Genomic DNA, 144,179 nt, shown 5'->3' with positions numbered 1-144,179 from the left:
ATGTTCACTCACAAATTATATTAAACAGTTACACACACTTTTTCAAAACCTTTTCAAACAATAATATCACTGTAACCCTTAAATGAGCCCCATGAAAATAAAATTGCCGGCAAAGAAATAAAAAGTCAACATTTCAAAAATACTGTTCATCCGATGCAGGCCCGATGCAATTCGGATATGTTGTAGCCGCCAGCAGATGGCTGCTCCGCCTCCACTGGGCAGAAGAAAAAAGAAGAGATACCTTACTCCACAGGTGTTGTAGCCACACACACCTGAGCTGAAGAACCGATGAAACAGGAAGATAGGTGAAGAGATGATCCACACAGGAAAGGAAGTCACACGTGGCTGTTGATAACGCTGTGGCTCGGCTCTGTTGTCCGCAGCTCCACTCACGCTTTCACACAGGCTCTGCCGTCCGAGTCGCTAGCCGCTAGCTCGTTAGCAACGTCGGTGTAAGCTACTAGCCACTTGGTTAGCCGCTAGCTTCACTTATTTCACGGATATTAGGTTGAGTTGTCAACTCAAACAGACAGTGAAATCATCACAAAGTCCTTTGAAGTGTCCTAGTCGAACACCTCCACAACCCTGCTGACAAACATTTTCGCTACAGTCTCTTTTCCTACACTCTTACACCAGGCTCCGCTCGATCTTCTTCGCTCCCGTTCTTCGCTTCGCTCGTTCTCCCTCTCTTTTTCTCCACGTCCTTCCGCTAACTTCCCCCCTTTCAAAATAAAATACATTCACAACCATTTGTGTGTCTATGTCTTCCTGTACTCTCAGGCATAGTTACAGACATTTATAAACAACAAATACTTAACATTTTAAATGCATACTTCAATACATCAATAACATTAACCAACATTCACTTTTTTAACTGAATGATTTTTAACTTATGTTTTTAATCTTAAAGGACATTTATTTACCATGAACTTATTTGTCTCTCTTAATTGCTATTTATTATGCAATTAATTTATTATCTTGGACATATGCCTTTTTTAATATCATCAATTTACACTGGGCTACAGTTAGTTTCATAGGTGTTACCCCACACTTCAGTACAATAATTGAAATAAGGCAGTATCATTGAGCAATATAACATTCGCAATACATGGCCAGGTAAAATATATTTGGATTTGTTCACAATGAATACGTTTCCACACTGTCCCTATATAAGGCGACAAACGGAGTGGTAAAACGGATAATTAATGTTCCTTTTGTTAGACTAATGTACATTGCAGCGCGCATTGAGAGCCCGGCGTTTGTTTGCCACGACTAATGGTGCGTTCCAGCTGTGCATAAATGTTAGAATATCTGAGCTCCAAGTCAGAATTTGAATCAGAACCCCGGTGCTTGTGAAGTCAGATCTCCAACTCAGCCAGACATTGAATCCATCCATTATTTTTTTCACGTTTTTGACAGTTCTAGGTAACGGGTGAACTTTGCAGTGAACTGCTGATAACTGTCAGGAATCAAGGACGTTTGCAGAAATGATCGGGCATTCACAGGGCAGATAATCTAGGTTTTCATGCAGTGCATGACGGGGGACATTGAAAATTGCAGCTGATTGGGAGACAATTGCAGTCAAGGTATTGCATGTTGCTGAAGGAGGTTCGGATAAACATTTGCATTCACCCTGCCATGTAGCTGTGCAAGAGGCCCAACTCCTGCTGCAGAAAACATCCCCAAACCATGACACTTCCTCCTCCTAATTTAACTGACTTCTTTACATAATTTGGTTCAGTCTTTCCCCAGTCCTGCGCCCAACATAATGTTTCCATCAGACACAAATAAACTGAACGTACTCTCATCACTGAAGTCACTCTGGACCAGTTCTCCTCTGTCCACACAACATGCTCCTCAGCAAAGGCAAGTCTAGCCTTTTATTCTTTCTGCTGATGAGAGGTTTGGTCACTGCAGAGTGGGCTTTCAGTCCAAAAAGTCTTGAAGGACGAGATACTGTGTGCAGAGACAGATCCTTGCCCTGTTCAGAACTAAACTGGAGACCAACTCCAGCTGCAGTGTTGAACCGATTCCCCATTGAGAGTCTTCTCATAATCCTGTCCTCTCGTGCACTTGTTTTACATGGACGACCGGCATTTTTGAGACACTTAAATGAATCTGTGTCCATGTAAAGTTTCAATATTCTTGAAATCACAGGCTTGGAACGCCCAACCTCTCTTTGATGGCTGAGAGGGTCATCCCTTTGGCCTTCATCTGGACAACCTGCTGTCTCAGGGTTTCAGTCTCCTTAGAGAAGCTTCCATCTTGCAAAGTAACCAGGAGAGCTGCAGATAAATAGGTTGTGTCCAACAATGAAGTCAAATGACACCAGGTGCCATTTAATGATGGTAACTGTGTTTTCGGCCTGGGGTACAAACATCTTTGCCCGCTAACTCTTGTTAAAAGTTTTACATGTGCAGTTTAGTCCTCTTTAATGCATGAGAAAGGAGGCACAGGTTGTCTTCTCACAAGCTGTGATCACATTTGATAAATGTTTTTAACCAAAAAAGGGATCTATTCACTCTGGAAATACTTTTTAAACTGCTTAGATTAAGGCTGGGCAATACTGCCCCTGGGGGTGGGGGGTTGTTTTAGGTTTCACCCTACTCTAACACACCTAAGTCTAACTACTGTGACAAGCTTCAGCTGATAATAAGCAGTTCATTAGAGTAAGGTGTGTTAGAGCAGAGAGAAACCTAAAACATGCAGGGTTGTGGCCCTCCAAGAGCAGGATTGGACCCCTCTGCCTTAGATGATTAAACATTCCTGTTATCAAGTAAATAAGCCCTTTCAATTGGAACTTCCCCATGACCTTTCCTCTAGTGTCAGCCCCTTGACAGACTTCATATGTTTAGACTCTGTGCTAAAAACTAAGTCATAAATATGTTCATCCTGTGATAAACACAGTAGCTATAGGCTTTAGTCTTTTAAAGATGATTAGCATGACAACAAGGAGAATGATGTCTTCAAATCAAACATTGGTCTGCCAGTCTGATAGAGTGAGTCATTGCTGTACGGGACATTTGTGCGAGTGTGATGGCCCATCATGCCCCCTCTGTTGTCCTGCAGCGGTTGGACTGGTTCCAGTGGAGGTGACAGATGACAGTGTCAGCATGTGAGGCAGTGTAGCTGCTTTACTGTAGCTTTGCCTTCGTTCTCTCTCATTAGTCTGAAGAGTAAGAGAAGTCTTTTACCTACTGCTGGGTATTTATAAATTAAATTAAAAAAATGAAATACCCTTCACTTTTTCCACTGTTCCACTCTCTCCCATGTAGTTTTTCTCCAAGGGGGAAAATTAGGGGGTTGAAAGAGCTTTATGCATATGATGATATGACATGATGTTTCAAAAGCAAAAAAAAAACATGGCCACAACAACCAAACAAACAACTAAACAACATATAGCATAAGTAGATAGGCACGGTAATAATAATAACAAATAAATTAAATAAAACTAATAGCAAAAATAAATAAAATAGGAATACAAAAAAGTGGGCCCCAGGTTTTGTGAAATGCTGTCAAAGATCTCTTTTGTGAGAACCTTAACTTCTCTAATCGTAGACATTGTAAAATATCACATATTCAACTATTATGCGTCGGTTGGGAAACATGTTTCCTTTTAAGGAGAATGTTACGTCTGGCGAGAAGGGTGGTAAAGGCCATGACACGTTGTGTAGTAATGGGCAGATTTTTAGACGGAGGGAGTCCAAAGAGAGCAGTCAGAGGTGGTAAAATTTGTCACTGTGACTAGGGTAAATCTTAGCCAATTTAGCGTTGGTGAAATGGGCTCTATGAAGCACCTTCCACTGTAATAGGCCATGCCTGGCACAAATTAAGGATGAGTAGACCAGTTTCAGAATGTCGCTCCACTTGTCATCAGTAATGTCTATCCCCAAATCTGTTTTCCATGCATTTTTAGGTGAGGCAGTGGGGACTGGGCTCAGAAGAGCAATCTTATTGTAAATGACAGATATCATTTTTTTGTGTTGTACATTGAGAGACAGGAATTGGTCCATCTCAGCTTCAGGGGGGCGTTTCACAAAATTTTAAAAGATGTCTCATTTTAAAGTACCGAAAAAATTAGGCAGGCTGTATTTGTCCAACATAGATGCAAAGGACGCAAAACCACCTTCGTCATACAGGTCATTAAGCATTTTGAGGCCCTTATCTGACCATATGCGGAATGCAGGGTCGGTGCAGGAAGAGAGAAACGCACAGTTATTCAAAACTGGGGTAAGGATCGAAGCCCTTTGCAAGCCGTACTGCTTCCTGAACTGGATCCAAATTTGAATGGCATTAACAACAACCAGATTGGGTGAGACCTTGTTGGCAGTTATAGGGAGCTGTGAGCCAATCATAGAATGCAAAGAGCAGGAGGAAGAGGTTATCTCAGTATGAGCCCATCGCAGGCAGACGTCTGCAACTCCACCGCAAAGCCAATATAAAAGTTTATTAATGTTGCAGGACTAGAAGTAGTGGCGGAAATTAGGGGGTGCTAGTCCCCCTTCAGTTTAAGGGAGGTGAAGAATATGTTTTTTGATACGGTTGGTTTATTCTGCCAAATAAAGGCGTTAAGTTGTTGTTCTAGATTAGTAAAAAAAGATTTGTTCAGACAAATTGGGAGGTGTTGAAAAAGATACAGAAACTTTGGTAAAATTTCCATCTTAATAAGATTAACCCGGCCTGCAAGGGACAGGGGGAGGCCCACCCATATAGACAAGTCTGACTTGCATTTATCTAATAGCGGCTGGAAGTTCTTTTGAAAAAGGTCCCTGAAGAAGCTGGTGATAAACACTCCCAAATATTTAAACCCCTTGTCAGCTGTTTTAAAGGGGAATGTGGATTGTGGGAGTGATCTCGCCAAGTTGTTGACAAAGAATACCTCTTCAACTTATACCCAGAAAGGTGCCCAAACGGATGCAGGATTGATAAAACTGGGGAGAGGGAGGATGTGGGCTTTGAAATAAATAAGAGAAGGTCATCTGCATATATATAGAGTTTGTGGTCTAGACCAAAACAAGTGATGCCTTCAAACTCATTCTGGTTTCTAAGCAAGATGGCTACTGGCTTGATGGCTATGTTGAACAACAAGGGGGAGAGCGGACAGTCCTGCTAGGTCCCACGTTTGAGAGGGAAATGTGCTGAGCAGTAGGGATGAGCAAATATAGCCTTATCTGTATCTGTTTGCCATAGGAAATATCAGTACTCGGGATGGGTGGGGCCTAACCAGGACCTGGGTGGGATTTAACCAGGGACTGGGATAAGTTGTCTTGAAATGGGCGGGCTTTAACCAGTATGCTATTTTAAGCATGCAATTGGCATGGTTGATCAGAAATAGTTATTTTATTGCTGATTAGAAAACTATTTACAGGACAGCATCAGCATTGAGCATCAGATCAATGGTTTTGGTCCCGAAAGCAAACAAACTATTTACACAAGTTTCGCAACAATAAATAGAACACTAATTTTCACTTTTTAACTTTTAATTTTTTTATGATCAGTGTGATTTTTAATTTACCAGGCTTCAGTAAAGCCCTTTGACCAAACAGTGAACAAGAATACTTCAGATAACCCTGTGGCGGTAGGTGATAAATATTTAAAATAAAATAGAGCTGTGAAGAAAATATATAATAACAAAGTGAAATCCACATGTGAACGAGCTTCCAGTGCTTGGCATGGAGGCCGGTTAAAGATAATCTGAATTCATGTAATAGTGTGAGCAGACACAGAAAGAAAGATGCATAAAAAAAAAATATATATATATATATATATATCAGAAAACACTGGATCTTAAATCAAATGTACATTTAGCGATTTCTGTTCAAAACTCTTAACAGACAGAATATCAGAAGCCCGTCAGTACTGTAACTACCCATGCTACGGTCTAAAAATAAACTCCGGTCAGTCCGGGGCTGTTATAGCACAGCTATACAGTCAGCACCACACAAACTCACAGTTATCCAGACAACATGACAGTGGCTCGTCTGCAGTGAAATCAACAACCCTCCACAGTCATCAGGTCTCTTCTGTGCGGGTGGATGTTATGAAGGCTTTTGCCTCGGTGACCTTCCTCCCTCCGTCCTTCATCATGATAACCAGCCTGGCAGGGAACAGTAACACCGATCTGAAGTACAGGTTATAAAGCTCCGACATCACCTCTCTGTATTTCAGGCGCTGTTCCACTACGGTGCGTAGTCCTCGTATATGGCAATGGGGAAGCCTCTGTATTGCAGTTTCCCTCTCCTGATGCGGGCTTCGCATATGATTTTCTCCTTCACCTGGTATCTGTGCAGCTTGATAATGACTGGCCGTGCTCTCTGGCCTGGCTTCTGTTTCTCAGCTAGCGTGCGGTGAGCCCTGTCACATTCTGAGGGTGATTCCCGGAAGCCATCGACGAAAACCCCCATGAGCAGCTCCGCGAATAAGGCTGTTGGCCGCGGACCCTCAACTGCTTTAGGTAGTGTTGAGGCAGTGAACCAGCCTTCCCCGATCTGTTGATGAGAAGTGATCAGTTTGGACACATACAAACAAGCTTAAGATATTTATTAATGCAAAGATCTTTGGGGATGTCACCACAGAGAATCAAATCTGTTCAGGTTGCAAGCCCGGTGAGATCTGCTGACACCGAGTACACTTCTCTGTTATAGGTTTAAGCAAATATCACACAACCACAGACAGCGTCCTTGAAGGACAGAACTATTTCGCTGTCCTATCTACTGACTGTTACACAAACCCATTTTTATCTCTCCTCTGCACACACTCTCACAGTGGTTTCACGGCTGAGAAACAAGCACCTACTGTCTGCATAATACATGAAAATTACAATGAGCACAGAGAATAAATGTATAATACCTAATGTGATACTTTTAACCACTACTCTTTAATCACTATAACAATCAGCATATATACGTATATCCTTCAACAGTAGTCCAATCACACAGAGTTTATTGAGCAGGCTGCGGGACTCCAGAGGCCTCATGTACTAAGACTTGCGTGGATTTCTTACTGAAACATGGCGTACGCTAGAATCCAGAAACTGTCGTACGCACAAAAAAAAAAACGATGTATCAAAGTGTGCGTACGCATGGATTCAAGCACTTTTCCTTTGTACATCCCAATCAACGTGGAATTGAGCGCACATGTAGAAGTGCTACCCTGTCCATGCCCCCATTTCAATATGCAAATCATTTTTAAATAGGGCCTGCACCAGGGTTTCCCTCTCTGCACCATAAGATTTAAACAATGAGTAAAGGTAAGAAGCGCAACTTCGAGTCTGAGCTCGAAATTTTATTAAATGAAGTGGAGACCCGAAGAGCTGTTTTATTTGGTAGCCTCTCTTCAGGGATAAACACAATGAAAATTAAATTTGAGTGGGAGTGTATGTGTGAGGCAGTGAACGCTGTGGGGTCGGAGCAGCGCACACCCACTGAAATTTAAAAAAAAAAAAAGGTCCGACGTGAAGGTGGAGGTCAAGCGGAGGATTTCGGCCCACTGCCGAAGTATCACCTTAATAGCTCCGATTACATTAGGGAAACCGGTTCTTGCTGCAAATTGCGCTTTAATGTTGGGCTGTTCAACAGCATTGTATGGGAATTTGATGTACCTGGATGACATTCTTATGATCCTGTCCCACACAGCTGGCATGGCTCGGCTCAGAGTGGACTGGCACACCCCTGACCGGTCCTGTTGCCAGAAACCCCAGAGTGGTCCGCACCTGTGTGGGAACGGACAACCCCTGGCTCCTGGCTGTGTGTCGTTCTAGGGCTGGCCGCAGGTCTGCGCACAGCTCCAGTAACACTGGCCTCGGCAACCTGAAACGACTCATTCCCGTTCTCTAAACACCCTCTCACGTCTGATATAACCATTTGCGATGTCTTCTTACAAGGCCAAGGCTGCCATTGTTAAAGCCATTTTTTCATCACTTTGCGCATGCTTTTATATCCATCCATATGATTGCAAACACGTGTGTGTTAATTGTCCATTAATGTTTCTCTGATGTGCACATTACACTGAGGATGAATTGTTTTCACATAATTAACAGTTTCCCAGCATCACCAGTGTCGCCAAAGAAACAATAGCTCTAGAAACGTGCGTACACCAGCCATGAAGCTTGCGTGGCACACCGCACATTTCCACGGTCATTTAACTTTTGATACATCTGAACGTTGGCGTGAAAATGGCAACATTGATACATGAGGCCCCAGGTCACTGACTTTAGCTAATAGCTCAGCGTTGCTCTCTGTTAGCGTGGCACAGGAGACCTCCAGTGTTAGCAGATGCTCGTCTTGTAAGTTTGCATTTACCCTGAGGGAGCCTATCTTCTAAGCGTGGTCGGTCTTTTACAGCCCGTCTGGTCGCATACATCGACATATTTCAGTGGTGTATCCATCTATCACGACAATATTACTATTTGTCGTGACTTTTGGGGTCCTGAAACGTGAAACTATCAAAAGTTGTGGGAGTGAGACTAAGCACGTGTCTACTACATCTCAGCGAAACCCGGACCGGCTATGTTTTTATTTTATAAACTACATTGCCTCTCGTCTTTTTAGTCAACAACACAGCATGTATTATTTAGTCAAGTTAGTGTCACATGATCTCCATTTACGACCGTATTTAGTCACATTTTTCGTTGACGAAATTAATACTAGTCCCATACCATGTCGGTGCATGGTCCCTAACTAATAATCAGATATTATCACAGGGTTTAAAAAGACAGCATGAAACACACAAAAATTCACAGCTCATTACAGTATTAGACAATAAGTGTCCAAACTAAACTAACTAAACCGACTGTTCACTCACTCAGTACCAAGCATATTTACTGGTGTTTTTGAGAAATTGACCCTCAAATGTCCTTCTTTTGCATTGAAAAAAGGCATTATGTGCAATATTTACTCTACTGTAAAATCACTTTGATCCATAATTTCTGACCAAGGTTTATGTACTTGACCTAATCCTCACTTCATTCAACCATATGTCACTTACATGCAATATTGTGTCTATTTTCTTTGATCATTTTGAGTAAATAAAAATCCCCATTCCCCTGCTAATTTCCAAAATATCGATTTCGGGTTTTGGTCCGGTGTTCCTGCACATAGTCAATCCGTGATAGTGAGGAGAACACACACACACACACACACACACACACCCACAGGCTTAATCCCTCTTGTGCCTACATGATCAACATGCAATGCAGCCTTTTTTCATTATTCTATATTTTATTTTTTTAAATATTTGATCTGGTATTAATAATGGTTAAGTTCTCTTCTGTGTGGCTCTATGAGCCTAACATGCCACTACAGGTGCAGAATGGTTTAGGCTACAGAATCTACAGAGAGCAACATTAGACCTTATAGAATAGAGTGTTAAGATTGGTTTAATTTCTTATCAACAATACACAAGTTAGTTGGCAGACAGGAGGAGCAGACATAGTGCTGAAGTTAAATAGAGATGATCTGTTAATGTGCCATACTGGATTGGATTAAGGTTTCATAATGCAAAGACCTGATGTTTAGACTGTACACTTAATTTTCATATCACTTTCAAGACAGTTTGTTGTGGTTGAATATGAACAGATGTCTTACAGATGTCTCTTTCCCTACTTTGCAGGTACTTGGACTTCAAAGCAGGACCTGCATCACTGGCGATGGCAGACACCACACAGCAGACATTATTTTTGTGCAAAAGTCCACTTATATGCCCTAAATTCATCCAGGCAACAGGCCATTACACAGGACATCGTCCAGAAGATGCAAGAGAAGAGTATTTAGCAGAGGAGGCATTCTAATGAGACCCCACAGAGTACGGCTAGGCAATGACAGCTTTAACATGTGATCTCCCTCTCTCTCTCTGCACTGAAGCACTGCCTCACATACGTCAACTAAACACACCCATACTACTGACATGCTTGCACTCCCCCCCCCCCCCCCCCACATACGCACACATAAAACTACAGAAACACAAATAGTTTCACACAGAAAGCTACAAAAAAGACAAGTACACATAGGACACACTCACCCAAGACACAAATGCATGCATGATACAGTAGGCCTTTCGTTCTGCAGTTTTAATGTATAGTTAATGTATAGTTAATGTACAGCACTCAAGTCAGTCTTTCAATAGTGCAGAAATAGCGGTCATGCAATTGCTACACATATTTGATATTTAGCTAATTGATGAAAACATTTATAGTGATTTCACACACAAGACATGCACTGTCTCTGTATTATTCTCAGCTCAGATTAATCTCAGCTGAACCCAATATGGTGATTATGTTCTACAATTTATGCAAAAAAAATAGTTGGTAGTTTTTTTTGGTCTTGGTCCCGGTCTCGAGTTTAACCAATCTTGGTCTTGACTTAATCTGTCTTGGTCTTGTCTGTGTCTTGATAGTCTCTGGTCTGGGTAGTGTCTTGGTCTCGGTTTAGTCTACTGAGCACATGAACGGTGGTTCATCACGTTAACAACATTGAGCTGACTGAACATGGCTGCTGCTGCTGCTGGAGGACCTTTACTAGCAGTTTTAATAGAAAATTATCAAAGCAAAAATGCCGTTTGGAAGTATTTAGCGTACGAGGATAACAACCATGGAAAGGTTAAGGATGTAAACAAGATGAGGTCCCTGCAACTGGGGTCATAAAAACAGTATCATGGACCAAGAAAAAACAAAAAAGAAGCCACAACAATGAGTTGACCAGCCTCCTGAAGATGGTGACTGAAGAGGAAGCAGAGGCAGAAGGAAGGGTGATCCAGAAAATTGGTCTTCACCCCATAAAAAGTGTGATGCTATACTAAAATGGTTAATAATTTAGCATGCTTTCACATATTTAGTAATCCAACACAGATGACACATTGAAGGAATGTTGCAGACAACCTAAGGCCAGGCAGAAAACAATAGTATTGGGAGTATAAATCTGATACTGAAGGAATGTGAGAATTAAAAAAGGGAGCAAATTAATGAGAGTGAGTGTGTGTGTGTGTGTGTGTGTGTGTGTGTGTGTGTGTGTGTGTGTGTGTGTGTGTGTGTGTGTGTGTGTGTGTGTGTGTGTGTGTGTGTGTGTGTGTGTGTGTGTGTGTGTGTGTGTGTGTGTGTGTGTGTGTGTGTGGGGATGGACAGCCCAAAGTGTAAATTAGGGATGCCCCAACAAGTTTTTAACCAATCACTGATTGGCAACAAGCCAAAAATCCTACCTCTCAGGCCGCACTCAGTTCATCCAACTAAAATTCTTCACATCCCAGCATTCCCCCGTCACTTCAAGTGTGCAAAGGAGGTGGGGCCCCTCCTTTTCATCTTTTACCTTCTTCCCCTCGGCAATATCTTCCGTAAGTACAACATCAGTTTTCACTGTTATGCGGATGACATCCAACTCTTTATCTCCAGTAAACCCACCTCCACCCTCCCACCCTCATCCCTTGCTGACTGCCTAACAGACATAAAATCCTGGTTCTCCTCCAGTTTTCTCAAACTAAACAGTGACAAAACCGAGGTTTTCCTCATTGGTTCCAAATCAACACTATCCAAAACCGACAGTTTCTCAATAGCCATCGACAACTCTGTCTCCCCCTCCCCACAGGTCAAGAGTCTGGATGTCATCCTCGACAGTACTCTATCTTTTCACTCTCATATCAATAACACTACTCGGCCTGCTTATTTTCACCTACGCCTCACCCCCCTTCTATTCTTGTTCGTAGCCTTGTCACCTCTCGCCTCGATTACTGTAATTCTCTCCTCTCCGTTGTCACTCACAAATCCCTCCATAAACTCCAGTTAGTCCAGAACTCAGCTGCCCGCATGATCACAAGGACCCCATCCAACCACCACATCATCCCTGTCCTACAACAGCTCCACTGGCCAATCAGGTTCCGCATTGAATTCAAAATCCTCCTCTCTGAGGTGTTTGCAGAGACCTAGCAAGTTCAGCTAACTGCAAATTCTAATGCAAAACAACAGACACGACATGAGACACCCACCTAAAGGATCTTCCCCTCTCCCTGTGGCAACATACATCACCAGTGACCACACCACAGCATCGGTCTCACATTTTTCAGGGTAAAATGCAATGCAGGGTTCAGTAGTCACAGATTTGATAAAACAGCATGGTTGACAAGCCAAACCAAAGCCAGTGATGTTAATTTGGGACGGCTCAGTGGTTCTGCTGCAGTCACTTGGCTATAATTTCTGTGGAGTGAGTCTGCTGGCAACAGATGATGCCATAGGTCTACCTATACTTCACCGATGCTTGAGGCACATCGTGGAAAATACTCAGGAGCTTTGCAGAAAACAGTACGTGGTGTCTTGATGCATTATGAAATATCTGATGATTTTTTATCAGAGACCATCACAGGTCACAACACAAAGACCAGAGCTACATGTCCTATGATGGAGAGGGTGAACGAGCTGATTGACTTCTTAAAAAGGTTTACCCAGCTCTTGTCCCCCTCACCCCCACCACTGCAGCCATCTCTCCTTCCCTCTACACACCTCCCCCCAAACACCACAACACCCCCCTCCTCATCCACCTCAACACAATCCCCACCTCACATCACTACAGACCAGGTCAGAGGACAGCTGTGGAAACTCCAGCCCAGGAAAGCAGCAGGCCTGGGTGAAGTGTGTCCGACACTACTGAAGACCTGCGCTGCAGAACTGGGGGTACCTCTACAATGGATCTTCAACCTTAGCCTGCAGCTAAGGAGAGTGCCTACCCTCTGGATGAAATCCTGCATCGTTCCGGTTCCCAAGAAGAACAGGCCCAGCGAGCTGAATGACTTCCGACCGGTGGCACTCACTTCACACCTGATGAAGATGTTGGAGCGGCTCTTCCTCAGCCTCCTCAGACCCCAGGTACAACATGCCCAGGACCGCCTGCAGTTTGCGTACCAGCCAGATGTTGGTGTGGAGGATGCCATCCTCTACATGCTGCACTGAGTCCACTCCCATCTGGATAAGGGAAGCGGCACAGCAAGGATTCTCTTCTTGGACTTCTCCAGTGCCTTTAATACCATCCAACCCCCTATACTTCAGGACAAACTGAACCGGATGGGAGTGGACCCCTATCTCGTGGACTGGGTCAGAGACTACCTCACTGACAGGCCACAGTATGTCAGGCTGAACGACACCATGTCTGACACTGTGGTCAGCAGCACTGGAGCCCCTCAGGGCACAGGGCTGGCCCCTCTTCTCTTCACCCTGTACACCTCAGACTTTTGCTACAACTCAGAGCTGTGTCACATACAGAAGTAACCCGATGACACAGCCATCATGGGATGTATCAGGGGTGACAGAGAGGAGGAGTATTGGAGTCTAGTAGGGGGACTTTGCTCTCTGGTGCCACACTAACCACCTACAGCTCAACACCTCCAAGACGAAGGAGCAGGTCATTGCTTTTGGGAGGTCCAGACGAAGACTGCGACCAGTCCTGCTAGAGGGAGCTGAGGTGGAGGCGGTGGCTGTGGCTGGACAATAAACTGGACTGGACAACACAGACCAGCCACCTGTACAGGAAGACACAAAACAGGTTGTACTTCCTGAGGAGACTGCGGTCCTTCAACATCTGCAGCAAACTGCTGTGGATGTTTTACCACTCTGTGGTCACCAGTATCCTCTTCTACACTGTGGTGTGATGGGGGGGGCAGCATATCCAGACTGGATAAATTGATCAGGCGGGCCGGCTCTGTTGTCGGCATGAAACTGGACTCGCTGGTGACAGTGGCAGAGAGGAGGACACTAGACAAACTGCTGGACATTCTGGACAGTGCCAGCCCCCCCTTCACATCGTCATCAGCACCCAGAGGAGCCTGTTCAGTGGAAGGCTGCTCCTGCCCAAGTGTAGGACCAACAGGTTCAAGAACTCCTTTGTCCAACAGGCCATCATCCTCTACAACTCCTCACTCGGGGGGAGGAGGAAATAAAGAGGACAGAAGAGAAGGAGTGGAAGCCACTCACTGTGCAATTAATAATCTACTCATACATACCTGGACACTTATCTTCTTTTCTTTGTGCAATAACTTTATCCACCACTTAAGTGCAATAATTGAATCTTACTACTCATTTCTGTCATATACAGTCATATGTATTTTATCTTATACATTTCCTCTACATTTAACTCTCCGTGAATTTTATTTGACCTGTATTCTTACATATACCTCATACATATCTGACTAAGAGTTTATTGGTTATCCTATACTGTATTTTTTCATACCTCCCTCGTGTTTTTGTAAGCTGCTGGAAATTAAATTTCCTTGCGGGAGTCATCCCAAAGGATCAATAAAGAGAAGTCTAAGTCTATTGATGTCGATGTTAATTTTAATGTTAAATCCCAGATAAACTGTTGAAATTTTGATGGTGTTAAGTGTCATTTTGTTAACTATAGTTGTGTGTCCTGATTGCGACCTGTAATAGCCCATTGTGAATTTATTTCAGACGTCAGTAACAGTAGTCTGCTTGTGAGGAACAGTTGTTGGTAACTGCAGTTAGCTCTCAGATACCTGGCACATCCGCTTCTTTTTCTCCTCCAGTAAAACATAACCGCGTTGCATTGTGGTATACAGGAGTAGGCTACAATGTAGTAGTAGACACCTATATACACTTAAAAACGGTGTATATTGTGGGTATTTTATAGTGGACTATTGGTGCTTTCCAGTTCTACTCGGAAATCGGGATTTCCGACCTCTGAGTTGGAACTTTCAACTCGAACGACCCCTGAGGTCGGATTTCCGACTCAGAAAGTCGGACGATCCACACAACCCCCATGTTACGGCCTCCAAACAATTGAATAAATTGACTATTGGCTCAAACTGGAGACCGAAACATAAAAGAAGGACACCAAAGAAAATGGAACTTTTAACAGTTTTTTTTTAAACAACTTATCCCACCAGGAAATAAACATTCTTGAAGGAAAAGAAGCAAAATACAAATGGGGACCTTACCAAAATAAGAAATCAGCAAACCCAAAAAGGAACCTGGAGATGCCAGCCAAACTCAGCAAAAATGGAGGGGGGGGGGGGGGGGGGCTATAGGCCACCCCCTATAGGGACGTCGAAGCTTGCCCCCCTCCCTAACTAACAAAACCAAATTATAAACTAAATTAAATTATTACTAAACAAAGAAAGAAGGCTGCTGGCCATCTCCAGGCCAAAAATAAAACTACTAAATAAAAGATTTTAACAAATAATGTGGGACCAAAGGTGCTGGTGGGTCTGTGTCTCCTGAGGGAATGTTCTTGCTGGCTTTATATAGCAGGTTGGCAATCAGGCAGTTGATCGTCTGCAGGTGTGTCAGCCTGATTGCCAGCCTTCTGAGAAAAGGGAAAACAGGTTTAGGCACATGCAGGAGATCTTTCATGGCCCCACGCCAAACTTGGGTCAGCCAAACTCAGAGGTGGCCCCCCTCCCTACCTAATAAAACCAAATTATAAACTAAAAACCAAACGAAGAAAGAAGGCTGCTGGCCATCTCCAGGCCAAAAATAAAACTACTAAATCAAAGATTTTAACAAATCAGAATGTGGGACCAGAGGTGCTGGTGGGTCTGTGTCTCCTGAGGGAATGTTCTTGCTGGCTTTATATAGCAGGTTGGCAATCAGGCAGTTGATCGTCTGCAGGTGTGTCAGCCTGATTACCAGCCTTCTGAGAAAAGGGAAAACAGGTTTAGGCACATGCAGGAGATCTTTCATGGCCCCACGCAACACCCCCACCCTATGATGGCGAATACCGGGTGTGCAGCGTGAGGTCATTCACTCATCAGAAAAAAGAGCGGGACAATGTGTTGGCCAGGATATTATCCTTCCCAATGACATGCCTTACCTCCACATTGAAATACTGCAGGAATACTGACCACCTCATTAACCTTCGGTTTGTGTTCCGCATCTGGTTCAGAAAAACAAGAGGGTTATGATCAGTATATACCAGTGTAGGTTCCTTAGAAGAGCCTACATAAACCTCCAAATGTTTTAGGGCCAAATTAAGCGCAAGCGCTTCTTTCTCAACTGTGGAATACACATGTTGATGCAGATTGAATTTTTTTGAGTAATACGAGATCGGATGCTCAATCCCATCATCCCAATCTTGAAGTAGGACCGCCCCCACATCACTTGCATCTACAGCAAGTTTGACCGGCCGCTCGAACGCCGGTGCAGCAAGAACTGGAGCATTAGTTAATAAGGCTTTTATGCCATCAAAAGAATGCTGACAGCTCGGAAACCACTTGTAACGCACTTTTGGGCTCAACTAGTCGGTTAATGGGGCTGCATTGCAGAAATTTCTATAATATCCTGCCATTCCTAAATACCGCATTAGACCACGGAGAGTGACAGTCGGAGGAATTGAGAGGATTGCTTCTATTTTAGAATGGACAGGCTTAACTTGACCCCGACCCACAATTTTGACGAGGTATGTCACTGTAGCCTGCCCGAACTCACACTTGGCAAGATTCAAAGTGAGATTGGCCTCACTCAATCTGCCAAACACTGCACAAAGCTGTTGAATGTGTTCCTCCCATGTTTTGGAACAAACAACGATATCGTCCAAATAAGCCTCGCAGACCAATAAACCCGACAAAACCGTGTTGACTAAACGCTGGAAAGTTGCCGGAGCGTTTCGGACTCCAAATGGCATTACAGTGTATTCTAGGAAAGCGTCAGGGGTCACAAAGGCAGATATAGCGTGAACCCTGGGTGTTAACGCCACCTGCCAATAACCTTTTAATAGGTCGAGTTTTGTGACATACTTGGCACAGCCAACATTAACAACACAATCATCTATTCTTGGCAGAGTTCACAGTCTGGTTTTGTGACCCCGTTCACCTTTCGATAATCAGTACAAAACCGATCCGAGCCGTCAGATTTTGTAGCCAAAAGACAGGGTGAACTCCAAGCACTTGTGCTAGGCACAGCTTTGCCGTTTTCCAACATGTAGTTCACCTGTTCTTGGAGACGAAGCCTTTTTTCAGGATTAACGCGATAGGCGTGTTGTTTGATTGGTGGAGAACTATCATCAATGTCATGCTGCGACAAATGCGTGCGAGTCGGCACATCTGAAAAGAGAGTTAAATTTGAGCCAATTAAACCGATCACATCCTCACGCTGAGACTGAACCAAATTTGGAAGACAATCATGAAGATTAGAGAGCATTTCTGAGGTTTTTTTTAGGCACGTCACTGGATATACCTACAATATCATCTTCGTCATCCTGAGATTCAGGAGAAGGAACACTAATGTTGCTAGACAGCACCAGAGTACCTTGTCACCATCAGCAGTTCCTACACTGGACACCCCCGGTGCCACACTGATGTCTGGACCATCAGAAGAAGAAGAGAGACTGGAACTCCCTGTCAAAATAAGGCTTCAACATTAATATGACACAGCCTACTAGGCCGTTGACGTTCAAGGGTGTCAATGATGTAGTCCCGATCGCCCACCTTTTTTTTTGACCTGGTAAGGGCCTCTATAACGCGCCTGCAGAGAAGAGCCAGAAATAGGCAATAGAACCAGCACTTTATCACCAGGACTAAAACTCCTGCTTTTTGCATCCTTGTCAAACCATCTACATTTTGCCCTGTGCAATGGTCATGTTTTGGTTTGCCAATTCACAAGCGCTGGGTGAAGTTTGAAACGAAACCTTGACACATAGTCGAGCAGCTTTTGAGGTTTGCTATCACCTCCTAGCCACTTCTCCTGCAAGAGTCTAAAGGGGCCCTCTCACAGTGTGTGCAAACACCAGCTCGGCTGGACTAAAGCCGAGGGATTCTTGTACCACCTCATGAGCGGCAAAGAGGAGGAGATGGACACCCTCGTCCCAGTCCAACTCAAGGCGGTAGGTGCGCAACATGGACTTCAATGTCCTATGGAAACGCTCGATGGCTTCCTGACTCTCTGGGTGATAAGCGCTTGAACACAAATGAGCGATGTTAAGCCGTTTCATAACTTGTGCAAAAACATGCAACATAAAGTTAGTTCCCTGGTCGGATTGTACAATTTAGGGAAGGCCAAACACAGAGAAAAACTTGACCAAGGCTTTAACAAAAGTTGGAGCTGTAATAGAACGCAAAGGAATGGCCTCGGGAAAGCGAGTTGCTGTACACATTATAGTTAACAAGTACTTGTTACCACTCTTGGTGCGATGGAAAGGCCCAACACTATCAATTTGCACACGCTCAAACGGCTCACCAATAACAGGGATCGGATAAAGTGGATATGGAGAGATGGCTTGAGTTTTAGCAATCTGACAAACATGACAAGTTTTACAATGGTAACGCACGTCACCTTTTAGCCCTGGCCAGAAAAAGTACCGCAAGATCAAAAGTCTTATTCATTCCTAGGTGACCAGAAAGTGGATTATCATGTGCTAGTTTCAAAATCTCACTTCCATACGTCTGAGGGATAAAAATCTGTTCCACCACCCCCCAACTATCATTGCCGGACAACCGTGGAGGTGTCCACTTACACATGAGCACGTTACCTTTTAGGAAAAAACCTGTTGGTACCTTAGGGTCCCCCTCTGTCAAAGAGACAAAACCTTTTATTAAAAAGGGCTGGAATTCAGGGTCAGGACTGCACACCGGCTCTGCTGAAGCTGAAATCAAAGACTCACTTTTAATTAACACAACAGATTTTGGTGATTGAGACTTGTTCTTAAGAGTAAAGCATTTGTTGATGTTGTGACCAATTTTCTTGCAATAACTGCAAGTTGGCCTCTCCTTCAGACCCTTCCCATTGTCTGACTTTTCAGGCTTCTCTTCACCCTCCCGTTTAACAAATGGAACATAGGGTTTTACTTGAACATTGTCTGAGCGAGAAGAGCTAGATTTGTCTGAGTGAGGAGTGTTAAATTTGCGCCATGAGGAGTAAGAACTACGCTCCGACCCAGGAGTCCTCTCAAAACTGTCTTTGTGAGTGAGCACATACTCATCTGCAAGGACAGTTGCAGCTGCGAGAGTCAGCGCCCATCTCATTAATATAGGTTGCCAGCCTATCTGATAAACAGTTTTTAAACTCTTCTAGCAGGATGAGCTCAAGTAATTGTTCAAACTCCATTACTTTAGATGAATGACACCAGCAGTCAAACAGAGCCTCTTTCTCCCGACCAAACTCAGAAAAAGTGTGATTGTCTAACTTTTTATACCAGCAAAACTTTTGCCTATAGGCTTCTGGCACCAATTCAAACGCTCCAAGCACGGCAGCCTTGACATTGTCGTACTCAAAACTGTCAGCTGGTGACAACGGTGTGCATACCTCCTGGGCTTTCCCAGTTAACACACATTGCAATAGTAACAGCCAAACCCTTTTGGGCCATTTCAAAGTGTCAGCCGTGCGCTCGAACAGAATGAAGTATTTATCAACATCTTTACCATTAAATGGAGGAATCATACGGATACATTTGTTAATATCAAAGTCAGCTTGTGCACCACTGCCATGTTGTGGGGGAGGAGGCCAGTTTAGCTCTAGCTCTTTTAAGCGTATTTCTCGTTTAGTCTGCTCTTCTAATTCCAGCTGTTTAAACTTGAACTTCTGCTCTTTAAGCCTGGCTGCTGCTTCCCTCTCACTAGCTTTGTCCTGCAACTCTAGCTCCAATTCCAACTTCCTAATGCTCTGATCAGGAAAGGCCTGTTTTATTGGCAAAACAGCCATGCCAGGGTCAGTCAACATGCCTTTTTCAAACAAAACAGTCCGTTATTCACGTTTTATTACTTTCTTTGCTTTTGTCTTTGAGACTATGATGCTATAATGATCAGCAATAGAAGTCGTATTATCTTTAGTGCATTTACAAAACACTTAAATAGAAGGCTGCTTAATAAACTCCATCCTGAACTATGGCTACTAAATTATTTTTTTTGAAAATTATCGCAAAACGAAAAACACCCCCCAGAAAAAGCGCATCAACATTTGCAAGAGCAATACAGGTTTTAAGGCAAAAAGCCACCACAAAAACACTTGTCAAAAAATACAAATAAGGCAAAAAAAAACAATGCCTGATGAGACAGAACAGCAATGAAAAACACTGCCCAACACAGCATTACATAAGTGGTGTCCTAATAAGGTGTGCCCAAATTGAGGTCTACCAATGCAAATGACAAATTAGAAACTCAGTAAAAATTACCTGTAACTAATACTGAAAAAAATACTGATATATTTTGCAAACAAAAGAGACTAAACAATTCAATTGAGGTGGACAAAATAAACCCAAACCTTCAAAATTCCAAATGTGCACAACAACAAAACTGACCGGATTTCAGTTAAATTTAAGGAGCGAGAGAGAGAAAAAAAAAAAGTTTTGACAAGCCCCCATTATGTTACAGCCTCCAAACAATTGAATAAATTGACTAGTGGCTCAAACTGGAGACCGAAACATAAAGGAAGGACACCAAAGAAAATAGAATTTTTAACGTTTTTTATTAAACAACTTATCCCACCAGGAAATAAACATTATTGAAGGAAAACAAGCGAAATACAAATGAGGACCTTACCAAAATAAGAAATCAGCAAACCCAAAAAGGAACCTGGTGATGCCAGCCAAACTCAGAGGTGGCCCCCCTCCCTACCTAATAAAACCAAATTATAAACTAAAAACCAAACGAAGAAAGAAGGCTGCTGGCCATCTCCAGGCCAAAAATAAAACTACTAAATCAAAGATTTTAACAAATCAGAATGTGGGACCAGAGGTGCTGGTGGGTCTGTGTCTCCCGAGGGAATGGTCTTGCTGGCTTTATATAGCAGGTTGGCCAATCAGGCAGTTGATCGGCTGCAGGTGTGTCAGCCTGATTACCAGCTGCTGAGAAAAGGGAAAACAGGTTTAGGCACATGGAGGAGATCTTTCATGGCCACACGCAACACCCAAGTTGACAACTAAAGATGGCTGCTCGAGTGTAAACAGTAAGTAGAAGCTCAAACACAGAAAGAGAGAGAGGACATATGAACTCTCTCGCCTATATCAAATCTCATTCGTAGATGTAGCCATCTTGTTTACGACTTTATAACTGAAACGCTGCTAACTCGGGTGTGATGTCATTTCCAACTCCGACTTCTGAGGTAAATGGAAAGCAATATGAACAGTGAATGAAATTAACCATGGAGAATTCGAAAACCACTACAAAATGGTGTACGCACAATGTGGTGCACTACTTCTGTGATAGGGAAAGATTTCACACAGCTAGTGAGCACTGACGCTCGGAGCTGGTAAGTTATGTTCACATCTCCCTTTTGAAGTTTTTCAATTGTTGCCTCTAAATAATTTTATCATAATGCACACTGCTTTGTGACGTGCTGTTAAGCATGCGGGATAAATTCCTGTTGTGCAGGGAACTTTCTGTCAGGACTCCGGTCTTGTCAGTCTCTTCCCTCTTCCTTTTGTGTGAGTTTGTCTTCCTCTGTCTGTTTCTCCCTGCTTGTCTTTCCCTTTGTGTTTGTCTGTCGGAACTGGTAGGCGGCTGTGGCTCGTCTCCTCATTAAGGCAAGTGGATAAAGAGCCGGATGTGAACCATGTCCGGTGCCAGACCGTTTGGCTATTTCGTGGTTTGTGTCTCTCGTTTGGTTGACTACCTACTTGATGATCTTGTTACCTTTCCATGTTGCTTTGTTTTATGTTAATCGTTTCTTTTGTTATAGTTTCCCGAGTTCCTGTTTTTTCCACCATCCGTTCGTGTTTCGTCTCCTGATCCCCGCGTTTGGTTTTCCCCTCGTCTTCACCCGGACCCTGTACCTGTTTTCCCATTCCCTGGTTTTTGTTTGTTTCCGGTTTTCGTCGATTATATATCTGTTTAAATCTCACTCGTTGTCCGTGTCTGCATTTGGGTCCTGTTCCTCGGAGTTATTCCCCGCACCGTTCAAGACAATTTCAGTTTGTTGTTGTAAAATCGACCTTTATGTGTGTTAATTGTGTTATTGTGTGAATAAGGTTAATGCTAGTGGCAGTTATTACAGGGTTTCGTGACCCTGTGAGTTTAAACACGGGTTAAAAACACTGCTGCGTGTCTGTGTGGACATCTTGAATGCCACTGTATGATTAATGTGTGTGCAATTATTTTTCTTTGTTCTGTAGTGTGTAGAGAGATACTGTACACTGTGGACTGTGCAACGCCTGTTCTTTCTGTTCAATTCCTGGATTTTCACTGGTGTGGTCTTTGGCGTCTTCCTGCAGAAGTCTATCACCATCTCCTTTGTCTTCCTGGTGTTAAGGTAAAAGAGGTTCACAGTAGCCAACAGAGTCCTTGATGACCTCCCTGTATTCCAGCTCGTCCCCCCCACAACTGACTACGGCTGTATCATCAGAGAACTTCTGGAGGTGCAGGTGTTGTGTCTGCAGTCAGATGTGTTCAGGGTGAACAGAAACGGAGAAAGGTGTTCTGATAGCAGGAAAGCAGGGCTGTCCTTAGGGTTTTGGTGGCCCGAAACACTTCAGGCACAACCACCGAATCACACACATCACATAACTGAATGAACACACACATAGTATGTTGTAAAAAATGAATAACAGTAGAGATGGACAATTAAATTAATAACCGTGAACCTGTAACAGACAGGAACAGTAGAGATGGACAATTAACCAGGAACTACATTGGCTTTAGATGGAGTAAACATACTGTAAATAAAATAATGCTAAACAAAAGCAAATCATAAATAAGATGTAGATGACATGTATGGAAATAATTAAATGAGAATCGCGGATGAACGGCAAACAGTAACCATGGTAACCCAACACCAGCTTGATTAGTTGGTAAGTTAGTTGGTAAGTTAGGTGGTGTGGTGGTTAGAACTGTCGCCTCACAGCATGAGAGTTACTGGTTCAAATCCCGGCTGGGGCCCTTCTGTGTGGAGTTTGCACGTTCTCCCCATGTCTGTGTGGGTTTTCTCCGGGTTCTCCCACAGTCCAAAGACATGCACGTGTTAGGTTCATTGATGACTCTATATGCCCATAAGTGTGAATGTTTGTCTGTCTCTGTGTGCCCTATGATAGACTGGTGTTCTGTCCAGGGTGGACTCCGCCTCATGCCCGATGTCAGCTGGATTCGCGACCCCGATACGGACAAGCGGTTGAATATGGATGTAGAGAATCGTCTGGAAACACAAATTCTTTTAACAAACTCTTCCCTTTTCCCATACTTATCCAGACCTGGAAATTACTCAAATTAAATTCCATACTTTTACATACTGCCCAGGAAGCCTCTTAATAATATTTTCCATGAGAGTTGTAGACCTCCAGAGAACTGTTGGCTCACAGCAGGAAGAACCTGGGTCTGTATGTTCCTCCATGCAGCTCAGGCCAGTAGGTGTCATGCGTTAGCTCTGTAATGAAGCAGTAACCCATCCAACATTCTGACTCTTGCCTAATGCATGCTGGGATAGGCTCCCAAATATAAACATCACCAGTATGAATTGTGGCTGATTTCCCAACAATGCTACCATTCCTCCTTCATGAGTAATGACACGGATTCAGTATTTCGTAATATCAGTTTTATTTGTACCTTATTGCAGTCAAGTCAAACGTTCATTTGGACAAAGAGTATAACACAACATATTTACAAGTGCCCAAAAATATATTTCAATGAGCTTTTTTTTTTACTTATGAGTCTCTGCTAAAACAAATATCAATATATACTATTTTATTCATGAAAAAATACATTGTTAATTTCCACAACAAATACCAAAGAAGGTATGTGATACGTACAGTAGTTTTATTATGACAACTCGAACATGCTACAACTTAAATGCATTACTAAAGAGTAGATAAAGGGCCAGACACAACTGCATATAACAATTAGAGCTGCTTAGGTCAGCGTTTCAGCTTTTTAGGGCCTGTAATTCTATTTTTAGGTTCCAATATTCAAATGACACCAGAGTGGTCAAAGTTGCGAAGGGTTTTACTTGTGCTGGTAAAAATAAGGAAAGACAAGACAATAGTCTTTTAAACTTTTTCTTTTTTTTTTTTAAATCATGACTATTCGAAAATCCTTTCCTATCTCTACCTACCACTTATTCTGATTATTGTACCAAGGTAAGGGAATAGATATTAGAGATTCCTCAGACCACATCAAGAAGAAATACGCATGTCAACTGTTTTTCTGACTTGGATGTACTGAGTGGGCAGCTAACCCAAACCTGAAGGGATACTTCTCTTGGAACTAATTGTTGCATTTTGCAGTTTGTTCAGGACTCAGGCAGCAGGGCTTTGTTCTCTCACTAAAATATGCCCAGCTCTTTCTGGGAACCGTTAAATGTCTCAGTTTTGTGGCAAGTGTTGCCATAGTAGTCCACAGCTGAATAAGGACAAAGTCTATGCAGGTGATCAGTATATCGTAACAGACTTTAAGATCAACAAAATCAAAGTGAGGGTTTTTTTCTTAAACTTTACTCAAATACGAGTCCAAAGACGAGTACAATTTCCTGAAAAAAGTTACTTGAGTACATGTACAGAGTAAATGTAACTTGTTACAATACACATCTACCCCAGTTCTGTTAATTACAGAAGTGGAGTTCGAAAGATCTGGGCATTGACTGGGGCAATGCAGTATGGGAAATATCCCAGGGGTTTGGAAGTGATGAAACTGCGGTACTACATCTGGAGAACCCTTTTGAAACCCATACTACACATGCTTTGAAAAGCTACAAATAAGAGTTTATAACCAAAAATAAATTCTTATGTCACAGTGTGATAGCCAAAGTGACAGTTTTAAATGAATGATTTAAACTGTGCTGATCATTCATTTAGTGTTGTGGATCCACACCCACTAAAGCAGACTGATGGAGACTGACTCCGGTCAGCCTTTGTACAAAGACTTGAAAAAAAGGTGTCACTTTGAATTGGATCGGCTGTTATCGTAAATACAGTAAGACCACCTGAAGCCTGACTGCTATTTCTCTAAGACTCCCAACCTTAAAGAGGCCCTATTATGCCAGTTTTCAGGGTCATATTTGTATTTTTCAGGTCAGCTACAATAGGTTTACATGCTTTGATCTTATATTTCTCATATTGTCCATTGCTGCAGCACCCATGCAGCACCTCTGTGTGGCAGGCTCTGTCTGAGCCCCCCCTGGTCGGCTGATCTGCTCTGCTGTGATTGGTCAACATTTTATGCTGCGTATCGAAAATGTTGGTCTCCTTTACCATATACGGAATCAGTTATCTCAGCAGCTGAAAACAACGTCTAAATGGAAGCTAGCCACATTAGCTGCGCAACATGCTAACGTTAGCTTTAACAGAATCAGAATCAGAAATACTTTATTAATCCCCAGAGGAGAAATTATTTAAACAGGTTTAACAGGTTCACTTCCAAAATAAACACCAAAACAGCATAAAAGTGGCTGAACTCACAGCTTACAGTTTGAGCCTGTGTGTAGCAGCATGCCCAATAGGAAGTCAGGATTCTTCTACGGAGACAAATTCCGGAAATCCAAAGAAATCTCTAATAGCGACCGACGCCCTAGAGTTCAGAGCTGAGCACAGCTGACCCAGACGGTCGACAGGGCTCACGTCTAAATGCAAGGACTTCATTATTTTACACTTTGGTATTATTTAACATGACTATAAAACATAACGACATTTATAGGTCAGAAAAGACAGAAAAGTATGATAGGTCCTCTTTAAGGCTGGGACCCTGCTTCAGTCACTTCTTCTGCAGACAGAGTTGCAGAGATTTCTAATAGTGAACATTTTAAATGGAAAATAAGTTAGATTGATACAAAATATATTAGAATATCTAGCCCACATATGACACTTGCACTGCATGCATTGCATGCAGTTGAAACAGAATATTGAACTACACCATACTCAAATTCACATGTCAACTTATTAGCTGTGCTATTGTGGGGGGCAGGAGAATTCAGATCCTAAAAACAGAATCACAAGCCGAAGTTGAGAAACCCCGGTACAACAGTAAGCATGCCTAAATGGAAGCTGTCCCTCCATCTTTAATCTTAACGTGTGCTTTTACTACTGCAGGTTAACGACACAGAATGAACACTTGAAGGAATTATTCAACATTTGGAAACCACTCAAAAGGCTGTGTCACCAGTGCGTCAATGTGCATCTGAAGGATTAGATTATCTCCTGATGGGAAGGCCGGCCTCACTGTATGAATGTGTGTGTGAATGGGTGGATGTGTATGTAGTGTAGAGTGCATTGAGACCAGGATCACTTAATTATCTTACTCTCAGAAAGAAAGCAAAATGTTGAACTATTCCTTTAAAGTCCCTGATTTTTGAAATGGGACTGAAGTTCACAGTTGAACATTTTTCACTATTTTCATTTTATAGACCAAGCAAGTTATTGAGAAAGTAATGGGCAGATTCACTGATAATGAAAATAAGGTTGGTTGCAGCCCTGGGCTCTATACTGTTCACACAGGCATCAGAGTACAGCCTGGTCACTGTTGGATGAGTCAACTGAGCAAAGGGTCAAAGTCAGACGCCAACGGCTTCATTTTACGCTGACGAATGTTTCCAATTATGTGACTATGTGATGTTATTACTTGCTGTTATTAAACTGTTATGATAGTTATTCATAATACTATCTATTACTATACTAGTTCTATAACATTGCAGGTTGTATAATAGGGGTCCATTTAATGTTGACAAGGTGAGGATCATAAGATCATGAGACAAAGCATGACCACACTGTAACATTAATAATAAAAAACACTTCACAAACAACATATGCAGAACATACAGAGAAACAACTTCAACTCCCTCGAGGTGAAAACTTCCAGGTCTTGAACAGAGTAGAGCTGTCACCATTCTCCACATGCACGATTTGATTTGACTTTTTATGTTGTTTTATGTTTTATGAGGTCACAAATTCAATTTTAAGCACTGACGGCCATGTCATTGTTAGACGACGAAGTCTCGATTCATAAAGATCAACATTCTGTTGGCTTTATACCCTGACAACTGTCATTTACATTTTCTAATTCTTTTAAAAGATAGGCAGCTACATCACACTTCATACCATGTGTAATATAACCACCATATTTGTTTTTAATGTGTACTACACAAAGGCCATGTGGTCATATTAATTTAAAATGGGTTAATCACAGGCTCAATCGGATCTTGATATTGCACTGTGTAATCTTGTAATCCCATTTTCCCTTTTGTTAATCCTAATTGCGTAATCATTATTTGTGTTTTGTGTGTAACCATGCTGGTTTTGTGCTGCCATCTTGGCCAGGTCACTCTTGGAAAATAATTTTTTAATTTCAGTTTTTTACCTGGTTAAATAAAGGATATTGAACAAGACCTGCTTTTGAATTTGGTCATTTTTGATTGAAATCTCCCTTTGATTTTTTCGATTTAGAGTTAAAATCATGACACTTTATCCCTCTCTATTAGGGGGACACAAATAAAAAATCCACAGAAATGCACAATGGAAGTGATAGTTCTGTGAAGTTTTGAATCACTAAACCTTCCCTTTCACATCTAGAGTCGTGCTTTTGCTTATGGAGAACCATAAACCAACCCTCTAAAATTAATAAACCTTGCCTTGGTCGTGTTATGAGGTATTTTAAAGAATGTTAGTGAGCATCTTTCTATTTTTGTTATAACATCCCAAATTCTGAGCGATGCCATTGATTAAAGTGTAAGTGGAATGAGAAGCTGATTCTAAAATCTCGTTGACAGTGACTGCATGTCAGGATTGTTACGGGCCTGCTGTGGAGGGTCATGAGCAGAAGGTGGACTGCAGCTGCTTGAAGGCGGCTTGTCTCTGTTTTTTCTCCACATCCTGTCGCTTGCGTTCTTCTTTTTCCTCTCGAATCTCAGCCTCAAACTTGCTGCCCACAGACAGAGCCTGCATCTGGTAACACACAAAGGCACAGTGTTCATTCGCGTCAACACAAGTCATCCCAAGCATCCTCGTATGGCTTCTTTCATCCGCCTTACTTTGAGTCTAGGGGTCCATCCCAATTCGCTTAAATTACACCCATATTCCCCTCACTGGGTCTTTTTCTTGCGTCTTAGTCCCTTAGGAGAGATTTAGGAAACCATCCGAGGAGGAGGAGGAGGAGAAGAAGAAGAAACGAGGAATTGTTTTTTACAGACATGAGACATGAGTCCCTTCCTCTGAAGTATTAGGAAGTGCTGTCCATTTCTGATGATGGCAGCAGCAGCTGATCACAGCTGGATCAACTGTCAGTCTGCTTCAACAGCTGGAAAGACTTTTGATGTAGTTTGTGTCTGCACACCTATGCTTTGTACTACTAACGAAGTTGAAAAGGCACGATATAAAGAGTCAAGGTCAAGATGAGGCATGGAGTTGCCATATGATTAAGACAAGACTATTTAACACTTAGCGCAGATGTGCTTTCTATCTGCCCACTGTTTAACAAACACCTGCACACAAATAATTTCTTCTAGCACAATGTGCTTGTATCCCCTCTGCTATTCGTCTCTTAAATTCTTTAGAATGATTTTATTTTCTTTTACCAAGTGCATCTTATTGGTCAAACATGTGCAACCTATGTATTTGTTCACTTCGTTCGGCTGATCCTTGATGACACTGTATTCCTTGGCATTCTATTCCATTTATTTGCTTTATTAACTTATTCCCTATGTATTTATTGTGAGCACTGTGTCTTGGTACTGTGCCGGTATGCAAGCTGCTGAAATCAATTGCACCTGGTGTGATTGATAAAGCTGCCTGAGTCTTTTTATATTATTTATTCCTGATTTGTGTATGTTTATTTATATTCTGATGGTGAATTCAATATTCAACAACTCAGAATATGATTATGGTGCCTTGAAACACTGAAGGTTACGCAAAATTATATGAAATTATGTAACTCACTGCTTCACATTGCCCTCTGGTACACTGAAGTATGTATCTGAATAATTTTTGAACAGAATGTACTTGTTTTTCACTAAGTTCTAGGGTTGTCAAAAAAAAATTATATTAAAATTAGTACCAGATTAGATACTAACTTGCAAAAGAGAGATGCCGCTGCCCTGGGTACCTTCATCAGCAAGTTCATCGGTGTTGTATCCAAGTGTGTTTCCCAATCAAATATGAAGGTCTTCGACTGGAGCAGCGGCTGAATTTTTTACATTGTATTTTGCGTCGGAATTTGGTATATTGAACATATTTAACATTGAATTTTTGAACATTAAAAATAAAGGTGAAAATTAATTGAAGAGTTAAATTCAGAGGCAAAAGAAATGAGATACATAATTTCAATGCATAAATATTCAGTGCTAGAAATTCAATGTTTTTTTTAAGATTCTTTCTTGGCCTTTTCATGCCTTTATTAGGACAGGACAGAGAGAGAGAGAGAGAGAGAGAGAGAGAGAGAGAGAGAGAGAGAGAGAGAGAGAGAGAGAGAGAGAGAGAGAGAGAGAGAGAGAGAGAGAGAGAGAGAGAGAGAGAGAGAGAGAGAGAGAGAGAGAGAGAGAGAGAGAGAGAGAGAGAGAGAGAGAGAGAGAGAGAGACATGAAGCCTGTGAATGTTTTCATTCAGAGACAAGCAACAATGGGCGGAGTCCAACCTCAGGCCGCTGACTTGGGACGTGTATATGGGACGTCTGCTCTAACCACTGAGCCACAATGCACCCCTGAAACGTAACAGCATTTTTATTTAAAAATCTGATGACAGATTTACTTCCATAGAAAACATGTTTTCCATCATAAAAGCCCTCAGTGCTGTGCTATTGAAAGATCTAAGCTAACCTTATTAGGAGCGACCATTGTTGCTCCCCCCCTACACTGCCAGTAGCTCTTTAAATGACCTTTGCTCAGAACACAAACGCATTACTTGGAGCCTAACAAGGTGGTTTTTCATGTGACATGTGAGCCTGTGATCCTCGCGTGATCTATGCAAGCACGAGAAATCGGCTGCTGTGAAAGGTAAGAAAGAGTAAATACAAGACAACATACAGAACAAACATAATACCTTGGCTTCAAAGAAGTCTTTGGCCCCCATCACTCCCTCAGTGGAGACGTTGATCTCGGACAACCTGGCCAGAGCCATCAGACCACTCTCCTCCTGCAGCTCTCCAGCCGCTGCTCTCCGGAAGATCAACAGAAACTGCAGGAAGTTCAGTTACACTCAGTAAACAAGTGCTGTGTTTATGTGACAAATGGTTTATGTCACCTCAGTTTGCCCTTCTCCGGATCAGGATCCTCATTCCCTGCTAGCCCATTGACAGAGCATGATTTCCCACCTCTATTCTAGTCTACAACGCCTGCAGGCTAGCAGCCTTTTTGGATGGGCAGGTCCAGCAATGGAAGTGGAGGAGAAGTTATGCTTAAAATCAAGTTGAGGATACTTTTCCCTTTCATTGGTTCCGATACAATGCCGTGCAAACAGTACACATCCCGACAAAACCTGTCTACACAACATAAAAACGAGTTAAAAGCCACACAGTACAGTGATGTCACTCTAACCTCTCTGAAGCTTAGCTTGCCATCAAAGTCTTCATCCACCTCTTTGATCATGTTCTTGAGGCCCAGGTGGGTCTGTGGAGCTCCAAGCTTCTCCATCATCAGCTTCAGCTCCATCAGGTCGATGAAGCCGTCTTTACCAGTGTCATACCTACAAACCACAAAACCCACACAGCATGAGGTTTAGCTGAGCTGGGAGCACGACGACAGCCAACACAGCAGTTTCCATGTCTCTCTTTATGTCTCCACATTTTTTCCCTGTGGCAATTATATATATTCATTTATTTACAAAGAGATCTGATCCAAGAATCTACCAAATAACAAGCAGGACTTTTTCCTTCTCATGGTTATGAGCTTACAGTCACTGTGGATCAACTTGGGTTGAAGACAACATTATTATTACCTGCTTTTTCTTCTTTATTTTTTTTTTTGCTTAAATAATAAGTTAAAATAAAGTTATGATGTAAACAACATCTGTTCAAAGAAAAAGTCATCAAGATTAATAGTGTGTTCACACATAAGTCCACTCTAGGGATGCAACAATACAAGTAGCCCACGACAGGGCTGTACGGTATGGTCTACAATTTGTATTAAGGTATAACTTGAAGCATAGACGTTAACAGTATTATAAGCACAGTATATTCATCTTAAAGTATACATTTTTAGGCTCTTGTTTTTTATTTGAGTGTTTCTTCTCATGCTACTTTATACTTCTACTCCACTCCCATTCAGGGGGAAATATTCTACTTTTTACTCCACTACATTTATATGATAACTTAAGGTACTAGATACTTTACCAATTTAGATTTTTGCTTTACACCGATATACACTTGTTACAGAGTAACCATACAGGCTTCACAGTGACAGCTATAAACAAATTCTTCTCTGTCCATTCGTTGTTAAAGTGCCGGTAGAGTAGGAAGAGACATTGTGGCAGCATGGATTTAACCAGACTGAAATGAATGCAAGAACAATAACAGGCGCAAAGCTAGCTGTGGAGAAAAGCGATGCAGAGCTAGCAGGAGTGTGGGGAGCCAGTCTCCTAGCGCACAGGTGTTTGATGCGCTCAGGCCATGTTGTGCTGAGATGCGAGAGAGTACAGAAGTTAACATCGGCCACTACGGCCAGTAAATATTTCCTTGCGGGCCAGGTCCGTTTTTGTTTTGCGTGTGCGGTTACGTCAGAGCTGCTCTGCCGGTTACACGGTAGACTAAAAATTAATTACCAATATCCTACCATCGATTCCGTCCCTCATCCCTCGCCCAAGGGTTCAATTAAGTACCTCGGTTCTTGGATTACGATATTCATATATATAATATTTATGATGTTTACCTGTACAGCACCTTGGGCAACGTGATGAGTTTTTAAGGGTGCTTTATAAATCAAATTTGATCGATTGATTGATAGAGAGAAAACATGTACTAACGGGCCCCAAGACATTTTTAAAATAAGGTCGTTGGTATAATATCCACAGGGCTCGAGGAAGATTTCCTACTGCACTGGAAATACAAGACAAACAGTTCAAAATTGACAGCTGAGGTGGATGAACAGAATATGGAGTAGCCGAGGGGAGATGCTATCCCTGCCATCTCTAATCTTATTGACAAAAAAAATCAAGAAAGTCACTGCAGTCCTTATTTGAGAACACTGGCACTGGCAGGAGGTGCAGGAGGGACAATATTGTTAATGGTGTCAAACAGGACTTTAGGGTTCTATTTACTGGAGGAAAAGAAAGCAAAGAAAGAAGCTCTCGCATCCTTAACCACAGTGTTGAATTTAGTTAAAAGATCTTTGAGATGGAGCCGGTGAACATGGAGCTTGGTGGATTTCCAGTATTGCTCAGCCCTCCAACATTTACAGCCAATGGAGTCATTTAGCCAGGGGGATGAGTTGATAGAGGCGCATTTTCCTTGGAGCCACTTTATCCAAAACTGAAGAGGAATATGTATCAAAGACGTTGACCAGGCAATTCATGTCAGCGTGAGAAGACGACAAGCACTTGGGTCAGAAGCTGGGGACAACTTTTCAGCTGAGAATAGATTTAAAATGCAATGCAGCTCACACGTTTACTGTGCAGTAAATCTAAAATAAAAGACAGGTTAAATAAAACACAGTTATGGTCGGTAACGTGCAGCTCCTTTGAGCAAAAAAACAAGGTGTGACCCCTGGTGTGTCTGGGACCAGACACGTGTTGGATAAATGAAAAGACTCTGTGACATAAAGAAAATCAGCAGCAAAGGGGTCTGGTTATCAATGTGAATATTAAAATCCCCCACCAAAACCACTTTGTCCAACCCAATGATAGAGCAGTGTTTCCCCTACGTGCAACAGCAGAGGTGTGAAACTGCAGAATTATTAACAATTTATTAATTTATTGTTAGAAAAAAAAAAAGAATACACAGAGCCTTTCCGACGGCGTGAACTGACCCGTCTCATCTCGTATGGCAAGTCACCTGTTTCAGCAACCAATCGACTCGTAGCAAAATCAGCAGGTAAAGTTATTATTCACTTTCTTGTATCCAGGACGGAGCCAGCACAAGCTCCATAGTTAACGTTGCACAGCAGCTGGAAAACAGCACAGGGACGCCCCCTTTGTCTTGAAAAGCTGCAGCATTTATTAGCTCAGTGCACACTACTTTACATTCACTTGGCCTAAACTTTTCTAATAGCATTTTACACACACACACACACACACACACACACACACACACACACACACACACACACACACACACACACACACACACACACACACACACACACACACACACACACACACACACACACACACACACACACACACACACACACACACACACACACACACACACACACACACACACACACACACACACACACACACACACACACACACACACACACACACACACACACACACACACACACACAAGATGGTACCTGCAGGTTAACTTGTTAACCTTTCTCTAAAATGATCATTTGAAAAGTTAATGGAGGATTTTTGTTTATGTTTTACAAAACATATGGGCCAAAATTGGAGGTGAGAGTGTATGTGTACTATGTGATTCATTTTGTAGATTGTCACCCAAATGAAACCATTCATAATCTAAATCCCTCCTTCTGGAAACTGTCTCCTGATGGTGAACACACATGAGGGTAAGGGCTTTGTATTGTGTCAGAGCAGACGACCTGCCTCTGTGTAATAATAGTGCCTGGTGATAGGGACACAATCTCTACAGCTAATTATATTAAGATCAGAAAGTAGATGTAGGTAGTGATGATGTAATACTAATACTGTCGACAATTTACTGTTGTATTTATAGGATGCATTTTTTTATTTGACCATTTACCTATTTCCCAAACAGTCTAAAGGTCAAGTCAACTTTCAATATAAAACATCAGGTATATGGTACAAAAGCAACAAGTTATGGGTTTTCAAAGCTGATGAACTCTCAGTGTTTACTTTACATTAACTTGGTGCTATGCGCTGCTATTATTTCCTTAGAAAATGTGATAACTGAAAGAAATCAACAGAGTAATAAATGATTTCTCTCTCTCTCTGTCTGAGCTCACTCTCCTGTGGTTCGTAACAGCACCATAAACGTGGTGCGGAGTTATCCGTAAAGCAAGATATGACTAATGACATCACATGCACATTTGTTTCTGTTATTGGTTAGTAGAATTTATGTATTATTTAATTAGCTTGATGTAACTAAAAGGTTGTGATGTGACTGTTGCTGTTAGCAATCGTCAGCTAACACTGGTCACTGGCAGAGAGCTGCCCAGCTGTTCACTTCTCAAACAATTCCTCAATTCCTTGCAGTTATCAGAGATCTATCAGTTATTTCTCCTGTCCCTGTCTCGTGGACACCTTCCAGGATCATACTACGAAGGCTGTGGTCCGTAGTGTTGCTTTCGTCAACGAAAATGATGACGAAATATTGTCGTCAAAGAACCTTTATCACGTGGCGAAAACTAGACAAGACGAGACGAAAATGCTGGGCATGTGACGATAACTAAGACTAAATATATAATGCAATTCTGTTGACGAATAAAAACGAGACGAAATGTGGTTCACAAAATAAAAACTATGCTTAAATGTCTCTTCATTTTCGTTAACGAAAACGAGACGAAATAACGTTGTTTCGTCTCGTTTAGTCACATTATTATTATTTTCATTATTTTGTAGTTTTCTCCCAGTCTCGCGTCTGGGCAACGTCACTTCCTCAATCCCCACACGCGGCATTATTTAGATTCTGAAGATGCTGCTGCGGGCCTAGCGTTAACGACAACTAAAGAAACATGAGAACAAAGTGTGACACCAGCCGGGGTCGTCTTTGGGAGAAAAAGAAGAAACACTTTCATTACATAGACGTGGAACAGAAAACGGAATGTGTTGGGGAAAAAGATGGGGAGAAATGCGACCACAAAATCCCAGAAAGAGACATCTCAGGGCATCCCATAATGAACTTGAGGTAAGTCAAGACATCAACATAACGATACTTTCTGTTTTAGAAAGCTCATGCGACATGAGGCAACAGTTAATGTGTCGGATTTTAACGCTAGCTTTAGACGTAAGCCACTGGAGCTGAGAACATGTGTGTGTGTGTGTGTGTGTGTGTGTGAGACTAGCGTGTGTGTGTGTGTGTGTGTGTGTGTGTGTGTGTGTCTGTGTGTGAGACTAGCGCTTGTGTGTGTGTCTATGTGCGAGACTAGCACGCGCGTGTGTCTGTGTGTGTGTGTCTGTCTATCTGTCTGTCTGTGAGACTAGCGCGCGCGCGTGTGTGTGTGTGTGTGTGTGTGAGAGAGAGACTAGCTTGTGTGTGTGTGTGTCTGTGTGTGTGTGTGACTAGCGTGTGTATGTGGAATTGTTTGTGTGAGAGTGTAAAGTGTGTTTTTAGTTCCTATCTGACTGACTCACTCTATAGTGCACTAAACTTCCCCTTGTTGTTCAAATACTTTCACTAGTTTTGTATTTCACAGAGCAAATAACACTGAACTGAATTTAGCATCAACATGAATTGGATTACTTATTCTAGACCTGTACATGCATGTAAACCAAAGATATCTGCATGGGTTTGGCTAAAAGAAAATGTTGGTTTCGTCAAAACTACTAGGTACTTTTATTATATTGATTAAATATAATTGAATTACTAAAAAGAGACTTATATACAATTTTCTTTGACTAAAACTAGACTAAAATGTCATAGGTTTTCGTCGACTAAAATGCTCAGACTTTTAGTCGACTAAAACTTAACTAGACTAAAAAGAACATAACCGTGACTAAAACTAATAAAGAATAAAATGACAGCTTGACACAAACACTAGACTAAAACTTAAAGTAAAACAGGCCGCCAAAAACAACACTAGTGGTCCTTGATATGCCTATGAATATACATTTTCAACCCCTTTAGTATCAAAATAATACAAAATAAGCATTGTGATCCATATAAGAAGCTGAGCAGTCGGACTCCCTTCTCTTACGTCACATCCGGATAGGCGATTTTTGATGCAGAAGTAAAATATCTTTACAAAAACGATTCCAAATGTCGATATATATTGATTATTTATATATTTAAAAAATTTAATCTGGTCTCTACATTATTGTCCTTCTGTTAGCTAGCAGCTAGCTTACAAAAAAACAGACACATAATTTAGGATCTTTACAGGCAAAACTTCATGGCTAGCGGCTAGCTAACAACAACTAGGACGAGGCAAGGTCGAGGCAAGGTCGCTCGCTCGTTGGTGGGTGGCGCTGTGACTAAATATAAATAGCGGTTTCCTGGACTTCAGCTATACCCTACTCTGCTGTTGTGCTAAATGGAAAGTTATGCAAGTGCTAAACAGGGATATTCTCAACACTGATTGGCTGTGGCAACACGGTGTCATGCAAATTCGCCTGAAAAAAGTTCAATACTTTCCACTCGCACAGGGAGGTAATGGGCGTGACATTGCAGGTTTCGCATTGTGTGGAACGCTAGATTTGCATCGCCGTCTTGAAATGGCGTGCTATTGCTTCTGTAAATCCCCGCAGCATAAGCTAGGGCCAATACACATCAGCTCAAGTGAAAAATGTTTCATCCTCAACTAAATATTTCCACTCTCCAAACTTTAACAAATGCACAATTGAGAGACAATAGGAAAAAGAAGAGAATCTAATAGTGAAATACGTGTTCTGTGTTGATCACTCTTTTACACCTGCATATAGTAGATTATTACTCTGAATGCCACAAAACATAGACTCCTGCATTTGAGCTAACAAATGTGAACCCAAAACATTGGGCCCACCCCCTGGCTGTTAGTTTAGGAAGTGCTTGATTTAATATGTAGCACAGTCTTATATGAAACATTAATCAGTCCATCTTGTTTATTTAACTGAGAAGCCAATGTGGTATGAAGTAGCTGTAACCCTCCACAAGGACGACATGATCGATCCTGCTGAGCCCTGAAGCCCCGACCCCGCTGCTGAACACAGCTGGTCTCTTGTTTATTCAACGTTTATTACCATATTCTACCAAATATAAGAGTCACACTGAGTCAGTGTCCATCCATCCATCTTCAACCGCTTGTCCCCGGCTGGAGCCGATCCCAGCTGAAATCGGGCGTGAGGCGGGGTACACCCTGGACAGGACGCCAGTCTATCACAGGGCACACAGAGACAAACAGAGACAGACAACCATTCACACTCACATTCACACCTACGAGTAATTTAGTGACATCAATGAACCTAACACCTGCATGTCTTTGGACAGTGGGAGGAAGCCAGAGAACCCATACAGAACCCACGCAGACACGAGGAGAACATGCAAACTTCACACAGAAGGGCCCCAGCCCGGATTCAAACCTGCAACCCTCTATCTGTGAGGTGACCGTGCTAACCACCAAAAATCTCTAATACGAGTTCCTTTTATGACGAGCCGTCAATCACAAAACAGTTAAAAGAGACATTGTTTACGGGGACAACTTTGTTACTTTTGTGGTTGCTTGCATCTCTAGAGGTGTCTGTCTGTCTTTCTTTGTCTCTGTCTTTGTCTCTCTCTGTCCATCTGGCTGTCTTTTCTCTCTTTCTTTCTCCTTTTTTTCCTCCCCAACCGGTCAAAACAGATGTCCGTCCTCCATAGAGCTGGGTCTGTTCGATGTTCCTGCCTGTTAAAGGGAAGGTTTTCATCGCCACTGTGTACTCAAAGGGGGAATCGTTGGTTCTATGTAAACCATAAATAATTCATAAATTGTGATCTTTACCTACTCTATATGTAAAGTGTCCTGAGATAACTTTTGTTATGAATTGGCACTATAAATAAAATTGAATTGAACAAGCTTACTGTGACAGGTGCCTGAGACATGGAGAGACACTGATCGCACCGTAAAATGTGGCTCAAAAGTCGGCAAAGTTAGCAACAACTGAGGAGGAGCTATGATGCCATTTTAATATGATGTTGATTAACGCAGCAGAGTCGAACAGCTGTCAAGCTGCCAGGAAGCACACGGGATGTATTATCCGGTTTTGTTTTTGGTTGACCAACGGTTATTTTAAACTAACTGATCATGTTTGTTCGATGGGTTCCTGAAGAGCACTGTTTCTGTTTGCGAAGAAAAACTCATTTTGTTTTTGGTCATTGGAATGGTGGGTTTGAAATCATTGAGAGAAAATACTTGTGTTCCGTTTTTGTAGAACAAAATTTGGTCTTCAAAAAGTAATTTTTCCTAAAATGATTCTTAAGAAAGGAGAGTTGTCTTATAATCAGGGTTGTCTTATATTTGGGACAATACGGTAATATTGAACATGAAATTTCACCAAATTGCACGTCCTTGCGATTCAGGATAAATGCCTCTCGAGAAATGCGGAGGACAAACAGAAAGACAGACAGTGATTCCTTGCTTTATAGTTGGAAGACACTGTTGGAGTAGATGGTATTCCTACCTTTCCTGCTATAGAAATCTCCCTCTCCCTGCTCAAAATCAGTAGAAAACTGCGGCCCTGGAATGTAGAGCTTGACATGAGACTGTGAGAGATTTAAGCAGCCAGTCAGACAGCTGTTATCACAAGTAGATGAGCCAATGGCAAAGCCCACAGTGAATTCTGTCTGATAGGACGAGTATTTATAGAAGCTTTCAGCAGTTGTTGTGAAGTATCAGACCTGCTGACCCCAGACAGACTGAGAATCTGTTCAAGCAAGAAACCAAGCCATTTTTTATTCCATCTCTTAAAAGGCCACAAGGAACTCGTGCCTCTATGTTCTCTGCTTGAAAATTCATGTAGCTCTGTAAAATGGTATAATATGCTTATTGTTCTATTAATAGTGTATGGACGAAGACAAAAGTAATCCCTCTCAACCATCACTTCTGGTGCGACGCAAAACAAGACTGTACAGTTGCCATATCAGCGCAATGTACCCGTCCAGAAGTGCCTGTACCTGAAATCTTCTCTTCTGACACAGTGGTTACTGTTCTCTAATTTTGTTCACCGCTTTTTTCACATATCAAAATAAAGAAGAGCGGACCGCCTATCAAAAATGGTGCCCCATTCATTCCCATTCATTCCTATGGAAAGCTGCTCAGTGGCGCAGGCTCCCCTAAGGATGACGCCATTTTTGCTTCTAATGAACGCGGGAGGACTTACCGGATGGAGAAACGCCCGAATGCCAAGCACGAGCGAGTCTGTCTCAAACGAACGACCTCTTATTAGAGTACGATATTTGAGTATTCTTTTTTTCTGTCCATGGTATCTATGGCTTGGTAGTTAGTAGATTGAATAAATGTTGTCTATATATGTAATTGCCATATGTTTATATATTTAATTAAATTAGCCAAAATAGTATATAATTTATACTGTATTAACGGTTTGAATCAAGCAAAGTGATGTTTGTATTCTTTAGTGAGCTTTTTTAAAATTTCAATCCCTTGACTAAAATGTGCCAAAATACCATCTAAAGAAAATAGTAATATTAGTTTTACTTTACTGTGCTAAGCACTATCTTGAATATAACTGGAATTGTTATATTCATATACAGTATTTTTGTATGTTTGTAAATTGTACACTGGCATAGACTATATGGCCAAAAAAATAAATAAGTGTAGTGTATAAAGTTATAATGTTTATATTAGCCTACTAACAATGTTAGTAAACGTACCATCATCTCCTATAATCAAAACGTCCGTGACTAAAATGACATTTATCATTTCATGTAGGTCATGCTGCTAGAAAAACCTTTTACTGTGTCCATGAGATAAACTATAGAAAAACCATCGAACACAATGGTTAAAAGTGTGAGCAGAAGAGTTGTGTCTCTGCCTGAGCCTTACACTGGGCCTTTACAGAGACGGAACCTAAGCTGCTGAATTTGTTTCACTACTGCTCTTTTTAGCCACGCATCCTCCTTCTCCTGCCCATAACTCCATTTTGGTCAGGCCTAAAATTATGGTAAATGGTTAATGGACTTTTACTTATATAGTGCCTTCCTAGTCTTCTGACTACTCAAGGCACTGCCACACTACTTGTCACATTCACCCATTCACACAAACATTCACACAGATGGGGAAATCTACATACTGTACCATCTATTCTAACCATTCACACCACATTCACACACCCATGCTCAGCACAGGGAGCTATTCGGGGTTCAGTATCTCGCCCAACAAGCTGTCAAGTCATAGCTACGAGCTTGGTAGAGGGGAGCGATGCCTCTGATGGGTGAATTTATAGACCAGTGGGAGTGGCCTTCATAGCTGTGCATTGTGGTGCATTATGGGAGTTGTTGTTTTCAATCCATAAAGTTACTTTATGCCTTTTCTAGGTCATGAAGGCACCAAATTAGACATGTATGTTACATTTCAACTACATATATAACCCACTTTCAATACAAATTAATGTTTCCACCGGGGAGGTATTCCTTTAAAGGACAAGAAATTAGGGTAACTGAAAAAGTGCTGTGAAAATCAAGAGGTTTAGTACTAAACCTCTTGATTAGAGGGAACTGATTGGGACTGGAACTCTTGATTTAGAGAGGGAACTGATGCCACGTTGCCTGTAACAGTGTAGACTGAGCCTCATTGTCCCACAGTTTCCTTGTTAATTATAGATGCCTGAGCTTTTGGCACAGATAATTCTCTATCTCTGCTAGTATTCTTCCCCACCCCCCCATTATGACTCATTCAGCTCGGCTCGAAAAGCTCACTGATGCAATACCACATGTATGAAGCTAAAGTATGACACTGTAGGTTCAAAATGTAAGGTAAAAGATCTTTCTATTTATCAGTGACCTATCAACATAAACCTGACCAAACCATCAAAAAGCAATTTTTTAATACAAATTATTAATCTATTTCAGCTTGAAAACATGTTGAAAAAACTGAAGTATGCCTTTAAACCAAAAGCTTTCAGAGGCGGAAAATTGGGTCACCAGGCGGTGGATGCCCATGGGAATGTGGAGCGTGTGAATGGGATCAGTGTAGCAAAAGAAGAGAGACTAAATAGATTTGAGAAAGGGGTAACTGAATCTCCGACATGACAAAAAGTTTTGAGCTTGGAAACAAGGGAACGACACTGCTTATTCATGACAAGCCTGCTACAATCCCAGTTTATCTACCCCATCAACACTCTGTAGGTGCTTCACATTCTCCATCTGAGGACAATTCAATAGAAATCCTAACAACGACGGCAGTCTCTGTAAAGGGCAGCTGGCTTAAAGTGTTTGTTTTTATGCCTTAGTCGAATGAAAAGAAAAAAATGATTTATACCGAGAGATCTCTACCACCTTTTGCAGTCATTTATGGTTGTGCAAACCATAGGTGGCGCTAGGGCGACACATATGGGGAAGCTGCGTAAAAAAAAAATTAACCTTTAACCTCAGGCAGATACATAGACCTATATTATTGCTGATGTTCATCAAACTTAGATGTTATGATAATTCCATTAATTCTCTACTCATTTTGCTGTTGTAGCCCAGACGGAATTATTAATTAGAAGCCTAATCAATTAATGATCTTACCTTAATGAAGCAACATTCACCGCGGGACCTTTGTGACATATTTGTCAACAATTTCCTCAGGTTTAATCCTCTAAGGGTACGTCCGCAAAATTGAATACGACCTTTTTTTCTCTGTCGCTCTTAAAGAGTTTTCGTCCACACACCCTCAGCTCAAGAAATATCTGCGTTCACAGGAAAACAGTGACACCAGCTAAAAGCGCTGTAATACACGTGCCAGGTCTGGATGTGGCAATTTCGCGCTAAATCTGGCGACTTCCCAAATCCTCATCCAACCTATAGAGGAATCTGTCGACTGTTTCTGGTGTTATTGGAGACTGCGCCCATCAAATGACATCTTTCATATATTAATTTAAAAAGATAAATAAATATTACCTTGAAAGTGTGCGTTTTTCTTTTTCTTTAACCTCATCTTAAAATAAAATAATTTAAAACATAAAAAAAAGAAATTGTGATTTTATTTGGGTATTTGATTTATTGTTCCTGTGACAATTTTGGGGAATCTAAGCCTCCCCTAGCCTCTTAATAGCCTACGGCGCAAGCTTCTCTGTTCTCTCCTCCTCACACCTGCAGAAGGGGTGGGTGAGCAAGCCAAAGATCCTTTCTGAACAGATTTGAATCAGTTTGTGAAATTTTGCCAAACAAATTTTGGCAAAAAAAACGTGTATAAACAGCCATGTGCTTTTTTTCACTTAGACGTGGAGACGTTGAATAAAATGGTCTATGGTATAGTTATGAGCTGAAACATGTATTAAAATTAGGGGTTGCCCATGAGTAGTTCATTCCAAGATCGAGGGATTGCATCCGGTTCCTTGAGGGCCAATCGAGTACTCGTTTATCCAAATCTATTCTTATGAATCTCACCTAATGCTTATTCTCAATCACAACAGTCACAGTTACCCTTTAAGGATTGATTTTTTCATAACCACAACTTCTTAACCTTTCCTTACAAAAACATGATTAAATCCTTGATCCCTTTCTGTTAATGCTCAGTCCCTCTGTGGAGAGCAGGCACTCCTCTGGCACAGAGGTGGCAGGGACCAGTTTTTTGTCCCGGTGTCTGTTGGACTTCCACCACTTCAGTGGGTCTTTCTGAGGACCAATGCACGGCTCACTGAAACAAGCTTCTAGTTCATTCACATCCATATTTATTAACTAGTTCTCCCTCAGGAGGGTGTCCAGTGCCTCGACGGTGCGGCCCGGTCGACACTTCTTTGCCCCTACATATAGTCTGGGCCATGCACGGTAACCCTGTCATGGAGGTCACACAACATCTTTGATGTTTTTTTTAATGAATATTAGCACATTTACAGGAGCTGGGATCTCTGCACATTTACAAATGACAATGACATGTATTTACATGGACATGAATATCTCGGATTTTTGAGGCTTATCCCAGTTATGATCATATTTGGGATATGGTGTTTACATTAGCACAGAGAAATCCAGTTATTATTTTTCCCCGTACATAAATATACCATTCTGTACGCGGAGGCACCGTGTTTACAGAAACAAACCAGCGTCAGGAAATATGAAACACTACACTCTACATAAACTTATTATTTTTATTCATTATTATAAAATATAATCCGATTTTTCTAAAATCATAATTATGAAATATAATTTATAATAAAAAATATATAAAAATGTTATTTGCCATGCTCATCTTTGCCAGTCAAAACATCGTTCATGACGTCATGTATAGACCTGGTTGCTTTGCTCCTCAAGTTAGCAAGCTAGCTCAACACAGGCAGGCTTTTGACAAGAGAGAGACAGAAGGAACAGACCAACAGCCCTGCTGTGGAGGACACTGCTGCAAAAAAACTTGTGGCAACTAAAATCAGAAGGTATGAGCATACATTAAGTATGGCTTTACAGTCATACAGAAAAATAGCCCGACATGTGTGTTCTGTCTGGAGACCCTCTCAAACAAGTGTTTAAAAACTTCAGCGCCATTTGATACAAAAACATCCGGCGGAGGCCGAAAAAATATCAGACTTCTTCAGACGTACAGCGGAGCATTTGGCCAGGCGATCGGCTGCGTTCACACAGCAAGCTAGCGTTCCTGAGCGGGCCCTGAAGGCATCATTTTCAAAGTTGACGTGTGATATATTTTGTAGCTTTGTCGGTGGGTTTGCAAAGGGGGCCCCAGAAGCTAATGCTGTTTGGGGGGCCTTGGTTTGGGAAACACTAATATAGAGGTCCCTCAAGGTAGTGTTTCTCAATCTAGGGATTGGGATCCCTGAGGGGGTCACGAGTTAATGAGGACTGTCCTCTCTTAGTCAACAAGTTTATCAGTTGTTTTGGTCTTAGTCCAAGAAGATTTCTTCAATTGACTAGGTATTATTTCTGCTGGGTGGTGGTGGTTAGCACTGTCGCCTCACAGCAAGAGGGTTGCAGGTTTGAATCCCGGATGGGGCCCTTCTGTGTGGAGTTTGCATGTTCTCCCTGTGTCTGTGTGGGTTTTCTCCGGGTTCTCCGGCTTCCTCCCACAGTCCAAAGACATGCAGGTGTTAGGTTCATTGATGACTCTAAATTGCCCGTAGGTGTGAATGGTTGTCTGTCTCCGTTTGTCTCTATGCGCCCTGTGATAGACTGGCGTCCAGGGTGTACCCCGCCTCACGCCCGATGTCAGCTGGGATCGGCGCAAGCCCCCCGCGACCCCGATAGAGACAAGAGGTTGAAGATGAATGGATGGATGGATTATTTCTGCTTTTTTCATGCTGAATGACTAATTTCCAAGAAACATATAAGCACACCTCTGGTAAACGCAAGTTGAAGTGGAGCTTTTTATACAATTCTCTGTGGAAACAAGTCAATTAAATAAACTAATCGGTTAGTCAACTAAGAATCCCTTTAATTGTGGAAAGACCGAGCTTGTACATTGCTGTGTGAATTTGATGGCTTCATGTGTTATATTCAGGGCTTAATTTGTAAATCAGGAGGTCTTGGAACTCACAAGCGGCGCTGTTCCGGTGGGTCAAAGGGAAAGGGGGGGGGGGGGGTGATCACGGCACGCATCAAAATCACGACACAAAACTAGAGGGATGAAATGTAGGCCTGCTAGCAAGGACAGAATAGCAGCTAATGAGGAGGCCTGCAGAGAGAGTGACTTCCTCTCCATCAGTCAGCAGTGACAGAGGCTTCGCGTCAGCAGCATCTTAATCTCATCAAGAGCTTCCAGCCCTACATGCTCATTCAGCCCCACAAGTAAACATGTCGGACCGTTGTTCCGTGTGGACTCACAAAGGACACCTTAGCGTCAGCCTTACCGTTTGAACATCATTTCCATGTCCTTAATCTGCTTGCGGGAGAACTCCTTGAACTCCGTGTAGGGGTTGAAGACGAGGGTCAGTCGAGGAGCAGCGTTGCCCTCGTTGATGCACTGCCTGCGGGTCAGTTTGGCGGACAGCTCGGATGACGAGTCGCCGCAAGCCGCCTCGGTGGTTCGGACCGGGCTGCGTTCGGGTTCCGGCATCGGCTCAGCCTCCTGCGTAGCGGCCAGGCGCGACTGCAGCTTCTTCGCCAGCTCTTCGGATGCCATGCTTAGAGTACCACTGAGCGTTTCAGAGAGAACGGAGCCTGACACTGTCAGAGTGCCCGCAGCCCGCCGACAAAACAGACAACTGTGCTTCCGGTCACGCTTTTCAAAATAAGACCGTCGTCTCAAAAAATGTACAGTAGGGTAGACCGGGGTACAGCGTCGTTCTTTTAGTGAGTTAGTTTTAGTAGTTATTTTTCTTTTTTTCTGTTTGTTTTTGTTTTGTTTTGGGCAAGGAATGAATTAGTGTTACAACAGCTGTTTGTCAGCTCGCTAGTGAGGTCCGGGTTCTTTTTTAAGAGATGATACTGGCACACAATAAAACTTGTCTGCATTGGTCATATCTAGAGGGAGCCCTCAAGTACGGAAGGCCTGAACGGTCATACATAACATACATTTTATTTCCTCTGTTTTCATGTGATAACGAGGTAATGCCTACTCTTTCTTGTGATAACAAAATCATTTTCCTCCATTTTCTCGTGAAGATGAGATAATTTTCCTCCGTTTTCTCGTGATGATGAGATAATTAATTTGAGTTCTGGAGAAACAAAATGGCAGTCTAGTCCAGGGGTCTGCAACCCAAGGCTCTTGGGCCACATTCGCCTCTTCAGCCCCCTTTCAGTGGCTTCCTGTAGCTTTGCCAAAAACTAAAATGGAAATAAATAACATGTTTTGTTTTTGTTTGCACAGTAGACAATCTTTCAAAGGAAGCACCCGTATCTTGGAGTTCAAGGTGATTTAAAAAAAATATTAAGTGAAACTAAAATATGCATCACATCCTACGTCTATGGCTCAGCGCCTTTCACTGCAGGTGGCTAATCTTGAGTTTCCGACCCGCGCTGTCCGTACGCTAACCATGGATAAATCCCCCCAAAAAAATAATTAGAGGAAAATAGTGTTGGTGGGGTTTAATTTGCTTTGACATGATGACGTCTTACCGGTATGCTTGATACGTCGTGAGAAATTCTATAGTCTATTATTTCATATGTATCATAGAACTATAAGCTATGGCATCAATGGTTAAGATTAAACTAAATGACTAAAGAGGAGGGAGTTAGCTAACATTAGTAAAGTCAAAAGTTCAGATAAAACTAAATGACTAAAGAGGAGGGAGTTAACTACGTTAGTAGAGTAAAGTCAAAAGTTCAGATTAAACTAAATGACGAAAGAGGAGGGAGTTAGCTAACGTTTGTAAAGTAAAGTCAAAAGTTCAGATTAAACTAAATGACTAAAGAGGAGGGAGTTAGCTAATGTTAGTAAAGTAAAGTCAAAAGTTCAGATTAAACTAAATGATTAAAGAGGAGGGAGTTAGCTAACGTTAGTAGCCTAAAGTCAAAAGTTCAGAATACACTTAATGACTAAAGAGGAGGGAGTTAGCTAACGTTAGTAAAGTCAAAAATTCAGATTAAACTAAATGACTAAAGAGGAGGGAGTTAGCTAACGTTAGTAAAGTCAAAAATTCAGATTAAACTAAATGACTAAAGAGGAGGGAATTAGCTAACGTTAGTAGGCCATCAGGGAGCATAATCATACTGTAAAGTTATACCACATAACTACAATCAGCCACTAGGGGTCAATATTTCATGTAAAACAGTTTCATGAGCACCATAACTGCTATGTTATGTACAAACATTGCTCTAACATATTCTTAGAGGAGCAATGTTGTGTTTTTTGTGATTTGTTAATGTTGAATTCCTGGAGAATTCTATATACAGTATATTTGTTTAGCATAGGCACATGAAATCACTTAGATGAGTGTGTTTTCACTACAAATGTTTAACAGTGGCTTCACCAAAAGCCAACAATGTCTTAAGCAGAGCAGCAGACAGAGCAGCAGAGTTTAAGGAACACCCAGCCTAGTATTTGGGCCCATACCGGTAAGCTAACAGTTTAGACAAGGTCTCACTCATGTGTAAGCCTCCACTGCCTCTCTTGATAAAGCTATACTATCAGTCTAGCTAACTGCTAGCCAACCAAGCATAGGCTACAAAGACCTTTCTCTCTTTCCAGCGACCATCTACTCCAACCATGACACCACGCACCTCACACACAGAGCTAGCTCCCCCGTGTGGTAATACAGGTTTACTGCTGCTCTGCCCAAACACTCTCCCTCCTCTCCCTTACCCATCCCAGTGAGACTCACGAAACTGCACTCACGTTCTGGCAACGGTCGGGATCGCCCTAGTCAGCAAGCGATCTTGCTTCCATGCACCCAAACAGTCTCCTGTGCTGATGACCGTATGCCAGTGTCCTTTAACACACTAAACCTAGCTTTTTTAAGTACCAGGTCTTTGGCAGGAAAAACATTTTTAATTGATGATTTTATTATCAAGTACAATCTTGATAATAATATCTGGTACAGCCATTCCTTTTTGAATTTTGTATGTTCAGTGTCTGTAAGATGTGTCAGTTGTAGTAAAGCCATTGAACATTGTAATTTCTTCAGTTGGCTCAGTATCTTCTTCCTCTTAATGGGATGATTCAGACCATCTACACTGTATGACACAAGATTAAGCATATTAATACTATTTCCAAATAAGACCCAGAAGCTCTACACCTCGAACTAAGAAATAAAAAAGAAATAAAACCAAACCTTGCACTGGACTGATTCAGCATGTGATGGAGCCCACACACAACAAAGGGCGCACTCATGACTTGGTAATGTTCAGAGGTATTGGCATTTCTAATGTTGTAACTGAGGTTTCTCTCTCTGATCATTCCCTTGTTTTCTTTGAGAGTGTTGTCTCTGTGCACACTAATGTTCAAAGAAAAATGATCAAAAAACGTTATATCACAGAAAGCACCTGTGGAGTATTTATTCAGGTTTTCTGCTCCACACCCACCCTCCCCTGGATCTCAGGAAATGAGCTTCTTGCGTTGCCCTTCTGTGTGGAATTTGCAGGTTCTCCTAATGGGTTCTCTGGCTTCCTCCCACAGTCAACAATTAGGTTAATTGATGACTCTAAATTGCTCGTAGGTGTGAATGTTGTCTGTCTCTGTCTCTATTCAATTCAATTTTTATTCAATTCAATTTTATTTATAGTGCCAAATCATAGCAAAAGTTATCTCAGGACACTTTACAAACTAGGTAAAGACCACACTCTATGACTTATTTATGATAAACATAGACCCAACAATTCCCCTGAGAGTACGATGGCAACGAAAACCTTCCCTATTACAGGCAGGAACGTCAGACAGACACAGATCTATGGAGGACGGCCATCTGTCTTGACCGGTTGGGGAGGAAGAAAAGGAGAGAGAAAGAGAGAAAAGACGGACAGATGGACAGAGAGAGACAAAGACAGACACAAAGACAGAGATAGACACACTTCCAGTAACTATAATAATATCTTTAGTAATGTGAATATGACTTATATGTTATGGCAGTTAAAACAGCAGAATAGTAGAAACAAGCACAGCTAAGGTTATAGAATATAATAGTAGCAGGAAGCATCACGCAGGACCACAGCAAGGCACCACCACGATCAGCAGAGACCTGCGAGACGACAAAGCACAAACAACTCCGGGGAAGAAGTTGAATTAGTAACATGCATTGATGAGACATGAATGATACAGACAGAGAGGAGAGAAGCTCAGAGTATCTGGAAAAGGATTATCTCCCAGCAGACTAGGCCTATAGCAGCAGAATTAAGCAGAACAAAATCAGCTTAAAAATAACAACATTGTTAAGGGCTCGTAAGCCCTAGCTGTAAGCTTTATCAAAAGGAAAGTTTTAAGTTCACTCTTAAATATGGGGACAGTGTCTGTATTTCGGATAACACTTGGGAGTTGGTTCCACAGGAGAGGAGCTTGGAGCTTGACACAGGGCCTATTGATGTCCTTTTTAACTGCATTTTAGATATCAAGACATGGATGGCAGGGAATTTCCTTCAGCTTAACCAGGACAAAACAGAGATTTTACTCATTGGTCCTGAGGGCCAGAAAGAGAAACTTTTACCAAAGCTAAAGAATTTTAAACTATCACAATCTGTAAAAAAAAATCTGGGTGTGATTTTTGACTCTGAGCTCAGTTTTATTCCACAAATCAAAAATATGACAAAAATAGGTTTTTACCATCTTAAGAACATAGCCAGAGTCCGCCCGTTTCTCTCTCAGGCCAGCACGGAGGTGCTGATGCATGCTTTTATCTTTTGTCGTTAAGGGCTACTGTACTACTGTAATGCCCTGCTCTCTGGCCTTCCCAAAAAGAGCATTTCGAATCTACAATTATTACAAAACTCAGCTGCACGAGTGCTGACAAGGACCAGAGGGCGGGAGCACATAACACCAGTTTTAAAGTCGCTGCATTGGCTCCCCGTGCATTTCAGGATTGATTTTAAAGTTCTTCTACTAGTGTCTTAACGGTCTTGGGCCTTCTTACCTCTCTGATTTGCTTTTACCTTATCGGCCGCCGCGGACCCTGAGGTCCTCCGGCACCGGCCTTTTAACCATACCACAGGTAAGTTCAAAAAAGCACGGGGAGGCGGCTTTCAGTTGTTATGGGCCCCAACTGTGGAACAGCCTGTCGGAGAGCCTCAGAAGAAGAAGAAGAAGAAGAAGAATTACTTTATTTATCCCGCACGGGGAAATTGAATTTTTTCACTCTTATTATTATACATGTTACACACACAGGCCCGCAATACACACATGCACAAACAGGACCTATACAAGCAATTAAGGAGAGATGTTAGAGTGTCTCTGCACCTTGGTGCGGAGCCTCCTGTCTGCCCGGGTTGGGGTGGTCTCTGTGGCGGTGATCCCTGCGACCTTGGACTGGGATCTCTCCCTGTGTGGTTGGCCCCCCCAGAGGTAGCTTCCTCTAGCCTCCTCTGTACCTCAGGTCTCGCTGCCCGGCCATGTCTCTGTAGTAACAGCTAGTGTTTGTGTAGGTGTGAGTGTGTGTGTCTGTGTGTCAGCGTTGCTGTGTGTGTATGTGTGAATGTGTGTATGAATGTATACATATTTGTGTATGTCTCTGTGCATGACTGTGGGAGAGTTGGGTTCTTTTAACTTTCTTCTCCTGATTTTATTTGATGTTTCTCTTTTTCTGTACATCTCTGTAAGGCACTTTACGATACTTTTCTGTATGAAAAGCGCCATATAAATAAAGGTTGATTAGATTTGATTTAAATATGGTAGCTGAAGGCTCTGCCTCCCATTCTACTTTTGGAGACTTTAGGAACGACGAGTAGCACTGCATTCTCAGAGCGCAGTGATCTAGTCGGGTAATACGGTACTATGAGCTCTTTAAGATGCGACCGAGCCTGACCAATAAGAGCTTTGTAGGTCAGGAGAAGGATTTTAAATTCTATTCTAGATTTTACAGGTAGCCAGTGCAAAGAAGCTAATACAGGAGAAATATGTTCTCTTTGATTTGTTTTAGTTAATGATCGAGCTGCAGCATTTTGGACCAACTGGAGACTCTTAACAGACTTATTGGAGCAGCCTAATAATAAGGAGTTGCAGTAGTCCAGCCTAGAAATAGCAAATGCATGGACTAGTTTTCTGCATCTTTCTTAGACACAATGTTCCTAATTTTCGCAATAATACGCAGGTGAAAATATGCATTCCTTGTCGTAAGTTTCATGTGAGAATCGAAGGACATCAAAAATAACACCCAGATTCCTTAATGCACATTTGAAGTTTATCTAACTGATCGGTTTCATCTGGTTTGATCGACAAATATAATTGTGTATCATCAGCATAACAATGAAAATTGAGTGCTTCCTTATAATATTTGCTAAGGGAAGCATATATAAGGTGAATAGAATCGGTCCAAGGACAGAACCCTGTGGGACTCCGTGACTAGCTTTAGTGTGAATGGAGGATTTGTCATTAACATGTACAAACTGAGATCTATCTGATAAATATGACTGCATGTATAGGCCCTGTTTGTGCATGTGTGTATTTCGGGTCTGTGTGTGTAACATGATTAATAATAAGTGCGGGATAAATAAAGTAATTCTTCTTCTTCTTCTAAAGTAAATGTACCTAGAAGTATAGACGAAACCAACATTTTCTTTTAGCCAAACCCATTTCACAATTCAAACAATTTTATTTTATGTATGTTACCTTAGACTCAAGAATATATCCATGCCAGACACAAAAGACACTCTGAATTGAATTTACAACGTATTTATTTTACCAACCAAATGTTAGAGAGGCACACACACGCACATAAATTTAAATAAAATAAATAAATACAATAGCATGACATAACCATGCCAGAAAAACATTAATACATTCAATTTTCAAAAGAGAAACGAGGTGCTTGAAAAAAGCGCAAATAAAATGTGTGTCTGACTTGTATTGCTGACTCCACTCTGGCAAAGCTGCAGGCCCCGATGGCGTATTTCCAAGGGTGCTTAAAGCCTGTGCCCCTCAGCTGTGTGGAGTACTGAGTCAAGTCTTCAGCCTGAGCCTGCACCTCCGGAGAGTCCCTGTGCTGTGGAACACGCCCTGCCTCGTGCCTGTGCCAAAGACACCGCGTCCCAGTGGCCCGTCACAACTACAGACCGGTGGCCCTGACGTCCCACATCATGAAGACCATGGAGAGACTCGTCCTGGAGCAGCCGATTGATACAGGGCACATAGAGACATACAGAGACAGACAACCATTCACACCTACGGGGAATTTTTTTTAGAGCCATCAATTACCCTAACACAAGCATGTCTTTGGACTGTGGAGGGAAACCGGAGAACCCGGAGAAAAATCCACGCAGACACGGGCAGAACATGCCCCAGCCAGGATTCAAACCAGGAACCTTCTTGCTGTGAGGCGACAGTGCTGACCACCACACCACCATGTAACATATATATATATATATATATATATATATATATATATATATATATATATAACGATGTAATATGGACTGAATCATAAACAATCGGTTCTTTGCACATTCCTACGGTAGTTTGCTCATTATTACAGTACTTTTGTATATATATTACTATTGTAGATTTGTTATTTTATATACTATACATATATAGTTATATATATATATATATATATATATATATATATATATATATATATATATATATATATAGTTTTATATTTCTGTTTTTCCAAATATATAGTTTATTGTATGTATATATTGTTGTTGTTAATATGTTGTTTGTATAGCTGGAGTTTGCAACGAAAATAAATTTCTCACTTGGATTATTAATGTATTTCTGATTCTAATTCTGATTCTGATAAACTAAAGTCAGATCTGGCATCATAAAAACGTTTAACAGATATAACAAAACAAATGGTTTGGACCTCAGGGAGATTAAATGGGATGGGAAGCATACAGTGGAATTTGTTGACAGAAAAGCAAAAACAGACAGTACTGAATTATGCCAACTATTTAACCAAATAACCAGCAGTCTCAACAGCAGCTACATAAACTTCAACCTCCTGGATGTGATCAGATTTCTTTTCACTGGTGCCCGGCAAACAGAGTATCTCTGAGTGAGAGCTGACACTCAGGCACAGTTTGTGCGAACACTACAGACCCCCCCCCCCCTCCCCCCGCTTGCAGATTTTACAATATCACAGGCCTTAAGCTAATTTGTGACAAAGTAACTAATTACTTTACTAAGTTACTTTTTCAGATAAGTAACTAGGAACTAATTTCTTATGGTGAGTGACACACATCTGGCCGCTGTGAAATGATTGAGGATACGGATGGTTGCATTGAGATGCTGAACAGAGGCATAGACTGTATAAAAAAATGGACGTTGGGGTCCATTCTCTCATCTGGATCGAATCGTCCTCGTCTACGGGAGTCGCCATCGACTCTGATTGCACCTCATTTCCTCTTACCAAAAAAGGGCATGTATGTGACGTTGGGGGGAGGGAGATCCGTCCATCTGGATGACATATACCTCTGAGTAGAGTTGAGGGCCAGGGGCTAGCTGTCACTCAATAGGCACCGCCCCTAATCATTCATAAACATTAACCTCCAAAAAATTAAAAACTAGCCTGGTACAAAAAAAAAATCACCCCCCTCAGTGTTGTCATGGAGATATGACCTAAACATACCGACTAGAATGGTTTTTGTCCCAGGCCTTACAGTACTCATCTCTTCATTTAGTAACTTAACCCAGTCAACAGAGAAATAAGGGATACAAACCAAGAATTAATAAACATTAACCTCCAATAAAATAAAAACTAGCCTGGTACAAAAAAAAATCACCTCCCTCAGTGTTGTCATGGAGATATGACCTAAACATACCGACTAGAATGGTTTTTGTCCCAGGCCTTAAACAGGTTTAATGATGCTGTGAAAACGGTCTGTTTAACATGGGGGTCAATGAGAAACTGCTCTATTATGAAGCCTGCTCCTAGTGGACACTCAGAGAACTGCAGATTTGGCACTTCCTGATAGGATCAACTAGGAAGTCGCTGTGGTGGGGGCTTGGATAGAGGCTACTGGTGCTTTGTCAATCTGTCTATTTTCAGGCTGAAAACAGAAGTAGCCTTGTGTCAAATTGCGGAAGCTTGACCCATTTGGAGCCACGATTTCAGTGTTTTCAAACCAATCTTTTTACCTCAGCTTTCTCTCTTCCATCACAGTTTAGCTTGTAACTCATGAATGTGAGTACGTAGCAGTATTACAGGACACGCTAAACTTATTTTAAATTATCTTTATCTTATCTTTAAAGTTTAAAGTCTTTTCTTTAGAAAGTTGTAGTATTTTGATAGTATTATATTTATTTAGTAATTAATGTTCCCTTTTTTTATTTTGGAGATTCTTTCAAGTACCACCAGAGAGCTTGAGAGAGAGAGAGAGAGAGAGAGAGAGAGAGAGAGAGAGAGAGAGAGAGAGAGAGAGAGAGAGAGAGAGAGAGAGAATAGTAGAATATATGATATTCCGAAATTGCTTGACCTTACTGTTTTTTTATTTTATAGTCAACAATGGATTAGGTAATTGTGTTTTTAATAAACTCAGTCGAAGAAGAAGAAGAAGAAGAAGAGGAGGAGGAACAACAACAACAACAACAACAGTAGAGGGCAGCAATTCGCCATCGCAGTGTCCAGTCCGCCAAACCCGAAGAAGAAGAAGACGTCACTTCTCTGCAAGACTAATAGAAGGAGGCTGGGACACACACAAAAAAAATGTCCGGGCCGGGGGTCCCACACATGCGCAGAAACGTTTGTTAGGCAATTTCCGTATTATGTTTGAGAGTTGAGACTTTGTTCTGGGATGTAATCATACTTGACGTATGTAGCATTGATTTTGTCACTGCACTTAAATTTATCTGTGTTATTAATAAAGATGTAAAAAAAAAATGAAAGAAAGACACGGCCATAGAACGTGAAAGTGATGGTTTCCAGTTTTCAGAAACCCTCACTTTATTTCTAGGGCCATCAGCTGGAAACATGGACAGCTCCAGTGCCATTGCGCATGCGTTAAACCCCAAAGCTCAGACATTTAATTTTTGTGTCCCAGCCTCCTTCTATTAGCCTTGCTTCTTTGGCGTTACCTTACAGTACTCATCTCTTCATTTAACTTAGTCAACAGAGAAATAAGGAATACAAACCAAGAATGAATGGAAGTAAATAGCTCCGGACACAGCAGCCGATGGGAGACAAGGGCACGGGACCATAAGACATCGGTATGGAACGTTAACTTTGCTTTGAATTCCATTACATGGCATTTCATTTTTCATAACGGTAAGCTAACGTCATAGGCCGGGTAACATTAGTTCAACCTCTGTGGGGACAATGACAGCTTTAGTCAGCTCTACTCACTCATTCCCTTACAATTAACATTATATTTAAAATGAAGACTTGACTTTACACCCGCCTTTAGGGAGCGACACAATAGCTTCAGAAAAAAAAGTAACTGTTGGTGTAAAATGTCAGAACGTCCCTTAGTTTTCCTCTCTTCAGACAAAGTTATGGACAGTACCTTATGAATAACCCTATAGACCTTTTCAAAGACGTAAACATTCCAAAACAGTCCTAGTTTATTTCCTGTTGCAGTGTATGTGAATGACAGCAGCTGACAGGAAGTTAACAAGGACCAAGGCTGTTGCCTACAAATTGAATCCGTTGAAAAAGTCTATAGACCTTCGTGTCAGCTGATGTCATTCACATACACTGCAATAGGAAATAAACTAGGACTGTTTTGTAATGTTTATGTTTACATCTGGGGGCTGCACGGTGGTTAGCACTGTCGCCTCACCGTGTCTGCGTGGGTTCTCCCCGGGTTCTCCGCCTCCTTCCACTGTCCAAAGACATCACGCCCGATGTCAAACAATCTTCTCTGTGTGACCCAAACCTTGGGCAGAGTGTAACAGTGACAGTATGTGTTGTGTACTGAAGTAACACATTACATGACATGGTTGAGCTACATTTCAGTCAACTATTTGAGGACTGGGAATGGGAATCTTTCCAGAGGAGCACCTGGGTAACAAAGTGGAATCTGAATCGGAGGCATTGCATACACTTTTATCCTGCAGGCACGTGCCTCTGACTGTTATGTCAACATTGGTTCCATGCAGGCTGGCAAAGCAGATTTCTGGCTAAGAAAACCAATATTCCCCTTATTTCATCCACACTGTGTTTTCATGCAGACTCGGATAATTAAACAGTTGCGTTGATGCTGGAAACCCGTGTGGGCCAGCTTTTTCCACACAAGAAATTGATCAGGAATCAATAGGTAATTGATCAGGAATCTGACCAATAAGCAGAGTTGATAATGGCATTGGTAATAAAATATGATCAATTCCCATCTCTATTGAGGACAGCTGCTCACTCTGTGGTGGCAGCCCGCCGCAGAATTATATCTGCCACTTTAGAATTGTATTAAATCTCATTACTACCAATTATGATCAATTATGCTTATGTTTCAATATAATAATTATTATCATATCATTATCATTTCAGTTTGATAAGTGACTTAGCTGCCAATGTGGTTACAAGCATCTCTGTATCCAAGTGTCTCCTTGTTTTGTTCATTAGCCTTCTCTCAAAGAGAATTAAATAACCTGATCTGCCATTAAAAAAGCTCAGTGCTTGTAGTAGAAAAAAATGAACAGCACATTAACTACAATTTTATTCAGCATAGAAATAATTAACATAAATTACATTAACTGTAAGTCTGGCAATTCATAAAATAAGATAAACCTTTATGCGTCCCACAAAGGGAAATTTACCATTTGCACTTCATGTTGATAAAGTTCAAACCCTGCAAACTACAGTAGTGCCTACAGTACAATACAAATGACCCAGTCAGCTCGATTTTTCTCCAAGTTGGACAGGTTAGCTCCCTTGGTCTGTATCGATTTATAGCTTTGTTGACAGACGGGCTCTGTTATGTCCGTGGGCCTGCCCTTAATGTCGACTACGTCGTCCGCTTTTTCAACAATCCTAGGATGATCAGCAGGAGCACTTACGCCACTTTCAGCCTTGTCTGTCCCTCTGTGACTGTCTGTCACAGTGAAACCACGCCCACTCTGGCTGCAGGCAGTGATGAAGGAGAGAGAAGCTGCACACAGACACGCTGCCCCGCTGTCACGCAATGTTCATAAAGTGCAGATACCTATACAACCTGAAATAGTTTCTAACGGCAGGGCACCGCAATACCTTTCTACTATCGATTTACCGTGCAACACTGGTAGTGACAGAGACACACAGACTGAGCTGATCAGTCAAGGTAGAGACGGTTAATGGGTCAGTGACAAATAAGAGTTTGCATTATGAGCAACTCAAAGATCAGTGTTTCCCCTACCATTATATTAGGACATCAATTTAATTTATTTGTATTTTCTGAATAGCGTCAGACACAACAGAAGTCATTTAAGGATCCCTCTCCTGTAGAAAATCTCTATACCTTGTCCTTTTAGTAAACAAACGAAACAGCCATATGTTATTGATCTTATTTGCACTACAGCATGTAAATTATGTCTCTACATGGTTGTGTGTGTTTATAAATCTCAGAAAACTTGTTGGAGATTCACTTGTTCGAAGAACCAGTTCCTGTTCCAGGAACAGGAAAAACGAAACTGAAACTTATCAGAGATCCTTTATTATTTAGATTGAGAAGATGATTCACTCCTGAAAAAAACCCAACTTAAACAAAATTAAACAAACTGAAATTATTTCTTTATTTTGTTATGCTTGAAACCATAAAGTGTTTTTTGATTTAACTTTGGACTGTTTCTTTTGGAGAACATCATTTGGACGTTTTGGACAATTATTTAAAAGACATTTTCTGATGCCGAGTGTAGCTCATTGTGCAATACACTGATTTAAACTGAGTCTGCATTCAGTTTAAATCCATGCTGTAAACCTGGGGGAAACACTGCAATTGTTGTAAAACAATTTTAATTTTAGCTTACATCGGGTTTGCAAACATTTATATTTTGTGTTTCTGTTGGTTTCATGTAATTTCAAATAGCTTTTGAACCAAGGAAAGACAGATTGCCCCTGAAATGTGGTGTAACCACAACAAAAGGAGAAATGTTAAATATCTATTTCCACCTAGAATGTCTGTTACTTCATTTTAATACATTACTTAAAAAAAGATTTGATTAGGATTATTTTAAAAATACCATTTTCATGCATATTTGCAATAAAGACTAGGACAAATGCTGAAAACCCTTGGCGTTTTCTAAATAACATTTCACAATTATGCATTACCTGTTAAAATATGTCAAAAAAATATGGTACATTGCAAAAGAGGATTACATCTTATTCTCCATGAATTTTCCTGTAATTTATAATATTTTAAGAGACAAGAGTCACTAACAGTTGCTAACAGCCTGCCTCGGCTAAACACTCCGGGTTCACTCTGGGTTCACTAACTACATTGTTGGTGAATGACAGTAAAGTGTTTACCTTCATGTCAGAGTTTTATACTGCAGAGTGAGACAGAATGACAGTAAAGTGTTTACCTTCATGTCAGAGTTTTATACTGCAGAGTGAGACAGAATGGCAGTAAAGTGTTTACCTTCATGTCAGAGTTTTAGACTGCAGAGTGAGACAGGATGACAGTAAAGTGTTTTATCTTCATGTCAGAGTTTTAGACTGCAGAGTGAGACAGAATGACAGTAAAGTGTTTACCTTCATGTCAGAGTTTTAGACTGCAGAGTGAGACAGGATGACAGTAAAGTGTTTTATCTTCATGTCAGAGTTTTATAAAGCAGAGTGAGACAGAATGACAGTAAAGTGTTTACCTTCATGTCAGAGTTTTATACTGCAGAGTGAGACAGAATGACAGTAAAGTGTTTACCTTCATGTCAGAGTTTTATACTGCAGAGTGAGACAGAATGACAGTAAAGTGTTTACCTTCATGTCAGAGTTTTATACTGCAGAGTGAGACAGAATGACAGTAAAGTGTTTACCTTCATGTCAGAGTTTTATACTGCAGAGTGAGACAGAATGACAGTAAAGTGCTCCTCTGAGGAGTTTCAATGCAGTTACCATAAATGTCGAATACGGGCGCACTACAATTATAGAGCCAACTGGTTTGACTACAGAGAAGTAAATGACGGCTCACTTGACCCCAGTGGGCGTTTGTAGTGTTGTCGAAGTACTTGACTTTTATTTTGCAAACCTCACATATTGAGTCATGTCCAGCTTCTCCTTCCCTGGAGGTCGTCAAATCTAAAGTGCGCCCCAAATACTTGCCTTTAATGACGACCGGGCTGGCAGTGACTGACTAGCCGGTAGCTTCCTGCAACAGTGTTCTACGGAAGTCGCAAACTGGCACCATGAGACAGAAAAAGAGTTTTTTTAAAAACATTTTTGGAAGTTATGAATCGATTATGAATCTTAGAAGATAGGAATCACGATTTGAATGGATCCTACACCTTTAAGTTGTCTTTTGCACACATTGGCCCTCATTTATCAATCTTGTGTGAAAACGGGCGCAGATCTGAGCGCAGAATTGGTCGTAGGACAGGACCCACGTGTGATTTATGAAACATTCGTATCGGACCAATCTCAGCGTACGAATGAGCGGGCCTTGATAAATGCGGCAGCTGAATTCGATCGTCATTAACATGTTACGCCCTTAAATATTCCTGGTTCGGAGGCCTCGGTCACTGAGGTCAAACATGGAGAGAAGAAACTCTGGGAAGAAAAGACACTTTTCCGACACAGAGATCGGCATCCTGACATCCGACATGGAGCAAAAGAAAGATGTGTTTTTTGGCAGTCTTAAGAGTGGAATAAAAGGGGCCCATAAAAACGCTGTATGGAAAAGAATAACGGAGGCAGTCAACCCGAAGCAGCGCTCCACTGTGACCTGTGTGCGTGTGTGCGCACTGCTGAACCTGCGCTCCTGCTCTGTAGCGGGGTTTGCCAGCGGGGTTATTAGGTATTCCGTGAGAGGATAACCTTTGTCACCTAGAAGAACCATACCAAGATGTTAATCATCTGATACCTTGTTTGATTTAATGCAATTTATCGAGGGTAGCCACTAACAGAGGAGATGACTTTGGCTCTGCAGTGCGCTTTCCTTTTCATTCATTCATCTTCAACCGCTTGTCCCTGTCGGGGTCGCGGGGGGCTGGAGCCGAGCTGTTTTGAAATATAAAAGAATCGTGTGTACCCCCTGGCCACCAAGTTTAAAAGCAACAGCTTGGCATCACAAATCACCTGTACATTTATCGAGTGGTAGTTTTTGCGATTGATTAATGCGTAATCATTCATGGATGGTGCCTTCAGACGCACATGAGTACAATCACTACAATTTTTGTTTTTTTTATTCGTTTTAAGAATCCGTTTTGATCTGTTCTTAATATGTGACTGCTAATGCTTAATGACAGCTGAGGTTTGTTAATTATTTTCAGCCAGGTTTTGCTGCACCGCAAATCCACAGGCTTAAATTGGCGTACACAATCTCAGACCTGACGTGAGATTTGATCGTAGCTCCCGCTCACGTCCAAATTGATAAATGCCGAAGTTTGCCTGGAAATGGTCGTACGCATGTTTTTCTGCCGTACGTTCGTTTGATAAATGAGGGCCAGTGTCTCACTTTGTATGTTAACTGTTTTTCACAGAACACTTCCTGACACAAAAAAGGCTGCAGAACAGAAGGATGAGCTCACTGCACAGGTTGGTGACAAACTGTTTTAAATTTGAGGCTTGGGTTCAAAAGTATATGAAAAAAATAATGTCAAAAATAAAAATGGAAGAAGCTAGCTAGAAGTTAAGGGGAAATAGATGGGGTGGTGACATTCTCCAACTGTTATTGCCACTCCATAATAGGTAGCAAAGAACAGAATATGTATAAAGTCACTTTAATTTCTGATGAAATGTCTAATGCCTTTTGGGAAAGACATTCATCATATTGCTTCATATTCCTGCTTGGTTCCTTGGAAGGCCTTACAAAGGAATTCTAATTACTTATATGGTATGACAGGTATAATTAAGTTTCATTCTCACACACTTCATGTGTGTGAATTTCTCAACGAAGCACTTGACAAGTCTTAGAATGTCAGTGCCTTGGAGGTATGTCAGTATACCTGCTACAACCTGCAAACAACCTAACAGCAGCTGTTCTCTGCCAATAAACTACCATGTGAGGCAAATCGAGGATCAGTTTGGATAAACCACACTGTGAAGACAGTGCTGTTGACTGAGGGATTGAAGTGACCTTTCGAGCTTGTCTCTTTTACGGCTGACATCTTCTGCGTGGTTGGTTGATTGATTGGTTGGTTGATATGCGCTTGTCTGACCAAATTCTCATTGGTGGGACAATCGCTAGTGTTATTTTCACAAGGTCTTCATAAAACCCCTCTGCCGTGCTGTGGAATATCCCTCGATGTAAAAATGTTGACACAATAAGGCAGAATACCTGCTCTGGATGAAGGCTGAAACATGTGGCAGAAAAAAGTGTGACTGTGGCTAATCCAGAACAATTAAACATTGTCGTTCTTTACCATCCACCAGGTTCATTGGGAGACTTCCTAGAGGAACTAGATGTCCTCCTTTCAAACATCCCAGAAAATGGCCCTCCACTTGTTCTTCTAGGCGACTTCAACATCCAGTCAGAGAAGTCATCTGATTTACTGTTACTTTCCTCTTTTTCTCTTTTGCTCACTCCCTCTCCACCTACTTACAAAGCTGGTAACCTCCTTGGTCTCATATTTACCAGAAACTGCTCTACCTCCAACCTCACTGTAACTCCACTTCATGTCTACGACCACTTCTTCATATCTTCTCTCTCCCACTCTCCACATCTGACAACCTGCTCTTATCAACAGATAGAGTACCTGTCCGTCGCAACATCCAATCCCTCTTTTCTTCCTTTTAGCCTCATCTGTTCTTTCAGCCCTCCCTTCATCTAACTCTTTTTCACTCATGCATCCTTACTCTGCCACAGACACTCTCCTCTCTACTCTGTCCTCTTCTCTTGACCTCCTTTGTCCCCTTACTCTACGGCAGATTCGCAAGTCCTCCCCAGTCTCGGGGTTGTCTGACTGAGAGAGCCACTATAAAGGCAGCAGAAAGGAAATGGCAGAAATCAAAACACCCTGATGACCTGGTTACCTATCAATCTCTTCTCTCCTCCTTCACTGCCTCCATCTATGCAGCCAAAAAGTCTTCCGATCAGACTGAAATTCAATCCTCCTTCCAAGCCCCAGAAAACTCTTCTCCATCTTTTCTCACATCCTTGACCACCCCAGTCCTCCACCTCCATCCTCCCGGCAGGGCAGCCTCTCTCTCCTCTGCATTCATCCTTTTGGACCTTTCTGCAGTATTTGACAAGTTAACCACCAGATTCGTTTTTCCACTCTTCAGGAATTAGGTATCTCAGGGTCTGCACTCTCCCTGCTCACATCCTACCTAAAAAAACGCACATACTTATTACTTTGGAGAGACTCTGTGTCAGAACCCTGTCATGTAACTACTCAAGGTTCAGTCCTTGGAAATGCAGACGGCACCCAACTCATTCTCTCTTTTCCTCAGTCCGACACACTTGCAGCAGAACGGATCTCTACCTGTCTGACTGACATTTCTCAATAGATGTTCACACACAACCTGAAACTCAACCTAGACAGAGTTGCTTATTCTTCCGGGAAAAGGCTCTCCCACCCAAGTCTGCAAGTAACAGTTGAAAGTTTGCACTGCTCGGTGTTGTCCGCGGTTCTGGACACTTAAATGCTTTGCTAGCTCAATCTTGTTCTAACAAAGATATCTTCTGATTTTTTTGTTTGTTCCATGGACAGATTTTAGCAACAGATATGGTTTCTACTGCCCGTTAAGTCAGCCAGTCAACTTAAGCTAAACTAGGTTAAGCGAGCTTTAAGACACCCTGAAGTTGAAGACTGAAGGCCGAATAAATACCACACATACTTTAAACACTAAACTGCTTTGCTAGCTCAATTCTGAATCCTCAATAACTAAGATATCTGCTAAAAAATATTTAAATATTTTTTTTATGGACAGATTCAGCTACTACGTCCATGAAGTCTTCTGCTAATGAGCATTTACAAAAATATAATGTTCCAACACTGTATAAAATGATGAAAGCGGAGTGATATAGAATTGTTTAAAGAAATTAGATGTCATCACCGTGATATATGGGTATTCTAAGGCGGCTTTACCAATCAGATTGATTCAGTCCTACTTTGTGGATTTGCTTCCTTTAATGATGTAAACAATGCCACTTGAACAAACCTGTATAATGTGTTGTGTTTTACAGACAGCTGAGTCAGCTACTCGGAGCATGGAGGTGGAAGAGGAGGCTGGAGTTCTCTCTGTATCCAGCCAACGGCTTTCACAGAAGGACTTTCTGCTCCACCACTTCAGGACCAGGTGCACAACTTAGTTTTGACAATCAATACAACATTCTCAGGGTTCCCGCATATCTTGGAAACAGTTGATCAATTTTTCAGTCATGGAAAAACCATGGAAAATGGGATAAAAGTAAATTGTCCTGGAAAGTTATTTCAACATTCTCCAATTTTCCTTAATTGAGAATGAACTACTAGGGCTTCTATGAGAGCTCCCCAAAACAGATAACATTGCCATCTGAAAGTTGATTCAGGAAAGTTTGGTTCAGGAAATTAGCGCTTTTATTGTTGTAGTCTATGAGTAACCAGACGTCACATCCATTGCTACCAAAACAAGCTGAAGTAAGAAAGCAGGAAATGGCGTATGGTCCATGATCCGCAGGGATGCAACCTACACTCTTAAGTCAAAGTGTGGTATATAAAATGTCTGGAAATACTTTGTGTAAAACTGTGAACTCTGTTATGGACACAGTGTGCTGTGGACATTCGATTATGAGAGACTATTGTAACGGTAATACGATCAACATTAGTGCCCGTCGTTCTCGCATTCGTGTGGTGGTGTTATAAGTGACAAGATGGTTTGCTCTTCAATCAACTGTACCAACACATGGATGTTGTTACCACATATCGATGGCACATACACTAGATGCTAATCTGGAGCATCGGAAGAATTTGGGCCGTGAGGGTCTGTGTTTTACAGTCTATGGGTATGATACTGTAATGAATATTTAAATCATATATCATAAATGCTGACTGCACTCGACTCGCGAAGCTGGTGTAATCTCCGCTAGAGACACAGAAGTTCCTGCACTTGACTCTGCCAGAGACTGACCTTCCATATCAGTCTCTACCCTCTAAAAAATCCTGTTTCTATTACAGGACCTGCTGTAGCATGATATGAGTCTCTACACATTAAATGAAGCACCAAAGTACTGTAGTTATTAGTGAACCTGGAATTTATTAAAAGAGTGTTTTGAAAGACTTACCAACTGGCCCCCAGTAGCTTCTCCAACAGAAAAAGACCCTGGGATAATTTTACGCTTATAATTTGACATAATCTATGGCCGAGCACGGAAATTGGAGCCTGACTGTTTTGTCTTTGTTTTTTACAGTGGTATTGAATTGGGTATCAAGAATTATGATATTTCTCTGGTATCGGCAAAGAATATTACATTTATGATATTATGACATACCTAGTCCCTCATGAACCAAAGACCATATCTTGTTTTGTCATCCCAAAAAGTACACATGAACTCTAGTAAATGAAATACAAAGTGCACCATGCTCCCACCTTTAATGAGAGCAAGCTCCTTCATGTAACCTGCCTCAGCTCAGCAGTAAATTGTGCAGGTCCTGTCAGACATGAGTGGTTCCGTTTATAAACAAACATAATATTGTCAGTGGTGAAGAAAACTTGTACATGTTGATAATCCTTCCAGATGATGAATAAAGAAATAACTGGAGGGCCTCAGGTGATCTTACTTCAATATATAGTTTAATAACAACAAATCTGATCAGAGAAGCTCTGGCACGTCAGTACATGATCGCAGACTTCAGCAAGCTTAAAGTGTCTTAAAAGTGCATCACCTATTATAGCACAATCCTGTCATCAGTCATGGCACCAGCATAATAAAACAACCCCTTGTACACATATTAGAGAGGAGACAGACACCTCTCCACTCACCCATGTAAACCTACATATTAAGGATATCATAGCATATTCTACATTTCTCAAACAGTTGATCATGTTATGTTGCTTATTACCAGTGAAAAGTTTGGTTTAGCTTTGTCACATGGTCAGCACAGGTTGCTGATGAAAGCTACTTTTTAATTTGCCAGAGCATGTCATCATGTCAAATGCTGGTTCAACGGGTTTGCATCAAATCAAACTGGTTTAAAGTTTAAAGTCTATAAGATTTTAGATACCTTGTTTCTAGAGGCCTCTTCGGCAGTTAGATGTAACTGCAGGCGAGCCTGTTCTTTCAGAGCCTCCATCTTGTCATGTTCACGGTCACTGTGTGTTATTTTTTTTGTTAGTCTTTTATAAACTTTATTGACACACATTCACCTCTCTCCTTCCGGTCCGTCCCCTATATGTTACCCTCTTAAATCCACACACGCACACACATGTTCCTATTACACTTCTGCACTTACTACAAGCCTGACTCAGAAGTTGGAAGTTCACGATTTCAGATTACAAGTAAACACAGCATAACTGGCAGTGACGAGTTCTACCGGCAGACCAACCGCTGTCAGCAGCGTCACTGACATGGCGGCCTAATTACATCTATGTAGGGAATGTCTCCACAGACACAGAAAAACAAGTAAAAGTGCTTTCATTATTGGGTCCAGGCCCGGAGTGGCTAATCGGGAGGACCGGGATTGTCCCGGTGGGCCGGTCTGACTTTTGGGCCGCGAGGGCCGGTGTTCAATTATTATTTTTATTTATTTTGTGCCGGTGTTCAGTCATGGCACTGAGTGGAGTGGGGATCACGTGTATGCTGTTACCGCTGTCGCTGGTCATATCAGGGAGCTGGCGGTCTGTTAGATCATGCCAATGAAACTGGGACGCGGACGCAGGTTAAGGGCACGGCCACCAACAAGACACAGACGCAGACGCAGCCTGATGTAACGTACGTGTCGTGCACTAGTCCGCACACTTCAGTGGTGTTTGCCTAGCTCCAACCACAGATGTACAAGGAAAATAATAAACCAAAATGGAAAATAAAAAGAGCAAGGGTGGCGCAGAAAAAGCGAGGATTAAAAAGAGAAAAGCTCTGGAGACAGATGCAGCCAAATGTGCAAAAATCGGCAACTCTCCTCTCACACTCGGTGACAGCGTCTGGCAGCGCGCAAATTCTCGGTGACAGCGTCTTATAACGATCATATAATAGTATAATATAATTTTATATATAATATCACGGCCAAAAGCTCTGTGCGCCTCCGGATGGCCGTAGCACGAGGAGCTACCCGGGGTTTGTTTACCGGCGTTGCTGTGTGGAACCGGTCCTTCCGCGTTCCACACAAGACCGGATTTTTCTTTATTACTGGAAAAAAATAATACAAAATAACTCGGTGTTGGCCTCAACCACTGGTAATACCGCATACCGCGGCAACCCTGAATGTTACTAATAATTGGCATAATAATTTCTTATAGCCTGTCTAACCTAACGTTACATAATTTAAATAATATTATGATGCAACGCCACATAACTGGCCACAAACTTTAGGGGATTTGTAGGCCTTCAGATACAAGATGCATCACCAAGCACCGGCCATCAGCCCACAGGTCCAGAGTGTGCAGGTAGGATTGCTCATTAAGTGAATATTGAGGTGGTTCAGGATCATCTGGTAAGGATGAACCCTGGGCGCCTCCCTAGGGAGGTGTTCCAGGCACGTCCAGCTGGGAGGAGGCCTCTGGGAAGACCCAGGACCAGGTGGAGAGATTAGATCTCCACACTGGCCTGGGAACACCTCAGGATCCCCCAGTTAGAGCTGGTTTATGTGGCCCGGGAAAGGGAAGTTTGGGGTCCCCTGCTAAAGCTGCTGCCCCTGAGACCTGATCCAGGATAAGCGGATGAAGATGAGATGAGATGAGATAATGAAGAGCATGGTGTAGACCTAGCCTGGTCCTACCAGACTCGTACTTCATTTCATTTGCACAGAGAGTCTGGACCTACTCAATTGATAGACTTTAACTAACTTGGCAGGCAGGTGTCTGTTGAAATTTAAAACTATTGGATCTGCCCAGTGCCACTCTGGATCTGCCATAACCAATCGCTAACGTTTGGCCGGGAATCACGTTGCGCGCAGGCTGTAAACAAACACTGCATGAAGATGTAAACGAGAGCTGATTGGACCCAGATTGCAATTGATGATGATAGAGGATTCAGCACTACAATAATGAAACTGACTTGAATTTTTGACTTGAAAAAGGGGAGATTTGTGACGAGATTTATGAACATTTTTATGATTTAGAGTCAGAGGCAGAGCCAGGAGCCAGTGGTGAGGAAGAATCAGGTGAGCTAGTGTGTGAACAAGCAAGCATCAGTTCCAATAAAACCACTTTCTTTGCCCCACTGATAGTAGTGGCCCGTTATACTTTTGATCATTAGTAATAGTAAGAATTACAGTAGGAATTACAAGGCTTTAGAGAACAGTGCGCTATTGTTTGCTTAACATGTAAAGTTATAATTACATTATTTTAATATAATAGGTCGTGATCTAAAGTGGGCCGGTCTGAGGTATGAAACTCCAGGGCTGAAAATGAGTACCACTCCGGCCCTGATTGGGTCCTATGATCAATCACCAGTTTTAACTCACTCTTTGAGAGATAGGAACTTAACAGACAATTAACAAGATGAAAATCTTACGGTGAATAACTTTAAGCTCCTACACCAGACCAGACTGTCAAAACCAATCAACTCAATACTCATCAAAATACCACACAGACAGCCAATTTGAAGGTCCGGAATGGTTAAACAGTCAGAGAACTGCTTGCTCTGTGCCATCATTGTGTGAATGTGCATCTGAATGGTTACATTAGATCCTAATGAGCAGGTGGCATCTTGCAAGGTAAAAAAATATTTGAATTCTAAAAATGGCAGGCGTATATGAAACACCACTTTTTTTCTCTTTCAGAAGAACTCATAGAAATCCACAAAAGAAAACTCTTCCTGTGGTTTAGCCACCTTCCCCAGGAGGAGAAACAGTTTGGTGGTTACTTTAGTCCAGAGACCATGCATGTGGATCCACTGATCCTGGAAAGAAAGGCTGGGGAGAGGGCAGGACTGCTCAGTTCTCCTCTCCAAACCCAGACCCCCTCCAGCCCCTCTGTGACTGTGGAACAGCTGTTTGAGGCGACTGATGGCTGGAGTGAGGGTCGTGGGCTCAATGTGCTGCTATACGGGGCTGTGGGAACAGGGAAAAGTACAGTGGTCCGAAAGCTGGTGCTGGATTGGTGCACTGGGACAACCCTAACCCACATCAAGCTGCTGGTTCCTTTCTCTTGCGAGGACCTTGGCCAACTGACAAAGTAAGATAATTATGACATCAGTGTTGTTATAGCTGATTTCACCATTTGATCTTGTAAGCTACTTCTAAAATGTATGACTTTGGCAGCCGACAGTGGTGGTACTGTATGAGTAAAGAAATGGTGGCAGATTGCAAGCTGCCCCAGATTTTGGTGACATTTTAATTTAGACAAGCAAAATGGGAACCACAATATCTCTATGTGAGAATTTTGTCAGAATGTAAAAAATGTTTTGTACAGGTGTTTGATGCATAACACTCAGTGCATGCATTTGATTTGAATAAATCAAATAAGTTAAATTCAATAACTGAATATTATAATGGTCAGTTATGCAATGGCTGCTGTATAACACTGCTGTTAGTACAGTTTTTAGTAATAAAGTGCACAAAGTAATAAATCCTTTCCCTCATAGAGTGGCCTCCTTAAGGGACCTGGTCGGCAGGAAGTACCTCCACCTGAGAAAACATCCCCTGCTGAGTGGGGAGGGCAACCAGGCCAAGCATGTGCTTTTCCTATTCAATGGGATGGAGAAGATGAACTTGGACTTCCGAATTGGAGCCACAGAGCTTTGCAGTGATCCTAATGAGGCGCTGCCTCCTGGTGTAGTGGTGGTCAACCTGCTGAGGAAATACCTCCTGCCTGAGGTAAGGGACAGTCCACCACCATTTTTCTTTTCTGTTCTGTTTCTCAGAAATATGTCACACTGCAGCCATTTTCGGGTAATAAAAAGTCAATGCAAAGACACAGATAGATGCTAATTTGTGTATCCGCACAAGTTGAAATCTTTCAACTGCAGTAATCAAACTTGAATGAGTAACATGACGTAAAGCAAATTTGCATGACTGTGTGAATACAACATTAGAATGTCTATCTATTTGTCAAGTGCAAATTGCTACCATGATTGTTGCTGGTAATGTGGAGCGTTATTTAAAGCTGCAGCAGTCAAGTCTGGCAGATCGAGTTGGCTCAGTCAAATTTCGAATGTTTACAACTCTCACGCCCCTCCCCCACTACCAACGAGCTCCTCAGCTCCCTCCCATCGAGTACTCATCAGTGCGTGTGCACTAGAATCCTGTGAACGCGCCCGTTTCTTCTCTCATCAATAAGGGGAGGTGGGATCTGTGACGTGTGCACAAACTGTGAACTGCGCTGAGTGGACAGGATGATACAGGTGCTGTGGATTTTTGCAAACCAAACAACAGGCACTTTTTTCTAAAACCGGATGATTTATGTTCTATCGGAGCATAGTGTCGTTTCAGAAAATGTGATCAAAAACATTTTTCTGACTACGTCTTTATGACAGAAGGACAGTTAGCTTAGCGTCAAACAAAACTACTGTAAGCCTCGTAATCTGAAGAAGAAATAAAGAAAATGTTGTAAATTAAAATGTATAACAGTAGTCTAGAACGTACTTTCCAGTTGTAGAGGACCAGGTTCAATTTTGTAAACTGAAAATGTAAATAATGTTGCTGTGCTTAAAAACCTTCACTATTCAGTGAAGTGCTGCTCTGTACTAAATACGACATACCATTCATTATAAAATCATGATTGGAGCGTACATTTTCCACAGCTCCAGACCTTTATTTCCAATGGTCAAGTTTAGGATTCTGATGAGATATTTGATGCCAGTTTTTGGCTCTCAACAGTTTTGGAGACTCTACGATACTATGATCTATCATATAATTGATTTACTGAGTGTTAAGGACAAATTTCATTTGGTACCAAATAAAAGTACAGAGATCAATAGTCAGCCATAATTAACAGCCTTTCAGCAGTGTGAAACTAAGATCCTCTACTAAAGTAATACATTTGTTAGTGAAAGCAGAAAGAAGAAGTGTGAAGTAGATTGGACGGACAGTTCTTGAGATATGGGAATTAGTGACTCAGAGATTCCTTGCTTTATGTTTATTCTAATCCTAATGTTGACTAACATATATAAAGTTATTTTGCCTTAATAATTATCAATACCATCGAATAATACAATAAAGTGGTCACTTTGGAACCTCCACCAGCAAATTTTCAGTTTGCTCTGCCGTTGGCCCTGGGTACAGGCCCTCCATTGGAGCTCCTTAGCTATGTCAGAAAATCCCTGATCACCAATCAAATCTGTTATGGTCGGGTGTAACCGATGACAGTGATGCGCCGTCGTAGTAGCCCCTGCGATAGCTCAGTTGGTAGAGGACTGTAGAGTAAAAAGTAAACAACAAATATGTCTTTGGATGATCAGTGGTTGTTTGAAACCGCTTTTGGACAACTTTGAGTTAGCTTTTTCTTTAAAAAATGAACAAAAGATGGCACTCAAATCTTTCGTTTGAAGAAAGATGTATTTGCTGTTTTGCCGACCGGATACAGCAAAAGTTTAATTTACCAGTTAGCCCTGCTGGTTGCCTAATGTAGATACGTCACCTTGTTCATTGTTCTGATTGGTTGTAGTGCTATCTAACTGCGTGCAGTGGTATTTTGAACTGCATGTGTTGCGGCCGCCCCTTGGGTTGGGAAAGACTATTGATTGTGCCCAGACCCTACGTCTGGATAGATGTGGGTCTGGATTTTTAGGCTAGAAACCCATAGTTTTATGTGTATTTCTTCTTGTCGCAATTAGTCTTGCTTTAAATAAGACCAATGCACTTTGACCGTAATTACATATAAGTCCATTTCCCAGGATTCCCAGGATTCCCAGGATAGTGTGGTTCTGCTCCCAAGACAGAACATGCCTAAATATTAGGGGTGTAACGGTACACTAAGTCACGGTTCATTCTTCATAGTTAAGTGGGAAAATGAAAAAACTGCTGGTTTGTCAGAATGAACATAAATTTAATTAGGAATCCACAATTGTTAAACAGTTTTAGCTTTCAGTATGACACATACAAATAAAATGTATGACAAATGTAAAAAAAAAATACTGCTGCAATTCTCCAATAAATAAAATATTTCTTAAAAAATTGCAACTGCAGCATTAACTTAGGTTATGGCATTTGCCCGTTCTGAATTCCTAGGCATGGGTTGTTGAAATATGTCGGAGTTGGGTTTGCACAGCTTGTTTTTTTTTTCAAAGCAACAGTGACAGTAACACCTGGGTGGTGCATTTTTAAATGTGTGTGCATGTTCATTATTAACCTGGAATCTGAAGTTGTCCCACACTTGGATTTGAATGACAGGGTGACGTCTGCAAGATCCGGTTTTATGATGGCGTTCAGCACGCAGTTCGCTCTCTGTTCGCTAGTTCAATCCACACAGCCGTGCTCAAGTATACCTGTCTGCAGCTGCCTGCTGCCTGCTGCTCTCATCATGGACAGGACTCTCACTCGCTGGCTGCTACTGCACACCCATGCTGCGCACGTGTGAGCCGCACTGCAAAACAAGACTGTACATTCGCCACATTAACGCTATATATGCCACATTTATGGACCACGGCCCACCTCTGTACCCGTCCAGAAGTGCCTGTACCATAACGGTTTGCTACTAATACGTCATCATTACACCCCTACTAAATATTAGTACCTACAAAGTAATCAGAAGCAGCTTTTCTGAATCCATGTGTATTTCTAAAGTGTGTTAATTTCAGTATGTTCGATTGTTGCTTATGGAAGTTGGCTGTTGTATCTTTCCCAGGCCAGCATCTTGGTTACCACTAGACTGTCTGCCCTGGACCGTATCCCTCAGAAGTATGTGAGTCGCTATGCACAGATCTGTGGCTTCAATGACCCAGACCGCCAGCGGGCCTACTTCACCAGCCGCCTACTGCAGCAAAGTGGGGAGACTACACATAACCATGAGGCCCAAGCTCTTATAGAGCTGCTTTACCTCAACCTTCAGAGAGAAAGCCAGTTGGCTACGGCCTGTTTCCTCCCTTCCTACTGCTGGCTCACATGTGCTACATTACACTTCCTCCATTTCACCGACGCCAAAGCACCCATCCGCACACTGACTGGCATATACACCAGCTTCCTCAGGCTCAACTTTGGAGGTGAGGTGCTGGGCACAGGGACACGGACAAATTTGCCCATTCAGGAGAACCAAAGTTCTCTGATGTTGTATGTAGTCCGTACACTTGGAAAACTTGCGTTTGATGGTGTAACATACAAACGCACGTCATTCTCAGAAAAGGAACTGGAACAGTGGATAGGAGGGAAGACAAAAACAGATGAGGAGCTACGTCAGCTAGCAATGTTCCGGACTGACGTGCTAGACTTCTTCTTGGCTCCCTGTGTGGAAAGTGGTAAGCATTTACCAGAAGAACCCAGTGAAAACGATCAGAGACGGTATGTATTTGCTGTCCCGGCCATGCAGGAGTACCTGGCAGCTCTCTATGTGGTTCTAGGAGAGAATAAATCAGCTCTGGAGAAGCTGACCAGGCAGGTGTCTTTGGCCATTGGTCAGGCAGGTGAGGATGTCAATGCGATTGTCAACATCCTTTCTAAGTTCATCCCTCTCCGAATCTTCGCTGTTTTTAACCTCCTTAAGCTTTTTCCAAAGCTCTATGAGAAAATAGTCAGTCACAACAAAGGCGGCATTGCCAGAACCATGGCAGCTGAGATGTTCCGTACTGAGGATAGCTACAATGAGGATGTCCTAGATCAGGTGGAGCAAAGCCTCCTGGGAGTCCATGGCCCGAAGCCACAGCATTGCAGTGAAGGCCAGCCTTTCGAGCTCTACCCCATCTTCATGGGTGGACTGCTGCATTATGGTAACCGTGTCCTTCTGCAGCAACTTGGATGCAGCATTCAGAGTACCACTGTGGCCCAGATCACCCACGCCCTTAGGAATCACCTGGTCAGAGGTAACATATATGTTCTTTTCAGTCTTGCTTAAAAAGAATGCTTTGTTTTCATGTTCGAAAAAGTTGAACTTACCTCAGTTTAAAATATTACACATCTACTTACTGATTTTATTTTTAAGAACGGTTAAGTCTTTAAGATTTACTTAAAACATCATGAATAAGGTAACACTTGAAGCTTCATAGACTTCCAGTCCATTCAGAACAAGCATGTGTTGAGCAGTTAAATTGATGTTTCTTTTATTTGTGTTCTCAAGAGTATGGAGTTCAATCTAGTCTTGTGTATCTGTACCGCAAAAAATCCCAAAAAAGCATCTTATAAATGAGTTAGTCCTTACCATATGATTGCACAACATAATTTGCTTGTAAGTGGGAAGTGTGAGTTGAGACAAACCAAATTAGGGTCGGGCAGTAGAAATTCCCCTAATGACGATATTGCTTTTAAAGAAAAACAATATACAATATTATTGTCAGAAAAAGATGAAGAGAGAGAGACTCACATAGCTATATGTCTATGAAATGGAGATGCATGTTTTGCAATACCTATAAGCAAGTAACTAACTAACTGCCTTGTTAGCTAGCTTGCTAATTCCATTATGCATTAATGCTATACTTGTTATAGCAAAGGGCTGAACATAGTACGCCTGCAGCAAACACACCAGGCACCAGGAGGGCAAGAGAACATCACTGATCTGTCTTAACAGAATATTTTCAGGCCCGTCAAGTACATTTATTTGATTTCGAATTTCATTGTATTTGAAACAGAAAGCTATATGGCTACGGTGATATGACGATAGTCTTTTATTTTATTTAAAGAGATACCAATTTTAGTTCAGGTCTATGTCATAGCAATGTGTGCATTTTGTTCAGTTGAACAACATTTGGTCTGTCTCTGAGCTGAGGTCCCTGCGGACGGAGCGCAGGATGGCGATCTGCTGAAATCTGCCGGAATTTTTGTCATTAGATCTCTGATGCTCCGTTCCTCTGGGACTTCCCCCAATGAGACAGACCAAACATTGTTCATCTGAACACAAAGTCCACATAACTATGACACAGACCTGGTAAAGTATCTCTTTAAGATACTACAGTCCTGATACTGGCAGGGTGACCCACAAAAGAGGGGATTCGCAGATGATATCTTGTCTTAATTTTATTTCTGTGTTTGGTTGTGGGTATTTTTGACGGGCTTTGAAGCTTCACAAGATTTTTTGCAAATTCACAAAAACTGGCTAAAGTTCTTCAGTGATTTGGCTCAGGTGAGGCTCCATCGCGCCTCAAATGCATGGCATGGTTGGGATAAAGTTCCTTTGATCATTATGACATTTGATGGGATCATTGATTTAATATTTAAGAACATATTGACAGTTTTTGAAAAAGTTTCACCGAACAGGAAGTTGGCTTGGTTGTGTTATGTGTGTTAGCTGCCATCAACAAGTTTGAAGACCTTAGAAAGCACAAAAACTAATAATTTCGATTTGAATGCATTTTTAGCACCCTTGGTATACTTGAACACTCATGAAACATGGCACACATATCAAAACCTGTGAACATTATAGTATACGGCGATTTGGTTCATGGGTGTTTAGAGGGCTCCATACCGCCCCCTAATACGCGGAAGGCCTTAGTTGAAACAAAGGTGCTCCAATATTCACGAAATTTGCAAACCACATATCTTTCATTGTTTCAAATATACTTTACATTGGCTTTCATTAGCTCCGCCCAACCGGAAGTCCGCCATTTTAAGAACTTCTAGAGGGATTACCAAATTTGTTTCAAATCTGGTTGGGTGTAACCCTCCAAGTAATGTGATGCTGAATTATGAAGGGAATTGTCGATTCTTGAACGATGATGTCATAGATCATGTGAAAGTACATTATTTTTGGCACTTTACAGGTATGGATTTTTACTCCTAGAGAATTCAACAGATCCATCTCAAATGTGGAGAGTAAAAATTTCAAGTGAACTTTACATTTTATATTCTGCCCCAAATTTCACATGCTGGACAAGAGTCCAGCCCTGAAAACATCTACACACCCAGACTGAATCATAGTCATAGTGTCACCTACAGTCAGCCTGATGTAACAAACATCGTCAGATTTACGTGATGTGGTCTACACATGATATACAGCAACATGACCCATAGTTAGTGTGTTCTTTAGCGCCAAGTAGTGGACACAGACAAAATTTGCAATACATAATTTCCATCACCTCGCACTCCATGCCAGAAATAATGTCTTGATCGTGTGTAGTGTCCCAAGGTCACATAAAAGCACCATTGCATCAACCAGCGTCAGTCCAAACATATGTGTGTTTTCTGAATTTGTTTTAAAAGATAAACTTAGTTTCACATGCAGCGAATCACTGATTATTATAGGATATAAACTATATCATGGTGCCGGGGTGGGGGCAGGTCAAAATAAGATCTGTGCAGCACTCGAAAAACCCCAAAATGGTATGCCAGGAGTAATAGTGTTTACATTTTAGCCCTTCCTGAGCCAAGAGTTGAGGGCTTTGGTGCTTTTTTGTGACTCTCAATTACACTTATTAGAAAGCTTTAAATATACTTAGAAAGCTATGTGGATAATGAGAGTCTTTTATCTTATTTAATACTAGAGCTCAGCAAGCCACAGCCACCAGAGGAGCTGATGGATCTCCTGGTCCTTCTGTATGAGTTCCAGAACCCCAGACTGACTGCAGAGGTTCTGGCCTCAATCAGAACAATCCGTCTCTCCAACATTCGTATGACGTCTCTCAAATGCTTTGTACTGAGTTCTGTGCTCTCATGCACCCCTGCAAGGTAAAGTATGGATTGTGCATTTAATAGCCCCTGTTCAGTAAATATGAAATGTTTAATATTACTCATCCTTTTATGGTTACACTGCTTGAAATTTTCAGGCACATTCAGTCACACCTTTTGTGAAAAAAATGGTGCAAATGTCATTTTTTTTAATTACATGAAACCAACATATATTCGATTTTTGAATTGCTCATCTTGCCAACCCTTATCTGTCACTGACCCAGGAGCCGACATCATCTATTCTGTGCTGACATGTCCTGTTCAGGAGATATGATGAAAAATGCATAAATCTGTTGGAATTTAAATTGAATTTAGAAAATGGCTGCCATGGCCGCTGCAAGGAGCTGAAGTGATGTTTCCCGTGGGCGTTGAAGTCTCCAAGCAGAACTATGGAGTACCCTACTGGAGCCCCATGCAGGACTCCATTCAGGGGATCCAAGAAGTCCGAATACTCTGAACTGCTGTTCGGTGCATATGCACAAACAACAGTCAGAGTTTCCCCCGGCAGGGGTTTGTTAGTATCCCCACACCAGCCCGGCGCCTCACACCCTGGGCAACTCCAGAGAAGAATAGGGTCCAGCCCCTATCCAGGATCACGGATCCAGAACCGAGACTGTGTGTGGAGGAAAGCCCCACCGGATCTAACTGGTAGCGCTCCGTCTCCCGCACAAGCTCCGGCTCCTTCCCCGACAGAGAGGTGACATTCCACGTCCCCAGAGCCAGCTTCTGATGCCCGTGTCCGTCGAGGCCCCTCACCTTCATTGCCACCTATGCAGCAGCACACCCGACCCAAGTGGTTCCTCCTGCGAGTGGTGGGTCCACAGGATGGAGAGGAGGGAGTTGCTATGTCACTTTTTCGGGCTGTGCCCGGCCGGGCTCCCAGGCAAACCCGGCCACCAGGCGCTCGCCGGCGAGCCCTCCGTCTGGGCCTGGCTCGACACGGGGGCCCCGGGCTTCCTCCGGGCAGGGTCTCTCTTCCTCTTCCTTGTTTGTCCATTGAGTCTTTGTGAACCATTCTTAGTCCGGCCCCTCGCCTGAGACCACTCTGCCATGGGAGACCCTACCAGCTCCACTAGGCACAACACAGCCCTGAGACTACAGAGACACACAAACTTTTTATACTGCAGAGTGAGACAGAATGACAGTAAAGTGTTTACCTTTATGTCAGAGTTTTATACTGCAGAGTGAGACAGAATGACAGTACCGTATTTTTCGGATTAAAAGTCGCTCAGGAGTATAAGTCTCCCCAGCCAAAAATGCATAATAAAGAAGGAAAAAAACATATATAAGTCGCACTAGAGTATAAGTCGCATTTTTATAAAATCCAACACCAAGAATTAGCATTTCATCTTGAAAGGCAATTTAAAATAAAAAATAGAATAGAGAACAACAGGCTGAATAAGTGTACGTTATATGACGCATAAACAACGAACTGAGAACGTGCCTGGTATGTTAACGTAACATATTACGGTAAGAGTCATTCAAATAACATATAGAACATGCTCTACGTTTACCAAACAATCTGTCACCCCTAATCACTAAATCCAATGAACTCTTCTTCCTCGGTGTCACTTCTGAACAACTCCGCCAACTCATAGGTACGGAAGTAGCAGGTAGCATGTTTTTTTTCCCAATGCACTTCTGCCATGACCCGCCCCCACCGAATTTTGATTGGTTGACGTGTGTGTGTGACGATTGCTGATATACGCCTAGTCTCTTAATAGCCCCGGCTATTATTTGATATTTTACTGTAATGTGTTAATAATTTCACACATAAGTCGCTCCAGAGTATAAGTCGCACCCCCGTCCAAACTATGAAAAAAACTGCGATTTATACCTTTATACCTTCATGTCAGAGTTTTATACCGCAGAGTGAGACAGAATGACAGTAAAGTGTTTACCTTCATGTCAGAGTTTTATACCGCAGAGTGAGACAGAATGACAGTAAAGTGTTTACCTTCATGTCAGAGTTGTATACTGCAGAGTGAGACAGAATGACAGTAAAGTATTTACCTTCATGTCAGAGTTTTATACTGCAGAGTGAGACAGAATGACAGTAAAGTGTTTACCTTCATGTCAGAGTTTTATACTGCAGAGTGAGACAGAATTAGAGGAAAGTGTTTACCTTCATGTCAGCTCCTCTGTCTTGTTTAAATGCATTTACCATAAATGTCAGAATATGGGCGCACTACACAAATAGGTCCGGCTGGTTTGGCCACAGAGAAGTGAATAACGGCTCACTTGACCCCAGTGGCCGCTCATAGTGTTGCTGAAGAACTTGACTTTCATTTTGCAAACCTTGCATATTGAATGAGTCATGCAAAAAGCAAAGAAAGCCCAACATAAATGTCACCTGGTTGGCCACTTCTACTTTCTTTGACAAGTTGACGACTCTCAGGTTGCAGCGCCTTGATCTGTTGTCTAAAACATCCACTCTGTCTGTAATAAGCTTGTTACTGTTTTTTAGTGAGGCACACATACAGTATCTTCAAGGTTGACAAATCTGTTACTGTAGCCTAACTGCTCAGTCAAGGTCTGTAATCCGGCTGCCATGGCTTTCAATGGTTTCACACAATTTATTGACAAAGTCTGCAAATGGAGCCAGAGCATCATCAATCGTGTTTTTGAGGACACTCTGGCCAGCATGGTAGGCAACTTTTCCAGGTACGCCAGGAGACATGTAGAGTCATCCCTAGCAGTAACATTAGCCATCTTAGCTTTGGTAGCCGCCATTGTCTTTCCTGGTTTGGTAATAACTAAATCTTCTTTCTTTGTCTGCAAATTATGGCTCATGCTTTCCCAGATTCACAGATGAAAGGATGTCAAAAAAAGTGTGCTTTTTCAATATGAGGTGTATAAAATTTACAAAGAACAGGAGCCTCCCTCACACATGTCTACCTCTCCCTCTGCTAAACCAGAAGTTCTAACTTTTTTGATGTTTTGGCAATATGCAAAGCAAATGTTATGGTAGTTACAAAATTAGAGCTCTGATCTCTGTTGGTTTTCTTGTGTTAGGTAGGGAAGTTGGAATTAACTGATTTTGCCACAACCATGGTTACATAACATCACAGTTACATAACCGTAAGAATTGTAGCAACTACAATATCTATCGTGTCCTGGTTCCTGCATTTTTTCCCTATGAAAACCAATCTTATTCCCAGACTGTGGTGTCAAAGTGACTGCAAAGGGTCTAACACTTACCCTGAAAATCCAGACCCTCCGCCAGTAAATTTCAGTTTGCACTGCTGTTGGTTAAAGACACTCTCCATTGGAGATCATTGACTATGCCAAAAAACCCAATGTACCAATCAGAATGTACCATCTGTTATGTAATGTAACTAGCTCAATGTAAATGTTTAATGTTGTAATAGAATTTTGTTCTGAGAATGTTTTACGGTGTCTTCCTGTAGTTATCACCTTCAAGGCCTGGACCTGTCCTCCTGTCTCCTGACTCATGACATGCTTCAGATGCTCTGGCCTGCCTTTAGACACACACATAACCTCAAGTGAGACAAAATCTATTCCTCTTCTTTTGTGGTTTGCGGTGAATAACAAAGGAGAATCTCTGCAAGGAAATAAGTTTTTGCACGTGAACATTGTACATGTTATTCTGCTAAGACCAGTGTTACCAGTGTACCAGCCATAGCGAAGTAAATTCATGGAAGTCACAAAGATCAGAATCCAGATGGTAAATCTGTCATGATGACACTAAGCTGTAAACTGCTCAGGAACCTCCTGATCGTCAGTATACCTAGGAAAGCCATCCAACCTTTGAATGCCCTAGGTCACTGGTTTGTGTTTGTAAAGCTGCATGAGGCTATGATTATCCTAAAGGTCACAACAGGTCATTTTAGATAATGCAATGTCTCCTATGGGACTAACATCATCACACAAGATGACTGGACTCATTGAATCCTCAAGTCTTTAGTGTTAGACCACAGTACAGTTTCTGCTAGATTAGTCTAGACATGTTAGACTATTTTCAGCCAAAAAAATTAGCCACCCTGCCCCCAGGGTAACTGTGCAGAGCCATGTTATTTGGATGAATGTAGTTATCTTAAGTTTGACTGGCAGGTAGATCTTAGCCAAATTTAAAGTCTCCAGTATCTCCACTCAGACTTTAAAACCCAGGCCGACAGCCTCTTAGAGACAATAATGTCGACCTGGAGCACTGACCCTCCTGCAGGTTTCGGGGTTGAAAATTGCCTTTATTACTCCTGTTTTTAAAGCCATTTGTATTGAGTTTGGATGACTTACCTGCTTGTCTAGCATGTGTATGCCTTGTGTGTTGTGATTGTTGTGTCTGCCTGTCTCTGTTGTCTTCAGTCTGCAGTTTAACAGCCTGGGTCCTGAGTCCTGCATCCTCCTGAGAGATCTACTACTAGACCCCAAGAGCTCTATTAGATCTCTACAGTAAGACTACACTCTTGTTCACTTCTTTGCTTTTTGGCCTATGGATTTGTCCAAAGGAATCCTCTTAATTTGGAATTTTCTCATTTCAATTAAGTACAGTTTGTTTCAGCTCTGCTCACTGAGATAGCCTTTAAAAATGTTTAAACGTGACAAACATGAGAAAAGACATTTTGGACAGCAAAACTGGTTAGTCATACTTACAATGGAGACCAGAATTACAGAACAAATTATACTTTATTTATTCTGAAATATTGTTATTTTTTTATTGTTCATAATTTGATAGAATATCCACTGTGGCTATACCACTGCTGTACAAGCATGTTTTGTTAAATAACCAAAGCACTTCAACAAAAACCTTTATTTTGTGTAAAAAAAAACAGTGATCAAAATTAGAGAACACTTTCAGATCCCTCCCAGTTATTGGTGTTAATCTGCACCTGGTGACAATTGACTTCATTGTTGGACACACCCTATTTATCTGCAGCTCTCCTGGTTACTTTGTAAGATGGCAGCTGCTCTAAGGAGACTGAAACCCTGAGACAGCAGGTTGTCCAGATGAAGGCCAAAGAGATGACCCTCTCAGCCATCAGAGAGAGGTTGGGCGTTCACAGTCTGTGATTTCAAGAAGAAACAAGGACACAGATTCATTTGAGTCCCTCAAAAAGGCCGGTCGTCCACGTAAAATAAGTGCACGAGAGGACAGGATTATGAGAAGACTCTCAATGGGGAATAAGTTCAACACTGCAGCTGGAGTTGGTCTCCAGTTCAGTACTGAACAGGTCAAGGATCTGTCTCTGCACAGTGACTCGTCATTTAAGACAATTTGGACTGAAAGCCCACTCTGCAGTGACCAAACCTCTCATCAGCAGAAACAATAAAAAGGCTGGACTTGCCTTTGCTGAGGAGCATGTTGTGTGGACAGAGGAGAACTGTTTCAGGGTGCACATCAGTGATGAGAGTGTGTTCAATTTATTTGGGTCTGATGGGAAACATTATGTTCGGTGTAGGACTAGGGAAAGACTGAACCCAACACATTCTGGACATACTTCACAATAAAATTACATTATTCAAGAACTTTAAATAAAGCAGTAAAAGTAAAAGCTTCTTAATTCCCTTTTTTTATTTTCCCTTTTTTTTGGCAGTTTTCAAGCCTTTATTAGATAGGACAGACAGGAAATGGGATGAGAGAGAGGGGGGGACATGCAGCAACAAGGGCCGTAGGTCGGAGTTGAACCCGCGGGCTCTGCTTCAAGGACCTTCAGCCTCCTTACATGGGGCGACTGCTCTAACCACTGTTCCACCAGTCGCCCTGCAGCTTCTTTTTTTGTCTGTTCATTGTGTTTAGACTCAGTATTTCTGCACAGTGTCAGGTATTTGTTGGCATTTAGCCTTTCAAAAACAAGTTTGCTGGGAGTTTGCTCACCCGCTTGCCCCACATGAGGGGAGGTTCGCACCTGTATTAACTGAGCAGTCTAGCAGCAATCTAACAGCACTAATTATAAATTATAAATTACATGTATATAATCAGGCAGCACGGTGGTGTGGTGGTTAGCACTGTCGCCTCAAAGCAAGAGAGTTCTGCTTTGAATCCCGGCTGGGGCCCTTCTGTGTGGAGTTTGCATGTCCTCCCCGTGTCTGTGTGGGTTCTCTCCGGGTTCTCCGGCTTCCTCCCCCAGTCCAAAGACGTGCACGTGTTAGGTTAATTAATGACCCTAAGGGTACACTCACACTGTCCATCCGTACCGTGCCCCGTGCTTTAGGGTACTTGTCCCCCCCTCCCTCTCCCCCCGCAGCCCAGGCCCGTTTGTACTCACGCTACCTGGGCCTCAGGGAATGCTTCTTGCCTGTCCATACCTCATCACGCCGTAACACGTCACACGCATTGATTGACGTCATCGCGATGCGTCGCTTTGTTTACAAATCTTTCCATAGCCCTCTGAGTTTTTGTGCGTCTTGTCCGACTGTGTTTGAACATTTTCATCGACCAAATCTGCAGTAATCACTCCACCACCGCATCCCACCAACGTGAACCTTTTGTCACCATTGTTTTAAATGTCCGCACATGGTCTGTCCTTTTTTTGCTATGTCCGAACAGACGCACATAAAATGACGTCAGAACCGCAGTAGGCCTCGTGCTCGTACACTTGCGCACGCTCGTGCTCGTACAAAAGCCCACCTCTCCCAAGAGGTGGCAAACCAAAATATCCATTTTATTTATTTTGGTTTTTTTTTAATGGTGATTTCTTCAAACTTTTTTTTTTCTAATGTGTTTGTGTTACATGGTATCTTTAGGCTAGAGTTTATATTGGTATTTCTAATAGAAATTTAATTTGACTGATTTTTGGCTTGGAAGAGGCAGTACCACACCAGAATAAATCTGAAGAAGGCATGAGGGCGGTATTATTTTATGGCTTTATTGAATCATCCTGCTTCCTATATGCATTTGATTTTAATTTATTATTATTTTATTCAAATTGAAGATTAAATTATATGTTGTTAGGGCGATTATGTCGATAAACAGATGAATGTGACCACAGACATAAAGAAAGAAAAAGAAAGACAATGGACACAGCCGTAGTTAGCTGTTAGATGAAGAGCTGCAGGGCACAGACTTCCACTGCAGTTTATGTGAACCAACACACCTCCAGTATGTCATCAAGCTAAACGCCATGCCATTCAAGTGCCATGGGAAACCATTTGTGCTGTAAATGCTCATGGTAGGCTCAGCTCACTGTGCAAAATCACTGTAAGTTTCACCATAAGACATGCATTAGCCCTACTTCCTAGCCTTAGCCTTTGTGCCTCTGGTAGATGTCAGCGTTTGCATGTGCAGTGTGTTCTGATACTAGCAATCTCGTTCCCTTGTGTTCTTTAGACTGTGTGACAACCCTCTGATGGAGTCTGGAGCCTGCACCCTGCTGGAGGTTTTGCCAGAGAACCAGTCCCTGACACACCTGTCTCTGATGCACACTGGGCTGGGGGACAAGGGGGCCTTGGAGCTGGCTGAAAGGCTCCTGCAGCACACAGGGCTCCAGGAGCTCAACGTGGCCTATAACAACATTGGAGACAACGCTGCTCTTACTCTAGTGGACGCCTGCAGGGAACACCCCAGCATTCACACTGTGCAGTAAGCAACTCTCCACTACACCCACAGCTGTATGTAGTTCCATTCCAAAAGTCACAGAAAAGCCAAAACAGTCTGTCCCCCTTGAAGCAGATGTCACCACATTTTTAATTCAAGACATCTAACAAGATAAGACCAGGGTAAGATCAAATGGAAATTGACAGCTAAGATTGTATTACCTTAGGGAGAGACAGCAAGCACTCATTGATTTACCCAACAAATACAATAAAAAGCTATAAACCCTTAACAATATTGACTTCATCAAACAGGAGGAGACATTTTCATGAATGTTCCCTACAGATTCATTTAGACATGGAATCTCTTATGCAGGATTTGTCGGTTGCAGTTTGAAAACGCTGCATTCTAAGTCGGCCCTCCTCCCTGGCTCACAGAGACAGAGAGAGCAGGGTTGGTATGGCAAGCTAGAGATTAAATGAAGAGAGGTGAATCAGAAAAGTTATTGACACGTTATTTTGTGATTGTTTCATGGCGGTTACGTTCAAAAGCAAAAATAAACACGCCAGCAGCCCAGCACACCCCTGAGAGAAGATGGCACATTGCTGGATTTCATTTGAATGCAGCAGAAGCACACACGTCTGGTTCAGTTTTAGTGCAATCAGATGACGAGAGATGAAAAGTAAAAAAAGCAGTTGCTGACAGAAATATATTTTTAGGCTGGATTTACAAGAGTTAACAGTTGTAGCAGACCTGTTTGGAGGTTTATCCCTGATATATAGTGCAGAATCTAAATATAGCCTCATCATATGTAATCATATGCTCGGAACAGTAAGCAGGTCCCCTGACCAATGGGACATCCCAATTCTGACCTTTCAAAGTCAATCTACCAAACCACTTTTTTTCCCAAGAAAAGCAAAGGGATTCATAATAATGTGCACTTGACTTCTTCAGAGGCAGACCATTGAATTAGCAAAATACAATGACATAAATCACCCCCCAAATAACCAATGGTGCTCAACCCTAGAATGCTATTTTTACGGAACATGTCATGATGACAAGTCATGGTTAGGCCGGTTTGCATAATATCAAACCGGTTTAAGCTTGTAAACTGGACCGGACTAGCAAAATGATCCCAACTCTATAAGCAAGTAATTCAAATTGGAAATCACCATTTCACACATAAGCGCAAAGATAGATCTAGCCACCTCTGAAAGACCTGTGAACATGCTGTAACAGGACTGTAACAATATGTTTTATAGGTCTTACTTGTTCATGAATCCTTAAAATTGTTGCTACATTTTAAATTAATAGTTGGTTGATATGTTGCTTGTCTTGAAGTGGCTATTAAAATGCAGATCAGAGTTCATAACTACTTCTCTCGCAGAAGAATGTCTGGATGGGAACATTTGATAAGCAGGTGGATATAAGCATAAATTCCTCATATTTTCTCTCATTTGCTTTATTCAATTTTATTTTATTTACAGTGCAAATTCATAACAAAAAAGTTATCTCAGGACAAGACCACACTTATTTATGATTTAAAGAGACCCAACAAACAGACAGAAACGTCGGACAGACGTATAATCCTATCACAAATCACATTTTATAATCCTATCACATCAGGATATATTTAGGGTAGGGTTTTAGGGTAAAACATATTGAAGTAAATATATTGTAAATTGTATAGTTTGTGTGTATACAACTTGTAATTAACAGAGTTGTAGCTTTAAAACCAATCAAGGGAGCCAATATGTAACATGGAGCAAGGCCTTCCATGAGGCTCGAAAGTCACCAAAACATTTTAAAATCACTTCTAACCGTCAATAAAGACAAACTAACATAGGGGCACTGACTAGGAATAATGACCACAAGCTCTGGCTTGGATCCTGCTTGTGTGAAACACAGATGGACAGGCTGAAAGTGTGCTTTGAAGAGAATGTAGGTAACTTTCCAAAAGAAAAGAAGTTTTTGTCGTATTTGCTGAAACTGTCACTATGGTGTTTTCATTACAGTCGACTACCCAGTATAAAGCGTGACGTGTGGTAATACAGACACCAAGACAACACGGCGAAGTAGAGTAGACATTTTTATCCAGTGGTGTAGAAGAAAGAAAAGATCTGTGCATGCACATCTTTGCACAGGCTTGTTAAAATCATAGACTGTATAAAAAATGGAAGTAGCCTCTCAGTCGAGGTCCGTTCTCTCAACTTGATCCACTCATACTCGCCTCCGGCAGTCTCCATCTAGTCAGACTCCGCCTCATTTCCTCGTAACAAAAAAGGGCATTGATGTGACGGTGGGGGGAAGGAGATACGGCCGTCTGGCTGACGTTTACAGAACTAGCCTCATTAGCTCCACCGCCCTGGAGCTAGGCTAACAGCAAACGCTGCTGGATAAACAGGAGTGGGAGTCAGTGTTGAGATTATTTCGAGGAAACGGGGGTAATTTTTTAAATTTTTGTAAGGGTAACAAGATTTTGATTACACATGGCACTCTCGCGAAGATTACACTCGCTCCTCGAGTCAAGTGCAGGCACTTCTGTGTCAGTCTAGTGGAAAACACACCAGCTCCAGAAGTGAAGTGCACAGTTAACACAGTCCCATGCTCATAGACTGTAAAACATCGACCCTCACGGACCGAATTCTCCGACTGCTCCAGATTAGCATCTAGTGTATGTGTCATAGATAGTAGCCTATATTCAAGTCATGGTGCAAGTGCGGCTATTTTATTAGCATAACAGCGTTAACGTGTTTCGTTCCTCAAATGGTAAATGGTAAATGGTAAATGGACTTGTACTTATATAGCGCCTTTCTAGTCATCTGACTACTCAAGGCGCTTCACAGTGTCTGTCACAATCACCCATTCACACAGACATTCACACTGATGGCAGTGGACATCTACATACCATCTAATCTGATCTAACCATTCACACCACATTTACACACCCATGCGCAGCACGGGGAGCAATTCAGGGTTCAGTGTCTTGCCCAAGGACACTTTGACATGTGGACCGGGGGGAGATGGGGATCGAACCACCAATCTCTCGAACAGAGGACGACCCACTCTGCCACCAAGCCACAGCCGCCCAACCATCTGTTGGTACAGTCGATGGAAGAGCAAACCATCTTGTCACTTATAGTAACATCACCACAGAAATAACCGCAGTCCAGGTCAAGATGAAGGCGTTAGCATGCTAATCCTGACAACTAGCCTCTGAGGAGAAGTGAGGGGCACAGGCTAGCTGTCGCCCAAGAGGCCACACCCCTAAGTATTAATAAACTTTAACCTCCAATAAAATAAAAACTAGCCAGGTACAAGAAAATTCACCCCCCACAGTGTTGTCATGGAGATATGACCTAAACATACAGAGTAGAATGTTTTTTTGTACCAGGGCTTAAACAGGTTTTATTTAACATGAGGAAATGAGAAACTCCTATATTGTGCAAACTACTCCTAGCGGTCACTTGGAGAACTGCAGTTTTTCGCGCTTCCTTATTGGATCAACTAGGAAATTGCTGTGGCGGGGGCTTGGTTATGACTTACCCTTAGCCTTAATAAGTGTTGTGAATATGGCCCCTGAACATATTACACACAAACACCACCGTTTATGAGAGAGAAAAGCTGCAAGAGTGAAATCGCTCTTTCATGAGTTACCTCACGTTTCTGTGATAATGATTTATGTGAGATAAGAGGAACAACTGAAATTCACACACAACATTAACTAAAATATTTTTCATTCACCCCGCGACCCCGTTGACAGATGGCGGAAGGTGATGGATGATGGATTTTTCATTCAAATATAAAGGTTATCTTTATCCTACACAGAAATGATGTTAGTGTTGATTTACATACAAAGCGGGAAAGTAAAATCAGATCAGTGGTCACTGAAGACGCATGTGGATAGACAGGCTGCTGCCAGGTGAGAACAGACAGAGAGCTGAACACTTGGAAATTTACAGATGCTATTAGGACCACACAGGGACCAAACAGGGAGCACCAGATGTTTCAGTAAATATGACAAGAACTTACTTTTATGAAAGATGCTAGCTGTTACACATGTAATCCATGCAAGACGTCTCCAGATTCCCAGTAAGTTTATCTTGTGTTTTTGTGTAGCTTGTATCTGAACTCTCTTAGTGATGTGGGGAAGCAGTCCCTGTATGTCAGAGGTCTTCCCAAGAACAGCAGTGGCCGGCGGGTCAAGGTCCTGGCTTCAGTCACTGAGGGCTCAGACATCTCCGAGGACTGGCACCCCATTCTCAGTGTGATACGAAAGAATGCCTCATCCTGGGATCGTGGACGTGTCATTCAGCAGCTTAAGGTACAAACAACTATGCAGTCTAATTAGGGATAAAACAACAGATGACAGAAAGAGGTCAGCCATAAACACACTTAACATTTAAAAAAGTTAAATAAACATTAGTCTTACAGTTTATACAATACAGGGATAGGGCCTGACATCCATTGGAAGCATTGCAGACCAAACTCCTGCACTGAGGAGATAGGTCTGGCTATTATGGGAGATTACACAAACATTAATCAACTCAACTCACATGGGTAAATAAAATGATAAAGCATGACTATAGCAATTAGCAAACATGACATTAACCATTCATTAAAAAGAAATCAAGTTTGACAGGTTTAGAATAGGAAAATATTCCTACATGACATTGTCTACCTCTGTACAGGTTTTCCTCAGGGATCTGGAGTGGGGGCGTCAGCAGCAGCAGAGCCTATGGAAAAGGCTGCACTTCCGCAGGGTGGAGAAGGGTGTCCGGCAGACTCTACAAATGCTGGAGAAGGACACTCTACCGCCATCCAAAGGATACAGCAAATAACTTCTAAACACCAAGAGAAGGAGTGAATGCCTTTAGCAGCATATCAAGTCAGAATCTGAGTGTGTCCAGTGTCCACACAGGAGAAAAATTTATAGAGAGAGAAAGAGACAGACATATGGACAGACAGACAGACAGACAAACCCAGAAATGCAAGCAACCACAAAAGGACCAGTAACTATAATAATATCTATAGTAATTTGAATATGACTTATATCTTATGGCATTTAATATAGTAGAATAGTAGAAACAAGTACAGCTAAGGTGATAGAATATGACAATGATAATAATTATGGTGGTGAATTATGGTGATACAATGAGATATATTACTGATGATGTTTTTATGGCTACAAATTTTACAATTTATAAAACTAATGATAGTTTATATGAGTAATAGTAATAATAGCAGCAGGAAGCGTCATGCAGGACCACTGCAGCAGGCACCACCATGATCAGCAGAGACCTGTGAGACGACAAAGCAAAAACAACTCCGGGGAAGAAGTTGAATTAGTAACATGCATTGATGAGACATGAATGATACAGACAGAGAGCAGAGCAGAGTATCAGGAACAGTAGTATCCCCGGGAGACTAGGCCTATAGCAGCATAGCTAAGGGTTAGTAAGCCCTAACTATCAGCTTTATCAAAGAGGAAAGTTTAAAGTTTACTTTTAAGTTATGTTATGTTTAAGTTAAATATGGAGATGGTTTCTGCCTCCCGAACAACACTTGGGAGTCGGTTCCACAGGAGGGGAGCATGGTAGCTGAAGGCTCTGCCTCCCATTCTACCTTTGGAGACTCTAGGAACGACAAGTAGCCCTGCTTTCTCTGAGCGCAGCGATCTAGTCGGGTGATACGGTACTATAAGCTCTCTAAGATACGACCAAGTCTTTCACACAGGTGAAAATATGCTTACCTTGTCGTAAGTTTTATGTGAGAATCGAAGGACATAACACACAGATTTCTTACTGTGGTGCTGGAGGACAACACAACACCATCCATAACGGTGTCATGTCAGTCTATTACATGCTGTAAGTCACAAGCATGTTTTTACTTGTGCCTGCCTATGAGTTTTTTTATTTGTGCCTTGTGTATTTTTATGATAGTGTTTTGTCCAACTTTATTTGTTAAGCACTTTAAAAAGACCAATGTTGACCCAAGTGCTGTACAGAAGGATAAATATGATATAATATAAAAACCCAGCTCAAATGAGACACAAAAATTACATATGAAATACAACAATAAATGAAAGGACATGAAACATAATAAAATAACATTAATGAAAAAGCACTGTTTTGCTTAGCACTGTCGCCTCACAGCAAGACGGTTCCTGGTTTGAATCCGGGCTGGGGCCCTTCTTTGTGGAGTTTGCAGGTTCTCCCCGTGTCTGTGTGGGTTCTCTCCTGGTTCTCCGGCTTCCTCCCACAGTCCAAAGCCATGTAGGTGTTAGGTTCATTGATGACTCTAAATTGTGTGGTGTGAATGTGAGTGTGATTGGTGGTCTGTCTCTGTTTGTCTCTATGTGCCCTGTGATGATTGTTCAGTGAGATCAGTATTGTGTAAGGGTGCCTATTTGTTTATTCTGTCTGCCAGCAAAAGACAGAAAAAATGTCTAAAAGCTGCTGTGTGGTGGGATGTCCTACCGAGACGGTAAATATCCTACAACTACGTTTTTATAAGCTGCTGAGTCAAAGAACTGAGCCTTTATGAAGCCAAAAGTGGATGCAAGCATTAGCTGAATGCTAACACAATGGCAAATAAAGTTAGATTTGCAATGGTGGTATCACCGTAACATCCGATCCACTTGATGTGCTTATTAAACGACATGTGTGCTCTTTACTTCCTGTTGCAGCGCTTTAGTGTCTTACAGAACTATAATTGGCCTAAAACTAACCAGTGTCTGTCTGGTTGAAGCACCTATTTCTCCAATCATAACTGACAGTTGAGAGAGGCGAGTAGGTGTGGTTTCAGTTCCTACAGTGGACACGCCTCCAGCCTTTCAGACGAGATGACTGCTTATTTTTTTAGGATTTTTAAACCTTATTTTTTCATACTTGCCGACTTTTTTATTCATTCAGATATGGCTCGATGGTTAATAACACATTTTTCTGTAGTGTGACAAACTCAGATTAGACTTTTGTCATTGCTTTACTTTAATAAGCTCAAAGTATGCTTTTAATCACCTTATTTAGACCAGCCACTATGTTCACACTTCCTTTGCTAAATTATTTTTTTCTAAATGAAATTTTATTTTGAGTTTGAAAGTTTATTTTGACCTTGGAAGCTTGGAGAAAAATCTGGAGTTAATTTTTTCACTGATTCATTCAGTCAGTCAGTGATTTACTCATTCATTCACTCATTGAGTCAGTCAATCATTACTACCAGAGTCAGAAAGAGACAGAAAAGATGCAGCCCCATGAAAGGCTACTGTCCCCGCCCACCCCCTGCTTTTGCATGTCATCTGTGATAAACATGGGTACTGATATAGTAATACTTTGGTCTGTAGTTTGGTCACTTGGTCTCAAGTTTCTAAAAAGACCCTTTTGTCATACTGTATTTCAGTTCTCAAAAGCTGAATTGGTTGATTTGGCAGCACCTGGTCAAAAAGGTCAGCAATATCCACAGAGCTTATGGAGGTAGTTCAGGCTCCAGTAGCTATAACTGTTTTAGACCTTCTTGGTGGGATGTTGTCATTTGAGTAGTACTGTATATGCAGCTAGAGAAGGAAAAAGCAAAAAAACTCACAATAGAAATAGAAGTTTAGCATTGCCGGGATTGGATCAGGGACTATCAGCCGAACAAAGCCCACACAGCATTAAGAGTCAGCCCCTCCTCTCGTCCCCCACATAGCATGTAGCATACGGTAAATTTGAGATGATGTATATGGAGCGATAACCTTAGGGGTCGGGCTCTGCTCTGCTCTGCTCTTCTCTCTGTTTGTATCATTCATGTCTCATCAATGCATGTTACTAATTCAACTTCTTCCCTGGAGTTGTTTGTGCTTTGTCGTCTCTCAGGTCTCTGCTGATCGTAGTGGTGCCTGCTGCTGTGGTCCTGCATGACGCTTCCTGCTACTATTATAACTATTAGTCATATATACTATCATTAGTCTTATACATTATAAAATGTGTAGCCATAAAAACACCATCAGTAATATATCTCATTGTATCACAGCTGTTATTACCAATACTCATTGATCATATTTACCACCATAATTATTATCATTGTCATTCTATCACATTAGCTGTGCTTGTTTCTACTAGTTATATTAACTGTTATAACATAAGTCATATTCACATTACTATAGATATTATTATCGCTACTGGAAGTGTGTCTGTCTCTGTCTTTGTGTCTGTCCTTGTCTCTCATTGTCCATCTTTTCTCTCTTTCTCTCTCTTCTTCTTTCTCCCCAACCGATGCAGACAGATGTCCGTCCTCCACAGAGCTGGGTCTGTCCAACGTTCTCGCCTGTTATAGGGAATGTTTTCGTTGCCACTGTGTACTTAACGGGGGAATTTTTGGGTCTATGTAAATCATAAATAAGTCAAATAGTGTGGTCTGTACCTACTCCATATGTAAAGTTTCCTGAGATAACTTTTGTTATCAATTGGCACTATAAAATTGTAAATAAAATTGAATTGAATTGAATTGCTCAAGTGTGTTGCCTTTATGGTTAGGGTTAATTGGTGCCCATCCATCCCCACCTGCTGTTGTGAGCAATATTAATACTCCAGACACATGTAAAAGTATTTAAAAACTACTGTACTATGATAAATATTTAGTTTAACATAGATTTCCCACATAGAAAGTAAAAAAACTAGAACAGCTAAAGGCACATCTACTTTTTCTCCCTATTGAAGAATTCTGGATCAGCAGAGAGTTCGACTCCTGCGGCCCTTTGCTGCATGTCCCCCCTCTCTCCCATTTCCTTTCTGTCCTATCTAATAAAAGGTTTGATAACTGCAGAAAAAATAATCTTTAAAAAAAAAAAGAAATATACAGCCTTAATTGAGATTTGGTGTCTACAGGTGAATTTGTGGGAGCCATTGCAGATTAGAATCAGCTTTAATTGCCAAGTATACAGGCATACATGAAATTCGACTTTGGTAGGTGTTCACTCTTTCCAATTGGTAGACATATACAGTATAGACACTCAGTACCTATAAGTAAATAAATAAACTTGTGATATGTGGTCACTCAGGCATCTGAGAGGATGGCAGACAGTGGGTCACAGTGCTCTCTCTCCAGTATGCAAATTATCTACATAAGGCACCCTCCATGTCCCTCCCCTCAAGCCCCTCCTCTCAACGCCAAAAGAGTGACAGAAAGTTGGAACTGAAAACCAGTGACATTGTAAAAATCCTGACATTGAAAAAAATTGTCATTGAAAAAGCAGACATCAAGGACTAATGTAGAGATTGAAATTGAAAACCCCATCATAATGCATAAAAATATTAAATTATTTTTTTTTTATTTTCAATACCTCAGTTAGTTGTCACTGTTCTGGCTCCATACTTGAGCAGATGGCCGACTGGCGGTGTGGTAGGATCTCCTGGAGCCCCACAGGTGGACGGACGAACACGGAGCCTGAGCTGCCTGTCCATAGAGCTAAAGTTAAGTGCGCCCTGAACCCAGCCACTGTCAGACCCAGACAGATGAGGAATATGTTGTCACTAAAATGATTGACTAGCACGTAACTATCAGACATATCAGAATGGTTACTGTAGTTAGCAACCTGTAACAGTGTTTTCTCTCTGTACTGACAGCCCGCTCTGAGCTAGGGGTTTCCCGTTTCTTTGCAGGTGTTGTGTCGAAGTTTGTCCCCTGTCGAAAAGTATTTCACATATCAGACAGTGATTGGTTTACTTACTAGTGACGGTCCAAAAAATTGCTCAGATACAAGTTACTATATATCGATCCCTTTAGGAGATAAAGGACATCATGGTCCTGGTTATTGATGGATTTAGGTCTCTTTGTCGTGATCTGATTTTCCATCATCACAATCCACTGTCGAACTACAATTATGACAAAGTTAAAGATAAACAGACTCACATACACTGTACAAAGTAAATATAAATATATTCTGGGAATAAGAAAGTGGTACATACCACGCTGGCTGCACATAACCAAGAGGGAATGAGTTCATTTGGAAATACCGAGTTCGATACACAAAAAGGAAAAACATATTCTTCTTTACTCCTCTGCTCAACAGAAGGAGTAACTTCTTTCATCAACACACAGAGACATTCAATTCACTTTTATTTACAGTGCCAATTCATAACAAAAGTTATCTCAGGGCACTTTACAGAGTAGGTATAGACCACACTCTATGACTTATTTATGATTTACATAGACCCAACAATTCCCCTGTAGAGTATGGTGGCAACGAAAACCTTCCCTATAACAGGAACGTCAGACAGACCCAGCTCTATGGAGGACGGACATCTGTCTGCACTGGTTGGGGAGGAAGAAAAAGAAGGAGAAGATGGACAGAGAGAGACACTTCCAGAGATGCGACCACAAAAGTAACAGTAACTAAAGTAATATCTATAGTAATGTGAATATGACTTATATGTTATGGCAGTGAAGATATATATTACTGATGATGTTTTTATGGCTACAAATTTTATAATTTATAAAACTAATGATGGTATATATGATGTTATATATATGTTATAACAGTAGCAGGAAGCAGCATGCAGGACCACAGCAGCAGGCACCACCACGATCAGCAGAGACCTGAGAGACGACAAAGCACAAACAACTCCTGGGAGGAAGTTGAATTAGTAACATGTATTTAGACATGAAAAATCCACATTGCACATTTTAATATAGTGTTTTTATCTGCAATACTATACTTCTATTTTATTCTATTTTATTGTTGTTCATATTTTGTATTTTATATTTTATCTAATTTTTAGTACTTCTGATTGCTCTGTACCGCTGCTACGATGACCTAATTTCCCCTCGGGGATAAATAAAGTTATCTATCTATCTATCTATCTATCTATCTATCTATCTATCTATCTATCTATCTATCTATCTATCTATCTATCTATCTATCTAATACAGACAGAGAGGAGAGAAGGTCAGGAGCAAAGGATCACGAACAGGATTACATAATAAAGTAGAACTAAGAGAAATTGAATGCCAAAATAACAAAAAAAAAAAGTACACCTAAAGTAGTCACCTTGTGTGTGTTTTACCTGTTGCACCTAAAAGTGTCTTTGTGCAACGTACAATTTATTTGAGGTAATTCGTAATTAACATTGAACACTCAATATTCATAAAAATAGATTAAATAAATATACATGAACAAAACATATGACTAATGACATAAATAATATTTGTGGCAGTTAAACTATAGTCAGTGACATATTAAAGGACAGAAACAGAAGAAAAACCTATTTTTGAGTGGAGGGGTACTTTAAAAAGGGACGAGGCATTTTTGCCCTTGCCTTGGGTGCCACCTAGGCTGCAGTTCCACGTTGAGAGGTTGTCTGATTTCTAATGTGATGTCAGCCAACCAGTGTAGCAGGATTTTACAAGTTACATTGTAACAGTGAGGTCTCTTCCACCATACTGTGTCACACTCAGCACACAGCTTCTCTCTCCCACTCAGTTAATGTTTAACCTAGATGGCTGTGGAGAAAGGAGTCACCATCTCTTCTGCTGAAGGAGTCTTTTATGGTCTCTGTGTGCTGTGAACCTTGTCCGTCCACTTTGTCTCAGTGTGAGCCGGATCACACACACACTCTGGACTCGATGAGGTTGTCCACAGGTAGGCTATATCTATTTCTGCTTCACAAACTAATATGACTCACCATGATTTTACTATTTTAATATAAACGCCCATGCTACTGACATTACTCACTTGTGGAGAAGTCTTCATGGCTGTTGTGGTAAGTAACTTACCAGTGTTTTATTTGAAGGGAAACTCTCAGTGCCTCCGTGTGGTTTGGATGGTTTTAGAAATTGATTTGGTCTGTTGACTCAAATCTACTACGTTACAAGATTACTTTGATATTAACACCACACAGTTGATCCACTTGTTTTCTTCCTGGTTAAACATTGCCCGTCCACAGTCCTTGTCTGAAATCTTGTGTACCACACTGAGGCTTTTACAATTCTTAAGATGATGGAGATGGTGGTCCACTGAGTGCAGATTCTGTCAGCAAAAAGTCCTCTGTATACGCAACTCTGTCCTCCTGATCCTCCTGCTAACACTCACACACACACACACACACACACACACAGAGAAAACAGCCTTGAGCTGTGTGTCTTCTTCATGATTCCCTTGTCATGACAGTGTTGATTTTGAAGGTTATTGTGCAAAGAACGAGAGCTGTATTTTCACTAAGAAATATAAAGAGTTATAAATAACTGAAGGCTTAGGGGCAGTGGTTAGCACCGGGATAAGGCTCTAGGTCTGAGTATTTCTGTTCCATACTACTTTATACTCTACTTCACTACTTTCATGGGGAAATATATTATTATCAACAATGTTATCTTTGAATATTTCATATACAATATGTCGCGAGTCAAAATGTCAATTTGGATTTTTGGCTGAAAAAGGATGACCCTCTCAGCCATCAGAGAGAGGTTGGGCATTCACAGTCTGTGATTTCAAGAAGATTGAAACTTTACAAGGACACAGATTCATTTAAGGGCGCACTCACACTGTTCTTCCGTACCAGGCCCAAACAGGTTTTACGGGTAAAGCCTAGTCCGTTTGACCAGTGTGAGTGCAACTGCTCCGCGCCTAGCTGCGGCCAGCTGGCCGTCCGCGGCCCGTTGGAGGGAGGTGGGCTTTTGTAAAGCGTGTTTGCACATGTACGAGCACGAGGCCTACGGCGGCTCTGACGTCATTTTATGTGCGCCTGTTCGGACATAGAAAAAAAAAAAAGGCGAACCATGCGCGGACATTTAACAACAACTAAAATGGCGGCGAAAGGTTCACGTTGGTGTGATGTGGAGGTGGAGTGTTTACTGCAGATTTGGTATATTCAAAAACAGTCGGACAAGACGCACAACAACTCAATTTGTAAACAAAGCGACGCATCGCGATGACGTCAATCAATGCGTGTGACGTGTTACAGCGTGATGACGTATGGACAGGCAAGAAGCATTTGCGCGAGGCCCAGGCAGTGTGAGTACAAACGGGCTGGCCGGCGGGGGGAGAGGGAGGGGGGGAGAAGTACCCTAAAGCCCGGGGCACGGTACGGGCGGACAGTATGAGTGCGCCCTAAGTCCCTCAAAAAGGCCGGTCGTCCAAATAAAACAAGTGTGAGAGAGGACAGGATTATGAGAAGGCTCTCATGGGGAATCGGTTCAACACTGCAGCTGGAGTTGGTCTCCAGTTCAGTGCTGCACAGGACACGGATCTGTCTCTGCACACAGTGTCTCTCTGTTTAAGACAATTTGGACTGAAAGCCCACACTTATGTTCAGTGTAGGACTGAGGAAAGACTGAACCCAGAGTGTGTAAAGAAATCAATTGAATTTGGAGGAGGAAGTGTCATGGTTTGGGGGATGTTTTCTGCAGCAGGAGTTGGGCCTCTTGTACAGCTACATGGCAGGGTGAATGCACCTTCACTGCAATTGTCTCAATGCAGTATAGACAGAGTCTATAGGGATGGATCGGAAGTAGAGATGTGAATGTGTTTCAATAAAGTTTACAAAGGAGGACAAAATAATACATTAGTCAACACACATAGTGACCTTGAACGTGACAAGGTGGAGGCTCTGAAAGAACAGGCTCGCCTGCAGTTACATCTTACTGCCATAGGGGCCGCTTGAAACATCATATCTCAAATCTTGTGGAGTACAACTTTAAATCTGTAATTTTCTTAAATGAGGAACTATAATAAAATGCCGTGCTTCATATCTGTTACACAGTGACACTACTTAAAATACCACAGACTGAATCAGTCTTTAAACAATGCTCACTCTCTCTCTCTCTCTCTCTCTCTCTCTCTCTCTCTCTCTCTCTCTCTCTCTCTCTCTCTTTTTTTTTTATCATTAGACTAAGTAAATAATTGTTTAAGACAAAATAAAAGAACAGTCACTCAACAGACTGGAATGGCTAGACTTTTTTAACAATTAGAATTGTACAAACAAGCAATAGATGAAATTCAAATGCGTGCACACAATTAAGAGAAGACAGGGCTGAGGAGACTAAACACAGCAGGAGTGCTGTTTTATAAATGCAGGAGGATCTCCTCTCTGACACTCAATATCCCCCAATCTCTTGGTGCATCCCAGCTCCCACTACAAGTGGGTTTTAAAGTTTTAAAGTGCTCAGTTTGCTTTACTGTTCCAACTCCATGACCTGCTGTCTTGTGATGGAAGCTGAAGGGGTAAATTATCGTATGATGTATCACCAGTTCAATCAGCTGCCGCATACAATCAATAACTGATAATTGCGTGTCAGCCGTAAAAAGACTTGAAGGCTACTCCAGTGTATCCTCACTCATAGCTCCTAGTAATCCTGCACAGCAGCTGAATTCTCGCAATATTATGAGATCACGCGAGAATCTTGGGATCACATTAACAACCAAATCCTGGGGAATCTGGCAATTGAGGTTGGCGCAATAGTGTCCGACAATCAAATCAGATTTTTTTCTTCCAGAGGAAAAAGAACATGTCTTGGATTAGGATCTTTGTGGCAGAGCTGTGAAAATCCTTTATCAGTTTTGTGTGCCGCTGTTCTTATACATTCAGTTTGCACTTTGGCAGAATACACTGAGATTTTTTTTTTCATACCTTCATCCTTAAAGGTTGAATATGTAGAATCTTCATTAAAAGCTATATTTGAAGGGAAAAAAACACCCACAGGACGGTTTGAGGGGTACAGAATGAGAGTATTCCTTTTCCATGAAAAATAATTTAGTCTATATATTTAGTATTAATATTTAAAAAAATGTTTTTACCCATTTGACAGTGACTTTCTGTCTTGTTCTGCTTACACTGTAAAGCCAATAGTGTTGAGCGTTTCTAGTTGCCAGGGCTGTCTGTTGTTGGGTGCAGCTACTGTAGGCTGGCACTGGGTGAAATGGAGTTTGCCAATCCTGCAGCTGCTTCGGAGCCTCAGTGAACGGGGCGTTATTTGTCCCAGCAGCTGAGTGAGCGGAGACGGGCAACAACCAAAGTCAATATAGGCCGAGCATTCACTCCATGGACTGAGAGAAAGGAGTTTAACAGCATTAAAACGCACGTCCAAATTGCGACGTTTCTCCTTGATCGCTAACATCACTTTTATGTTTAAGGTTTTGTTTCAGTCAAACTCCTCTAATCCTTGTTTTTATGGTGTGATTTGCGATGTGTTCAAACAGACTCAAACAGACGCCGGACTCCTGTAGGCTACTGGGCCGGGTCTGACCATCCTGGCTACAAGAAATAAATAATTAATAAATAATATACAAGAAATAAAGTTCCTCACTTGGAGGTATTTAAAAATTGTTCCTTGCGATGTCTTGGGCTAGATTAGAGAGATTTATTTAAAAGTCATTAGAATCCCTACTTCAAAGAGGTCTCCTACTTTACTTATTCCATGTCTGGAATCCTGAATCAAACTTGACTGATTTAAATTAAAAACTGGCCCAGACTGGACTGGATTGTGACAGTAAGTCCAAAATGTTTATATTTTCTTTTACCTCATACCATGCATTAACCATATTAAGAGCTATAGGGTGAGCAGTATGTGTTCTTAAGTACTTTAGCTTGGCTTAATACAGGTACAAATGCGTTTCTAAGTGAGTTGTTATTTTGACGCCCAAATATGTAAAATAAGATGCCCAGGCCTAACAAGGCGCCTGGTCGGGGTCCTATGTTCCAAAAGCCTTATGTTCCCACTGCATTATGTTCCCAGGACTGTGGGATGATATGGGGATGGTGTCTGCCTCCATGTTACGTCCCGAATAGTGTCTAGGGGAGAAGGGACGAACACAAAATTAAATCATATTAAAATAATAATAACCCGGGGAGAAGGAGTTGAGGTCCAGTTGTTTTTAAAAGGTAAGGTAGGTTTTTTTATAACCTTTGGTGTATTAAATGATAACAAACAAAAAAACACAGCTCCACACAGCTGAAGGAAAACACACACACGGCCCCAACAGCTGCCAGAAGAATGCACAGCTTCAGCCACCGATGCTGCTGCTCAGGGAATGGCGAGGGTGAAAGAGTCCGAGAGCGAGAGAGCAGATCCCTCCTCCTTTTAAGGCCCCGCTGATTGGCTGGAATCGATGTCAGGTGATGAAAGGCGGGTCCTACAGCCGAGGAGCATAAAGAAAAACAACAACCCAAAAACAAATAACCCTCACAACCGTAACACTCCTGAATAACACTTGGGAGGTTGTTCCACAGGAGAGGAGCTTGGTAGCTGAAGGCTCTGCCTCCCATTGTATTTTTGGGCACTCTAGGAACGACGAGTAGCCCTGCATTCTCAGAGTGCAGCGATCTAGTCGGGTAATACGGGACTATGAGCTCTTTAAGATACAACGGAGCCTGACCAATAAGAGCTTTGTAGGCAAGGAGAAGGATTTTAAATTTGTTTAAAAGTTTATTTGTTGGTTTGATCGACAAATATAATTGTGTATCAACAGCATAACAATGATTCTTTATGGAGTGCTTCCTTATAATATTTCCTGGGGAAAGCATATATAAGGTGATTAGAATCGGTCCAAGGACAGAACCCTGTGGGACTCTGTGACTAACTTTAGTGTGAATGGAGGATTTGTCATTAACATCTACAAACTGAGATCTATCTGATAAATAAGACTTAGACCAGCTCAGTGCGGTTCCTTTAATGCCAATTAGATGGTCCAGTCTCTGTAGCAGGATGTGATGGTCAATAGTGTCAAAAGCCATTACATTTCTATGCACTGAATATTCATGCATTAAAATTATGTATGTGAATGTTTTGACTCTGAATTTAACTTGTTATTTTTCAATGTTCACAAATTCAACATTAGAGAATTCAAGGTTAAAACATTCCATTCTACCGTAAAAATTTCAACCATAAAAATCTAGTTTACAAAATTCAAGTACAATGTATACAGTTCAATGTGAAAAATTCAACGTCAACAGGCTAAATTTAGCTGCAATTCAATGTATAAAATTAAGTGTGAACATCCGGGAACCTAAGGAAAAGTAATCAATTCTAGATACTAGATATGGTGTATGTGGTTGAGCAAGGAGAACTGTGACAAGAGTGGCTGCTACTTCACTAATTCACTTCTATGCAGCACAAAAAATAAAATCCAAAATTCAAATCCCCTATGTTGCCTGCCATTACTTCACCTAACCAGACCCACCGACCCATTCTACATCACCATAATCCCACAATGCATTACGCGATTCCCAAGATGGCGCTATTTGCGACACGGGTTATGAAAAACCGCCAAGAGCAGTTTGGGGTTCATTGCCTTGCTCAAGGGCACCTCAGTAGATTCCAGGAGGTGAACTGACACCTCTCCAGCTACCAGTCCACACTCCATACTTGGTCTGTTTGGGGACAGGCGACCCTACAGTACCCAGGTCAAGTCCAATGGACTGAGCTACCACTGACCCAGCCTTTGCTGAACTGTTTAAATGACATCAAAACTTTTATGGATTTAAACTTTCTCAATCTTAATGACTGAGAAAGTTCACAGTGACTTCAAGCTCGACAAACAAATGAGGTTAGTTGTCAAACTGAGCTTTTTCCAGCTAAGACTTTTAGCCAAAGTAAAGGGCCACCTCACACCCAAAAGATCTACAGCAAGTTATTCATGCTCTTGTTACCTCTCGTCTAGACTACTGTATTTTTTTGTATGTGAGAGTAGTCATCTCTTCTTTTTCTGCAGTTTGTACAAAATACAGTTGCATTGTCTTCTAGGATCCATGACTATGTTCCCACAGCCCTGTGTTCTCACAGCCTTATGTTCCCTCAGCCCTATGTTCCCACAGCTCTGTTCTCACAGCCTTATGTTCCCACAACCCTTTGTTCCCATAGCCTTATATTCCCACAACCCTATGTTCCCACAGCAGTATGTTACCACAACTTTGTGTTCCCACAGCAGTATGTTCCCACAGCCGTATGTTCCCACAGCCCTATTTTCCCACAGCAGTATGTTCCCACAACCTTATGTTCCCACAGCAGTATGTTCCCACAGCCTTATTTTCCCACAGCCCTATGTTGCCACAACCGTATGTTCCCAAAGCCTTATGTTCCCACAGCCTTATGTTCCCAGAGCCCTATGTTCCCACAGCCCTATGTTCCCACAGCAGTATGTTCCCACAGCCCTAAGTTACCACAGCCCTATGTTCCAACAGCCCTATGTTTCCACAGGCGAGATTTATCACATGGTGTGACAGATTGGGAAGGCTTTTTAACCCTAGCTCTACCCCTAATACATAGGGCCTAATTTTGAAAATAAATCTTATAATGTGGGAACATAGGAATGACCCCATCATTTAACTGTAAAAATAAAGTGTGACCACATAACATGAGCATTGGCCTCCGTCAACTCCTTTTCAGGATTGTTGTTTAAGGTTTTTAAGGTGTTAATTTGTTTGTGCCGCCTTGTCGAACTCTTGCATCTTCACACTTTGAGGTAAACCAAAAAGATGCTCTGGATGTTCCCGGATCCACATACAAGATCCACACATAATAGTGGCAACTGAGCTTTTGCGGTGGTTGCTCCTAATCTCTGTAAAATGTTACCTACCACACAATCAGTGAAGCCGCCGCTGAAGATCCATCTCTTCCTGTGGGTGTTCGATTTTGTTGAGCTTGACACCTAGGCTTCACACTGTTATGTGCTGTTGTATTCATTTTTGTTGCCTGTTAAGCTCTTTGGTCAACTGTGGTTATTTACAGTGACACACCTTAGGTCAACTCCAACTTTTTCTGTAATGTCACCTGTCATATAAGTCACCCTAGTTTTAAGTTAAGATGAAAGCAGCTGGCCCAGGCAGCTAATATTTAACGAGACAGTTTTGTCTTGGTGTCAAAAGGAAAACCTTTTCTGTTTGTATTAAATTGAGCCATTATGTAGCTCCAATCATCAAATTATCATCAAAATGTATTGAATATTTTCTGCTCTAAGAAATGAGTCGGTAACCTTACAAAGCACATTTTAAATGAACTACTTTTAGTGTGACTTGGGGCTACTCAGACTGGACCCTATGAAAAACTAAGGAACCCCAGAGGCAGCAGCCACTCCTACAGTGAAAGGCAGTGCTGTTCTATACCTTTGGTCAGGTTATAGCACTGATTATTGTTGTACATTATCAAACATACATTTAGAATCAAGGCACCGGACTAAACACTGCTAGTGCATAACTTAATGTCTGTCCTTGTGATAATAGCATAGAAAGGCTATAAGTATCTCATTGTGTTCCTGTTACTCCCACAGACTGCCAGGATGCAATGGACTTACCACGGTAAGTACAGCTTGAGACACACTGTATGAGTACTGATACCTCCTAATAAACAGAAATCAACTCATCAAAGTAGTAGTAGTAGTAGTAGTAGTAGTAGTAGTACAGTGGAGATAAAAATTAGTGAACAAAGTATTACTTCTTGAGTTATTCTGAAATACTGTTGTTGTTTTTTTTGTTCAGAATTTGATAAAATATCAGCTGTGGCTATACCACTGCTGTTTAACGTGTTTTTTTTAATAACCAAGACACCTCAACAAAAACCTTTACTTTGTGAAAATAATTGTGAGCAAAATTAGAGAACATTCGGGCTGTATAGGATTAAAAAAAGAACGAATTAAAAAGCCATTAAATTTCTATGCACTGAATATTACTACCTTAAAAATTTCAACCATAAAAATCTAGTTTACAAAATTCAAGTACAATGTATACAGTTCAATGTTAAAAATTCAACGTCAACAGGCTAAATTTAGCTGCAATTCAATGTATAAAATTGAGTGTGAACATCCGGGAACCTAAGGAAAAGTAATCAATTCTAGATACTAGATCAGGTGTATGTGGTTGAGCAAGGAGAACTGTGACAAGAGTGGCTGCTTCACTAATTCACTTCTATGTAGCACATAAAATAAAATCCAAAAGCCTACTCTGCTGTTGTGCTAAATGGAAGTGATGCTAGTACTAACCAGGGATCTGAATGCTTCTAAAAGCACAGAAATTAGCTCTCAGATGAAGTGTGTGGCTCTTAACAGAGCTGTTGTGTTGTAGTGAGATCAGGGCATCAGTGATTTAACCTTCGAAGCCGTACAAGGTACCACCCAGTTTCCGGTAGACACGCTTCACTCTCCAATGAAGGCACGTTGCTGTCATCCACAGGTCATAGTTATATCCATATTATATCCTTAGGAGCAGTCGGTTTGCCTTGATGTAGTCAAGGACTGCAACAATGGCTGCTTTGGCAATCCTCTGGATGTATGTGCTCCTCAGCAAAGGCAAGTCTAGCTGTTTTATTCTTTCTGCTGATGAGAGGTTTGGTCACTGCAGAGTGGGCTTTCAGCCCAAATTGTCTTAAATGATGAGACACTGTGTGCAGAGACAGAACCTTGCGCTGTTCAGCACTGAACTGGCGAGCAACTCCAGCTGCAGTGTTGAACCCATTCCCCATTGAGAGTCTCTGCATAACCAATAACTGTGAGGTATCTGACAGTGTTCTCTTATTTTGCTCACTGCTTTTTCACAAAATAAAGGTTTTTGTTGATGTGCCTTTATTGTTAAAAAAAAAAAAAAGATGCTAAATGTGGTTTGTGGTTTGCACAGGGCAATGAGGCCCAATGTCTCGGATACTCACAGAACACACTTTTTGTACATATAATATCAAAAGTAATGCACTGTAAATTTGTGTGTATTGCACATATTAAAATCAAATGACGCAATATATGACAGCCGATCTCCACTTAAAGGAGATAGGCTGGGGTGGTAGATGGGACCTAAAAATCAGGACTTTCACCCCGGTGACAGGGGTTCACGTAATAGTAGTTTCGGTGCCTAACCCTAACTGACACCTAATGTAATCGTGACAGTCAACTTCTGGTCGGTTGCCATCTTACGTTTTACTTCTTGGTCTCCCTTTAATTGCAATTTCTTCAGAAGCTAGCATACAAATCTGTTGATGACAATACAATGAGTTAACAATGAACTAATATCAACAAAAGTTCATAAATGTTTATAAATAAGTAATGAGTGCTTTGTTAAAATATAACAAATGTGTTGTAATTCATTTATAAACATTAAACTAAATAAATCATGAGTTATTTATAGATCTTCAGTCAATAATGTACTGATTAACAAAACGTATATAACGTTATAAATGTTAGTAAATTATTAATACGTTTTGTTATTTACATAAAACTCATGTAATATAAGTACAATGATTAATGAGTAATGAGTTGATATGTTATAGATCACTGTGTTCCGGGGGATAATGTTCTGATCTGCCAGTGAAGTTCTTCATATGCAGGTTAAAGTAGGAGCTGGCTGACCCCATGTGTCAGAGAAGACATACAGTTGTCTATACCCTCTGTACTGTAAGACACACGCTACAAATGGGCCATATTGAAGGACTCACACTCACATGCAGGTGAAAAGAAGATACACACATTTTGTAGGGCCTAATGTATACATCTGACACGGGTCACATTAGTGATGAGGCTGCTACATTTCTGTACAACAGCTGCATTTTGCCATGTCAACCACAGACTATAAGTAATGGACATGGTCCCTGTGACGTCACCAATAGATTTCCAAATGAAGCCTACATGAAGCTCAAAGTAGGCGGCTCCCGGTGGCTCCAGCCGTTGCTACCTTGGCAGTGTCATCGTGACTCTACTAGTGATGGTCAAAGTAGTTATTTGAAATGAACTGAATAATTGTGAAAGAATCGTTCAAAAGATTGGTTCACTAAACAAATGAGCACGTGCAACTACAAACAGAGCTGAGCAGAGAGTGAGATGCCTCTGTCCTCACTCAAGGAAATAATTCAGTTCAATTCAATTCGATTTAATTACAGTGCCAATTCATAATAAAAGTTATCCCAGGACAGCTTACATACAGAGTAGGTCAAGACCGCGCTCTGTGACTTATTAATGATTTACAGTAGTGATGTCCAAATGAAGCTTCATGAACCATTTTCATTATTTTCCAACTAGATGGAGCTCTCTGTTAAACAAAGGGTTGAAAACACACTGAATCACCATTCATTCAGCTCTTTTCTAGAAGGGCTCTATCTAGTGGGCCCAATAAATACAATTAATGCTTCACGAGGCTTCATTTGGACATCACTAATTTACAGAGACCCAACAATTCCCCCATAAGCAGCAACAAGTCCCACTATCTTTATTAATAATAATAATAATAATAAGTATTATAGTTATTATATAAAGTATTAATCCAGCAATCTTGTGCACACAGTGGCGTTGAAGACCTTCCCTTTAACAGGCAAGAACATCAAACAGACCCAGCTCTATGGAGGACGTACATCTGTCTGCACCGGTTGGGGAGAAAGAAAAGGAGAGAGAAAGAGAAAAGACAGACAGATGGACAGAGAGAGACAAAGACAGACCGAGAGACAGACAAACAGACACTTAGCAAGCAGCCACAAAAGTAACAGTAACTATAATAATATATATAGTAATGTGAATATGACTTATATGTTATAGCAGTTAATATACCAGAGTGATATAACACATAATTTATAAGAAGGTGAGTAATACTGATCATGTTAGTCATCAAACAGTTTAAACTACAAGTGACCTTGTTCATGCTGAATAGTTTATACCTTAAAAAAAAAAACTCAAACTTGTAAACTCACATCAATATATGACTTAAGAAATGATCAAGGGCGGGGCGGCCGGTGGCACAGTAGTTAGAGCAGTGGCCCCATGTAAAGTGGCTGAAGGTCCTCGAGGCAACGGCCGCGGGTTTGACTCCAGCCTGTGGCCCTTTGCTGCATGTCTCCCCCTCTCTCTCTCACCCCATTTCCTGTCTGTCCTATCTATCTTGGAAAATGGCCATAAAAGAAATCTTTTTTTTTTAAATTAGAAAAAAGAAATGATCAGGGAATAGTGAAATTGTGAAACTTTTTTAGTTTGATGGTATACTACTCTGATTTTCCTCCCTTCTTTTCTAATTACACATTATACACCTCTGCTAAAATGATCTTATCTAGTCCTTCCATATGGCCCATTTGTAGAGTGTCTTACAGTACAGAGGGTATAGATAACTGTATGTTTTCTCTGACACGTGGAGTCACCAGTTCCTACTTTATCCTGCATGTGAGGAACTTCACTGGCAGATCAAAACATGTACAGAGGTTAACATTATCCCTCAGAACACAGTGATCTATTACATATCAACTCATTACTCATTATTCATTTTACTAACGATTTATGATGACTTCATCTCTTTTTACTTTCAAATGCCATGTCAAAACACATCTTTAAAGTGGCATACTTTTTACTCATCACACACATTCATCGCATCGTAACGATGTACTTAATGATTTTCAACAATCAATTTTCTTGTCGAATTTATGATTGCTCTCGTTCTTGTTTTTTATCAAATTTTTCATCTCATCTCATTTCATCTTCAAACGCTTATCCGGAGTTGGGTCACGGGGGCAGCAGCTTTAGCAGGGGACCCCAAACTTCCCTTACCCGGGCCACATTAACCAGCTCTAACTGGGGGATCCCAAGGCGAGCCTCACCTACACACAAACCTACATCAATAGAAATGAAAAATAATAATACATTTAATAATAACTATTAAATAATAAAACCTAAATAATAATATTAATACTAATAATAATACAGACAGCAATAACAATCGGCAAATACCATATGGAGGAAAGTACCAGTGGTCATGTAGTTCCTGTGTATGAAATTATAGTGGATTTGCTGGTGATCAGGATTTTGAGAGGCGAGTTTGATATTGGCCCACACCTTGTCCCAATCAAAATCCTGATCCAGTCCGGGGACATCATCCCTCCATAACCTGTCTACTGGAAGCGTTTTGTAGGTGGCCTCAAGCAAGTAGAAGTATAGAGTGGATATCATTCCCCTCGCAGCTCTTTTAGTAATAATCATCTCATGAAGTGGATGTGTAGGCAGAGGGGGCTGCCAAGGTCCACCTTGTGCTTTAAGAGCCGCTCTTAGCTGTGAATAAAAAAAGAAGGAAGTGCCTGACAGGTTGATGTCTTGAAAGGAGCGTAAACCATCTAAGCTGAAAAATTATCCAAAAACTGTACCCCTCCCTTTGCCACTGGGAGTGAACCTTTATTATGAAGAACTGGAGATTGCAGGTGCCATCTGCAACCTGGATCATATGGGTCACAATGGGGCTGCAACGTAATTGACTTTGCCTTACAGAGATATTTGCAAATAAAAAGCCTGCCAAATACCAAGTGTATTGTGTACCGTGCTTTCTTCCGATGTATGCCAGGAAACTGCCGCCTGGGAGTCAAACCATGAGACAAAGGGTCTAAGAGGGAAGGACCAGTGGTAAAGTTTAAAGTAGGGCACCGCTAATGCCCCATCTACTCTCCTGCACTTGACAGTGGCAGATCTACGGGTGTATTCTGATTCTGTATGTAGTTTGAAACAGCCGCATGAAGCTTAACCCAGTATCCAGCAGGGGTGAGAGGGGGACCATGGAGCTGACAAAACTTACTTTGGCAACAGAAATACGTGCCTGAAGGGAGTTGGGCAGGCTGACCCTTGTTTTTAGGTCACCCAAGACTTTGTTTTACTGTCTCAGTATAGTTGTGCTTCACAATAAGATGTAGAGAGGAAAATATTTCAATGCCCAGATATTTAAAATGTGTAACAGAGGGAATGTTGGAAGGAAAAAGCAGAGGTCTTTGCCTCTTCATTCAATGGTAGCAAAGGTGGACCAATTGATTTTAAATCCTGATAGCGCGCCAAACTCATCCAACATTGATAGAAGGTGGGGGGCAGACTGCAACGGATTTCTGAGAAAGACTAAGATGTCGTCAGCGTGAAGGTGCCAAGTGGTGGTGTGTGTTATGGACAGTTATGGGTTAAATAACCGATGATAACCGGATTCATCTGCGCCAGAGGTTCAAACAACAGAGCAAACAGCAATGGGCTCAAGGGGCAGCCTTGGCGAGATGATCTAGATACTGGGAACAAATGTTACCTGTAAGGACCGTTGCAGAGGAGTTCGAATATAACAACTGTATAATTTTTTAAAGCCTTCTCCAAAACCCATCGCCCCCAAAACCAACCACAAAAATTGTTCTTGGTCTTTTTAACTCTGCCCTGTAAGGTGACTTTGAGTGTTTTTAAAGGTGCCTATAAATAAAATGCATTATTATATTTATTATTTTTATTGTTTATTATTGTGATTTACTAAAGGTTTATAGGTGAGTTACAACATATTTGTTTTATGTCGACTGATCATTATAACTGTAAAGTGTTGGTTGGTCATTGGAACTATTTTCCATGGAAACTGTTGACAACTGTTGTGTGTTGTGTTCATTGCCATGCAGTGATGACATAACTTTGATAACACTGAAGCAGATAAAAGCTGAACTGTGAGCTCCTTATCTTCTGATATTTCAGAAGCCTCGAACATGGGGACATTTCTTCCTCTGTGTAGAGCAGCCACAAATGTTGGTATTCAATGATCCTGCACAATTCCAGACCTACAGTATATTTATTGACAACAGTTTTGTATGTATTTCTATGATATCAGCACATACAACTTTGGACGGTTAAGGTTGGGGAAAGATTGTGGTTATGACACCAGTGAGAGTCGTCTACACAGGATACTCATGAATATTTTAAACTTGTGAATAATAATGAAGAACAAGAAACCAAGAAATATCTGAAAGACTGTTCAAGTATCTGGAAAATGATATAGTGAGATTAATGTAAATCACTGGGTTCCTGTTTGTTGTTTAAAATGATCAGCAGTGAGGATCCACCTATGAGAAGCAATCACAACTTCCATGGTCCATTATGAAGGTTTAAACAGACATTCTGTGTACAGTATAGTTTTGATATAAAACGGATGCTTTGTAAAGTTCCCCTACTGTGCTACACTGACATATTGACTGTCCATATTCAATTTTTCCTTCCATCAGGTTTACCTTCAATCCCAAGGAAGGGATTGATAATCCAGCCCTGGTCATCACTGATGATCCTGGTGAGGTTTGATACACATGCCCTTACAAAGACGACCTTTAAAACCTCCGCTCCTAAATCATTTCCCAGTGTACCCTAGTGTTGAGGATCTTTACTAATAATGTGTGCAGATCCTGATCAGAGTCCCGTGCCCAGACTGTGCCATTTGAAGCGTCTGGAGGGGCAGAGCTTTGGCTTCCACCTGCGGATGGAGCCCAGCAGCTGGGGCTTTGAGATCAGAGATGTTGAGCCGTGGAGTCCTGCAGAACACAGTGGCCTCAGAGATGGAGACCAAGTGCTGGAGGTCAATGAGGAATATATGGACAACATGGATTTCTATGGGGTTAGTGTTTGTAGTAAGGAACTTGAAAGAATCAGCTTACAGAGGATAATAATTCATGCAACTTTACTGTGGGCACACCTTTTCACAACAACAACCACTGCAATACTTCTTGTATTTTTTCTTCTATCCAGTAGTATAATAACAGTTACAGGGTGCCACCTACTGGCCTGGAACAGGATAAGTTTTCAGAATATGACATTTCCCTCTTTATTAAAAACGGTTATTTCTATACTAAAACAGAGTGGGGTAACACGGGTGGGGTTGTTTGTTTTGCAAAAATCCACAGAGCCTTTATCATCCTGTCCACTCAGCGCAGTTCACAGTTCATGCACACCCCACAGATCCCCCCCCCCCCCCCCCCCCCCTGTGCATGTTACAATATTACAGACACACGCCTCAAGCTAGACATACGCTAAGTGACGCTAGCAGTTGCTATCTATGTTTTAGTTAGCCAGCCTACCTCTATGTAGCGTGTAGTCCATGCTGTTTATTGATGAGAGATGAGACACGGGTGCGTTCACAGGAATCTGGTGCATGTGCACTGACGAGCACTCGATGGAAGGAAGCGGAGGAGCTCTGTGGTAGAGGGGGAGGGGTGGGAGAGTTGTAAACATTCAAAATTTGACTGAGTCAGCTCGATCTGCCAGAGTTGCAAATTTACAGCTTTACATCATGATGAGAAAAAACAAATAACGGTTGTGCTGTAGAAGGAGTGTTTTTCCAGTCTACTTACCAATTTGAATCAAACAAGCCATATCACTAGCCATAAAGTCGTCCTGTGACCGAACTAACACACAATGGCTGTCTGTAATCACAAGATTTTTTGATAGGAATATATTCCAGGATTCAATTTGTCTCCGTTGTCACAGATGGAGCGCCGTCCACGGGGGGAAACCACAAGTTGTTTTTTTTATCCCATCACTCCTTGCATTTCACTGCATTATTCACAAGTCAGTATTGTGCGCAAAACTGGAAAATTGAAAGAGACTATGGATACTGTGACAAGACTGGTAAACTTCGACTGGGAGAGCTCTAGTTTGTAACACCACCTTTTCATAGCCTTGCTGCAGGAAATGCTGCATGGGGATCTTTTGCTGCACGTGTGTCCTCTGCTGAGCAAAGGCCATCTGTTGAAGATGATGTGGGACCTAAATCATGAGCTTCTGTCATTTTTATCCAGCATTTTGTCGTGTGACCCTCAGCAAAGGGTATGTTTGACAAATACCACTGCCACTATTAATAATAGCAGCAACAATAGCACATAATAAACACATTTTAAACAAATTTGCTGACACTATGAAATAACCCTGATGTTTTGGTCCATGGCTTGGCATGCTTGACACAATTTGGCCCTTTTGGAATACTAAATACTTTTCCATTGACATTGACATATTAGTCTCCATTATAAACATAATCTCTAAGCCACTTCAAAACAACTATTTAGAAAGTTCCACTAGTTCCACTTAGTTCTTTTCTAAGGCAGTATAAATCTTGTCAACTAGTTGTAAAAGAGCCATATATGCAAAGTAATTTTTGCAGAATCCACTGGTGTTTAAGAATATTTAAGAATATGTTTTTAAATGTGTTTTTCCAACATTTTGGAAAAGCAAGGAAGAACTGAAATAAGATGTTAATTTGTAAAAGATTCACCTGATTTTAAAAAGTGGAATGGCTGCTAGTTTGAGATCAGAAGGAACAAAAAAGTGTTAATGGTTTTATTTTATTTTAATTGAGCCGTGAGCCGGAGCAGAATTTTTTTTACTATGGAAATTTCAAATTGATGGAAAAAAACATGTTTTATAATCATTTGGATTTTCTTTGGTATGAACAATATTCTAAGAAATAGAAACTCCCACATTCACACAGATGTGTTCACATCCAAAAAACTAGGAGGATATTTTATGGATGCTTTTTCTTTTGCAGTAGTTGATTTATAATTTTCCATGTAGCTTTGATATTACAGTACTTGAAGAATTCTCAAACTGATCAGTGAAAAACTTTCTTTTTGGCTGCTCTAACGAGATGATTATATATTTCTTTCTTTCTTTATACTTTCAAGATTCAAGGTTGTAGGACGTAGAATATATATTTTAAGCCAGCAGTAAACCAAGAATTATTGTTATCCCTATCAAATTTGTTTTGGACAAGTTACAGATGAAATACCTTTAGAGAATGCTAAATTAATTTTCATGAATACTTTGTAACCCATATTTGTACGTATCATTTTCAAAATATACCTTTTCCAGCATGTTTTTAAGTTTATGTTTGTTACTTGCATGGGATTTTCTATATGTTTCAGTAACATCTTTAGTTTTTGTCCTATTTCCATAGGAAATCATAGTAAAGTGGTCTGAAAGTGATTATAAATGAAACAGAGTTTATTCACTGAGTCATTTGTGTCTCTCTATGTCTCTCTGTAATCAAATGACAGGTGGTGAGGAAGATCCAGTCATGCGGCCTACACTTGTTTCTCCTGGTTTTGAGGAGAGAAGAGTATGCCCAGGTACTGAATGAGGATTAACATGACATTATAATCTTTCAATCACTGTGTTTCATACTGCAGGGGCGTTTTTTCATTGTACTACCACTGGTGGCTGCTGGAAAGAAACGGCAGGCTGACCATATCCAGTTCTCATAATACATCCACAGTATGTGCCAATGGAACACCAGGGACACATTATTTTCATATACCATATGGCAGTCTATCAGCAGGGACATAGCACTAAGAATTGACATTATACTATATTGACAGGATAACAAGAGTGGCACACCTTCACTTTTCATGGTTCATTTCATGCTACAAATATATTGTGATATAGTGGTTAGTTTGCTTGCTAACATAGAGTATATGTATAAATATAGAAAAGAAAAAATACCATAAGAATATGAAAAGGTACTATTAAAATTGTATAACAAATACTATGTTTATATTAAATATGTACAATCAGGGCAGGACAGGACAGAGGTAGATTAATGCACAGGCTGGCCTAGGCTACCTTACCTCCTATTACGGCCCTTAGAAACATTAAAAAAAAAAAAAAGTTGCTGATTGGTTAGATATGGGACACATTTACCCAATCAGCTGCCATCATGTGTTCGGGTTTATAAGGTCAGTTTGGTTGTCAAATGATACTGTACGTCACTAAATGTAACTAGATAGTATAGCAGCAAAATGTCAGAAAGGGAATGTGATACCAGAGCATTAAAAAGAAAAGCACAGCGAATGAAAGAACAGAGGAGCCAAGATCTACTAAAGGAATTCCTAAATATATATATTAGCAGGGTATGTACAAAAAAAATCACAGTATAGATAGATGTAGTCGAAGATGTGGGTAATGTAACGCATGCACTCACTTCCTCCCACTTGAGGCCATAGAGATGATGGGTGAGGGGTCCACCACCATCTCCACTGTCTTTACAGCATTTAGCTCTAGGTTGATTTGGCTGCACCAGGTCATCAGATGGTCAATTTCCCACCAGAGATGGGTCCAATGAGGGCGGTGTTGTCAGCAAAAACCAGGAGCTTGACAGACTGGTGACTGGAGGTGCAACTGTTTGTGTACAGGGAGAAGAGCAGAGGGAAAGTTTGCACCTTGAGGGGAACCGACTCTGATGGTCTGTGAGTCAGAGATGTGTTTCCCCAGCTTCACAAGTTGCTTCTTCTCAGACAGGAAGTCTAAAATCCACCTGCAGATGTGGTCAGGCACATACAACTGGGACAGTAGAGCTGAAGTTCACATCTTGGCGTAGGAGTCCAGCTTCCTGGAGGAAGAAATGGACAGCCACGTTTACTGTGTCATCCACAGACCTGTTGGCTCTGTAGGTGTACTGATGGGGGTCCAGGAGTGGGTCAGTGATGGATTTAAGGTGGGACAGGACAAGACGCTCAAAGGACTTCATAACTAGGTCCATAGTCATAGTGCTCAGTCCTGTGATCCTCCTGTGAAGTCCTGTGAATTGCAAGCTAGCGTAGAAAATCTCTATCTTGAGTGGATAATGTGAGCAAACTAATTCATCTAGACTCCTGAAGCTTGTAAATGACTGGTAGAAAAAGTTTTGATTAAGAGACCTCCAGCAGCTGAAAACTATGGACTGTATGTTCAATTAAATTGATTGCCAAGTTAAATACAAAACTACATGAGTGATGTGAGTTAATCTGTATGATGTTGTTTCTCTAAATCATTCTTCCAGGATTTGAATCATGCTTATGTATGGAAGTAATAAGTAGGCTATATTCATACATTGCAGAAGGCTTAAATGTATAGGGTAATAAAATTGCCCGAGTAGCTTATTTATTGATGACCAGACAGATGACCAGATAGACAACAACTGCAGCAAACAGTTATTGGACATCTGATGACATTATGATTACTTTCTTTGGTCAAAGTATGTTTCTACACTACTGTGTGACAGATGTGGATAGTTTTTTGGTTTGTTGATCTTCACAACTGTTGTGGAAATAGATTCTTCAATAAAGATCAACAAACAGGATCATCTTTTTCTCCGTGGTTTATTTTGCCAAAGCATTTTCTTCTGCAGACAAAAATACGTTCATCCCCACATCCTCACAAGTTAGAGTCTAGCAGGGAATGACGATTTGCCAAAACTCGCACAGTCTTTTAGGGAGAGGGACAGGACGCCAATAGCCTTGGTTGGGTGACGTCTTTAGACCAAACAAAAACATGCCTTAGACATTACAATTCTGAACATTCTGAATCTCTCTCATCACAAGGTCTCTAACACAGGGTACAGATGCACAAATGTGCCAATATATCATCATGAGTTAGTTATTTGCATTATCCATTAAGAATGTGAGACAGAGGAGACATTGAACTGCGTCTGACCTGACAAAACTATGATTATGAATTACAAATATCCAAAATTCCCACAACAGTCCCCCCTTTGAACATTTTATGTTCACTACAAAAGGAAATTTGTAATTTATCTATATTTCAATTTTTAGCAATTTTTTAAATAGCATGCATCAAAACTGGAGAAAAAGCTTTTTATTTTATAGATGAAAAAGGTAATTTGGTTAAAAACATTGATTGGAATAGTCACACAGGGTAATTATCATGTAATAAATGATTGAGGTGGAAAGGAACAAACGATGAATAGCATAATACGGATAAACCCCTTTCTTTTTTTCACTACCACAGGCCAGAAATTGACCTGATGGCTTGAAACATCCACCCTGAAGGGGAAAAATTATAAAATATGATTAAAAAGAAGGTGCGGATACAGCATACATGTATTTGGCCAAACTTCTAACCACAGGGCCCCCACTCACCGTCACCGCTCAGCAACTTTCTAATTTCTACAGCCCCCTTGACAAAGTCTGTTGTCACTCTTCACCGGGTTGAGACGAGGGATATCTAAACAATCCCCCCCCTTTGTAGCGGTCTGGTCAAGCTGTAGAGGGTAAAGGGGCTAAGGTCGGACAGGCAAGCAGGCAGACCTGAGTGAGACAGTTTGCACACAATTACATGTCATGGTTTGCACAAAAGGGTGAGAATTTTATTGTTGTCATCACGCATGTGGTTGTAGTGTAATCACACTCTCACATTCACATTCTGTGTTTAAATCAGTTCGACTCAATATCTGAATCCAAAAACGGTGGTACCCACAGATCTTCATCTGGGGTCATGTTGATTCATGGGTACTACCACGTGGCGGAGCTCACTAAAGAAAACACGAGAGCTCTGCAGCAAGGCAGCACGCAACGAATGACCAACAACATTACCACCACCACAATCAACACATGGAGTAGTAATCTGACAGCGGTGGATTTTCCATCCCCCCATCGTGAGCCAGGACCAAGGTCCCAGCCGTCATGAGCTTCTGAGTTTTGCTTTTCTCTCAACAGTTCATTCAAGTGGGCGACAACATGAGTCAAGTTGTCACCTAATGCAAGCACATGGGTGCAGCATTTTGTCCCGATAATGTGGCACACACCCCCTTGAGAGGCAAGGCTGTGGTTGTGTGTGAGGTTCAGTCTGTCCAGGTAAGGGCCCACGTTCTTGCACTCAGGGTTAGTGTAGGCAGCGTTCCATGCGCTGTTGCACGTGGCGCTCACTGTCTAGTTGCAAATGGACGTGCCCAGATTTTGGTCAAGTGATGTGACGGCACAAACCGTGTGTGGTTTGTCGTCATCACTGAATGATGCACCTGACTCAGTGTAGTTGTGACGTTTCTGAATCTGACTGTCGATCCCTCGTAGTTGACGGCACTGATGTTCAGAACCCCCAACCAGGGAGCGAGGCCGCAGGCAGTGCCATGCCCACACCGTGAGGATGTTGGGCTAAGACATAACAACTGCCATTCATCATCCGCCTGGCGGTTAGAGCCACAGCTCGTTACCAGGCATTCTGCTCCAGTCGGGTGACCGGGGCGATGTCCACGATGTGTAGTTCCTGTCCGTTCCGATCTGCAAGGCTGGAGTAGGACTCGTTCAGCGGCAGGAGTAGTAGGTGTTGAGCCGGCAACAGGTCCAGGTGGCGTCTCAACCCCTCCTGGAGTGGCTGGCCTTGGAAGATCGATGCCATCTGGTTCCCTCGGATCTGACTGTACAAGGGCGTCGTCTGATGGCTCCGTGACTCTTTTGCAGTGGCAGGTGTGGATTCTGTGACCCGCAGCACCTGGTAGGGCCCATTCCACCTTCTTGATCACCAAGATTTCCTTCTCAGATCTTGGACCACTACCCATTCACCTGGATCCAGCTATTCACCTGCTTGTGAATATCAGAGAGAACAGAGGTTAGATGTATACACTATTGCAGTATCTCATCTTCACAACACCCTGTCTCAGGGAATTGCCTTCTCTCAGACCCAATCCCAGTTCGCAAAGGCCGACCGAACAGGATTTCGAACGGGCTGAGATTATTTCTGGACCTGATTCTCCCCCTCATGTACATCAACACAAAGGGGAGGGCCTTTGTCCAGGGCAGTTTTGTTTACTTATAGGATTTAGCTAGTTGGTTCTTTAGGGTCCCATTTTCTAGCTGCAATGCCGCCTCAGGTCAAAACCGAGGTACTGACTGATGTTTTTAAGTGCGGCATTTAACAAAGGGGTCCCATTGTCGCTTGATATTTGTAAGGGGACTCCCCATCTGGGAAGTATCTGTGTTAGTAAGGCTTTTGCCACTGTTGACCTGTCGACCATGACGAAGAAAAATTCCTTTCCTTCACTTGGTGTTAGTTCTATGAAGTCCATTTGTAAGTGATCAAAAGGTCTCGCTGCTGGGGGATGGACGCTCTGTTTGAACCTAATGCCTCTGCCTGCATTGTTTGTTGCAGAGATCACAAATCATTTTGTATAGTGAGAAGCCCTTTTGCTAACCAATTTCTTTAAATATCACGTGTCATCCAATGTCTTTGGATATCACATGTCATCCCCCCTTTTGACGCGTGGTCTTGACCATGCGTCAATTTAGCGTAATGGTGAAACAAATAATCCGGCAAACAGGGCTTGTCATTAGGCCCATACCAAACGTTTTGTTTCATCACACTGCCAGCTTGCTTCCACGCCCATTTCTCTTTTGGTGTGGCTCTGTTCTGCAGCTCTTGTAAGTCTGCGTATGGTGTTACAGCGGGCTGGAAGTGATAGCAAGCTCTGTAATCAGCGGTTGTTTAGCTGCAACGTTGGTTGCAGCATCAGCACGGGCATTTCCTAGTGAGACATAGTCTGTTTTATGTGTATTTTCTTCTATTACATATGGCGATGTGATGTGGCAACAGCAAAGCATCAAGGAGGGAAGCGACCAAGTTGTGATGGGTGATGGGTTTGCCAGATGCAGTGAGAAAATCTCGATTAGCCCAAATTTGTTTAAACGAGTGGCAAACCCCCCATGCATATCTGCTATCTGTGAAAATAGTGACAGTCTTACCTCTAGCCAATTTGCATGCTTCAGTCATGGCCACAAGCTCAGCGGCTTTTGCTGAATAGTTCGCTGGGAGAAGTTCTGGCAAAAGTGTTTTGTGTATGGTGACTGCAAAACCTGATTGGTTAAGGCCTTTTCCTGGGTCCCTTGATGCTGAGCAGCCCACAAAAAGCTCCATGTCGCGGTTGGTGAGCGGTGTTTCGCGAAGATCAGGTCTGGGGGAACAGATTTCATTAATAATAGCCACACAGTCATAGGGCTCCTGTTTCTCAGAAGTAGGGAGCAACGTGGCAGTATTGAGTACAGTGCAGCTCCGTACAGTGATATTGGGCAGTTTGAGCAGAATGGTTTTGTATTTTAACCATCTTGCGGAGGACATATTTTTTGAGGTTTTTTCCTCTAACAAAATCATTAAGACTGCATGTGGGACTAACAAGGTTAGTGGAGAGTAACCGACAATGCCGCGAGAAGCTATGACTGCCTTCTCCGCAGCTGCCACAGCTCTAGGGCAGGCTGGGAGACCGGCTGCCATAGGGTCTAGTTTGGATGAGTATGCAACCGTTTTTTTTTTTTTTTTTTTTTTTTTTTTTTTTTGCCCCCGTAATCCTTCAGTAAGACCGAGGACATGTAGTGTCCCTTTTTATCAACGGTTTGTGTAAATTGGCGGTTGCAATCTGGGAGGCCCAGAGTGGGTAGTGTCTGTAGAGCTAGCTTTTGATCGTGGAATGTTTTTTCTGCATCGGGTGTCCAAAGGACTTTGTCCCGTGCTGCTAGACCCTGACCATGAGCAATGGCCGCCAAAGGTGCCTTGATGCTTGCATAGTCAGGGATCCACTGTCTACAGTATGATGTCATGCCAAGAAAACTCATAACCTGTTTCTTTGTGATTGGTTTTGGGATTTCTTGGATGCAGAGATGCACTTTTGGGAAAGTATTTTCCCCTCTTGCGATATAATGTGTGTAAGCAAGGCTAGCGTGTCCGCGACGCAAGCCTCCTGTGTAGGAGAGCAAATCATTAAATGATCCACATGTGCCAGCAAGGCGCTGTTTTGTGGCAGACTTAAGGACTATAAATTCTCACGCTGAGCAGCGTTGAGGATGGTTGGAGACTCCGACAGCCCCTGACACAGTCGAAAGCCACTCACTTTCAGGTGGAACTTGTGAAAAAATTGTATGAGGATTTGGTACTGTAGGGGCACGTGCATGGATTGCTGCATTTACCGCCTGCAAGTCCTGGACAAACCCTTCACTTGTCTGGCGTATGTGGATGCCTTTTTTTTTTCCCCCACCGTACATACTTATTTTTCGTAATGGATACTGTCGCTGGCGGGGCCTATAAGGATTTTTGGGTGATTACAGCAGGTTTTTTTTTTTTTTTTTTTTAATTTGTTTTAAGCAAATCTACATTGTGCCGGTGTTGTGCCCACACTTGCGGTGGCCCTCGTTTCAGTTCTGGTACGTCAGTGACATTATTAATCATTATCTTTCCGTGTGGTGCAGTGAAGTGTGATGTAGAGTATACCTCTGGGTTTTGAAGTTTAAATCTCGACCGTTCTCAAGAGCAGCAACTGCCTTTTGAATTGTTATTCGATGCACCTTTAAACCTTCATGATGCTCAGTTGCGGGGTCGGCCGTTTGATTCCATCCGGTCGCCTTGATGCATTTTGTCAACCAAGGTTCCAGATTGTGCGGCTCCTGTGTTTTGATCAGGGAAACATACGGGAACTGCGGCACTTGGAAGGAAACGTTAGGCAGGCGAACAGATATTGCACAGCGTGTGTTATCCCAATACAGGCATTGCAGTTCTAAACTGTCCCACAGAGTACTATGTTTAAACCATGTTTGTTCAAATAGAATATCTTTCCTTAAGCAGATGTGTGCAGCACAATGTGCTGCAGTGAGGCTCGAGTGGGGGAGGAGCCATAGTTAGTGGTAAGTAGCCGCATTATCAGGAGAAGTCAGAAAGGTTTTAGTGTATAGATAATTTTTAATTATGGTTAGGCCATTGAGCCTGACTTAATGTTTATGCCTAACACACACATAAGATCTCTAACACAACTCCTGCTCATTTTGGGTGTTGTTTTGAAATCGGTGTGTCGTATTACAGATCCTGTCGCTCCAGGATCTACTAGGGATGTGAGGGGTACGTCTGCAACAGTGAGTGTTAGTGTGGGTAGATTCTTATAGGCAGCAAAGTTTAGTGAAGCATACATTTCCTGCAAGTTTTGTGATGTGTGTGTGTTTTCTAAGCATTCAATAGCCTGAAGTACGGAATTTAAACTGTGTTGTGGAGAGAATGTGGATGTGTTGGTGTATTTACGTGTTCCGTTCGGATGGCCTGTGTCCGGTCCAGATGCGCCCCTCACTCTCCCCAGTCCTCCGGCCAGTCAATCGCCCCTGTGTCGGAATCCCTGGCGGTTGGTCTGCCATTGTTCACGCTCTGGGCAGTCGTTTCGCCAGTGTCCATGCTTTCCGCAGATGAAATAGCTTCTCGCCCCCTTGGCCCTCAGCCATGCCCTCTGCCTTTTTCACGACCTCTGTGATGATTGTCTCTTTGGAAATGCTGACAAAAAGTCAGGAGCTCTGCTGCATATTTCTGTCCTCCATCCTTGACCTTGGGGAACAGGGGAACAGGGGAACAGTTTTTTCATGTTCGTCACGCTGTTCAGGTTTTTGCTCCTGGTGTAGTGGGAGCTAGCTCGTGCACGTAGGTGGGGGGGTTGTGTAGATGATCGCGATCGCCGGGGGCCGAGTCCTCTGCCTCTTCCCCTGGATCTGCCTGTCGTGGCGGCCGGCTGGCCACCTTTCCCCCTCACCAGTGCAGCCAGGTCGTCGAGGGGGTAGAGTGGTTGGTGCGGTGTTGGTGCAGGCTTGGATCTGGGGCTGAGCCTGCTGAGCCTGCTGAGCCTGCTGCTGATTGGCTGGTTGGGGAGCCAGCCTGGTCAGAGGAGCCGAGTCGAGGTCGAGGGTCGCATCTAGTTTAAGACACAGAGAAGAAGGAGGGGGAGGAGAGGTTACCCTTTCCCTGCCTGTCTGCTGCCTTCTGTCTGAGGTTACTTTTCAGAATCCAATTGTCTGAGACTAAAATTGCCTGTATTGGGAAAACCGCACTCAATGGCTCAAAATTTGAATTGGTCAACGCAAGATTCACCGTAGTTTTGTTCATGTACTGGAGATTTGGGCTTAGGGCTACGCCTTCGAGGCGTTTGCTTTGAGTTGGCCCCATCTCACTTAGTTTAGGTCTGTGTAGAGTCGTGCTGACGTGTCAGTTATGTGCTTCATTGTTTCTCTGAGGATGCTATTTCTATGTTTCATACATTGTAAGTTTGGGCCTAGCTTACCTTGGTTATGCTAAGCTCGTCTTTAGTGATATTGAAATCAATTGAACCATCATCTCTTTAGCTTTAATGCTAGCTAGTTTAGCTTTAGCTATATTGGTAATGCTAACTTAATTTGGCAATACCCACAGTCTAATTTTGATATGCTATTTTTCTCAATGCTAATTAGCCTAGCATTAGCTATGCTAGTTATGCTAAACTAGTCTATGGTAATAGGTGCAATCAATCGTAAATGCTAACAACTTAGCTTAGCCTTTCTGGTAGCTATGCTACTAGGGCCTATAGCTAACTGCTAGTCCCTCTCAGCTGGTTCTGTCTGTTGCACCCCCCTCCTGTCTGGCGGTCTGCCAAACCACTCCTGGCAAAAGTGACGTGTACCAAGAATTCAAACTACACAACGTTTGATTCAAAATGGCGACCAGGTTTTAAAATGGCGGGCCTCCAAGCCACGCCCAATACCTAAATTTCAACTGCGCCCCAACTACAAAATGGCGATTGATAGCACAACCACACCTATTTCCGATTTTCTTCTGCGCCACTGTTCAAAAATGGCGATTGGCCTTTATAGCCACACCCAACTTTTGAATTTCAATTGTCAAAATGATACCGTCCGCAAAACTTCATTCGTTTGATTTACAGCATGTATATAAAAATTCTATTTTGCTTTTTTTCTAAATTTGGATCACAGCTGAGTCATATTAACCTTTTCTACTCGGAACCATGAAAGCCAGCTGCTCAACATGCTGATAGCAGTTTGCCAAGGCACATACATTATCTCAATTGGTCATCTGGTCAGTCAAAACATGTCTTAAATGAACGCACACACATACGCACACACACAGGCCTGCAACATTCATTCCAATGCAAACATCCTTGATAAAAGTGGGTCAGTCAGTGATTTACCCGTTTTTACCCGTTCAAAGATTTTCTAGAATCCAGTTTATGGATCTACATATATCTATGGGTTACAGATTTTTTACAGATCTATATATTTATTTATTTTCGACAGTAACGTTACCTTATTAATTGTTGCTTTACATATCGTACATGCAGTGGTTATATGAGTATACATATATATATATTCCTGTAGGAGTTTTCACAAGCGGAGTTTTCACCCTACTGACTGAATTACTTTATTTTGTTTCTAGTTATTTATTGACGTAAAAACAATCTCTCCCTATATTATCTTATGCTCCCTCTTTCCTCAGCGCGAAGGAAAGGGAGGATAGTACCGTTGATGTGACCTTGAGCTAAAACAAAGCCTTTACACACTCTCCTCTTTCCACAGCTTTCGAACATGAACGCACACACACAAAGATGGGGTAGAGAGGGAAAGAGAAAAAAGAGACGCACATGGGAACAATGCACATATAGACTTACAACAAACTATCTACCATACTGTCCGGAATCACCTCTTACTTTGCTCATGAGCTAACCGGAAACGTTGCTGTAATTCACCTCAAACAGACTCGAACTGTGAGACAACGTTTTCACAAACCAGTACTACTAATCAGACTCGAACTGAAAAGAGAGCAGCTGATCAGACTGCTGGCCGGCCCTCGCACAGACACTGTACGTCAAAAAACAGAAAGACTCGAACTTCCTGCAGAGGAGGGTCCCGCACCCTCGTCTTCTAGGGCCCTAGTGGACGTCTACACACAAACAAATGGACTCGAACCATTTGCGGAAGAGGGGCTGGTAACCCTCGTCCTCTGGACGTCAACAAACAAACAAATGGACTCGAACCATTTGCGGAAGAGGGACTCTCACCCTCGTCCTCCGGACGTCCTCTAGACGTCAACCACCAAACAAATGGACTCGAACCATTTGCGGAAGAGGGACGGCACACTCATCCTCCAGACGTCCTCTAGACGTCAACAAACAAACAAATAGACTTAAACCATTTGCAAAGAGGGAGTGGCACCCTCGTCCTCTAGACGTCAACAAAAAAAAGCAAATGGACTCGAACCATTTGCGGCTCAGGGACTCTTACCCTGTCCTAGACGTCACCAACAAAAATAAACTCACCGGAGATTATTGAAGAGATCCTCCACCGAGTTCAGTAGGCACCAGCAGTGAGAGGACACTCCTGCTGTTGGACGTTAGGCCCCCACTTCTCAGCTGAATTTGTGGCGAGGTTGAGGAAGGAGCTTCACTCCACTGTGCACAGGTTTCACCGTCAGTCCTGTCCAGCCTGTGCCTCTCACTCCGGGTGCCCACCCAGGGACGCCAAATTGTTGTGGAAATAGATTCTTCAATAAAGATCAACAAACAGGATCATCTTTTTCTCCGTGGTTTATTTTGCCAAAGCATTTTCTTCTGCAGACAAAAATACGTTCATCCCCACATCCTCACAAGTTAGAGTCTAGCAGGGAATGACGATTTGCCAAAACTCGCACAGTCTTTTAGGGAGAGGGACAGGACGCCAATAGCCTTGGTTGGGTGACGTCTTTAGACCAAACAAAAACATGCCTTAGACATTACAATTCTGAACATTCTGAATCTCTCTCATCACAAGGTCTCTAACACAGGGTACAGATGCACAAATGTGCCAATATATCATCATGAGTTAGTTATTTGCATTATCCATTAAGAATGTGAGACAGAGGAGACATTGAACTGCGTCTGACCTGACAAAACTATGATTATGAATTACAAATATCCAAAATTCCCACAACACAACCATATTGGAGGGTACCAGGATCTGAGAGGTAAATTATGCCCCCATCTATCTTGGACAGCCTCTGGTTCTCTACTTGTTATATTCTGCTGGTGTGGCCCTGGGTTGGAGGTTTAAAAAGCATGCTGCACAGCAACGGTCAACTTAATCCTCTTTCGGAGTATTTGAGACCGCGGTAAAGTGAGTTATAAGTTGGATATTAGACGGCTATTCACCCCAGTACCAGCATTGAAGTAAATCTGTGTCATCAGATTTTGAAATGATAAAGCAATTCAATTTCTAGAACTGAATATTTATGCATTGAAATTATGTATTTGAATCTGACACAGATTTACTTCCATACTTATGTCTCTCTTCTCCAGGCAGTGTCTGTTGGTGTGGACCTAAAGATGCTGGCCAAGGCCTCCAAAGGGGACCGCTGGTCGAGACCCAGACTGTGTCACATCAGCAGGCACCCGGAGCATGGCCTGGGGATGACCACAGTCTCATTGGAAGGTACCAACACACTGTTGTCATGTTTGACAGAGTGTTAACAAGTAATTTAGAGGACTGGAAAGTGAATCAACAATGACAACATCATATTATGTTTTCAATATAACGTCCCCACTTTGTATGTCACCGGGGAACATAGGACCGTTTTCTTAAAAAGGGGTCAGATGTTGCCCTCTTTTCAAAGAAAGGGTCCTATCCCCGGTCTGTTATTTTATTTATTTTTTTATCAGTGCCAAATTCCTCTGCAAATAGGCTTATGTAGACACTAACACAACCCCCTAACCCTGACCCTAACCGTAACCTCTAACCCTGGTGGATTCATCTCTTAAAAAACATGGAACCTACCGGTCTAAGAGCGTACTCACACTGTCCTTCCAGACCACGACCCGGACTTTAGGGTACTTGTCCCCCCTCCCTCTCCCCCCCGCGCCCCAGCCCCGTTTGTACTCACACTGCCAGGGCCGGCCAATGCTTCTTGCTGTCCATACGCCATCACGCCGTAACACGTCATACGCATTGATCGCGTGTGTGTGGCTTTGTTTACAAATCTTTCCACAGACCTCAGAGTTTTTGTGCGTCTTGTCGACTGTTTTTGAATATTTTCATCCGACCAAATCTGCAGTAAACACTCCACCTCCGCATCACACCAGCATGAACCTTTCACAGCCATTGTTGTTGTTGTTAAATGTCCGCGCATGGACATAACGCTACTGCCGTAGGGCTCGTGCTCGTGCTCGCACACGTGCGCACGCTCGTGCTCGTACATGTGCAAACGGCTCAGCTAAAGCCCACCTCTTTCAAACGGGCCGTGGACGGCCCGCTGGCCGCAGTTGTGCGCGGAGCGGGTGCACTCACACTGCTTAAAGGTGCTAGGCTTTAGCTGAAAAACCTGTTTTGGCCCCGGCCAGAAGGACAGTGTGAGTAGGCCCTTAAAGAAAAAATATTGAGATAAATCCATTTCACTTCCTTAACTTTTATTAACAGGGTACTTGTTAAAAGTACTCTCCTCCCTTCCTTCACAATCCTCTCTCCACAGTTTTAGGAGAGGCATTTTAACCCCTTTTCTCCGCTTCTTCCCCTCCACACAGCGCACTCCGACCTGATCTAATTTATTATATTTTATTGTGATGTTTATTATGGTGTGTTAATCATGAATTGTATATCTGTGTGTATATAGATTTTACCTATATTTTTAAACTTTGACAGGTTTTTATTCCATGCACAGAATGCATCATGTTTTATTGTCAGAGGATCCGGAGTGTTGCTTTTTAATTTATTTTATTTATTCGCCCAGTAATTTATTTCTACCTGCAGAGGGGGCCCTCATAAACAAACATAAACACTGGAATTTAACACCTTATCCAGACATCTGAGGGCCGTTCCTTTTTATCTCACAATCTCTTCTCTGTATATATTTTAAATTCTTAATCTTTTATTTCAACTTAGTATTTATCAATTTTATTTAATTTTTTATTTAAATTAAAAATTGTATTTATTGTATTTACTTTAGCTAATTTTTGAGAGATAATAGAAGGCCACCTCATGATGTCAAACATACAGAGGGAACAATTGTGCAGGAGGGACGTTACTTTAATAACTAGATTTTCTCCGACTGACTGTCCTGTCCTGAATCTCTTTTTAAATACAAATTTACATTTTAACTATTATTTTAACCTTTAACAACCGACCGTTTTAATGACCCAGAAAGTCCCCTTGTGCCCAAGCCCCCAGTGGTGTCCACCTTGGGCACCGCTTTTTCACGCTAAAACATAAAAAAAAAATGCATCAGTTGCATCACTTACCAGATTAACAGAATTTCAAGAGGCAACTGAACTAAAGTGACATTGTTATTATTATGCTGTTGTTGTCAGGGCATTGCTGCACTCATGGCCACATTAGCCACGTTTTTTCTAACCTCATCAACATAGAAGACTTATATGCTGCTTTATGCAAATGTATGTTTATTATTATTGTAACAAAACAATATCAAATACTGTCCAGAACATTCTCCAGAATTACCTCAGAGTTACTGCATGTTCCAAAAAATATGCTACAAAAGATCATATTGACCTGAATGTAACATTACATAGTAATACTACCACGATGTAGTGTCCAACTTAACACTTGTAAAGGTTAACTAAACATCCTGTTTTTAAACAGCTCAACACAAAACCATTGACCATTGACCATGGACAGACATATTGTACTTTAAGTACATTGGTCAGTTAAATGTTCCATTCCAAGATCCATTCCCTTGGATCCTTCACACTTAAAGAAAATCATCTCACACAATGTTATTGTTTCTAAACTCACATGGCGGAAAATTAAGGTTCATAAAAACATCCCCTTCTACTCAGTATGATCAAAACAGGGTTGTACAAATAATCCATATGTCGGTCTCTGTATCAAACATGACGCTTCAGGCTTTCAAGAAATAGTTCCATCATGTAACTCCCCCTGAAACCACAAACTGTAAAAATGTAGAGGTGTTGGCTTGTGTGTTTTTTAACATTGGAAAGAGCCAGGCTTACTGTTTCCACCTGCTTTCACTTTTATACTAAGCTAGACTAACCACATACTGACTCCAGCTCTGCACTTAACCTACTGTACATGTATAGCCAAATGCTAGTCGCTAAGCTTGAATCTTAAAACAAACAACGTACTCCTTTTTTTAAAGTGGGAGACACACTGATGTAAAAACACGTTGTGACGTTGTGAGTATGTTACCAAGCCTCAATAAAGACAGCCCTAGCAAGTAAAATGAGCTTTTAAGTGGCTAATTCTAAGATTAATGGATTAATTAGTTCATTTAAAGTTTGCTTTAAGTTAACTCTAAAACTGTCCTGGACTATTCTAGCAGCTAGTTTAGGAAGTAAGCCTTGCTACAGGAATCAGACCACTAGTCCCACTGCCTCGGCCTCCTGCTGTGCTTATTGACTCTGCTGAGTCAGAGTTCACCTTGGTAGGGCAGTGCCAAGTGCCTCACGCTTGGATTGATTGAATTGTATACAGGCCAAGAGGAGTGGCTCTGCAGGAGTATGCAGTTCAACTGAAGCAGGTAGCTGAAAGTTGGGGACCTCCAGTATCTTTGAATTTCCTTTGGGGTTCACTTGGCTGATTGAGCTTCCTGGACGAAGCAGCAGCATTAGCCTTGTGCAGATGGTGTGGTCATAATTGACTAGCTGTGCTGCCCATCTCTGCTCAACATCCCCAGTGCAGCTGTCTGTAACTGGGACAGTGGGATATTATCTGCGACTACAGTAACATTGACATCAAGCAACTACTCTTAAAACTTTTCAGTCATTGCCAAGATTGACTTCAACTTGAAATAATTGTATGTCCCAGGCCTTCCCTAATCTAATGATGTATTAGATGAGTGTAGAAAAGGGCTAGGACTAGACACGCATATTGCTTCTCGCAACTCCTTTGGGGCCATGAAATGTTAATTGGTGTTGCTTATAATTCACTATGATTGGTGTTATTGTAACTTAAATGTTCAAAATATAGTATATGGTATTCTATTTTATTCTATGTGCCATCAGGTCAGAAGGGCCAGCATATTGTGAGCACAGCGACGGATGGTCCAGCAGAAAAAGCTGGTGTCTGCTCTGGAGACAAACTGATCTGGATCAACGGAGCCATGGTGTCAACACTCACACACTCCACTCTCAACAGAATTGTATGAACCTACCTACCTACCTTTCCTCAGTCAGATCTAACTTGTGTGTTTTGTTCGACTGAATGTGTGACTCCTGCAGTGTGTTTGGTTCTCAGCTGAAGAAGAGTGGGAACTCAGTGACGGTGCTGGTCATTGACCGTGAGAGTGAGTCTTGCAATGTCAGGAGGAAGATGCCCATCCTGCCTGTGGTGGCAGAATGCTGCAGCCTCCCCCACACTGCAAAAACTATGCATCTGGTTAAAGGACACGATGGATATGGCTTCCTGCTGAGACAAGAGAAGCTGGCAGGCACTCAACAGATAGGTGAAAGATACACTGATGCACACACATACACAAAGACAAATGGTGCCATGTAAACTTAATATAACATAAAGTTCTACTGCACACAGGCTTCACCCTTTACTGGACTTTATGGGTAATACTTTCCTCCAATAAACAGCACACATGCATTCATTGAAATTTGCATAGACGTTTCCGATCTATCAAGATATGTCTTCCTGAATAAGTGCAGAACCAACTGTATATAAGTCAAGTACACGCAACTGTCTGCCATCCTTTTTCTCTCAGCAAACAGTGATTTCCCGCTGATTACTTTCTCCAAGGATGGAGTCACTGCTTTAGAAGCTTGTCAGTGTCATTGTGGCCTCATCACCGGCATGGACCTTCATGCCTCAGCGCAGAACGCGCAGAGAGCAGTGACCAGCAGCCATCAGCCTGCGAGTCCTGCCAAGTGATGCCAAAACTTAGATGCAGCAGCGGTGAGATCACTTCCATTGCTACAATGGGATGCTTCTCCTTCTCCTTCCGGGAATAATTTAACCCACTATGGGCCAGAGCGGGGATACATGTGTCTATTTTTCCCTCACCTTTCTCCACACAGGAGACAAGGGGGTTAAACACTATGACACTATGTCAGCTGCCGCATCTGTCAAGCCGGTAATGATGTGTTCATGGACCTCATCACCGGCTCTGCCCTTTTATCTAAGCTCTGTGTCCATTCATGATGTTGTCAGACAGCACACCTCACCTGGTATAGCAGCTTTAATAAACAAATATGTCCCCTATTGTGGCAATTGTCACCATGCTGTAGTGGACTGAAGTATGGGTTAGCAGTGAGGCATCAGGTCGCATTATCTCTATCTACATCTGGAGATGATATACCTCACTATGGATTAACATTAACACAAAGCAGGGGGAACATGTGTCTATTTTTCCCTCATCACATGGGAGGTGGGAGGTATTTAACACAATGACACACTCAGCTGCTGCTTCTTTTACTGACAAACTGGTGGTGATTTGCAATGTTTGACGGATAGTTGGATAGAGGGCTGTCTCATTCCATGCTTAAGGTGTATACAGCAGCCTTCTTTTCTTGCCATGAGGGCTTTGGCCACAGTTAAGTCTTTTTGCCACCCTCTTGTGAAGCGGTTGGTGAAGGAGCCCTTTGAGCCTCTGGAGAACTCCTCACAGAAGGTGTTGATATTTAAGACTACTTTGCTGCTTGGACTGACTAAAAGACTGCATGAACAAACTGCCCTGTTAGTGCAACCCATTTGCTTGCTGCTTCATGGTCAGAGCTTGTGTGGTTGGGTCGATATTATGTTGCAACAGGGTGGTCATTCAACAGGATTAACCCACTGTACCCATGGAGTCCAGTACAGGGTGGTGCTAGTTTGATATAGAATGAGATTCTACGACAATTAAATAGATGAAAAAAATACTACGATTTTGTAACCCCAGTTCTCTTAGCACAGTCGGCGCCCTCTACCTAGGGGACCTGTTGGTCTTATGCCCCTCACTGGGTGTAGGATAGCAGCTTTTTTGCAAATTTCAGTGGATGAATGGGTGCTTGGTACTGAAGTATTACCCATAGAGTCCAGTAGAGGGCTCTACCTGTGCTAATATAACCTAGGTTACAATATTGTAATATTGTAATATTGTAATATTGTAAACAATATTGTAATATTGTAACCTAATTCAGGTTTCACTAAGGTAGTGAAGAACTGAGAAAACAAAAGCATTGTTTGAAGTCTGTTCGAAACAACTTCAGCAGTCAGCAGTTTTTCAAATCTGTTTACCTGGAGTCAGATGCATAAAACTGTGCAGGGGTATTAACCACATTCTTTTCAAGAAAAGTCAATTCAGTAGAACATTGCCCCTCTAGTGCAATTGTCTATAAGCTTTTCATCAGACTTCTATCAGGTTTATAAAACCATGCATACACATGGTTCTATATTACAAATATCAAATATTGTAGAAATTCAGATTCAAACTTATCCCGAGCAAGCTATATTTGAAACGTCAAAAATCGTAAACCCCTTGCTGTCTAATATGGGAAACACTATTCGACAGGGGAACGACTTTGACACCAGTCAATATAATGGGCTAACAAAAGAAAAATTAACTGAAACTGAAATCCCTATTTGAAACTTGAGATTGTGTCCTCTTGAAGCCATCTTTCACCTCATGTATAATTTCTGTCAGAATTGCATCTGCAATGTACATATACAGTGGGGATCAAAATCATCAAAACAAAGTATTAATACTTGATTTTATTCTGAAATATAGTTATTCTTTATTGTTCATAATTGATAGAATATCTGCTGTGACTATACCACTGCTGTACTAGTATGTTTTTTTAAATAACCAAGGTACTTCAACAAAAACCTTTATTTTGTGAAAAAAGTAGTGATCAAAAACAGTAACCACTGTGTCAGAATTCAACAATCAAAGATTTAAACAATGTTTTCTTCGGGTTATAGGATTCAAAAATGGATAGGAAGTATAGAGGCCACAGCTTTGAATGACTTCAGCACAGCTGCGCCCACAGGAAATCACTAGTTTCTCACACTGCTCTGGTTTGATCTTGGTCCATTCTTCTTGCAGTCTCTTCCACAGATCGGTAATTGCAGAGTGGGTTTTCAATCCAAATTGTCTTAAACGATGAGACACGTGTGCAGAGACAGATCCTTGCCCTGTTCAGAACTAAACTAGAGACCAACTCCAGCTGCAGGGTTGAACTGATTCCCTGTTAAGAGTCTTCTCATAATCCTGTCCTCTCGTGCACTTGTTTTGTGGGATGACCGGCCTTTTTGAGGGACTCAAATTAATTTTTGTTCTTGTAAAGTTTCAATCTTCTTGAAATCACAGACTGTGGATGCCCAACCTCTCTCTGATGGCTGAGAGGGTCATCCCGTTGGCCTTCATCTGGACAACCTGCTGTCTCAGGGTTTCAGTCTCCTTAGAGCAGCTGCCATCTTACAAAGTAACCAGGAGAGCTGCAGATAAATAGGGTGTGTCGAACAATGAAGTCAATTGTCACCAGGTGCCAGATTGACACCAATTTCTGGGAGGGATCTGAAAGTGTACTCTAATTTTGTGCCCTGTAGTTTGCTTCTAGAGATGGGTTGATAGAAAACCCCTGGCAAGTAAATCCTTGGGTCTTGTCACTCCTTGGGTGACAAGCTCAATGGAGATGAGATGGGCTGATAAGAAAACAAGATATTTTTTATATACATTGAAAATTCACTCCAAAACAGCTGATATACTGTAGATAGGTGTCTTTGGGTTAATTATAAATAGCAAAATATCATCGACATAAAAGGATGTGATATCTTTCACCAACTGACACCAAGCCCTTTTAACACAGCCTGTTCAAGGCAGGAATGTTGCTCCATTAATCCGCCCCAATGTGACATGTAGTTCTCACTAAATAAAAATAGTAGCAATAATGAGAATTAGTAGTATTCTTATTATTAGTATTATTAATAATATTAGTTAATTATTAGTATAATTAATATTATCATTATTATTTATATTTGTGTTATAATTATTATTATTATATATAAAAATGGGAGGGGCAAATGACCAAATGTCCCAAAGGAGACCAATGAGAGAGGGATTTGCAGTACAGTCACAGGGGATTTTACTTTTGAACTGTCTGAGGTTTCATCCAATGGTTGTTAGTGTCAGTCAGCCATGCCAGACGATTGCGACATCTCCACCGTTTTCGACAATTATCAGGCAAGGGCAAACTTCACAGTAAGTTGCTGATAACTGCCAGTAATCATGGGCAGGGCCGATAATCTGGGTTTTAATGCAGTGTTCTGTACAAAAGGTAGGAACATAAAATGAAGCGACAGTGTTGTTACGTCGTAAAGCTGCAATTGGAGGTATTTACAGAGTCATCTGTGTAACACGGATAGTCGGTATGGTGGGACTTCATGCACGCACACACACACACACACACACACACACACACACACACACACACAAGCACACACACACACACACACATGCACGCACGCACACACACACACACACACACTAGATGCGTGCTGTGTTATCTCCAGAATGCCAGCACCTTATTCCAAATCTCACTCTGGGGCAACATTATGCTGCTGTTGTTTGATTCAGTTTTTTAGTTAAATAATTGTTTATTATTATTATTATTATTATTATTATTATTATTATTATTATTATTATATTATATCTTATAATATTATAATTGTTATTTACAATATTATAGTATTTAAATTACAATATTTTTAGCATTTATATTGTCATATTAGAATATTATATCATTAAATACATATTTTTTTAATAATGATTTTCTTTTTCCATTTTAATAGGGAGTGGTGGGGTGTTTACCTATGGTCAAAAGGATCAAATAGCACCCGCTTTCAACTCAAAAAGAAATGGAATTGGAAATTCAATTCGATTCAATTCAAATTATAACAAAAGTTATATCAAGACACTTTACATATAAATTAGCCTAGATCTAGACCACACTGTGACTTACATATGATTTATAGAGACCCAACAATCCCCCAATGAGTTGCAGCAAGTCCCACTATTTTTAATAATATTAATAATAATAATGATAAAATACACCCAGCAATCTTGTGCAGACAGCGGCAACAAAAACCTTCATGGAGTTCCAAATAGTTTCTCCTACACAACCGGTATCTGTTATTATAGGGTCTCAGAATATTTATGATTTGTCCAACTAAAGCACATGAGACACATAAATGAGACGGAGAGTCCTTGAATCAGTATTGGAACTCCAGTCCACTTGTGTCCAGTAATGCACCGGTAATGGACTTTTTACCTGCAGTGTTTACATCTTTTTCAGCTCACCTCTTTTGTCTACTTCAGATCCAAAATGCAGAGCAGTTTTAGTTTACTTTGACTCAGCCCTCATCATCTTATTACTAGGGATGCACTGATCTGATGTGTAGGGACTCTTATCATGCTACTGAAGAGGTTTGGTGTTATTCTGAGCAGCATTAGTGGTTACAAAAGCTGTTTTAATGTCTTCACTCTAGTGCCCCAAGTTAATCAGTGTTATCCATGTCCAGCTGTTAGCGATTCTACCGGATTCTCCATTAATAGTCCATACACGGAAAAAAACTGTCTTGATGTCTTATTTGATGAATGTAAGTGCCGAAAAAGACCATGGGATGATTACACTTTAAGATCGGATATCAGTCCCCATATTGACAAATATGTAATAACCAGGTAATTTAAATTTGGATCGGGTATGGGATTATTAACCAGATCCATGGACGATCCATTAAATGGTTGCAAGTGGCGCTTGTGCAGCATGCCGATTAGCTCACAGCCAACACCAGCAACAACATGCAGCGAGCAAAGACTCAGCTGTATGGAGGTATTTCACCTAGTTCAGTGAACTGAAATACAGAAATAAAAATACAAATGTACAAATTATAATGTGTTAACAGTACTGGAACAATAGCCTGTGCTACAATTTTCATTCATTAACATTTACGAAAAATTGCTAACTTAACATTGAAAATGCCATAGACGGGCTAGCAGCTGAGAAAAATAACAGCAAAAGGTAAAACCAAAGCTTTGCCTTGTATACTCCATAAGATTTTCATCTATTTAATTGTCTTTAAAGTTACTATCTATCCAACAGTGAGCTAAAACAATGGTGATTGATCATGTGACCCACACATAGGACTCAATGTCACCCGCTCTGGCCCCTGGGATACATTTCCCTGTGGTTGCTGGTGTCACTTCTTCTCAGAATAAAGCTTCCTATAACCAGACTTTGTTTCTCGGCAGGAGTGTCACTGAGTGGGGAAAACTTCTTTGAAACATGAACGGATAGGTGCTTAGCCATGGGCCTTGGCTTAAAACTATGCCATCTTTGAACAACAATTACCAAGGGTCCTGGGTACTCGTGGTAGCTAGGGGGTGGCTAGAAGAAGTCGGTCCTATTGCCTAAAGGTGGCTGGCCAGCTACAGTAGCGTACAAGTGACTTTCCATGGTGCAGAGCTGTGCTTATAATTCACTAAGCCTCACCTCTGTTACAAATACATGACAATTATTACATTTACCATTATTACTAAAGGAGGCAGGTAAATGGCTAAATGTAAGACACTCTGCGCAAGAGAGCAGGAGAGAGAGTGAGAGAAGCCATCACCAGCTATGAAGCTAACTGCTAAGCTAAAGTGGTGAGAAAGTCTTTGAAAATAGAAGAGCCCCCCATGACTCCAGCCAATCAAAGCCTTAGCAACTATAGGACCTGTGCTGGTCTAAAATAATGTACATTAAACTTTACTCAAAACCATTTTGATGCTTTTCTCCTAGTAATAACCAGGTAATTTAAATCTCTCTGAACTATTATTTCTCATCCTATCCTGCTGTGACACAGTTCATGTGCTAAGAGAGGTGGATCTAGGAAGTCCGGCTGAGGGGGCAGGAATGGAGGATGGAGACCTGCTGCTAGCTGTCAATGGGAAACCTGTTGAGTCTATGGAGCATGAGGACATTGTCAAACAGATTAGAAAGAGTGGTGATAAAGTCATCCTCACCTCTATATCTATACCAGGAAGAGACTTTTACAGAGAGGTAAGTTCTACCAATACGTTCACACAACTACAGCTGGACTCATGCCTACAAGTGTTTTCTGTTGTTTTTCTGCAGCTGGGCATTTCTCCCCTGTTGTTCCATGACACATGTACACTCCAGGATAGCAGGCAGCAGGCTGTCTCCCACTGCACCACGAACCAGAGCAAAACCCCTCTGAGACATGAAGATCGATGTCTTACATATCCCACAATGTATGTTCATGACCGAGAGGAGACATGCTCTGTTTTTCACTCAGACTGTGTCCCAATCAGTCAGGTACTTTAAGCACACAGGTATGATCATACTGTTCATGACAGTTTATATACTGTGACCCTGGCTGACACAAATACTGTTATTACCCACCTCTGGCCAGATACAATTCACATCTATGTTGGGAACAGGTAGGAGCTGTTTGCATTTTTAGCAATCATCAAAGATAAGTATTAATATTAATTAAAATTTTAATATCAATACAAATTATTAACATGAATTAATAATACCACCCTAGACTCAGGGAACAATTCACAGATTGGTCTAAGATCACATATGGAGCTTGAAAAGAGGTACAGCAAATGTGTAGCATTTTAAGTAATTTAATACCTCAAATCAACATCTTCATTCATAAATAAGTCCTCAGTGGTGAGGTGAGCCCCCTTCTGCTTTTACCTCTCTTTACTGTTCTTTGCAGCCCAGTTGGGGTCCTTTCTCTTTATCCAAATCCGCCTGCTGCTTCGCTCTGCTGCCTCTGACAGTGATTTGCTTTTCTGAGGGCCTGTCCCCAAACTCCCACTGCCTTCAGGAGCCTGGCTATGGATGTGGTCATAAATCCTCTACACCCAACCTCTACCAGGAGCACCTGTGTACGCCAGTCTTGTTGAGCCTTACCTTTCTTTGCTTTTTTCATTCATACGCTTCACTCACTGCAGCCTCCCACAGTACAGTTAGCTCCACAAACGGGGACTTTTGAGATTGACCACAAAATAAGATCCGGCCTGAGGAAATCGCACTGGCCCAGATCTTCCTGTCTGCAAGGGTCGCTGTAGGTGTCGTGGAGATGCAGGTCTATTACCTCCTTGCAGCAGTCCAGGTTCCCATCCCGTTTCTGCCCCAGTAGCTGCTTCGTGAAGCCAAAGGGGTTGGCGATGAGGGGACATCCAGCACACTTCCTGGATCTCTCTCTCTGACGCCTCCGGTGCCACTCAGCTCTGCGCAGGGTCATCAGCCTTTTCCTCAAGATGGCGCGCAGCCCTGCCATTCCTGGCCCGGCTCCTCCTGCGTCTCATCAGATGTGTTATCTGTGCGCTGTGACATGTTCTCCTCCACCAAACACTTCATCCTGGCCTGATGAATCTTGAGGCCACGGCTGTTTTTGCAGATGTTCCCGCATCTGCATATCGCGGTCGTTGTCATTTGTCCATCGCAATTGGTCGGTATTCTTAGTTCCGTCAGATTGGGGTGCTCATCCTCCTCCCCTCTCGGGCTCCCCTGGGGGTATTTTTCCATGAGTCGATCTGTAGCTTACTGATGGGTTTCCTCCTCTTGGAGGAAGCAGTTTGGGCTGCCAACCCTCACCGCCCAGGTTCCAGGCTGCCAACTGTCTCTCCAGTAGTCACCAGTCTTTTCCTGGTCGTCAGCCAGCCTCTTCGTGGTTGTCACTGGTTACGCCAGAATAGTTAGTTCTTGAATACATCAGTCCTCTGATGCACCTGAACACATCATCAGTGTGTGTGATGTTACCTGAGATCATCAGATGTTACAGGTCTTTCAAACGTCAGACATCCTACTCAGGCGACCCAGCCACGGGTGATCAAACCGGGCTTGTGTTCAAGTGGCATTCACTTTTCCCCATGGCCATCTCGAGGCTTTCTCAGCTGCTTCTGTGATGTTCTTGATGGCTCTGCTCCTTGCTGTTCCTGTGATGCCAAGGGCACTTAGGGCTTTGTGTGAAAAAGAAGTGTGGGCCAGAGAGCTACACCAGGTCCACCTCCTCAGCCCAATCATTTTCCATGTAAAAATAAATATTCAGTTTTTACAATCAGTCATTCTTGCCATAAAAAATATGACATCTCTTTTCCTAAAAATATATATTTGAACCAGTCAATGTCTTAAAAAATATTCCATATCTAACCAAAATAATTAAACAACTATAAACCATAACAACTTTAACCAAACATTCAAGGCAGTGTGGACAACTCAGATGATGTCATGTGATATTTGCATATCAAATAAGCACCGCACGTGTACTCCTGTTATTCGTCTCAATCAGTGGAGAAGCAAAGGAGGAGCTTGTGTGTGCAGCGACAAACTATTTTTTAAAAAAGGACTGCTCGCAACTCAGTTCCCATCGTTCGTGTTAAAGATTAGTTCAATAGATTAGGTTCATTCATAAACGTTACATGTCTTGTTCCTTTAATATGGTGAATATCAAGGACACAAACTCCGGTTTGGAGACCTAAGGGACTGTAAAAGCATCAGAGGATTGTGATCTGTATGAACCACTACGGGTGCCCCTCCTGCCATATACACCTCAAATCGTGTAATGGCCAAACAAGTGCCAAAGTATCCTACTCTATAACAGAAGAGATAAGTTGGTGGTGATTAAACCTTTTCAAAATGAAGCTGACTAGCCTCACAAACACAGAAATGTTTGTCTTCTGCTATATTAATGGTCTCAATGTTGAGTACAGTGCCTTTAGTACTGTTTACAATCAGTAATAAGTGCTTTAGTCTAACCAAAGACTTATAAATGACTTGATGATTTATTACATTTTGACTGATAAAGGTTTATAGATACTTACAACACATGTGTTATGTCACACCGCGGTGAGGAATGTCCTGTCTTGGGTTTTTTGTCTTGTGAATTTCATGGTTTTATTTTGAAAAGTAACTCTCCTCTCGTTTCAGGTCACTTGCCCTTCCTCTTGTGTCACCGGTCTGGTGTCTCCCCCAATCCCTGATTGTTTCCACCTGTGCTCCCTTCCCCGGTGTATATATTGTCTTTGTCTTCCCCTGTCTCGTCGCCAGAGTATTTCGTCGTGTCATTAAGCTCCAGCATTTCACAGCCTTGCCACAGAGTTGCCTTGTAAATTGATAAGTATTGCCTTGCTTGTTTTTCTGTTTCCTTATATACCTCTGACAAAGAGTGATTTTGATTTTGATAAAGTTTTTAGTCAGTTGCGAACCCCTTTTGTTTTCTAGATAGCCATAGCCCTTTTGTTTTGTTCCCCCCTCCTTGTGGAGCGCTTTGATTTTGTAATTATTCTCAGCACAGTGAAGAGTAGATAATTTTATAGCCTTTTGTCCTTTTCCTCCTCGAGAGTGATTTTCTGTTGTAACGTTTCTTAGTTTATTCATTATTAGACTAGTGTAGAGTTTTTGGTTTCTCCTCCTTCGGGAGCGAATTTCAGTTTCTAGCCCTGTTTATTGTTTTCTTGTCTATCCTCTGTCTGTTGACGAGGTAGAGTTTAAAGCCGTTTTGTTGTCACTTCCTCTGAAGGAGATACAAGTGCTTCAGAATAAAAGCCTGTCATACTCGTTCTCTGACTGCATCTGGGTCCTAATTTCGCCAGCCCTGACATGTTACATGTTAACAAATCCCTCATAACTAATTTACAGACATTTATAAATGTTTTGTTGATGTAGGTCAGCTTATAAATGACTTGTAAAGTCTTACCGATGTTATTACTTTTGTGTCTCTTTAATACCTACTTTATTGATTTGTTTCTCTGTAAAGCATTTTGAGCTGCATTTTATGTGCTTTATGAATAACGTGTATTAGTATTAGTAATATTATTATAAATATTATTATGACTCAATTATTTTCAGCTTGTTTTGTGTTTTTCAGCTGTCAGAGAGAACAACTGATGCTTTCTTGTGATCGAAATAAACTGAACACAAATGACATCAGCAGACAGAGCAATAGGTCACAGAAGCATGGGCGCCATAAGGGACGGAAGTTAGGACGACTCCAAGGCCTGTGATCAACTCTAAAATAATAAAACATTGGGGAAATTTGAAATGATTCACCTATCATCAATTTTGGAATATTTTCTAATTAAATATGCTCATAAAAGTTTGGAGTTGATCAAACTCTAATCTTAGTTCGCATCTCAGGATAAGTCAATTCAGGAGTTCAGGATGTGTTAAGCCTGCTTTCTGAAACAGAGCCCCGATGTTCAACATCCAAATCAATAATGAGATCACATGATCTGTCTATTTAACCTTGTAATCTCCAACTGTACATACTGATTTTTTTTTGTTAATTATAAACAATGATTATAATTTTGTGTGAAACAGACTTTATGCTTTAAGTTGTTAAAATATATTTAAAATGTTTAGCATCATATAGATGCTTGACATCTAGAAATGTGCATTTTTAAATAATGAATTGCTATGGTCTGCATGTATTCATTAATATTAAATGTTTTAGCATAAATATGTAGAAAACTATATTTCAATCTCCTCTGTGTGCAGTCTCTCATTCACTGTTATGTCTTACACAAATAGAGTGCTACTCTGCAAAAAATTACAAGCTTAAACTGAAGCTGTCTGTATATAGCTCACCAACTTAGAAGTCAGGAATATGATTTATTTGATTTAATTTTAGATTTGTTTCCAGTGAATATTATTGAGTTTTTATAGTGACTTTGCTGCTCTAGAAACATTAACTTTAAATACATTTTTATTCTTTTTTGAATTTATTCTTTTTTAAATAATGTATTTTTAAAAAAAGTGATTATTAGTAGTGAACATTAAGAGTATCAATACAGGACCTAATCGGTAAGGAGTATCAATAAGAGTAGTAATGTCGATATATTGTATTATTAGTGTTTAATAGAGTCAACACAGTATTACTGGACTTTATCAAGAGGCCACTCAAAATCCATATTTAGTCAGGAGGGAGAAGAGACAGACTGTTAAAGTAGGAAATGAAAGGTTGCCACTTTTTTAATCAAAATGGTGGACCTGAAAATAGCGAAATAGATTTGAACGTGACAGACCAAATGTAAAACATGTAGTTAAAGCTGACAAAGGTATCCCCCACATACAGGTCTTCGAAACAGTTTATACCCAGTCTGCCAAAGTGTGCAAAAGTTGAGTCCAGAGTGGAGGGAGCGAACAGGTGTTTATTCCTAAAAGGCGCTAAGACAGATGCTGAGCAGAATTTAAAATGACAATAGAACTGTATCCAAATCTTTAAAGTGGACAGAATAACAGGGTTTGAGAGGTGGTGGGAAGAAGAGAGGAGCAAACCCGAGGATGAAAGGCATGAATGTGCCAGCCAGTTTCACGACTTTTCAGAGAAAAAAAATAATTTGGGGATTTTGGCAGACCAATAATGATACATAAAATTGGGAAGTGCAAGACCACTAGTCGATCTAGGTCTAGGAAGGATGATTTTACTTAGAATCATGTTTCAGAATCCTTTTTACCGCCATGGTGACTTAGTCGCAACCATGCCATAGTGTGGCCTGATGGACCCCAGCCCTATACATTCAAGCAATCCAAGCTACTCACCACTACTAACTGGGCCATTTGTGTCCTTTGCCAAGTAGTAAAAGATTAACCTTTACAGTTCTCACCTCTCTCCGATTAACAAAACAGTCTGTTGATATTGGCTATGCATCCCTGGCAGAAGACCTTACCAGTTCCACACACTTCAGCACATGCCTTGAGTGATTAGATGACAGGCATGGTGGAACAGGGGGCTGATTGGCACAAGAAATGTTGGCTTAAATTCAGCAAAAAGGCATTTGACGAGTAAGAGAGAACTGACTACAGTACAACAACATGGCACATGGTATGGTTGCAACAAAGTCACCACAGAGAGAGGATTCTGAAACACAAAAAGCACAATGGTATCTTCTTAAAGATTTATTTTGGTTATTCATATCCAGCTCTGTGTCGTGGCAATGTGGGCAGGTTGTGCCAATGAACAATGTTTGGATATCCTCTATGGCCTCATTGTATAGAGCTCAGAGCATCACAGAGGTCGCAGTGATGTGATGTGCAGTGAACGCTGCTGCACTCCGCAGGGATATCTGCCATAGAGGGAAGCCAAGGGGGAAGCTATGGGTAAAGCTAGCTTTGGTTTTATTTTGTTGACATCATAGTGGTGTGAAAGAAATTCTTTCAAGAAATCCAGAGTCGCTGGTGTAAACCGAAATCAGATCTTTTACTGCACTTCATGAAGGAGAGAAGATTCTGAACAGAGGTCTGTCGTGTTGTCTGACAGGCCTTCACATAGCTTCACCATTATACAGGAACATCAAAGACTTATACAAAAGAACCCTCATTAACAACTGAAACTACCACAACTCCCAGTGTCTGTGACCCACAACAGATGTCAACATCTGCAAACCTTTTGTTAAAAGACACTTTTCCACTTCAACACTTGCAAATCTTCTATAGTTGATTCCTCTGAGTTCAATGACCTATTCAGCGTCCACGCACAGTTTGACATTATCATTTGTAGTAAATAAAAAAGAACAAGGCATTTCAGAACTATAACCTAAAATACCCACTAAATAAAATTGATTTCTGACAGTGATAAAGCTACCTGAATCTAAAATGATGACCAACATTCCAATTCTGGAAAATAAGGGCGCACTCACACTGTCCATCTGTACCGTGCCCCGTGCTTTAGGGTCCTTGTCCCCCCCTCCAGGCCCGTTTATACTCACACTACCTGGGCCTCGCGCAAATGCTTCTTGCCTGCCTATACGTCATCACGCCGTAACACGTCACACGCATTGATGACGTCATCGCGATTCGTCGCTTTGTTTACAACTCTTTCCATAGACCTCAGAGTTTTTGTGCGTCTTGTCGACTGTTTTTGAATATTTTCATCCGACCAAATCTGCAGTAAACACTCCACCTCCGCATCACACCAACGTGAACCTCTTGCCGCCATGGTTTTAAATGTCCGCGCTCCTAGGCGCGATACGGTTGCACTCACACTGGTCAAAGGAACTAGACTTTAGCCCTGAAGCGTCCTTGGGCAAGGTACGGATGGACAGTGTGAGTGACTTGGTAGGGCTCAACAAAATATAGAACTCTAAATGGGAGCGTATCTGTTCTATGTTCTTCAGCTCAATATCTTCTAGTCGATCCAACTAATCAAAGCATGGATATACATAATACATAACTGAGCCAGATCCGCCACAAGCACAGAAACACTAACAAGATAAATAACAGCATTTGCCACAGTGAGACTACTGGGTGTCCATTTGCATTTTTTATCCTTTTCTTTTTTCCTACAGTCAACCAATGGGCATCCCTCTATTTTTGTGTTCTTCTAGAGTTCCTGTCACTGCTGGAAGCATGAGGCAGTACCTCCAGCCCAACCAGGTAGTCAAGCTCCTTTAGGGTTGCACATCCATTCATGTGTTCACAAGAAGGTTTGCTGGTCTCAGTCTCAAGAGCATGGAAGAGATACCAGGAGGCTGGCTGCAGAATGGTTATCTGCTTCTTTGTGTGATGAGAAACTGGAGGAGCACTGCCAGAGCCCTACAAAAGGACCATGGTGTGCATGTTTCTGACCAATCTGTCAGAAACAGACTCCATAAGGACGGCATGAGGGCCCAATGTCCTCTACTGGAGGGTCACACAGACCTAACCTGACCCCGCCAGATGAATTGATTCGCATAATTCACATTTGCTCTGCATATCCATCTGGGAACTCTCAGTTGGAGATCATTTGGGAAGAGGCGTAAATACTGGTTGCTGATTGGATAAATCATCTGTCTATTACTACCTATGTTGGTGAGAGACAGGCCAAATCAACCAATCAGATCAACGAAGCGTATGACGTACTAACAGCATTGAGGCAAAGCTCAGGAAGTCAACAACATGTTGGTAAAGGATATATGCTGTTTGTGTAACTTTACGGATCAAAGGCACAATTTCAGGAGCCCACTCCATATTCCAACAGAAGGATCCAAGAAAAAAACGCATCAGCAAGCTGCTTGCTCCATAGCTGCACTCATCTCATCCGTGGAAGCCACCGTTGTTTCCACTGAACAGTCGCTTCTCGTTGCGTCACACTTAAATCCGCCTCCAAACCAACGCTGATTGGTTCAGTCACTTGGGAGACCTTCCCCAAATTTTCTCTGCCGCACATACCAGACTGATCTACGAGAAAATACAATGGAGCTAACACAGACCTCCTTGTCATAGCCAACAGTACCCTGACTGCCGAACCGGGATGAAATCCTCGATTGTAACAGTGATTGTCAGACCTTACACTGGTGCAGTGGGCCCTCAGTTCCTCCTTGTGTAGGGCGATGCCCGGCATCATGTGTGTGTAGGCAGTTCCTGGATGATGAAGGCATTGATTCCATTGACTGGCCCTCTTGTTCCCCTGACCTAAATCCAATTCAGCGCCAATGGAACATTATGTATCTGTGCATTGGACACCGCCAAGTACATGTCACAGACTGTCCAGGCAGGGACGCAGATGAGATTTTTGAACTGGGGAGGACCAGCTGTCAGCAAATGATTTCAACTGAACAAGTTATTTTTGTGTAATTTGGTCTTTACCTAGCACTCAGGTAGTTACTTTGGTAATAGCCTATGGGTCGATGGTTTGCACTAAAAAGCCATTGGAGAATCTTATTTGAAATTATGGATAAACAACAATGATCACTGTTAAAGAAAGGCCGACGTGATCAACACAAGCCATGTATGATGAAACCGTTATTTGTCTGGAATGACACAAAAACTTCATGATCTATGCATAATATGTTATTTGTGTATAAACTCAGAAGTGTAAACAACAGCATATAAACATAAATAAAACTAAGTATGTATACTGTAAATAAAATTCATATTTTAAATGATAGAAGTAGTACTATGAGGAATTCCCTATAGTGCAGCCAAACAAATTTACTGTCATCATGAATTCAGGAGGATAATGTTAACGTTTTAAATCTTATAAAGCAGTTGCTTATTTAAATAACATTATACATAAAATATTATAAAAAAAGCATTAAAGCTATTCAACTACGGCCTAAAAAGACTTTTATTTTGCGTTTTGGCTACCTCAGGTATTTATTATTTTTGAGTATTAATGTCAGAATAGATTCTCAACATTACAAAACGATTAGCTGCCACATCTGGGAAAGTCAACAGGCGTAGAATCCAGTATGATCGCCTACTTACATTGTTTGATTTTTGAAAATACGCTCTGATTGTTTTTTTGTTTCTTATTGAATTGAAATCACCCGCTCTGTCATAGTAGACAGTGATCTGATCACTGCAACAACAGGCACAGGCGCAGCTACCAGTTCCTCTTTAGGACCCTGGGGACTGAGAGACGTTATGGTGTGTTCAATTTACACTGAAAGTCAAAATTTGGGAGTTGAGTGTACCCAGCGCTTCCCAGCCTCCCAAATGTACAACAAAACATGTAACTACTATTTAGGTGAGTAGCAGATAGCATTGATTATATATCTGGCTGGTGAGATTAATGCGACTTTCAGAGTTGGAGATCCGACTTCACAAGCATGGGGGGTTCTGATTCAAATTCTGACTTTGAGCTCGGAAATTCTGACATTCGTGCACAGCTGGAACGCACCATTAGTCATGGCAAACAAACACCAGGCTCTCAATGCGCGCTGCAATGTACATTAGTCTAACTTAAGGAACATTAATACTCCGTTTGTCGCCTTATGTTGGGAAAGTGGGGGGACACTATGAATCTAGGTCCATCTCTGCTCATGTGTCCAGGAGCTCACTGATGCCCTGAAACAGGTCTGGAAAGAGACTTCATGGACACCATCCTCTGACTCATCAGGAGCATGCCCAGATGTTGTTGGGAGTGTATACAGGCACAGGGGGCCATCCACAATACTGAGGCACAGTATTAGTGAAGGAGAAACTCAGGGCAACAGAAGTCAACACAGTACCCGCTCATTGCTTTGAGCACACAGAAATAACTGAGGGCCACTCAAACAAGTGTATCAACTTGTGTTGTCATTTACTGTTCGTACTGTTCGTACTGTTGCCTGAACTGAATTGGTCACCTAACAGTAGTTTTTGTGCCTTATCCTAACCATCGCATTTTGTTTCCTAGTCACCATCACAGACCACTTCCAGTTACTGTTTTATGGCATTTAATAGAATGTCACATTTCTTCTTCATATATCACATGAATGTTTGTGCATAACTTTTCATAAGATATCATATGAACCTGTTGATGAGACTATTTTGAACTTCTTTATCAACT

The 144,179-nt window shown here is 41.7% G+C and overlaps 3 protein-coding genes across 4 annotated transcripts; 2 read left to right on the top strand and 1 right to left on the bottom strand.

Annotated features, from left to right (window-relative positions):
• Window positions 1-23,520: 23,520 nt before the first annotated feature.
• On the bottom strand, window positions 23,521-44,863 carry efhd1 (EF-hand domain family, member D1; the record flags this gene model as incomplete). The annotated part of the gene is made up of 4 exons (XM_083914422.1): window positions 23,521-27,776; window positions 29,865-29,999; window positions 30,359-30,506; window positions 44,592-44,863. 4 exons carry the CDS (start codon window positions 44,861-44,863, stop codon window positions 27,642-27,644), a joined length of 690 nt encoding a protein of 229 aa, XP_083770548.1. The 3' UTR covers window positions 23,521-27,641.
• Window positions 44,864-54,330: 9,467 nt separating this feature from the next.
• Window positions 54,331-91,174, top strand: nlrx1 (NLR family member X1). Of its 2 annotated transcripts, none has more exons than XM_083913811.1 (12): window positions 54,331-54,469; window positions 59,867-59,921; window positions 62,515-62,627; window positions 67,250-67,640; window positions 68,050-68,281; window positions 71,250-72,417; window positions 75,028-75,211; window positions 78,622-78,717; window positions 79,538-79,624; window positions 82,500-82,751; window positions 86,823-87,027; window positions 87,395-91,174. In XM_083913811.1, the coding sequence occupies exons 2-12, from the start codon at window positions 59,905-59,907 to the stop codon at window positions 87,542-87,544; spliced, it is 2,895 nt and encodes a 964-aa protein (XP_083769937.1). In that variant the 5' UTR covers window positions 54,331-54,469; window positions 59,867-59,904; the 3' UTR covers window positions 87,545-91,174. The 2 variants fall into 2 exon arrangements, with proteins under 2 accessions (XP_083769937.1, XP_083769936.1); XM_083913810.1 differs by having other exon boundaries at window positions 67,247-67,640.
• Window positions 91,175-94,241: 3,067 nt separating this feature from the next.
• LOC310946791 (Na(+)/H(+) exchange regulatory cofactor NHE-RF3-like) lies at window positions 94,242-134,719 on the top strand (the record flags this gene model as incomplete). The annotated part of the gene is made up of 11 exons (XM_083913343.1): window positions 94,242-94,320; window positions 101,938-101,965; window positions 108,621-108,682; window positions 108,792-109,003; window positions 111,435-111,506; window positions 123,263-123,395; window positions 126,935-127,071; window positions 127,167-127,374; window positions 133,755-133,951; window positions 134,027-134,144; window positions 134,640-134,719. The coding sequence occupies exons 1-11, from the start codon at window positions 94,305-94,307 to the stop codon at window positions 134,717-134,719; spliced, it is 1,263 nt and encodes a 420-aa protein (XP_083769469.1). The 5' UTR covers window positions 94,242-94,304.
• Between the last annotated feature and the right edge of the window lie 9,460 nt (window positions 134,720-144,179).

This window comes from Echiichthys vipera, assembly GCF_963691815.1.
Source record: "Echiichthys vipera genome assembly, chromosome: 5".
NCBI classification, from domain to species: Eukaryota; Metazoa; Chordata; class Actinopteri; order Perciformes; family Trachinidae; genus Echiichthys; species Echiichthys vipera.
This window is presented reverse-complemented; position numbering and strand designations above follow the sequence as displayed.

Excerpts from the sequence above, each read along its gene's own strand:
- nlrx1 (XM_083913810.1), top strand. Across the intron at positions 62,628-67,246 it reads CTCCACCACTTCAGGACCAG|AAGAACTCATAGAAATCCAC; the intron begins GTGCACAACTTA and ends TTTCTCTTTCAG. Across the intron at positions 72,418-75,027 it reads TAGGAATCACCTGGTCAGAG|AGCTCAGCAAGCCACAGCCA; the intron begins GTAACATATATG and ends ATTTAATACTAG.